This window comes from Lissotriton vulgaris, chromosome 1_1, assembly GCF_964263255.1.
Source record: "Lissotriton vulgaris chromosome 1_1, aLisVul1.2, whole genome shotgun sequence".
Lineage (NCBI taxonomy): Eukaryota > Metazoa > Chordata > Amphibia > Caudata > Salamandridae > Lissotriton > Lissotriton vulgaris.
The window spans coordinates 1,080,438,993-1,080,583,171 of NC_141685.1; the positions used below are offsets into that span (position 1 = coordinate 1,080,438,993).

Consider the following 144,179-nt stretch of genomic DNA (forward strand, 5'->3'; position numbering starts at 1 on the left):
GGCTCAGTATTTGTCTTCTCAGGCCCTGCTCTCTTAAAGGTGGCCACTGCAGTGCTTGTGTCCTCTCTAAGTGATATGCTTCGCTCCTGCAGGCGAGAGAGTAATGACTGTCACCTCAGCCCCAACCTCCATAGTTGTTGGCAAATGTACAGGCCACAGGTGAAATCTATGAATGAGCTCTGTGTAGCTGCTGAAAGTTATTATTTTCCACTTCACCATAAGTCTAAAACACCACTATTAAGCCTAGCATTAAATTAGACTATGGCCAATGATCCTTTGTAAACGTAAGTGTATTTTGCGTAAATGCGTGTACTCAAGGTTACAATGGAAACTTGTTTCCTAGTCCCATAGTCTAGAGGCTTGTAAAAGAGTTGGTAGAAATACAATCATTTTTAAACTGTTCCCAAAATAGTTTTATTAGTTTTCATTGTGCTTAGCAAGTTACAAGCTATCATTGTTTGCAACACCACGGTCATCTCTGGATTGACCTTCTTACAGTGTCAATACAACTTTGAAGGATGATAACGATGATGTGGTGTCAGTGTAATTATGAATCCAGCATTTACAGTAATTTGATGACAGAGCAGCATTGTCCTTCATACAATTCTTGCCCAACACTGATAATGGTGGAGTGAGGATACGATCTTGACGTCGAAGGAATGACAGTGCAGTGTTGACTTCAGGGCAGCGACCGATGCAGCATTTACAGTGCAATGAGCATGAAGCCTTGTCCTTGTTGTGACAATGATGCAGCACTGATATTGATGCAATGATGATACAGCACTGACAACCTTGCAGCGTTGTAGACTTAAAGATGTCGCTGAGACCATCATCACCAACCTCAGAATTTTAAGATAAAACTTCAAGATCCAGAATAAAAATGATTCCCATATCATGACTTGATATTCAGCATGCAGCTACTCAGGACTTCTGGACACTGCGCCGCTGGGTGTCATTCTCCACTACCCCATCGTAGCCCTCCTTATGCACACAGTCGCGCAAGATGCGCAGCACAGTGCGCAGGCGGCGGTCCAGGGCAACTAGGTGTGGTTCAGCCAGCACAGGGGTGAGTTGGTCAAAGGACAGGGATTCGCGCATGACATCGCTGAGGCGATAGGGTTCAGAGGCCAGAAGTTGCAGGCGTAGATATGTTGACTTCTTTATCCTTTGAGGGAGGAGCGTAAAAAAATAAAATAAACAAGGAAATCAGTAATATGGAAAATTAAATGCGAGCTGAAGAAAAACAATCAAACAAGAGAGTGATATGTGGTGAAAGCAAGGAGTGTACTGAGCAAGACGAGGAGGGAAAAGCGACTGGGAAGAGAAACTGATTTTCATCTCCAGGATGAAGTCAATTACATCTCGGATGTATGATGAGGTGGGGTAGCAAAATAGGAGTTAAGGAATGAGTTAGAGAGGAAATATTTACACTCCTTTATACACACAGAATCCCACTTCTGACACGTACTTTAAGCACAAAGGTTATGGTAAATGCTACATAAATATCTGTAAAATATAATACTGCAGGAGCATTTCTTCCTCTGCAGACGAGGTGGGGGGGATCTAGTTAATTTAAACAAGCATTGACAAAGCCAACAGGTCTTGACTTAGGGAACTATTGGTTTGACAATGCCACTTGGGCATGCATGCATCAGGCTTGCACCAGTGGATTGACGCGGGCACCATTTGCTTGAATTTTTTATTTACTGATCCAAGCTAGTTGACAAAACTTTGATCAGATAATAAATGTTGTTTTTCCCCTGAAATTTAGTACACAAAACAAAGACAGCGAAAGCAAATTGTGGAGTTGTAGGGCTGAGGAAGAGAAAGCATTGTATGAGACAACAAAACAGGGTGTGAGGGAGAAGCACATATGGCGAGAAGAACTCAGAGCAAAGGGGCTGTGGTTAAAAGAACACGCAGCGTGTAGAAGCACACAAGATAGTGAGAAGCACACAAAAGTGAAAGGAACATATACAGCAGGTGAGAAAAAACAAAGGTAAGAACAGTATAGAACGTGAAGGGCTGGAGGAAAGGTACAAGAAAGAGAAACAAGGGGTGCGGGTAGCAGTGGGCATTTGGGGGGGAGGTCCTGGGGAAGAGAAGGAGAGAGCTGGAAACACATGTACTCTCAAAGAGTGCTTAACCAAAAAGAAAAAAAGTTTCCTAAAAGTGAGCAGACAAAGAAAGATAGAAACCCGTCATTCAGAGAAATGGTAAAGGGCTATGCTCCAAGGGAGTGGCAAATACAAGTTGGAGAAGCTGGGATAATGGAAGACATCGAATTAGAAGCAAGCAAATGAGAGACAAAATCAAATGGAAGTAAGCAATGGGTGGTCTATAAGTTCTAGGTAAGCTGACAATAGGTATTTTGCTACCAGACAGCCTATTAAGTATGTATGATTGACCTTAAAAAAAGGAACGAAATGGATTTTTTTTTAAAGGTGGCAATCTTCTAATTATCTTAACAGCCTGGTCACAAACGTATTGCTGTCCCAAAGGACCAACAAAAAAAACACACTCCTTATCACCTTGAGTCCTGCAACATGGAATGGGAAAGACATGTGTCGACTCTCTGAAGAACTTCTTTCCGGGGTCAGAGAGGATGTTTTCACACTCTCTTTTTGATTGAGTAATATTGCTTCCCAGCGCACGAGGCAAGAAAGTAGACCACCTTAAATCCTAGAACAACATGGATGAGAGACTGACAGAAGGTCAGCTTTTAGCAATGGGCGTTCTCCTATGTCTCCCAAAGTAAAATTGGAGTTTAGATCAGAAAATATTTGACATTTTTTTTGTGCACTTTAACAGAATCATTTTCCAATGTTTGACGAGGTAGTTTCTGTAAGGTTTTTGTATTTTTAGTAAGAAATAGTATTTTGCCATTATTCAGTGCTTGTTACTCTGAAACAGGAGGATACTGCAAACCCAGAGCGGCTACAAAACACCGGAGACTGTCTACTGTAGTAAGGCGAAAGAAAGGCAGAGGAAAAGCACGCTTGGTGTAAGAAACAGGAGCTTTGAGGTGCAGGAGCACACTTGTGCACAGATGACAACCTGAGTGTTGGCTTGCTTTCCAGCACTTACCTGCAGCACTGCTGTACAGGGGCCAGGATAGACAACTCATCGTGGGAATAGCGGCCAAAACTAAACATAGGAGAGACAGTTATTATTTTTCAGCACATCTTCCTCTCTTCTTCTCATTATCTTTCAACACACTTCCTAACTGAGTTTCATCCTCTGGACAGGAGTAACATCTGTTGGTGTGAAGCACTATATTAACAACATGTTATTTTAATTATTTTGTGTACTTCATTATCACCCCGTCTTTTTTCCTTTAACTCTCATAACTCTTTTCATCCCATGACCTACTCGTTTTCTCCCCAATTTTCTCTCCTGTCTCTCTTGCCTTAATTAATTCCTATCTTTTATCTATTTTCAAGTCTGTAGCATTCTTTTCCTCTATCAATTGCGCTCACTTGCTTTTAACCTTTTTTTTACTTCAATAACTTTCTTACCCTCTCCCTACTATTTATCTCTACCCCCTCTCCACTTTTCTTCCTCAATCTTGCCCCGTTTATTCTCCAGTCACTCTTCTATTTGTATCATCTTCTAGCAACCCTCTAGTCTCCATGTCTCCCACCCTTTTCTTTCTTCTTTCTCTCTGAAGTCCTTTAATCAATTTGCTTAAGGTTCCCACGTCACTATTCTCTGTAAGTTCCACCCTTCATCTTCTGTCGGTTTCTTTTTCATTCTCCTTTCCTCCTAACCTCCCTTCTCTAAGCTGCTTATGTGCTGGTTCTTCAATTTCCCCCCAATCGCTCATCTGTTTCATTGCATATTTCCTTTCCTTCTCTCTCTGAGCTCCATCCATCCATTCCCGTTGGCTTTTCACATTTCCTTTCGTCTCTCCACTATGCCTCTGTCTTCCCTTTGTTTCAACTTAATTACTTCGCTTCCTCTGTGACTTCCCTTTTCCCCCTTTTCTACCTCTCTCATATTCCTTTTCCCATCCATTCTCAGTGCCCCATCTTTCTTCCATTTTACCTTGTCCCCTTCCAATCTCCCATCTTTCATCGTTTTCATTTGATCCCTTTCTCCCCCTTCTCCTTTGCGCCACTGCCTCCTAGTGTTACCTCTTCTTCACCTATCTCCATTCTTCTCTCACTCCTCTAGCCTTTCTTTTGCCCACATATTGCCTCCCATTTCTCTCCACCACTTCCTTCATGTGTTCCCCTTTCTCCATCTCATCTCTTCTTTCTAAGCCCGATCTCCTTTCTTTTGCACCATTCTTTACCTTTCTCATTTATTCTTCATTCAACGTCCATCCCCCGCCTTGAAGTCTCTTTCTCTATATTTCCCTTTGCTCCCCTTCTCTCCCTTCCTGTTTTCAGCTTCTACCTAAATCATAATCTCAACCTCTCTCATTTCTCTTTGTGTGTCATTCCTTCTCTTTCACACTTGTCTTCATCCCTCACATGACTTCTCTCTAATTCAGTCTTTCTTCCTCTCTATCTTAGCTTAGTTCCCCTTTCTCCAATTTCTTTCTCTCCGTGCCTAATTTGCAAAACAAAATAAAATAAAAAATAAGTTGCAGGGCTTTTGTCAGGAGGCAATTGCAGCTTGCACCAAACATTGCCCGTGCCATGCTACCAATGATAGTAATAACACAACTACTAACCTTCACACTCCTGCAATTGTGACAATTCAGACACGTTTGGGCTCCCAAAACTATAAGAATGGCTTGGGCAGCAGGTAATACTAATATTTAATGTATATTGAAATAATAAGTAACTGTTGTGCTCCTTTCTAAATTAGCCAGATATCACCACCTTGTGGCCGACTGTCCCAAGCACCGGTGTTGACAATTAAGTGCTGGTGCTGGGCACTAAAAACCACTGGCTCGAATTAAGCACTGCTTCTTGTTATGTTATGTTACACAGCATTTGTAAAGCGTGCTTACAGCAAGCAGTTTTCATGGTTTTGAAATCCTCTCAAATCGTCTCTCCTCCCTTTTCTAATTATCTTCAGCTTCACCCATTTTAGCAATTACCTCATACCCACCAACATTCCCTGTCTCTCTAATTACCCCTCTTTCTCTATCCCTTCTGTTTCCTCTTCCGCTTACCTTGGTCTTCTTATTCTCCTACATTCTTTTTGAACTTCTTTCTAATCTTGAACCCCCTTCTTTTTGATCTGTTCTCCTTACCATCTTCTTCATCCTCCCTTTCTCTCCACCTTTGTCCCCTCCCTGTGGCACCCCACTCACCCCCGTCCGTTATCCAGATGAAGCAGAAAGGTGTTATTCCCAAACTTCTCGAAGGTTTCATAGTGATGCCTGTCCAGATTGCCTACAAAGGGTAAATGAAATGAAATGAAATGAAAATGGCACTTATAAAGCGCATGGCTACCCTAAGGCCTCCCAGCGCTAAGAACCGAGCCTACAGGTGAACGCTTTAGATAGCTGGGAACAAGAACGTCTTTAACTGTCTGCGGAAAAATAAATGGTCTTTTTCCAAACTAATGTGGTCAGGAAGAGCGTTCCACCTTCTGGTAGACACATGAGAATGATCCAAGGGCCCATCAGAGAGCAAAATTCAGAGCACGGCAACCACAGTGAACAAGATTATGGAAAAGCATTTTGAAATCTGTACATGTTTTTCAATAAACCTATTTTCAAGAGTGGTTTCCTCTGAAGCTCTTTCTTAGCTGATGTGGAACAATAGTGGGAAGAATTAACAAGCATTATCAAAGCCAATAGGTTTCGCTTATGCATGATCTATTGGCTTTGTCAATGTTTTTTTTAAATGCTGCACAGCTGTGCGAGCTGCTGTTCTACATAGCTTAAAGTTAAAAAAAAAAAAGCGATATGACGTGGCTGCACCGTGTCATACCACTTTTCATTTTTTTTACTTTAAGCTATGCATGTACAAACAAGCTCACATTGTTATTTCCCCAAAACTTAATATGCAGTTTATATTCTTGAACACATGCCCATTTTAGCTGGCACACTGAGCATGGAGAGGCTGTGGCCTTAGAGCGGCTGACTTTGTAGTTGGGGAACCAGGTTCGAGTCTTGGTGCCGGCTCAATATCATGTGATTCTGGACAAATCCCTTAATCTCCCTATGCCTGTAATAATGTATGTGACCTTGTGTAATGTAACTGGTGCTTATGTAAAGTGCTCCAAGTTCTTCCGGTCAAATGCGAGCTATATAAAGCAAGCTATTTAGCGGTTGCAAACAGCTTGATTCTCCATTTGCAACTGCTAAAACCTTTTGTGCATGTTTCCTAGATGTGAATCGGTTGTTACTTCATTATGAAGTTATTTTTACGCTTTTAAGTTTTCTGTATAAATTCTGATTTATCCACCACCTTTCTGTCAGCTTTTGACTTGTTGCTGTAAATTTCTTTTATTTAGAGTTGGATAAGTTAATTAGGGTGTACATGTTGTTATAAAAGGGGGAGATGTGTGGAATCTTGCGTAGAATTAGATCTTAGGACATTGGAATGTGGTGGTCAGTACGTTCTGATCACCCTGGGTTCCGCTCGTTTCCAGTTGAAACCCAAACCTGGACCTGGTGGGTGGATGAGATGTTACTGATTATTCTACGTGAATAAACCCTTGAAGCTCTGTCAGAGTCTGTATCTTTTCTACAAACTTGTCAAGTCATGCTGTATAGATATTCTGCAAGTTTTGGAAGACTGCATGCATTTGTGTTTTCTGCTGGCAATGTTTGTGGTAATATCAAAGGAATCAACAGTAAAAACGTACCCACCAGACCATAAAACAGGCCCACAAAGTGCTAAAATACCAGCCCATACACTCATCTGGGAGACCAGCCCGTTGGGCACTGCAGGTTGCCTGGTAGGTCAGTTCAACCCTGCCCTTGTGACCGACAAAAACACCTTGAGGCTCACTAAAGTTTAGGCAGAGGATGAGAACTCACACATCCACTGTGATGGACTCTGCAGAGATGACCCCAATATGCATCAATTAAACACACACCCTGAAAATCCCACGGGCAGCCCTCCTCCAACAGCCTCGCACCATTAGCAAACCCACAACCAAAGACATACGATGCAACGAAGCATTAGGGAGCCTCCCAACAGCCATATAAACAGGGTTACTGGAATTATGCACAGCGGAGGACCATATTTTGCAGCAGGTTTGACTAAATTCTGAGGAAAGAAAAGGCAAATTATGTGGCGTAATGCGGACCATTCCATGATGAGATTACTTCAATAGTTTTACAGTTTCACATATGGTAACACTGTCTGGACAAAGATTACTTCACAAATCTATAATAATATGGAAAAACGTTGCAGCCGAAAAATCACATATTTCTATTTGAGCTACATACAAGAAATCCGTTACATTACTAGAAATTCGCACAGCAGAAAAACCTAAGCTGTGTCCTTTGCTTATCCTATACTGCCTTCTAAAGGACAAGAGAGGAACTGCAAACCAAACATTGGTCTAGCAGGCCTCATACTTACAGTGATACTAGAACAAGCTTGGGGGTGCCGGCAAGAGGCACTTGCTCGGTAACATTTGAAGGATTTACAAAAAAAATCAATAAGTTACTGAATACGCAAGTGCAATAACTAAGCCTAACCCCTTCTGCGTGTGCTGAAAGAGCTTCAACTGGAAGACCTTTGTGTAAAAATAGAACTTATGGTTTGTTTCTAAGAACATAATTCTAAATGTAAGCGTGAAATTTGTTACGACCAATGTTCCCTCTAATTTTTTTCCTCTGTGTGCGGCAGTGGAGGGTCTCTGTGCGCTGCAACCATGGCTATGTGCGCCAGGAACCAAACCGTGCGTGTCTGCGGCGCCAAATGGCACTCAAAACGTTTACTTTAAAACAGAGGTATTCAAACTTTTCCAGGTTGAGCCCCCCCAGCTGAATTCCCCCAGATGCTGGGCCCCCCCACCACCCAACACAACAAGAGTGCCTAGCAAACTGCAGGCCTGTGAGTGGGTGTGGCGAAATGACAGAGGCGTACCACACAGCTCGAAACACAATCCTCCAAGGCAAAGGAAGTCATCACAACCCTCCCCATCCATCATGTACACCTTGTCATCCACCAACTCCCCCACCATTCATTCCTTCCCTCCATCTGTGCCCCATCCACATCCAAACCCCTTCAACCACTTGCAAACCCATCCACCATCCATCCCTCCATCCATCATCTCACCCATCCATCCCTCCATCCACCCCCTCACCCATCCATCCATCATCCATCCATCCCTTCACCCAATCCATCCCCTCACCAATCCATCCACTCTTCCACCCATCCATCCACCCACTCATCCATCCAACCACTAGTCAAGTCAATAAATTTATATAGCGCGCTACATACCCAGAGGGTCTCAAGGCGCTTGAAGAAGGGAGGGAAATTACTTGTCAAATATCCACGTTTTAAGTTGTTTTCTGAATGCTAGGTGGTTCTGAGTGAGGCGAAGGTGAGTGGAAAGTGAGTTCCAGGTTTTAGCTGCCAGGTAGGAGAAGGATCTACCTCCCATGGTGGTTTTGTTGATGCGAGGTACAGTGGCAAGGGCTTGGTTGGAGGATCGTAGCTGGCGGGAGGGGGTGTAGAAGGACAGTCGTGTGTTGAGGCATTCGGGTCCGATTTCATAGAGTGCTTTGTGTGCGTGGGTTAGGAGCCGGAAAGTAATCCTCTTATTGACGGGGAGACAGTGGAGGTTTTTTTGGTGACCAGAGATGTGTTCTTTACGCGGGATGTCTAGTATGAGCCTGGCTGAAGCGTTCTGGATGCGTTGGAGTTTTTTCTGGAGTTTTGCGGTGGTACCGGCGTAGAGGGTGTTTCCGTAGTCCAGTCGGCTCGTGACCAGAGCGTGGGTGACCGTTTTTCTAGTTTCGGTGGGGATCCAACGAAATGTTTTTTTGAGCATGCGAAGAATGTTGAAGCAAGATGAAAAAACGGCGTTGACTTGTCTGTTCATCGAGAGTGAGGAATCCAGGATGACGCCCAGGTTCCGTGCGTGGTCTGTCGGGATGGGTGCTTTTCCAAGGGCCTCTGGCCACCAAGAGTCATCCCAGGCGGAGGGGGAGGTGCCTAGGATGAGGACTTCTGTTTTGTCTGAGTTCAGTTTCAGACGGCTGTGCTTCATCCAGTCGGCTACTTCTTTCATTCCTTCATGCAGGTTGGTTTTGGCGGTGTTAGGGTCTCTGGTGAGAGATAGGATCAGTTGAGTGTCATCGGCGTAGGAGATGATGTTGAGGTTGTGTTGGCCGCGAGGGGGCTCATGTATACGTTGAAGAGGGTGGGGCTGAGTGAGGATCCTTGTGGTACGCCGCAGATGACTTCAGTGGCCTCTGACTTGAATGGTGGGAGGCGGACTCTCTGGGTTCTTCCGGCGAGGAGCGAGGTGATCCAGTCCAGTGCTTTTCCTTGGATTCCGATGTTTCTGAGGCGTTGTAGCAGGGTGCTATGACAGACTGTGTCGAAGGCTGCGGAGAGGTCGAGGAGGATGAGGGCGACTGTGTCTCCATTGTCCAGTAGAGTTCGAATGTCGTCTGTTTCTGCGATGAGGGCGGTTTCAGTGCTGTGCTTGGCTCGGAAGCCGGATTGTGAGGAGTCGAGGGATTTGTTGGTTTCGAGGAATGCGGCTAGCTGGTTGTTGACCGCTTTTTCGATGACTTTGGCCGGGAATGGAAGGAGTGAGATAGGGCGGTAGTTTTTGAGTTCGGTGGGATCAGCTGTGGGTTTCTTCAGGAGGGCGCTGAGTTCGGCATGTTTCCAGCTTTCCGGGAAGGTTGCGGAGTTAAGGGAGCAGTTGATGACGTCTCGGAGGTGTGGTGCTATGATGGAGTCTGCTTTGTTGAAGATGTGGTGAGGGCAAGGGTCTGTTGGGGATCCTGAGTGGATAGAGTTCATCAGACGGATGGTGTCCTCAGTGGAGATTGGCTTCCAGTCATTGAGGATGTTCAAGGGGGGTGGGGGTCCTGCAGGGGGTTGGGTGGGTTGGTCTTCGGGTCGGTTGTCGAAGCTGTTGTGGATGTCTGCAATTTTGTTGTGGAAGAATGAGGCTAGGGAGTCGCAGAGGGCTTGAGAGGGGGTGATGTCGTTGGAGTTGGCTGAGGGGTTGGTAAATTCCTTGACAATGTTGAATAATTCCTTGCTGTTGTGGGCGTTGTTATCTAGTCGGTCCTTGAAAGCGGCTTTCTTGGCATTCCGGATCAGTTGGTGGTGTGTGCGGGTGGCGTTTTTGAAGGCGTCCTTGGTGCTGGTGGATGGGTCTTTTTTCCAGGCCTTCTCGAGGGAGCGACAGAGTTTCTTGGATTTCTTAAGATCATCGTTGAACCAGGAGGCCTTCTTGCTGCCTAGTTTGATTTGTCGTTTTTTCAGTGGTGCTAGGATGTTGGCGCTGTTGGATAACCATTGGGTGAGGTTGGTGGCTGCTTGGTCGGGGTTGGAGGAGTGGGCTGGGGGGTTTAGAAGAAGCGATGAGGAGATCTGGTCGATGGTGATTTTGTTCCAGTTTCTTTGCAGAGTAGGTTGGGGGTGGTTGTTGGATGTGGGCTTGTTGTAGGTAAAGTGAACGCAGCTGTGGTCAGACCAAAGGAGAGCTGTGGTGTGGCTGAAGGAGACATGTTTGCTGGAGGTGAAGATAGGGTCGAGTGTGTGACCTGCGATGTGGGTGGGGGTGGTGACAAGTTGTTTAAGTTCGAGGTTGGCGAGGTTGTCCAAAAGGGTGGTGATGTTGCGGTCGTTGTTCTTTTCAAGGTGAAAGTTGAGGTCTCCCAAAAGGATGTAATCCTCGGAGGGGAGCGCGTGTGGAGTGATGAAGTCTGCGATGTCACTAAATTGTGCGCGGGGTCCTGGTGGCCTGTAAAGGAGGGTGCCTCTGAGTGTGGTCTTGGGGTCGATGTGGATCTGGAAGTGAAGGTGTTCAGTGTTGGCGAGATTGACGTCTGAGCTGGTTGAGATGCGGATGGATTTCTTATGGGCCTCCTCCTGTGTTGCCGGTACGGTCCTTGCGAATGATCTTATAGTTTTCCGGGATGGCAATGGTGATGTCTGGGGCTGATGTGGCGTTCATCCATGTTTCTGTTAGGAAGGCGACGTCCGGAGAGATGGTGTCTAGTAGATTCCAGAGGTCGATGGCGTGCCTGTGGACTGAGCGGGTGTTGAGCAGGATGCATTGTAGGTGGTTGGGGTCGGATATCTGTTGTGTGTTCGTAGATGAGGGGTTGTTCTTGGTGCCGTTGAACTTGCAGGAGTTGCAGGAGAAGGGTCCATGGGTGTGTCCAGGAGCGGCTTGGACGCAGTTGGGGGAACGGCCGGGGTTAAGGGCTAGGAGGGTGATGGCATCGTAAGTTATGCGGGAGGGGTGGACATTACGTGGACCAGGGGCTCTGGCGCTGGGCGCGGTCCAGGCGCGGACGGGCTTAGACGGGCTTACCTTTGGCGCACCTTCGGCGCGGATTGGGCGCGATCGCTGCGCGTACACGCTGCGCGTTAGGACAACTGTCATAAATGGAAAGTGGAGGGGGCGGAGCGTGGGAGGGGGAGCTGGGAGGCGTTAGCGAAGGGGGAGGGACGGTCTGCAGGCACAACAAAATGGTGGGCACAAATACAACAACAGGACGCTATGGGAGGTCAAACAACAAACAAATAATCAAAAGCGAGGATTACAGCAGCAGCGCTAAGCACAGAAGTCATCAATAGCAATAGTTAAGCCCAGAAATGGTAATCGGCAGTCAGCAGCGCAATGCACGTAGGGATGAATGACACCAAATAGCTACGCAAATGCGGAGCGCTACGCAGGGAGCTGGGTGCTGAATAAGGACTGAGAATGCCAAATAGTGAATAAAAAGCCAGAGGATAGGCAGCACGAACGATACCACAGAGGCGCTTGTAGGAGGTGGGCAGGAGCAACTGCTTCACGTGTAGTGCAGCTGGTCACAGGGGCTCTTCAGCCGAGTTGATCCTAGTGCTTCGTGGGTGGGAGGGGGAGCTGGGAGGCGTTAGCGAAGGGGGAGGGACGGTCTGCAGGCACAACAAAATGGTGGGCACAAATACAACAACAGGACGCTATGGGAGGTCAAACAACAAACAAATAATCAAAAGCGAGGATTACAGCAGCAGCGCTAAGCACACAAGTCATCAATTCACCCCTTCACCCAAGCTATCCTCCCACTCATCCATCCACTCCTCCATTCATTCATCCATCCACTCCTCCACCCATCCATCCACTCACTCATCCATCCAACCACCCACCCTCTCACCCATCCAGCCATCCCCCCACCCACTCATCCATCCACCCAGTCACTCATCCGTCCACCCACTCAACCCCCCACTCATCCATCCATCCACCCACCCATCCCTCCCGCTCTCCACCCTCCCCCCACTCATGCATGTACTCTCTGACCCATCCATCTCCATGCTCCTCTCCTCACCCATCTATGCACCCACCTGCCCATCCACTCTGCCAATCATTCATCCATGTCCTCACTCATCCATCCATCCATTCACCTCTCTCCATTCCCCCCTCACCCAGCCACCCATCCCTCCATCCACCCTTCACCCATCCACCCACTCATCCATCCACTCATGAATCCATCTGTTGTCCTCTCACCCACCCCTTCACTCCTCCATCCATCCCCCCGTCCATCCACCCTCCTCAATCACCCATCCATCCCCACATCCACCCCGTCACTCATCCATCCTTCCATCCATTCATTCACCCCTTCACCCATCAATACATCAATCCATCCATCCATCACCTCTCTCATCCATCCACCCACCGACTCGTCCACCATCCACCCCCCCATCGATCCATCCACCATTTCACTGATCCATCCATCCCTCCACCCATCCATTCCCACATCCACCCCTTCACTCATCCATTCATCCATTCATTCACCCATTCAATACATCCATCCATCCATCACCTCTCTCATCCATCCACCCACCGACTCGTCCACCATCCACCCCCCATCGATCCATCCACCATTTCACTGATCCATCCATCCCTCCACCCATCCATCTACCCTTCCAACCATACACACATCCATCCACTCCCATCCATCCCTCCACTCATGCATCCATCCTCTCTCCCACCATCCATCCACCCCTTCACCCATCCATCCATCCCCTCACTCATCCATCCACCCCCTACCCATACATCCACCATGTCACCCACACATCCACCATTCCACCCATCACTCCACCCATACATCCACCACTCCACCCATACATCTATTCACCCACATGGCAACATAACGGACGTCTGGTGGCCGGCTCCACACAACATCCCTCGCTCTCCCTCTGTCTCCCTCGCTCTCTCTCACTCTGCCTCCCTCGCTCTTCCTCTGTCTCCCTCGCTCTCCCTCTGTCTCCCTCGCTCTCCCTCACTCTGCCTCCCTCGCTCTCCCTCTGTCTGCCTGTCTCCCTCCCTCGCTCTCCCTCTGTCTGCATGTCTCCCTCCCTCGCTCTCCCTCTGTCTGCATGTCTCCCTCCCTCACTCTCCCTCGCTCTCCCTGTCTGCCTCAGTCTCCCTCGCGCTGCCTCCCTCGGTCTCGCTCTGTCAGCCTCTGTCTCCCTCCCTTGCTCCCCCTCTGTCTGCCTGTCTCCCTCCCTCGCTCTCCCTCTGTCTATCTGTCTCTGTCTCCTTCCTCCCTCCCTCTCCCTCTTCATCTCACCATGCCTGTGTGTGCCCCGGCTGACACAGCTTCTGGGCACACACACACTCAGCCATCCAGCCACACCGAGCACTTCACACCTCTTTAACAGACCATTCGTATGCTAATGAGCTTTGTTCAGCTCTTAGGCCGCTGCAGCCCCACTCTGACAGAAATCGCCCGCCCTCACAGAGAGTCTCTACATCGCGCTGCCACAGGGACAAAGGAACGGGCACAAAGGGAAGATCGGAGTGGAGCACGCGCCCCCCCCTGGGATGGTGCCGCCCCCCCCCCAGGGAGGCGCGCCCCACAATTTGAAGAACCCTGCTTTAAAAAGTGAAAAGATGGTGCATTTTCACACATACAGAGCCAAAATAAGGGTCTTAAAGGCAGTTTGCAAATTTATTGCATTGCCTGTATTTTCATTGTTGTGTCTCTGACTGCTGTTGTCTGTCTTCCCCGCTGCCTGTACGTGGTCCGTGCCCCTTTTCCTTCACTCTGTTCCCCTTGCTGTCCCTGTGCTCTCTCTGCCTGGTCTTTCCTTCTGTACCCCTCGCTGCCCGTGTCTCTGCCCAGTTTTACCTTCTGTTCCCCTAGCTGCCCCGTGCCTAGCTGCCCCGTGCCTCTCTGCCTTCTGTTCTTAGCTGCCCCTATCCTTGAAGTGACCTGATCGCTGTCCGCACGTGATTAGGACCAGTGCCACGAATAGGAGCCCCATAAAGGCTGCACACAGACCTTCCAGTTAGTCCAGAGGAAGACCCTATCAAGACGGTTATAATATCGCATTTTGTTCAGGGGTCGAAACGTTGACGCTTTATTTTCAAGTGTTGATGATCTCCCAAGGTAACAAACTAATGATTAATCACTCACTGAGCTGATATTTCTTTTTTCTTCTTTCAAAACTTCGCACTGTGTTTAGATATAACTTTTCTATGTAGTATATGTCCATGTATCTTGTGGAATGTGTTGTGACATGTAAATATTTTAATGTTTGTGCACTTTGAAGTCCTAAATGCTAGTTCCAAAGAACGGTTCTGTGTGTATGTAAATATATGTGCCAAAATAGGTTTACACTTACTGATAAAACAAAAATAGCGTGAAAATAATATAAGAGTTTTGCGTTTTTGGTTTGGACATAAGGTACATTGTGCCTGCTCATTTTTTGACTGTTCTCATCCATTTGGAGAGACATAATTGCTTATAAATCATTTTTGATTTGTAAGAGTGGCAGAACCACTGTTTCGCTTGTACTATTTACCTGGTGGCCCTTCTAAAATATCAAAATTCAAAGCTCCTTTTAGGGTAATTTGGTGAATTTTTGTGTCAACTGCACAGTTTTCACATACCTCCAAAAGGTAAAAAATGAATACCACAGATTGAAGTATGCTGCTTTAAGAGTGCATGTTACATTATCATATTACACTTCAAAGCATAGCATACCATGGCATATGCTGAACCTATGGAAGGAAGGTCAAGGATCAGAAAGTTAATAGAAACAAAAGATGTAAAAGTGTACTTAATCAAATTGTTTGGAACTAGTTCCTGCCCATGATGCCATAAACAGATGAATTTGCGGGTCTGCAGTTGTATCAGTAGTAAGTGCAGAAAGTACATAATACTAAAAAATAATAAATATGAACTATTGGCTTGTTTACAGCACTCAATGGAAAATAATTTATTTTATTGTTTGCTTTTCTTCACATCACGCTTTAGCACTAAACGGTAATGTTCCTCTTTTCTAGAATTGAACATACTTGGACAGCTACCCTAGTAGTGGGATGCCTCATCATCGGGTTCACCCTAACTCCTAAAGGTCAGGGTGGGCTTGACCATGTTCCAAGGAGCACTTATGAAGGAGTTTGCCAAAATAATGCAAGATAATGTTAATCTGTGTAAAAATGACCAAAGGAATAAATTAGACTATCACCAAATGTGCCCCATTAAGCCCCTTGACACACAATTTAGTCAACCCTTCCATGTAATTTGGTTCTTCTCTGTGGCGTAATTGCAGTAGCCCACCTATAGCATTGGTGGCCTCCACAAACAAAAAGGGGTGAGGCAGGTGGAGGTTGGGGGGGCGGGGGGGCGGGGGAGCGCAAGTGGGATCTCGTGGGATTTATAATATTTTAATAAATTGAAAAAAGGTACTTACCTGAAGCTGCCGGCCGCCTCCCGTGTTGCGCTTCTGTGTTCTTCCTGGTCCCAGCAGACACTGGGACAGCATCACAGACTCCCTGCGCAATCCTTGTACTGCTCTCATGATATAAGAGCAGCGCGGGGATTAGCCTGAGCAGGCTGGTTTGATGCTCCACTCAGAAGAGGGAGTCTGTGCTGTTTCTCCAACCTGGCTGTTCAATACAGCTGGGTTGGAGAAACTTAAGATGACCGGCCAAACACACATCTGCACTTAAAAAAGTGCACAAACCAGTCCCCCCCCTCTCATGGCCCCGGCCCTGCCCCTCCCTACGCACGCTGGATCAGCCAGCAGGTGAAAAAAAACCTGATGATCGAATATTCTATTTTTCACCTGCTGGCTCTGAGCCAGTGAGGCGACGCTCCTCTGCCACTGCGGAGGAGCCACCCCTGATAGGGCAAATGCAGTTGGCAACCAGAGGATTCGGGAACGCAAGCTTGGTGGCTACAAGACAGTCACGGTGCCAAGTTGGAAGTCGGCTGCCAAAAATGTTAATATTAATAACAAAAAACAATTACACATCATACCACAACAAAATAAATCATCTAGTAGCAACTTAAATATTATTATTACTAAACCAAGTAATACTTTTGTTATTAGTTATTAAGTGCTTTTCGTCCACTCAGTGTGGCCATGGGTATGCCCAGACGTTGGTCCCTTGCTCACTGTGCCCCTAAATTCAAGCTAGCCTGGCTGATGAGAGGTAATACCCCGAAACCAGTCCTAGGATGCCTGTTTCCAGTCCAAGGAGAAACTGGCCTGGCAGTTCGGGCTGGACTGTTCCCATGAGGAACAGGATCAGGACTGATTTGCATATGCTGGGTCCAAACTGTGTGGTGAAGTGAGCAAAAGAACAATGGATTAAACCAAGATCTGGGACTGGGGGTGAGTAGTTGAAAGGTTTCAGCACTCCATCTATCATCCTGTTTTGTTAGTGCTTATAGTACTTGGACACCCACTTTCAGGCCTTTTCTATCTGGTACATGCATCACAGTTTTTGCTTGACACGATTCAGTGTATCCGAGTCCTTAGAAAGGCAGGTAAAAAGGGGGAAATGTGTCTTCCTGAGTGATTTGCATGTTAGCAGTGAACTATATATCAATGAACCAATGTTACAGGACTGAGGGAGACATTTGTGATTACTTTGTGAATTTGGGCACGACCAAGTATACTCTTGTATCTGCACGTAGTGCTTCCCTTCAGTGCCCTACGAGAGTTCACAAGCTGATGAGATTCTGGAGTGGTGCTCTTTTCATAGTGTATACATCCGCAAAATGCCATGGGCTGCAGTGGTGGCTGTTGACATTTGAACGTGGTGGGCCGTAAAAGTTCGATATTAGTGCCTCGTGGTGAGCGAGCAAGTTCGACCCTCATAAGGAGAGGGGTGGGGGGTGGGGGGGGGGGGGTTCTCTCCTTGGAAACAATTAGCAAAAAAAAGTGAGCAAATGGTGCATTTGCAAGCATATTGTGACTGACTACTAAACGTGGTAGGAGGGATGCAAATATCATCACTCCAGAAGTTACTGTGTCACCAGGGCCCTCTGCACCCCAAAGGTGATTCTGAAGTGAGAAGACAGCTGATGGGGGGTCTATTTTCTTAGCTTGTGTTTTGGCACCGCAGGACAGGGGCTACTAACACAAACTTTTTTCGACTTTGGCAACTCATGGCCTAAACTGGCAGTGCCTTCTTATACTCAGTGCCACGCGTGCATGCCAGTCTGCGTTGCTGAGATTTATTAAAGATTGTTTCAACAGACTGTCAGGTGGTTTTAGACAGGATTCCCTTGTGAAAGTGGAAGTTTAGGCCGGGGAATGAAAACAAAACTAGGAAGGGAAATAAAAGTGTGAAATCCTACTCAAAAGGTAACAATAGAGGGGGAGTGCACTGTCCAGGCCTCTGACCTATCACTTTCCTCCAGACTGCTGGAGCCCAGACTGAGGAGAGCAGGTCGAATGTGGGGTAATAGATAGAGACAGAGCAGCCGCCTTGGGAACCAATGAACCATGATTTAGTCTCTGCGTTGGTTCAACAACATCCTGGGATTCATTCTGGGCATATCACTTAATCTCCTTGTGCCTAAAGAACAAGTAACTTACCTTCGGTAACGCTTTTTCTGGTAGATACAATATCTGCCTGTGGATTCCTCACCCTGTGAATATCCCCTTGCGTCAGCAACATTCAGAAATTCTTTTTGTACCTTCGCGCCGACGTGGACGACGTCACAGAGGCACGGCATCGCGCGCGACTCCACTGACGTCACCTACACCATAATAGGCCCACGCCGGCGTGATGACATCAGTTCCGCCCTTTTTTCCGTGCCTTCGAGGCACACGGACGGACCGATGAAAGCAGATATATACACAGTATACACAGTACACAAATGTCAAGATAACACACACAGTGTGAAGCCAATGCAGGAAAACAAATTGTAATAAAAATTTCCTTTGACAATAAAAATATATACATTACAGTAACTGAAGTATAGAAGAGAGGACAACGGGGAGGCGGGTGGGTCAGTGAGGAATCCACAGGCAGATATTGCATTTACCAGAAAAAGCGTTACCGAAGGTAAGTAACTTGTTCTTCTGATAGATACATCTGCCAGTGGATTCCTCACTTTGTGAATAGAGTCCCACAGCAGTCCCCACTCCCGGAGGAGGGTGTCCACTCTCCTATACCAAAAGGTCCTGGAGGACAGAGCGCGCAAAGTGGCCGTCCCTCCTCACCTCGGAATCTAAACAGTAATGTTTCGCGAAAGTGTGGAGGGAGGCCCAAGTCACCACTCTACAAATATCCTCAACAGGTACACCCCTAGACAAAGCAGATGTAGAAGACTTTTCTCTAGTAGAGTGAGCTCTTATACCCTCTCGAGGTTCCTTACCCGTCAGGGCGTAGCAGATCTTAATGCAGAGGATAATCCATCTCGAGAGCGTGCGCTTGTGCACCGCCTTCTCCTTCTTGCAGCCAGCAAATCCAACAAACAGCTGGTCATCCAACCTGAGCTCTCTTGTCCTGTCCAGGTAAAAGCTCACCGCCCTCTTAGGGTCCAAGCGGAGAAGTCTCTCATCCTCCTTGGAAGGGTGAGGGGGAGGATAGAAGGAAGGGAGGGTAACGGACTGCCCCAGATGGAAAGGAGTAACAACCTTAGGCAGAAAAGCAGCCCTGGTCCTGAGAACAATTCTTTCAGCATGAATGGACAAAAATGGGGGCTTTGAACTAAGAGCTTGAAGCTCACTTGCCCTCCTTGCCGAGGTAATTGCCATTAGAAATACAGTCTTAAAAGACAAAAGTCTCAAGGGACACTTGTGTAAAGGTTCAACAGGCGGACCCATCAAGAATGTAACAACAAGGTTCAAGTCCCATTGAGGCATAATAAAAGGAGTAGGAGGAAATTTATTGGTAAGGCCCTTAATGAATCGCAATACAATAGGAGATTTAAACAAAGAGGGTTGGTCCGGCAAACAAAGGAAAGCCGATAAGGCCGACAAATAACCTTTGATAGTTGCCACTGCAAAACCCTGCTGGGCCAAGGAAAGTGCAAATTGAAGTATATTGGACAAACGAGTCCCTAAAGGGTCAATGGACTTCTCCCCACACCAAGCAACAAATTTAGACCATCTATAAGAATAAATGGACTTGGTGGAGTCACGCCTGGCCGATAAGATGACATCCACCACATTGTGTGGGAGAGAAAAGGAAATCAGGTTGCCCCGCTCAATCTCCAGGCATGAAGGTGTAAGGTCTGGAGGTGGGGGTGTAGAACCTGCCCCTCCATCTGGGAGAGGAGATCTGCCCTGTGAGGGAGACGGAGCGGAGGGCACGAGGAGTGGTGGAGAAGATCTGTGTACCACACCCTTCTTGACCAATCCGGCGCGAACAATATAACTTGGGCCCGGTCTTGACGTATCTTCCTCAGAACCTGAGGAATCAAGGGTATGGGAGGAAACGCGTAGAGGAGTTGTGAGTCCCAACTCAACTGAAACGCGTCCCCCAAGGCTCTCTGAATCGGAAACTGGAGACTGCAGAATGACTGGCAGTGAGCATTCTCGTGAGTGGCGAACAGGTCCACCTGAGGAGTCCCCCACGCCCGAAAGACGTAACTAACTACCTCTGGATGGAGCCTCCACTCGTGGTCGGCTGAGAACTGCAGACTGAGTCTGTCTGCACGTACGTTCAGAACCCCGGCCAGATGATTTGCCATCAGACAAATCTGATGGAGCTGAACCCAGGACCAGAGACGCAGAGCCTCCCTGCTGAGACACTGCGACCCTACTCCTCCCTGCTTGTTGACATACCACATCACGGTCGTGTTGTCCGTCAGGACTTGAACTGACTGACCGCGAAGGGAAGGGAGGAAGGCCTTGAGCGCTAAACGTATGGCCTGCAACTCTAGAAGGTTGATGTGAAGCAACCTTTCCTCTGGAGACCAAAGACCTTTGACCTCCAGATCCCCCAGATGAGCACCCCACCCTAGAGTGGATGCATCCGTTATTACTGTGGCCACCGATGGAGGTAGTTGAAAAGGCTTTCCTTGTGACAGATTGCCTTCCACGCTCCACCAAAACAGATCCGCTGCAGTTTCTCTCGAGATCCTCACTGACTCCCTGAGATCTCCACTGTGCTGATACCACTGCCTGCGGAGGCACCACTGGAGTGCCCTCATGTGCCAGCGTGCATAGCTGACCAACAGAATGCAAGAAGCCATCAGACCGAGCAGACAAAGGACCTTCAGGACTGGAACGACGGCTCCATTGTAAAATAAAGGAATCATTTACTGTATGTCGCGAATCCTTTGAGGAGGAGGGAATGCACGACACACAGTAGTGTCCAGTACCGCACCTATGAACAGGTTGCGCTGGGAGGGCACCAGGTGGGATTTGGGTACATTTATCGAAAAACCCAACCTGTGCAACAACTGAGTTGTCTCACTATCTTTGGAGGTTCTGCTATGATCAGCCAATCGTCCAGATACGGGAATACCGGTATCCCCGATCTTCTGAGATGTGCAGCCACCACAGCCATCACCTTGGTGAAGACTCGAGGCGCAGTAGTACTTCCAAACAGAAGGACCGCAAACTGGTAGTGTTGCGATCCAACCGTGAAATGGAGATACTTCCTGTGTGACCTCAGGATGGAAATATGAAAATACGCATCCTGTAAGTCGATCGACACCATCCAGTCTTCTTCCAGCAGCACTTGAAGAACCTGCGCAAGGGTGAGCATCTTGAACTTCTCCTGCTTCAGGTAAAGATTCAAGATCCTGAGATCCAGGATTGGACGAAGTCTGCCATCCTTCTTGGGGATCAGAAAATACAGGGAGTAGCATCCCTGACCCCTCTCCTGCTCCGGAACCACCTCTATCGCACCCTTTCTGAACAGTGCCAGGACTTCCTCCTGCAGGAGTAGCAGGTGGTCCTCCGAACAATAACCCTGGCAAGGAGGGTAATTTGGGGGAAATTCCCGAAAGGGAAGAACATAACCATTCTCCACGAGATTGAGAACCCAATGATCTGATGTAATTAATTCCCAATCTCGCAGAAAATGACAAGCTGACCCCCCCACTGGACCCACATGATCCGGAATGGCGGATCTAGGGCTGCTTTGCTGTGTTGGCAGGAGGCTGGTAAGGGGAAGGGGAAGGGGAAGAGGAAGAGGAGGAGGGGGAGGCTTGGCGACCTCTAGGACGAGCTCTTTGTCTGCCCCTGTACGACTTGTTTTGCTGCTGTTGCGGCTGCTGCTGCTGTGATTGTTTGTAGGCCCGATAGGAAGATCTGCCAAATCCTCTGAATCGCTTTCCAAAAGAGCCCCTGGTCTGAAGGCCCAAAGACTTTGCCGTCGCTCTGCTGTCTTTAAACCGCTCTAAAGCAGCGTCAGCCTTCTTTCCAAACAATCCTGACCCAGCAAAGGGCAAATCCATCAAAGCAGACTGAACATCCGTAGAAAATTCCGAAGATTTCAACCACGCAGCTCTCCTAGTGGCCACCGAAGAGCCCATCACTCTCGCCACTGAATCAGCCGGGTCCAGCCCACTCTGGATTACCTGCCTTGCCGCAGCCTGAGTGTCAGAAATCACTTCCTGAAAATCCTTCCTATCGTCCTCAGGAATTTTAGGCACTAATTGTTTGACGGAATCCATCAAAGCATGGATGTATCTACCCATCAGGCAAGTAGCATTTTTAGACTTTAATGCCATGCTGGCTGAGGAAAAGATTTTCTTGGCCGCCTGGTCTTGCTTCCTTGATTCCTTTTCCCCAGGAACCTGTGGAAAAGCACCCGCAGAGTTCTTTGAGCAGGCAGCCTGCACAACCAAACTCTCTGGAAGGGAGTGCGTTGACAAAAAGTCTGGATCACCAGGTGCCACTCTATACCTTCTTGCAACTGCCCTTGAAACAGCAGGGGCTGTCAGAGGTTTTTTCCACACCTCATAAATAGGCTCAGCCAAAGCGTCATTAAATGGGAGCATTGGTTCAATAACAGAAGAAGGCGAGTGAAGGACCTCAGTTAGAATGTTAGACTTATATTCAGCAGTAGGCAGAGTAATATTCAAGTCTGCAACCTTCTTAATAACAACGTGATAAGGTGTCACATCCTTAGAAGGTACGTCAGATACAGAGGCCAAATCCCACTCAGGAGACAGCTCAAGACCACTAGCCTCTCTCAGGTCATCAAAAGGATCCTCCGAATACGGCAGTACACCTTCCTCCAAATTTTCATCACAATACCTCTCCTCTTCCAGAAGCCTCTGTGCCTCACGCCTCGACCTCTCCTTCATAAACGAAGTCGACGGATCCAGGACTGATTCCACCGGACCCGACGGCGAACTCGAAGTCGGAAGAGGCAGCTTAATCCGAGGTCGAACCGGATTCGGCATCGGAGTCGAGGGTATCGGCGTCGATGGATTCGGCATCGATGGAACCTGCGTCGAATGCCTCGGCGTCGAAGGCTTCGGCGGCGCCGGGAAATGCCACTGCGGAGTTGGAGCCGGTATGAAAGGCATAAAAGGCGCAGGAGCATAAGCCTGGGGGACACCCAGGTTAAATGCTAATGGACCGGAGGGACCAACCGGTGCACTAGAGGGGTACATTGCCCTGGAGTAAACTCCAAACATGGCATTCAGGAATTGAGTAGGATCCTGACCTGGAGCCGGAAAGGCTGGATAAGAGCCCCCAGGTTGCTCTTGAGGGAGCGGAGTCTTCTCGACCTCTGCCTCCACCTCAGGCTGGTGCACCGGGGTCGACGAACCCGCAGGCAACGAAGCCTCGCCATCTCCTTCTTCTTCCTCTTCACCTTCATCTTCATCTTCTTGACCAGAAGGATGGGATGGATTCGGAGAAGGATTCGGCAACTGCTTCGGATACACAGGCGAATCCGCATGCGAAGCCTCACCCTCGGAGACCTGTACTTCCGAAGCCGAGGCCACCGCTTCCTTTCGAAGTAACTTCACCTGTGACTTCGGCCTTGAACTCGAGTCTTTCTCAGAGTGATGGCGAGATTCATGACACCTCTTCTTATGCTTCTTTCTCAAAGACCTTGAAGCATGCGCCGAAGACGACTCCGAGTGCGATCTCGAACAAGACCTCGACCTCGAACATCGAGTTTGTGACCTCGAACTCTTTTTATCCTTTTTGTTTTTCAACTTCGCTATGAGGAGTTTCGTCTCCCTCTCCCGGAGTGCCTTCGGAGTCATCTTTTTACAAGAAGGACAATCTTCGACGTCATAATCGGAGCTCAAGCACCAAACCAGCACTCGTGTGGATCAGTGATAGACATCATCTTGACACATTCTCCGCACGCTTTAAATCCAGTCTTCTTCGTAGACATCACGACAGAAGACAAAGAAAACACCAGTAGAAACACAAAGTAACAAAGTTACTATACAGCTACAGACGATCCCTTGAAAACCGTTAGCGTAGACGATGCAGAAAAAAGGGAACTGATGTCATCACGCCGGCTTGGGCCTATTATGGTGTCGGTGACGTCAGCGGAGTCGCGCGTGATGCCGTGCCTCTGTGACGTCGTCCACGTCTGCGCAAAGCTACAAAAAGAATTTCCGAATGTTGCTGACGCAAGGGGATATTCACAAGGTGAGTAATCCACTGGCAGATGTGTCTATTAGAAAAAACATTAATGTGTTCTTGTGTAATGTAAGTGGTGCTGTTGTAAAGCACTTCAATGCCTTCTGGTCAAGTTTCCGCTACATACATTTGAAAACTGCAATTTTGTAAAGAAAAAGAGAGCTTTTGTTGCAAAGAGCATTCACGCCTACAAATGAAACAAAGCGCTCTCAGGGCAAGAACAGAGCATGACTTTGGGGTGCATACATGGCAGCTTCAGACCCGATCCAGGTGGGAGACGTTTGAATTTTTAAAGCCAAAGATGGCTTTCATTTACCTTTCTCCCACGGCCTGAAATTGTTCCCACATCAATACAAACCAATGGGGATAAAATTAATGATCTCTATTTTGTTTTTTATATCTTAATTCACCTCCTTCTGCTTTCCAAATGTTGGTATGGATGTGGATGTTATGACGGCGTTGATTAATTAAATTGTGCCTAAATACCCACTGTATGCTTCAAATACCCTGACAACTGGCATAGCGGGTGCTGCCTTTCTCCCTGGCACTGCAACAAATAGAGCAGGGCCTGTGCCTGCGAAGCTGCTGTCAAGCAGAAAGAGAGTATTTTCATGCGAAAAAGGACCCCAGTGCCACAGTTTTCTAATGTGTAGCTAGTATTTAACAAACAGATATTCACAGCCGGCTGAGAGATGCCCATTTCAAATCGTTGTGTAAAGTTAAAAAACTTACAAATATGCAGCAGATTTGTGGTGCTAAGACATGATTTATTCAGGCTCGAAAACATCAAGGGAAACTGGTGGAGACCGAGTGTAATTATTCTAATAACACAGATAACAGCTTGAGGTTATTATTTTCAGAAGTAATGGAATTTATTTAAACCTGTTTCCTTAGGAGATGGCACGATTCTTAACTGAACATTAGCTCAGAGCTCGTGAGCTGCCTCTGGGCGTGCATAATGGGAATCTTGTGACCATGCTTTTTTGTACAGCTCGGCTCATGCCCATCCCTGTGGCTCCTGAACCAATCCAAATGCTGCTTACTTGCTCTTAAAAACATGAGAGCAGCACAAGGAGTTGGCAAGGTCAGGTGAACCCTGAACTCCTTAGGAGACTTGAAGGCTGTGCTTGTCATCCCCCGGGCTCCTGTCATTGCAGGTAAGAGCGGGTTCAAGTGCGTATGTCGGGCTGGTCACAGCAAGGCACCCTTCCAACCTGACATGTACACTTCACTCCAACTTGAAGGCCAGACCATCCTCTGAACCTGTGTCAATTAAGCTGGCCCCCACCTACTTCTGCCCTGACTCCTGGACAAAGTAAAACTCAGAAATGCATTGCACTGCGGCTGCTAGGGAAAAAAGAATTGAATCAAAACATTTAATATAGAGATGGGGGGCCACAAAACAAACAAAGGGGCAACACCCCCACACCCTAATAAAGAAACCACCGCTGATAGGCTGCACCAAACCTACACAACACCGGAACCTCCACATACCCAAAAGAAACCTCCCATCCGCCAACCTCGTCCTCGCCAAAACCCCACGCATCCGAAGAGCCAAAGCAGGGGGAAGATCCTTCTCTTACATCACGGCCAAGACCTGGAATGAGCTCCCAATCTACATCAGATGCGCCCCCTCCCTGAACACCTTCAGCTGAACGGAACCCCCCCAATCGCCTTGAGACCTTCACAGGTGAGTAGCGAGTTTACAATTCCCTGACTGATTGATTGATTGACTCCCAAAAGGAGATGGGTACTATAAACAAGCCAACATCTGAGGGAGCTTGACCCAAACATGTTTAAGAAGAGCACAAGAGATCTTTTGGCTATACCAGTTTGAATAAAAATGGTGAGTGTTGGGGATTTCACCGCGGGAAAGATGAAAAAGCTTCAGCGGTCTCCCCTGTATTCCCAATCTCTGTTCGGCTTCACTCTCCTCGCCAGGGGCGGATTGGCAAGGCGGGCATTCGGGAATGGGCCGAAGGGCCGGTGCCTCAGTGCCCTCTGTGGGCCATTTTTTTTCTCCCCTGTCCCAGTCCACAGAGAGTGGACTAGGAAAGGGGAGAAAAAAACCGGCCCACAGAGTGCATGGAGACAGAGACTGAGAAAATGAAAGCAGCCTCGCTGTGCGGCCAGACAGCGATTGTCAGCTGTGGGCTCTCCTTCACCCCTGCCCTGCCAAGCAATCAAGCACAGGCTGGGCAGGGCCGATTGTTTGCAATAATCGGCCTCCCTGGGGGCCAGGTGTTTCTCAGGCCTTTGAGCCATTTGCACCTCGGCCCCCTGGCGCCCATGCAGCCCAGAAACGGTGTTAATCTTAACACCTCTCCCACAGCCCTTCACATTCAGGGCATAGTGGGCGAGGAAGAATGGGTCTTGCTGTGGGGGCCTGGTGATGTTTGGAATTTTTTTGTTTTATTTATTTATTTTTGCATTTTTTATATAGCGCAGACTTTACCCGAAGGTGTCAGAGCGCTTCACACTAGGATCAGCAATAATACATGAGGAGAAAATTATAAGTGGACAAATTACAAAAGCAAACGTTAAGTTACATGAATCAAAAGTGACAATAGTGAGCAACCAAAATACAAGAGGAGCAAACGATACATTACAGGAGGAAAAAGAGATGTGTGCAGGTTACAAAAGCATACAAAATACAATTAGGGGTATAATACTGCAATTAATGGCAGACACTCCAGCACAAGAACAAACGTTACTTAGGCAATGGTGGCACTTGTGCAAGCATCTAAAGCAAACAAAAAGTGAGAGGTAGCAAACAGTGTGTTACAAGAGAAAAGTGACTTGTGCAAGTTACAAAAGGGTACCATACACAGGTACAAGGGTAATACTACAGTAAATGGTAAATACTCAAACTGCCAGAACACACTGGGAAGGTACTTCCCATGCACCAGCTTCACCTCAGCCTCCCCCTGGCTACCTGGCTACCTTGGATGACCCAGAAAGCTGTGTTTTGTGCTCCCCTGCCAGGACATTTTTCCAAAGCCTGGAGGGTTGATTAATTTACTAATTGCAGGGGCCTTACCTCTGTTCATGTGCTCCTGAGCTGAAGGTCTGGGGAGGGCTGAGTAGGTTAGTAATAGCAGGGGGGGGCTTTGCTGCTTTTCAGGTGCTCCTGTGCTGGAGGGCTGGAATAATTTTGTGACAAAAAGGGGCCTTGCTATTTTTTTTAGTTGCTCAGCATGTAGGCCATTGTCACCTTGGCCCTGTGTCGTGTGCAAGAACAGTATCCTCCCACTTTCATTCCTTGTCTGTGCAAATGGTGTTTCATGAAAGGGCACGCCCCTTGAATGTGGGCCACGCCCCTTAAATATGGGCCACGCCTCTTGAATGTGGGCCACTTTTTTCGTCAGTGCCCGGGCCGAATTGTGATCCCAATCCGACCCTGCTCCTCGCCTCTCCTTTCCTCCCTTAGTTTCTCCGGATTGCCTGAAGTTCTGTAGTTTCTTCTAGAGTTGAAACAGATGCTGGATGAGGAGCAAGTTTCAAGGCAGGTCTGCCAAGTATCACGCATCAGGCGTGACACTTAACGCATTTCAGTGTGGTGTTCCGCAACACCGCACTGAAATGCATTGTCACGCATTTTAATGCCACAGTAGTGACTCTCTGCGGCCTGTACCGCAGCGCTGAGTACCTGGCCACTCCAAGCTGCTAGCGCGCACGCCTGCACACCTGCGCCGGCTCTTCTGCTCCCTGCAGACTTGCCGGTCCGGGCGCTGCCACCAGCATGAGCACAGGCTCAGTAAACAGTTAATCTAGGTGTGCACTGCTGCTACAATGTAATAGCCTCCATCCATCTCTTATCCCGCACTATTACTCTGCCCCAGCCCAGGACCCCCGGCTGCAGAGGCAGGCGGCTCTGCTGCCTACTCGCAGGCGCTTCAGGATTTGCCTCCAAGTTCTGTGCACTGCTCCTGCTGCGGATCGGCCCGCTGTTGAGGCTTTACGTGGCTTCCTTTTTCCCCTGGCGTTGTGGTTGCCAGGCAGGAGGCTCCTGGCTTGACTTGTTGCTCACTAGGCCCCCCTTAATGCCCCTGCTATTCCGACTAAAGCTATCTCTACAAATCGATGGGCCCTGAGAGACTCTGCCTTCGCTTCCTCTTTATGATACCTCCTGCCAGCATAGGTGGCCGGTACCTGTTAAGATATAATACTTGCTTATTGTCAGAGCAGGCTCATTTCAATGCACTCATTCCTCCAAAGCCTGGAAGGTTCTCGTCAGTGGATGGCGCGCGGCGTGACTAACTCCAGACAGGATTTTTTTACAAGTCTTGCCGGGCCCCCAGGAAGACATTCATTGCTGCGACCCTGGCAGGGCCTACGCAATAGCTGTCAGCAGTGAGTTCGCCACTGCAGCTTATAAACTACAGCCCCAGGCAGGATTTTCCTGTTGGTAAGTGGCCTGTTACAGTACGGAGCAAGCACTAGAATCAGTGCAGTGATGTTTGTGTTTAAGAAGAGAGCACGCGGCAATAAGGTTGAGATTACAATAAGAAAGGGAATTCGTGGATTGTTGAACTAAGTGCGATAAAGTGTTCCATAGACAAACATGATCTGGCAATTTTACATTGTCAAATGCAGTTTGTTTGTGGCTCTACAAGCAGCAGTAATGATAACAAGTGTAAAATCATGTGAGATGTAGGTATACAATCGTTTTACAATAGGATCAGGTGTTTTGCAGAAGTTTCAAGTTATTTTCATAGCTTGTCCTTGATCAAATTAGTGTAATTTCTTATGTTTTATCTGTGTCCATGTACTTAATTTGTTGATTTTGCTCGCAAAAAAAGTGTCACTCTTAGTGTCATATATTTAGTAGTTGAATGTCGTTCATAAATACCCTGAAACCTTGAAAATGTCACACATAAGCACTCTTAAAACGTGGCAGCTATGCAGTCTGTGTTTCATGTCAGATAGTACCCTTCATTTTCTGGTGCTTTGCAATAGTTTTAAGATCTTCGTAGAGTTTCTCGTTGCTGAAATGGCTGTAATTTCTGATATATATGTGATTCCCTCGTCTTCATTGCTTGCTTTTTGCTCGCGAGAAAGTGTCACTCATAATTGTTGAATGTCACTCATAATTACACTGAAATTACGAAAATGTCACACATAAATAATCTGAAACCTTGGCAGCTATGTCAAGGGAGGGAGTTCTGTACACAAACAGAGTATGAAAGAAATCGAACATGTGTCCAGGCTGTGACTACTGGGAAGGGCAGGACCGAACACTCAGCTCTGCACGTTCAATGTAGCGTTTCATTTCCGAATAGATTGAGAGGTGTGTGATACCAGAAAATACTTAAGTTTCTGAAGGACGTTCTAACTCCAGATGAGAACCCGAGAGTGGAATTACCACAATCATAATGTGTCGTTGGTGAAGGAAATTCCGCCAGACGATTCCCCTCTGTATTTGGCACTTCCTTCAGAAATTAATCGGAGGATCTTCATTTCCAAACAACTCCAAATCAAGCCCAACATCTACCATCTAACATCTAAAATGCAGAAATTGCGTCATTTGCCCTCTGTGCCACTAGGGGGCAGTGTTGAACCACTTTACTTATCCCGTGGGGTTATGTATGTCCTGAATCAGTGTTTCCTCTAGAACAAAGACACTCGGTACGTGATTGACAAGGCCTATTTACCAAGTAGATAAGCTGCACATTTGAGTGAACAGCTCTTTCCAATCTGAGGTATGAGAAGTAACAGTTTGTTAAAGGAGTTCTAAGTTACGGTTTATCCTTGTAAGTAGTAATTTGCGTCTTTTGTTTTCTTGCAGTTTTATACCGCGCGAAGTCGATTCGATACTCCGGGCTGTACTCTTAAGTACAGCCCGGGGGGCCGCTTGCCGCCCTCTTGACCCTTATATATGACCCCCTAGTGAACACCAGCACCAGCTGCTATTTAGTTGCTGAGCACTAATATTTAGAAAAGAATGTTAAATAAAGGGCAAGCACTTATTAATCTGCGAATAAATGCTTGCTGTTTATCTAACATGTTTTTAGACCCCCTTACTCAATCCTTGACCCACCCAGACCCCCTACGGCTACCCTGCTGGCATCAGTGCGGCCCTCAGTCACATTACAGCCCACACTTTTGTGGCCCCTGGAGCAATGTTTGTGGGTACCCATGGACCAGAAGGTAACGGTGCGCTTACATGGGCATTAGTCACATTACACAATGCGAAATTTATATTTTTCTAGGCAGGGGGGCGCCTTAATAAATGCTGGCACCCCTCCCTGTAGGAGAGACCTTCCATGGGTATATATACATCAAGTAATGAATAACCCATCAGTATCAACAAAATCTTAGCATCTTTCCTTGAGATTGCCCACCTCTCACAACTTTGAGCCTTGTTACGAGCCTTCAGGGATCCGGATTCTCCGAGTCTGGGTGGAATCCCTGCACCAAATATGCATTATAAGTTATTGTTGTAGTGTCCTCCTATCTCCGACGCGAGGTTGCGTTGCAGTCTATTCGCGTCGGAGAAGTTACACTGGCGCTGGCGCGTGTTGTCACGCGCCAGCTATAAATGAAGAGAGCGTGTCCTACGATCGGCAGTGGGGACTACGCAGTAAACCAGCACGAGTGTCCTATGCAATTATTGCGGTCGCAGCGCTCACACCACGCGCTTCAGCGGCCCCCTCCCCATCACACTGGCAACGAGGGGCAGAAACGACACCATGCTGTGCTGTACATTTAACACCTTCTGTGCCTGATGAGGGGCAATCATTGGGCCATTGTTGTGCCTTGTAGGAGGATGCCTCGGAAACACCACGGAGTTGAAGCTCTGACCACAACTCCCCCACACCGGTTCACTCTACACCAATGAGGTATATATATACTGGTGATAAGAGATGATGCCAATGTAGGGAAAGCAGGGAAACAAAACAAGGAAAGATTGGGGAGACACAGGAATCTTAAATCCAGGATGCGCAGAGAACTGGTCAGCACCCCCTATGGCCTCAGGACCTTCTCCTATAAATAAAGAACAATGATTAATAGAGGGTCTAGTATATCTGTGACTATGAATATTTATTAACAAGGATACTTAGTACCTGGAAACTATACACAGGGCATCTACCTGTACTTGACTTCGCTTCTGTTGTCTTCACAGAAAGTGGATAGAGTGATGCAGAGGAAAGAATACTCCTATAAGGTAGGGATATTAGGTTAACTCTCCTTGTATACTGGAAACCGATCTATATATCATGAGCAATATATAAAGGTACCTAATGCTGAGTGTGCCGTGAGAAGAATGTCTCCCTGTTTCTCCACAAGAAGTACCACATGTCTGTTATTGGTGATTCCCTAAAACATAAGCGAGACAATAAGTATCACCATATACTGGTCATGCAGATATAGACCCCTAGGTAAATGGCCGTACCTGTTTTGTCTCTTTAAATAAGGCGTAGAAGAAATCCTGGAGCTTACATGCACAATCTGTATTGCTCCTACCAAGAAACTATAAAAACTACCCCTGCTTCTAAGGCCAAATCAAACAAACCCCGTAATGAGGTGTAACAAATAACCAAAACAAAACTCCAACACCAAGCATGCGCTGGAAGTCAACTTCACTCGAGTTAACATCTAAGTATGAAAGCACCTGTACTTATCTGAGTAGAAAGGTGCACGATAATCAAAGGAACGAGGTAGAACCGTAGACCTCTCCCGACGATGCTCGGACGCCACCACTGACCCGGAAGCGATGCGCGAAAACCGGAAGGAACGCAAAGCGTCGTACCGTAACAGAGAAAGGACTTTATAGGATATTCACGCATGCGCTAAGTCCTTGCGCATGCGCTCTCCAGATTCTAGCGGCTCTCGCCAACCAAGCGATTGCCAACCACGACTGTCTCGGATCGGCAGGCATGACAGCCATTGATAACAGCCCTGGGCCCATGGTGAGCAGCCCGAGTGTTCCTGGCCTGCTGTGTGCCCTCAGGGGAGCCTGTGGCAGTCGAGGCAGGCCCTGCAGCTCCTGAACATGCTTTGCTGAGACAGAGGCCCCTGCGCACACGGTGGAATCCTCGTTTGAAGGTGCCCCAGCATCTGGTAAGAGGAGGATACATCGTTGAGGCCTGAAACATACTAGCCACAGGAGAGGACCTGGAAGGCGTTACATTCACCCTCGGCCGGGCGGCTGCTAGTGTTCCCAGGAGGTAAGCAGTGCACTTGCCGCAAGGTGTGACTGCGTCTGCGCCAAAATGGCGTTGATTCCCCCATTGAGCCCTTTGTGGTGGATAGAGCACCCTCATCCCTTGCCCCGCGATAGAGAGACTGGACAGACCGATACCAGATCTACTTTGAAGGGGCTGGCATAGCCCGGGAAGGCGCAGGGCCCTACTCCTCCACCTTGGAGGCAAGGATATCCACCCCATCTACAAAACCCTGGTAGAAGCCACACCCAAAACATATGTCACGCTTCTCAATGCCCTAAATTCTAATTTCGAGCCAATGGCAAACCGGGACTACGAAAGGTTCATTTTTCGTCAAGCCAAGCAAGAAGCGGAGGAATCGCTAGACACATTCCACGGACGATTGAAAGAGCAGGCCAGGACGCGCGGATTCCGCAACGAACAGGAAGAGATCCGAGGTCAGATAATACAAGGATGTTATTCATCCAAACTGAGAGTGAACATTCTTCAGGAGGATGGTAAGCCCCTAGCGGACATCCTCACCCTGGGGCGGTCAAAGGAGCTGTTGCAAGCCAGAGCGTCCCATATGGAAGCGGCCCTCCACCGACCCGTCAAGACGGAGCAAGTCAACATAGTGGAAAAGGCGAATGTGGTGAGGCCCAAAGTACGCCAAAACGCCGGGAGACGACAGCAAGACAGGAAGAGGGAGTGTGGCTACTGCGGAGGTGCGCCCCATCGCATGCAAGACTGCCCAGCGAGAGGGAAAAAGTGCAGTGCGTGTGGGTGGATGAACCACTTCGCCGCGGTACACCGGTCGGCGAAGGCAAGGAAAGAGGCGGCGCAGGCGGTAGCGGAAGAGCGAGACAGCGAGGACATGGATGATGACATGGGAGACTACCCAGTTCACTATGTATTCGCAGTTGATCAGTCACGAAAGAAGAGACGACGACTCCCAAGGTGCAGAGTTAAGATCCACCATCAGGAGATGAGAGCCACCATTGGCAGAGCAGGCTAAAGAACAGTGATGGAATAAACCCAGATCTGTTGACTGGGTGTGAGTGTTTGATTGGTTCAGATGCTCCGTCCATCACCACCCCCTTTTGTACCATTGACACAGGGGCATCGATCGAACTTATGGCTGCCAATGTATATAATCAACTAAGTCCACGCCCACCACTACGTGAGGCCAGGATCAGAGTATTTGCATACGGCCAGAAGACACCCATCCCGCTTCTGGGATGTTTCAAGACTGAACTGCAACACAAGGACCTCAAGACCCCCACCACAGTATACGTGACCAAAGAAGGAAGAGGCATGCTGAGAAGTGGTCAATCAGCAGAAGAACTGAAGCTAATATCATTTGCCATGGCAATGCAAGAGGAAGAGCTAGAAGCCATTATGGAGGAGTTCGCAGACGTCTTCAAAGGTATTCGATGCCTTAAAGGAAAAGAGGTCTCCCTCCACATTGACCCGTCCAACCGGTGGCGCTGAGGCACAGCGCATTGCGTTCCACCTGAGACAGAAGGTGGAAGAAGAGTTAGAGGGGCTGGAGAGGCAAGGTATTATCGAAAAGGTCAGTGGGCCCACACCGTGGGTGTCCCCGATAGTAGTGGCATGGAAGGCGAAGCAACCGGGGCAGGTCCGCATCTGTGTGGACATGCGCCTCCCAAACGCCGCTGTGAAAATGGAACACCACCTAACCCCCACCATTGAAGACATATTGGGAGAACTGAAAGGCGCAAGGTGGTTCTCGAAGATGGACCTCCGGTCCGGCTACCACCAACTACCACTACACCCGGACTCCCGATACATCACCACCTTCTCCACGCATGTCGGTTCCAGTAGATACCCACGCCTCAACTTCGGGATCTCAAGCGCTGCTCAGGTGTTTAAAAACACTATCCGCAAAGTCCTCAGCGGGCTCCCAGGAGTCTTAAACGTAAGTGACGACTTGCTCATCTATGCGTCATCGATCGAAGACCACCATCGGAGACTTCGTGGGGTTCTCCAGATGATCAAAGAATCTGGACTGACTCTACATCGAGAAAAGGGCCAATTCCTAAAGAACAAGATTAGTTTCTTTGGCTACACATTCTCGGACCAAGGAGTGGCCCCAGACCCTGACAAGGTACGAGATGTACAAGAAGCCCCGGCGCCTACCAACATCTCAGAGATAAGAAGCTTCCTGGGAATGGTGAACTTTTGCGGACATTTTATCCCAGACTTGTCAAATCTCACGAAACCCCTCAGGGAACTGACAAAGGCCTCCACCACATGGCAGTGGGGCCCGAGAAGGAGCAAGCCTTCAAAGACACTAAGGCAAGCCTTCAAAGACACTAAGGCAGTTCTGTCAGCAGACACGACGCTGTCCTACTTCAACCCGGCCCGATCCACAAATGTCGCTGTGGATGCCAGCCCCCATGGGCTTGAAGCAGTACTCACTCAACTACAAGGGAACAGAGAGTGGGCCCCAATAGCGTATGTGAGTCGGTCCCTGACGGACACAGAACAGAGATACTCCCAAATCGAACGAGAAGCGATCGCCATCCACTGGGCCTGTCGGCATTTCCACGTCTACATGTATGGCCATCCATTCACAGTGTCCACAGACCACAAGCCCCTTGTCCCCTTGTTTCAAGGATCAGCGTCCAAACCTCCGCCGAGGATTGAAAAGTGGATACTTCAACTACAGGGATACGACTATCGGGTGGAGTACAAACCGGGCTCGTCCAACCCAGGGGACTACCTCTCGAGGCACCCCAGGGCGGCAACCAAAGTGGAAGAGTAGGATGCCGAAGACACGGAAGAATATGTCTGTCTTATATCAGAAAGATCCCGACCACTGCCCATGAGTCTCGAGACCATTGTAGAAGCTACCCGGAGTGATGAGTACCTGCAACTGGCCGTAAGCGCAGTCCAATCGAATGACAGGCGGCCCATTCAATCCACAATGACCCGAAGGACGCCACAAGCAAAGACTGTTCTGGAATCAATTGTGCGAGTCAAAGATTAACTTTTGGTCAATAACAGCGGGTGTCTGCTCCAAGGCCCGCGGCTATCAATCAATCAATCAATCAATCAATCAATCAATGACATTTATAGAGCGCACTACATACCCGTAGGGTCTCAAGGCGCTGGGGGTGGAGGGGGTGCCGCTACTGCTCGAACAGCCATGTCTTCAGCTTCTTCCTGAAGGAGAGGTGGTCTTGGGTCAGGCGCAGGTCGGTCGGGAGGGAGTTCCAGGTCTTGGCGGCCAGGTAGGAGAAGGACCTTCCTCCTGTAGTCGCTCTTCGGATGCGGGGGACGGCGGCGAGGGCGAGGTTGGCTGATCGGAGGTGGCGTTTGGGAGCGTAGAAGTTGACTCGGCTGTTGAGGTAGCTCGGGCCTTGGTCGTGTAGGGCTTTGTGTGCGTGGGTGAGGAGGCGGAAGGTGATTCTTTTGTTGACGGGGAGCCAGTGCAGGTCTCTTAGATGTCCGGAGATGTGGCTGGTTCGTGGGATGTCGAGGATGAGTCTGGCTGAGGCGTTCTGGATCCGCTGGAGTCTCTTCTGGAGCTTGGCGGTGGTACCGGCATAGAGGGCGTTGCCGTAGTCCAGTCGGCTGGTGACGAGGGCCTGGGTGACGGTCTTCCTGGTCTCGGTGGGGATCCACCAGAAGATCTTTCGTAGCATGCGTAGGATGTTGAAGCACGCCGAGGAGACGGCGTTGACTTGCCTGGTCATGGAGAGGGAGGAGTCCAGGATGAAGCCCAGGTTGCGTGCATGGTCTGTCGGTTTGGGTGCGGTGCCCAGGGCGGGAGGCCACCAGGAGTCGTCCCAGGCGGAGGGTGAGGAGCCCAGGATGAGGACCTCCGTCTTGTCCGAGTTCAGCTTCAGGCGGCTGGTCATCATCCACTCGGCTACCTCTTTCATCCCTTCGTGTAGGTTGGCTCTGGCGGCGGCGGGGTCGTTGGTCAGGGAGAGGATCAGCTGGGTGTCGTCGGCGTAGGAGATTATGTTGAGGTTGTGTTGCCGTGCGATGGCCGCGAGGGGGCTCATGTAGACGTTGAAGAGGGTGGGGCTCAGAGAGGATCCTTGAGGGACGCCTCAGATGACATCGGTGGCCTCTGACTTGTACGGTGGTAGACGGACTCTCTAGTGATACCATCAAGTCTGGCTCAACAGGCAGTGGACCTCGCACACAGGGGACACCAAAGCATGGTGAAAACCAAGAGCCGACTGAGAGCCAAGGTGTGGTTCCCAGGAATAGACCCACTGGTTGAACAAACAGTCAGGGCATGTGCATGGTGCAAGGCAGCGGGCCAACCAGATCGCCCGCACCCCGTCATCACGGAGGAGAACCGTCAACGACCATGGGAGCGTGTGAGTGTAGACTTTGGACACCTCCCAGATGGACGCTATGCTCTGGTTATCATCGATGATTACACAAAATACTCAGAGGTTTAGATCGTGGGAAGTCAGACAGCCCTTAAGGTCATCACCAAGCTTGAGAAGACCATCGCTACCCACGGAATATTCGAAGTGGTGAAGACAGACAACGGTCCACCCTTCCAGGGACAGGAGTTTGCGGACTATCTTAAAGCCTGGGGGTTACAACAGCGGAAAGTGACCCCGTGCTGGCCTCAGGTAAATGGGGAAGTAGAGAGTTTCATGCGTACTCTCAACAAAGTGATACGCATTGCGCATTCCGATGGATCACGGCTCGAGAGGACCATATACAGCTTCCTGAGGGAATACCGTTTGACGCCCCATCTCACGACTCAGCTCTGGGACCAGCAAGCATGGGCTGAGTAGTGCGAGACACCATCCCACATCACCGAGCTGGACCCGCCCCAGATCGATACAGAAAAGACCCTAGCCAACAGGACCAACTCCAATGACCAGGCCAGTGCCAACCGACGGGCCTGGATGTCTGCCATTCAAGTGAGAGACGGAGTCTATATGAAGGACAGGTACCCAGGAATCAAATTCCGGCTTCCATTCGAACATAGGCCCTGGACAGTTGTCCACAGGACCGGCACCATGATAACCGCCAGAAGAGGAACGGAGGAGGTCACCCGCAACATCTTGTTTTTCAAGAAAGTGGATGCCGGAACTCGGGACCTGCCGGCATCAGAAAACATGGACACCAGCCCACGTCAACCGGCAGAGGAGGAAGTCCTAGATGGTGACCAGGAGCCAACCACCACTGAAAACGAGACCCGGTCAGATCAGGGCGCACCTTCCCTGCCGGGAACACCAGGTGCGAGTCCGCCGAGTGTTCCTGCAAGATTTCAGGTGAGCCAAGCCTCGCGAGGAGAGACCCCGTCTCAGCCATAATCACACGGAGAGCACTCCAGGTATGGCCTGTGAAAAAAAAACAGCTCCATCCTCCCGGCTGGCCGACTTCATGGTGTGATGAATTGGGACTGGAATTCTAGTGACTGGTAATAGATCTACTTCGCGCTTCAGCGGCCCCCTCCCCATCACAATTGTCAGCTAGAATGTGGAATAACATGCAGACTTTGGAATACGGGGTCTTTTTCCTCGTGCCATACCCTATTACGGCCCTTAACCGCTGCCATTTACCAGCTGCTCGTGTTCGTTGCTGGCTGGGCGCGTGCGGACGCACATCACCTCAGCGAGGGATATTTATTCTGGGGAACGTTGCTCACGCCTACCGTTTTGCAGGAAGAGGCGTGAGGCGGCCCAGGTGGGACGGCGCTCCTGGCCGAAGTCCCTGCGTGGAGTTACGCATGGGTTTCACCGGATGCGGTTTTGCAGTAAGGAGGCGCGAGACATCAGGGGGGCAGGTTCGCGCGCCAGTCAACTAGTAATGAAGCTTGTAGTGTTGCCTGCCATCTTTCTCAGTAAAAATATGAATCACATACATGTTCATGCAGGCACTTCAATAAGATTTTGTGTAAAGTCCGCTATACTCTTTTTAATAGGGCACTTCTGCCTATATTTTCTTTAATAATCATTTATAAATAGTGCAGATAGATTTCAAATCGTTCTAAAGTGATTTATTAACATGAATGTTTGAAAGGGAAAACATAGGCCTTTGTGATTCCTCCCACCATATTTTTGGATGATCTTGATATACAAATACATATCATATTGGCCAATTACGGGCCAGGTGATGTCCCAAATGACGACTAACTACTCTTTGGAGAGTACTTAACATTTCATTGCTCACGTCTCAACTGATTAAATAGCTATTCTTGAATCTCTATGTCTCATCAAAGTACTAATGGGAAAAACCATGCACTGAAAATCTTACGTATAACAGGATTGTGTGAACAAGTTGTTTACCTGTAATTACTGTTCGCTAATGTTTTTATTTTTCCTCTATTCATCTGCTTAAAGCCAGGGCTACTATTTCACAATAAAAGCAAATACAAAAATGCCCTAGTTTCCTCACAAATTCTCCTGCTGAACCAGTCTCCATCTTCCCACCACACTTGCCCACCCCGCCTCCCCATGCTGTAGTCACCGGTATAGACTCACCCATCAGAAAGTCCAGGATAGTCATATCAATAAGGTCCAGGAGGCGGGTGCCGCTATCGTACGGGGGCGTCTTCTTCACACGCTCACAATATTTGGGGTCCTCCTCCCACCTTCGAGAAAGTCAAGGAGGAAGAATGAGAAGTCACAATGGCACAAGCTGCTTTTCTTCCTTCCATCCCTCACAGCCTGTGTCACTTCATTATAGCCTACCCAGCGATAACCCATTACCACACCACTGTCGTTTTCGACCCACACATTTTGCCCTATCCTGCCCCCTTCCTCACACTCTGTCTCCTCCACACTTTCTCCTTCGCTCCTCATGCCCGCCTGGTTCCCCTGTTGACATGCCCACTACCTGGAGGATTGGAGAAAACAGTGCACAACTAGAAATATTTCTCATAACAACAAAACCTAATTTTATCAACAAAAAAATATTTAACATTTATTAAAGTCATCAAGCTTTTTTCCTGCATGTTTCGTTGTGGCCCAAACACTGCTTAGCTGTCTCGCCAGCCTTTTGTAATAAAAAAATCATGAATAAAAAAATACATACACCTATGCATAGATATATAGGTTTTTGGTTACCCGTCTTCAACCATTGGTCTGTTCGGCTGCCATTCACATGTTGCTTCTGCCCACCACAGCATGGTATTTACAACAAGGGGTGGTGAGGGACAGAGTCTCTGAATTAAGCAGAAAGCTCTCACCCAGTCAAGAGATCAGGGCTAGATCCAACACCGTTTTTTAGCTCACTGCACCATCCCAGTTTCAGAACCTGGCTGTATGCAAATTAGTCTGTTCCTGTCCCAGTGCATGATGGGAACAGGGCAAACCAAACTACAAAAGCCAATTCTTACACTGGGAAGGAAACAAGCTCCCGGGGACCGGTTTCTGGCATTACAGCCGTCTTCGGCCCGGTTTGCTTGAATCCTGATGGTGCAATGAGCAAGGGTCTCACATCTGAGAATACCCTTCCACGCTTAGGGTGGACAAAAATATTTACAACAAGGGGTGGTGAGGGACAGAGTCTCTGAATTAAGCAGAAAGCTCTCACCCAGTCAAGAGATCAGGGCTAGATCCAACACCGTTTTTTAGCTCACTGCACCATCCCAGTTTCAGAACCTGGCTGTATGCAAATTAGTCTGTTCCTGTCCCAGTGCATGATGGGAACAGGGCAAACCAAAACTACAAAAGCCAATTCTTACACTGGGAAGGAAACAAGCTCCCGGGGACCGGTTTCTGGCATTACAGCCGTCTTCGGCCCGGTTTGCTTGAATCCTGATGGTGCAATGAGCAAGGGTCTCACATCTGAGAATACCCTTCCACGCTTAGGGTGGACAAAAATATTTACAACAAGGGGTGGTGAGGGACCAGTGGCGGCTGGTGACATTTGGAAGTGGTGGGGCGTAAAACAATTTTCGGACTGAAACACACTGGCATGGTACAGGTATTACAGCGTGTCAGTGTCAAATAAATGTACCGAATCTGATTTGTGGCTCAGATAATATTTTACCAAACAATGTCATAACTCAATCTCAAAATCAAAAAACTAAAAATCTGCTCTAACAGATCAAAATATTAAGACTCCATCCACTACCAGCTAGGCCCTCTTACCCAGCCAAAATTTCACCAAGTATGCTGAATATAGCACATGAAAAATGAGCGTGTCCAGCAGAGACTAAATACTATCATCTGTACATCTGTGGCACTAGAGGCTGTTCAAGTTTCTAGATCTAGAGAGAGCACTGAGATGGAACAGCTACATGCTCTGATGAAACGCTCGGAATGACTGAATACGCCTGAAATATTGGAAAGGAATAAATGACAACAACAGACTGTCAACAGCACAAGAAAGGCGTGCCCATTATAAAAACTGGAGAGCAGAGGCATAAGTAATTAAATGGGAAGAGAGTTGGAGATAAAGGAGGTAAATTTGTTATTCAGATTTCGTAAACACCACAGAGGAAATTAAATGGCAAACTAGGTGCAAGACGTGGACCCAAATAGGCTTTGCATTTTTGAGTGGGAACTTGCGAAATTGGGCAGACTCGCTGGGTCAAGCAGGAACCTGTGCAAGGGGAGCCCATAAAAGTACTACGTTCTTTTTCCAATGATTACCGCCTCCCTTTTGCCCTGGGAATCATTCATTTTAAACCAGTTTATTATGCTGCCCTACTATAGTGCAATTCCTAGTCAAAACCCGCTGCATCCCGTTGTAATCTGGTAATTACAGACAGTTTACTAATTAAATCCCAGCCCCATTCAAAGCAGCTTCAAGACAACGATACATATTCATAACCTGGAACGCCGAGGCAGCAGAAAACGGCCGCTCTGTGTTGTCCTTGCCCTTTTGTGCTTCTCCCCACATTGCTTTTTGCCCCATGAGCTGCTCCCTGTTCCACAGTGCGCTTTCTCTCACCCAAGTGCTTTTGACCCCGTCTTCTGTGATCCATCCGCCCACCTGTGTCCTCTGTGTTGTTTCCACCCCCGCTCTCTTTGTTGCTTACATGCCATACGTATTGTTTTTTATGCTTTGGCGCTAACATTTTTTTTATTTATCAACCCAACTTAAATCAGTAAATAAATAGGAAAAAACTGCAATTTTTTTGAGCGCATGTATGCGCGGTGCACACGCCTACAAAATAACACCCACTGCACCTCTAATGCAACTTTTTTTTGTTTTGTTTTCTCTAGTCTTGCAGCACAGCATCGCTAAAAACAATTGGCAAAGTCAATAGTTCCCAAAGACACGGCAGATTCGATTTGCCAGTGCTTGTTTTGAATGGCTCTTGCTAAAAATCCTCGGTTTTTACAAGGGGTTCTACAGACAAACTTGTGAAAATTCGAATATTTTACGATCTGAGAAGTTTCGGCAGAAATTGAGTAAGTGCACTTTAGAAACTGTGTGATGCGTCCTCTGGGCTTTGTTAGTGTTTGGGAGGACGGAGAACCGACCGCTAAAATCACTGTAGACAACTGACCACACACACAACACACATGCATGAGCACACACACACAACCTCCCCCAACCCCACCCCCCAGCCGTGCAAGCTACGGGTAGCAGACCTTCAAATTAGTAAATAAATTTTTATCGGGGCGTAAAATCGGACTGACTGCCTCATAATAATACAAATAAAAATAAATGTAAAAAAACTTACCTTGGCTTGGCTTCCCGCTCTCGACTCGAGTCCTGTCCCGAGGGCCGATACTGCAGACTCCCGCGCGCCATCCTGGATTTTTTTGAATGCCTCCCTCGTCACCGAAGGCTGCAGGCAGCCTCCCTCCCCTCCATGGCAGCCGGCGCTGATTGGTTCGGCCGGCTGCCCTAAATACGTCATGTCTCCTACTCTGCATGCTGCAGAACGGAGAGTGGGAGGAGGCTTGGGGGAGCGGCTTGCCCACTGTTGCTAATACTGTCTGTTTGGACAGCCTCTCAGGCTGTCCAAACAGTCCGTATTCACAACAGTGGGCAAGCCACTCCCCCAAGCCTCCTCCCACTCTCCGTTCTGCAGCATGCAGAGTAGGAGACTGAGGCTCGAGGAAGTTTGCTGACTGATTTCTCGCCGTGCGAGAAGGGCAGGCAGAAACAAATGGTAGTTATAAATAAATAACTACCATTTGTTTCTGCCTTCTTCTCGCACGGCGAGAAAACAGGGGGGGCGGCGCCCAAACGCCCCCACGGTAAAACCGCCACTGTGAGGGACAGAGTCTCTGAATTAAGCAGAAAGCTCTCACCCAGTCAAGAGATCAGGGCTAGATCCAACACCGTTTTTTAGCTCACTGCACCATCCCAGTTTCAGAACCTGGCTGTATGCAAATTAGTCTGTTCCTGTCCCAGTGCATGATGGGAACAGGGCAAACCAAACTACAAAAGCCAATTCTTACACTGGGAAGGAAACAAGCTCCCGGGGACCGGTTTCTGGCATTACAGCCGTCTTCGGCCCGGTTTGCTTGAATCCTGATGGTGCAATGAGCAAGGGTCTCACATTTGAGAATACCCTTCCACGCTTAGGGTGGACAAAATTATTTACAACAAGGGGTGGTGAGGGACAGAGTCTCTGAATTAAGCAGAAAGCTCTCACCCAGTCAAGAGATCAGGGCTAGATCCAACACCGTTTTTTAGCTCACTGCACCATCCCAGTTTCAGAACCTGGCTGTATGCAAATTAGTCTGTTCCTGTCCCAGTGCATGATGGGAACAGGGCAAACCAAACTACAAAAGCCAATTCTTACACTGGGAAGGAAACAAGCTCCCGGGGACCGGTTTCTGGCATTACAGCCGTCTTCGGCCCGGTTTGCTTGAATCCTGATGGTGCAATGAGCAAGGGTCTCACATCTGAGAATACCCTTCCACGCTTAGGGTGGACAAAAATATTTACAACAAGGGGTGGTGAGGGACAGAGTCTCTGAATTAAGCAGATACGGTGATGGATCAAGCCCTGATCTTTGGACTGGGTAAGAGTGGTCTGCTTAATTCAGACACTCTGTTCATCACCACCCCCTTTTCTGAATCGTTTTTGGCCACTATAGGTGTGGCAGGGTATACTCAGACATGAGTCCCTTTCTCACTGCACCATCAGGATTCAAGCAAGCTGGGCCGAAGACGGCTGAAATGCCAGAAACCGGTCCCCGGTAGCTTGTCTCCTTTCTGGTGAAGAATTGGCTTGGTAGTTTAGTCTGCCCTGTTCCCATGATGCACTGGGCCAGGGACAGACTGATTTGCATATAGCCAGGTTCTGAGCTGGGATGATGCAGTGAGATAAATAACGGTGATGGATCAAGCCCTGATCTTTGGACTGGGTAAGAGTGGTCTGCTTAATTCAGACACTCTGTTCATCACCACCCCCTTTTCTGAATCGTTTTTGGCCACTATAGGTGTGGCAGGGTATACTCAGACATGAGTCCCTTTCTCACTGCACCATCAGGATTCAAGCAAGCTGGGCCGAAGACGGCTGAAATGCCAGAAACCGGTCCCCGGTAGCTGAATTGGCTTGGTAGTTTAGTCTGCCCTGTTCCCATGATGCACTGGGCCAGGGACAGACTGATTTGCATATAGCCAGGTTCTGAGCTGGGATGATGCAGTGAGATAAATAACGGTGATGGATCAAGCCCTGATCTTTGGACTGGGTAAGAGTGGTCTGCTTAATTCAGACACTCTGTTCATCACCACCCCCCTTTTCTGAATCACCACAGCATGGTGGCATGGGTACGCTCACTGCACTCCGAGTGATGGCATTTTGTCTATTTACATGTGCACGTCTCTCTTAAAAAGAAGTGCACTTCTGTCCAAAGGCTGGTGGGCTAAATCTTTACGTTACCATTGTGATTTTCCTTCTATTTTGGAGCTTTTTTCAGTTATCTTGATATGCTTAAAATATGTCATCAAATGTAAGTAATTCGAAGACAATAATACCTTTTGTTTGCATCAATGATACACATAGGTTTGTTCTGACTAGACTTAGACTTGGGTTGGCTCATGGATTGGTGGCTTTCCCACAATTAAAAAAACATCCAGTTGTACCATGCCCATGCGATGGTCACGCGAAACAGAGCACCCTGCACTTTATGCTAATTTGTACTCTCTATATGAACTTGAGGATTGTTTATCTAAAACCAATTTTTAAAAAATATGCTATTTTTAATGTTGATGATGCTATGAAATTGATTTATGAATTGAAATCTCCGGACAAATGTTTTTATATTGCCACGTTTTTATGTAAGTCAATGCAGCTTAGGCAAAGCATGATTTTTTTAATCCTGTTTTATCTGTATAATTATGTAATCATTTTGCTTATGTGCTTTTATGGTCATTGTTCTTTTAATGCACCGAATAAAGCTTCATGAAATGAAATGCATCAATGATAATATTTTCCTGTGATATGCATTACAGCTAAAAAGGTTTTCTTTATTTGCTCTAAGTACACCTGCCTGCTAGGAAGTACTCATACTGTTCTATTAAAATGATATCAGTTGGTTAATATTTTTCAAATGTAACATTTTTATTACAAGCTATGGTAGTCACGTTTAGGCAGCAGCACATTTTCTTTTTCTGCCTTTTGCTAGCCGTACCAAATTAAAAATATAGCTATCGAACCAGCTTGCCAAGACCAGACATATTGGCTTTGACAATGCTTAATAAAAATGGAAGTATGCATTAGTGTCCTCAAGCCATAAAGTCGCACAAGGAGAAAGAAACCAATATAAAAGATGTCTGCCTTGTTAGAGGGTTTCCCTCTGCATGAACTCATAGGGACATTGTCGATCTATGCAGATCCTCGTGCTCTTGGCAGGCGGTTTCTCTATACCTGTACTCACCCCAGCACAACATGGGCTGACTCAAAATGTTACATTGTGGTAATGTGTAAAACGGAAACAGCACCGTGAAGACCTTCCTCCTTAAGGGCTCTGAGTACCACGATACCTCAGTATCAAACCTCAGGCCTAACTTTCTCATAGATGATAAAAGAACTGCCTGCGCTCATTGGCAATACCAGTTCCCTCTCAACCATAGATGTGCTCCATTGGAAAATGATAACGTCTGTCTTGGAACGGCTTCAAGAAACATCACTGACTTAAGTGTGACAGTCATCCTCCCTAATCCCAGCGCACCGACCCTAACTACCAAGATCTCTGTGCACCTACTACTGAGAGAACAGTCTCTACTCACTTTCTAGCTTCCACTTGATGCATGATGACCCTTGCAGGCACTGATAGCTAATCAAGGTGAGCCATTTGCAGGAAACCAGGCTGTCACATTTACTTTTTAAATAGTCAAAATGTCATTCAGCATCTGTTGCAGAGAGGAGATGATATTTGCCAGGTACCCTCCTGGAACCTTAGCACATTCTCTTCAGTATTTGACCCCTAAATTGTGCCATGACCAATCTCAAGCCCAGGTGCGAAAGGAGGAGGGTTATGCTTGGGGCTAGCTACCACATCATGTAAAAAATTCAAGCTACAGAAACTTCAGCCAAAATACCAAAAGACATTCCGGCCTTGGGTAAAGAGTAATCTCCTTCACTGAGAGCTATGCAGCCTTGCAGTTAAAGTAGAGATCCCTAGACTCCACAAAGCCGATCCATCTGCTTTCGACCAAGTCCATCGCCATTGGGAAAAGCCCGAGTGGCAGCGGTGATGAATAAATACAACCTTGCTCTTCTTGGCATCAGCGAGACCAGATGAACACAGTCCGTACAGAAAAGACTGGCTCCAGGAGGAATGCTGCTGTATTCTGGACACGAGGAAGAGACCACCCCACACACTCAGGGAGCAGCACTGATGTTACTTCCAACAGATCTCTGATTTGATGGAAGATCATGGTCCTAGAATCATCACAGCGATCTTCTGCACAAGGAAAAAGAGGTACTGGGTCCCAAGAAACACCAGCATAAAGAATGGATCTCTAGCAAGACTCTGCAAAATCAAAGAGAGAAAGGAAAAGAAAGCTGCAATCAACACCAGCTGAACAAGGGCAGAAAAAGCACAAGCTCAGGGCGAATACACCAAACACAACAAGGAAGCGAAGAGAAGCTTACAAGCAGACATGCAAAATTTATGGATGTCTTGCGACAGAAGGTCAGGAAGCAGCGAGCCATGGAAACTTAAAAGAACTCTACGACATAACAAGGAATCTCTCTGGCAGATACAGCAAGCCAGACAAGTCTGTTAAAGACAAATCTGTGATGATAATCATGAGTAAAGATGGTCAACAAAAAGATAGGTGGAGCACTTTAAAAAACTAGTGAACCATCCTGTGCAGCAGTCTTCGGCAGACATATAGCCTGCTGACAAGAACTTGCCAATCGACCAACCAGCCAGGGAAGAAATCATGTCAAGCCATCAAACATCTGAGAAGTGGGAAGGCGGCAGGACCTGACAACATTCCTGCAGAAGCACTGAAGGCAGACATTAAAACATAAGTAGACATGCTCTACCTCATATTTGGAAGGATCTGTGAAGAGAAAAATGTGCCATCAGACTAGAAGGAGGGATATGTCATCAAGATGCCCAAGAAAGGTGACCTTAGTAACTGCAAACTACAGAGGGATAACTATTTTATCATCTCCAGGCAAAGTGATCAACAGAGTCATCCTGAATAGAATGAAGGAAAAAGTTGATACTCAGTTGCTAGACCAGCAAGCTGAATGTTTGCAAAGATAGATCCTGCACAGACCGGAATGAACACTGAGCATCATCATTGAGCAGTCGATGGAATGAAATTCCACCTATGTCAACTTCATCATCTATGAGTAGGCATTCAACAGCATGGATAGAGAGATCCTTTGGAAACTCCTCTACCACTACGGTGTGCCAGATAAAAGCGTAAAAATCATCAGGAACTCTTATGAGGGAATGATCTGCAAGATAGCTCATAGAGGACAAGTCACAGAAGCCTTCCAAGTGAGAAATGGAGTCCCCCAGGGTTGTTTGCCCTTTCCTTTTCTCTTGCCTGCTGGGCATAGACTGGATCATGAAGATGCCCACAGCAAGGATAAGTAATGGGATTCAGTGGACACCTTGGACGCAGCTCGACAACCTGGACTTTGCAGACGACCCTACTCTGCCATACCCACCTGTAGATGCAAGAAAAGACCAAAATGTAGAAGCCATATGAGCACAACTTGACCTCAACATCCACATGGTAAAAAACTAAATTCTGAAGGCTAACATGGTCATCACAACTGCAGTCAGAGAGGTTGAGGCCTTCATTTACCTGGGCAGTGTCCTAGACAAGCAGGGCAGCACAGACTTCGACGTGAAGGCATGAATTGGCAAACCATGGGCTGCCGTTAGTCTGCTAAGAAGATCTAGAACTCCAAGGACCTAATGCTGCAAACCAAGATCAGGCTTTTTAACATCAACATAAAATCAGTCCTTCTGAATGAGCAGAAACTTGGGGGACAACTGTGACCACCAACAACAAAATCCAGATCTTCGTCAACACCTGTCTGAGGAAACTCCTCCAAATCCGCCGGCCAAACACCATCTGCAACGACCCATGACAGCAGACTTTCCAACTTCCTGCTCATGCAGAAATGTCAAAAAGAGGCTTTGGCTGGATAGGTCACTTCCTCCCATATCAAACACTACCAGGCAACCCTGGCCTTGAACATTCAAGGGAACGGAAAAGAGGAAGGCCAAAAAACTCCTGGCACTGAGGCCCCGAGGCTAACTGCAAGGAGATGAGCCACACCTGGAGTCAGATTGAAAGAAAAAGCAAAGATACAGATGGCTGGGGAGTCCTAGTTGATGGCCTTTACCCCAGGAGGGGTAGTAGGCCTAAGTAAGTAAGTATTTGACATGAGGTAATCCTATGTTGACCCAGAAGGTCTGCATCCTTGACAGAGTTTCAGGATATTCCCACAGGACACATTTACACTCCATGCATTTCAATGGGGATCATTTGCATAGTAAGTGGTTATCCTGAAAACGTGGTATAGATCCAGGTCTCCCCAAATAACCTAGGTTAAAACAACTGATTCTGGTTGCGCTTTCCCCCTCCAAGGTCATTCAACGGTACTCATCTCTACTGACCAGCAGATACCAGAAAATCCGTTCTGCAGAGATCTCCTGCAAATGCTCGTGCAGACGGGCTGAGGACATCCAGACCTGTAAAGTGCGGGTCATTTTTTATGTTGACAGCCTTTTAATCAACTCTGTGAGTTACTGATAGATGGCCACTCATACACCCACGCATGCACATTTGTTGGCATGCAAATTTTTTGACACAGCCCTGTGAGAATCTGGCTCCTTTAAGCCTTTGCAGGACAATTTGAACATTGGCTAAGCTTGGATGCATTCCAGCTGGCTGCAATGCAATGTGGGAAAGAACTAAAGGATATTTTTCAGCTGTGAAGAGCTTATCTTTTCAACACCCAGCTTAGTGTTTGTTGGGTGGTGGTGGGGAGCATTGTTAGTTACAAATAAAATACAAAGGCTTAAATAAGGATGCCTATATGTTCCTAATGCTGTATATTTCTACTTTAGAAACAAACGTTTTTACCCACTTTCACATAATAAAAAGATCTTCACTCTCCTGTTGCAAAAGCTAAGACACTGTCATAGCAGCTTCCATTATTTCTCACTTGGACCTTTGTGATACCCTGTACTTGGGATTTCAGGGAAGATCCTTTATCAGCTACACATTGCTCAGATTTACTAATTTTCAGTTTCCCTAGAAGAGATCATATTTCCAACACCAGAAAATCCTCTCCTCTGCCTCTTTGTGATCCAGTGAAGGTGGTTTTAGGTTGATTATGAAAGGTTTAACAGATACACAGTCAAGGTCTTTCTACTGAAGTCTACAATCCCAGAAAACTCAAGTCCAAGGAGCAGTCCGATACACATTCAGCCATGGCCATCTGAGGTTGACAACTATCAAGCTATAGATAACCAACGTTTGTCCTTGGACATAACCCAGTGCAGCCAAAGCGGTATGTTAGATTGCCACAAGAGCAGCTCATTACCCCACTTTAAGGACTTTAGCTTTAGGGAAGAACGTATCTTGCAAGTACTTTGCACACTAAGCAGCTACATTCTTTAATTTGGCAGTTCCTTTTCTTTGGGCCTCCTTACTAGTGTCCTTCAGACACAAACTGATGTTTAATCTCTGATATGTTTAATCGGTTAGTCACTCTTAACATCTTGGGCATGGGGTTTCTCTGTTTCCACCTGGAATGCCCTAACCTTGTATATGTCCACCTTTTGATTCTTTTATGGATGCCAGAACGCTTCATGTCAACGGGACACCATTTCACCGTCATGGGCTTTCCTTTTACAAATATTTACTGCCAGGTTTATTATTGCTATTGGTTCCTCTGAAGCAAGTCAAGACTGCCACTCGCAGAATGTACCAATTTCTCAAACCCAAGCCTAAAATTGAAAACATGGTGTCCTGCCAATTGGGAGTGATCTGGCAGCCCTAGCCTGTCCTAAAATCATGTGCCACTGTTGTGAAAACCCAGCCGCTTAACATGCTGCTGTTATAACAGCCGCTTACTAGCCCACTGGCAGGAATGCATATCTCCCTGTAATTCCTGCCTAAACTTCGTGGAGTTCTTTGATAAGCTTTTGGATGCTTCCCAACATTTCTTCAATTTTAGCATGTAATCAAACCTATATCCTAATTCTAACTCTGTTGTCAAATTCTCTACAAGATTAATCTCTCTAAAGCTAGTATGTGTATCATTTGCACATCCATGATGGGAGAGAGTTCTTGCTCCACGCATGCGTAGTATCCTAATACCTAGCTATCAAATAGTCCAAAATCATGAGGGTCGCCTTCATCTAGTCCCAGATGTTTAGTCAGCAGCTGGGAGGCTGGGGATTGTAACTTTAATTTTCCATTAGGCAGGGTAAGACAGTTAGGTCATCACGTATGGTGGCATGCAATTAATACACAAGGCCCAACAAAAGTCCTTTTTTTGTGAATAGGGAGTGTTCCAGGACTCATCTTGGTCCCAGGACACTTTCGCAAAAAAGGCCAGACTGGCTAGAGGCTTCAATAATGATATGGGGTCCTTTGCCAGCTATGTTGCAAGCCAACTAGCCTCTGAGATCCACAGGAGTTATCTTGAATCCATGTTCTTTTTTTGTTATTAGTAATTTAAATAAGGCATTGCTTGCAGAAATTGGCAAGAACCCAGCTCTTTTCTTCCAGTTATTGTGGCTCAGTAAGGCAGTCTGTTTCCCAGCAGGTTATGAGATTGTTTCTCTGCAGTTTTTCACTGCCTCAGTTTTTCCTATTCTGCCTAACTGGAGCCAATACCCTCTTTCATTTGGAATATTCCAGTGAAGAAGGCACATAAGCCCGGTGCAGACCTAGATGTTCTTGTTTATTCTGCGCATGGCTTCTTACATGCAGTAAACAATTGGAGCGTAGTTGCGTTCCTTGCATGGACGCACAGCGTTTCTTTGATTTAGCACTTATTCTCCAAATTTTCAAGAATTGATCCATGTACTCCATAAACTTTTGATGGTTTCATTTATTTCCAATGGTAAATCACCCGTAAGACATAATGTATTCAACTGCTTCTCATGCCGCAGATATGCTTATCCAAGCCTTTTTCTGGGCACGCCGGAAAACATAAAACATCCTCAGAAGTGACTCATCTTATACCCAATGCATTTTAAGCTTTAATTAGCTCTTCTTCACGGGTTTCACTATAAATAAGAAAACATAAGTCTATAAATTGTATTTCCAGACCATTGAAACATACATAGTGTGTATTTTTAAAGAATATTAAATGTTTAAGACCCTTGCCATGTATTGCAACTAACCCTCAAGCAGCGTTTTCCCTCTAAAACCATAGATGTATGTTACCCAAAAACATTGCCTTGAAGCCCTTCTCACTACTGCCCCTTAAACTTTCCACGTAGTTGTTAAAACCACTATCAGTAATAACTCATATTCCTTTCTTGTAACCCAATACCTAAACTACGGTTCGCCTCCTCTCGGTCACATACCTTCATGTTACTCTGCATCTGTGCTTCAAACTGCATCTTTCTTAATTACGGCACATGCCTTCCTAATTTCCATTTCCTTTTTTAGCTCAAATGACCTGACCCCTCCTCTCTCATTAAACCAATAGTCATTAACCACCCGTAGGACTGCTGTCAAGATGACTACATTCCCCACAATCCAGTGTTTTCAACCTGACTCTTCTACAACAACTTCTCATAGACCTTCAAATCACGATCAGATCTTACATGCAGTGCCTGATTAAACCTCTTGGAGGCCCCTAGGCAGTCGAAATTTCAGGCCCCCCTCGCAAATTATCCCTTAATACCCAATGCACCAGATTTTGTTTACAAACTGACAGCTGCAAAAAGATGAGCTCTTAAGAGACAAACTGTTATGTGAATCTGATGTCTCTGGTTTATGTACTTGAAGTTGTTGATGGGTACATTACATTAAAAAAGTACTAGTTCTATAGAGTCTTTAATGTAAAGTTTTTTTCTTTCAAGATCAAATCAATATTATTTTGATCTGTTGTCAAGGGCACCTAAAATGAGTGGGGCCCATTGGCCGGTGCCTACTCTGCCTATTTGGTAATCTGGCACTTCTTACATGGCTGCTTCAAGGGATTACTCTGTCACATACACATTTCCATCACACCTCTATGCTTCTGCTATTTCATCCCAAGTCTTTCCATCATCCTTATCCTGAGGCAGAATCCACTTCCTGGGCTACCCATTTTCAGTCAGCCGCCCGCCAGTACTCACTCCGCCTTCCTGCTTTTGTGGTAGGACCGCCTCCAGGGACTCCTCCAGGAGCGGCGCTTGGCCAGACTATCATCGGGCAAGAAGGCCGCCATGGAACCTTCGATGAGGTCGGGCTGGCCGCACAGTGCATGCTCTGTGGAACAGTAGTACGAGCATTCTCCATAGAAGCAAATATTATTGGCTGTAAACATGAAAAGCAAATGCAGTGGCATGAATATTCCGAAAACACAACATCTCAGCCATTTAACAGTCTCCCCACACTCAGGACGTGATCTAGGGTAGATGGCAGGTAATCATAATCAATGATTTTGCATTGTAGAATGAAGGTGTTAAAGATTTTCATTGTCAGAAGAGAATGCAGTTCCTGCATGGTTAGATTTCTACTTTAAACATTTTAGGAGCACATTAAATCAAGATGTAGTGGAAGGCTTGCAATAAATCAGCAACTGAAGGTCCAGTCAAATGGTCATGACTCTACGGGGCCTCCGAGAATTTGTGCTAGTACTGGCCACTGGCTGCCACCTTTGTGCCTACATCTGATCCTCCTCAGTCTTCAGCCAGTACATATCATTATTTGCCACTGGGTGCCGCTACTGCACTGATGTCTGCTCCTCCCAGTATTTCCCTCAATGCCATACTGTGATTGGACACGGGGTGTCACTGATGAATTGATGTCTGCTCCCACCATAACCTCAGTACACTACTATGACTGAGCACAGAGTGTCACTACTGTGACACTGGGACTGATCTTTGGGAGGCACTGCGAACCAGAATGTGCCCTGTCCAGGACATCAGCCAATTCAATACCGTGATTGACCACTAAGCGTTACTGCTGCACCACAGTCTCTCTCCCAGGACCTCAGCCAATGCCATGCTGTAACTGACCACTGGGGGTCACTTGTAGACCTGTGTCTATCTACTTCTGCTAAGACATCATAGCACTTTCCACCAGGTGGCACACCCTGCCCACGGAAATGACTCATTTGTAAAGACACAGGCAGACGTTGGAGACTTTGTAGGGCTCTACCCTCTCACCTGGGGAGATGTAGAAGGTCTTGGCCAGCCTCCTGTCAGTCGTGATGTCCCTGATCTCCATGGTCATGTTCACCAGGCGTCCAGCGACAGGCGGAATCCTACGGAAGTCTAAGACCCTTCCGGAACAGAAGTTTAGAGAGATATTAGTCATCTTCCAATCAAGTGTAGGTCACCCTCAGTATCAGACCGAGAAGGCTACCCTGGCGCAACCCTGTGGATGTGTGTGGGAAAGAAGTCAAGCACTCAAAAAATCTGGAGGCTGAAGTTCACTCTTGCGCTTTGCCACATTGGTTAAGCTGTGTCGCTGTGTGAGGGAGGACCATTAACGAATGGGGTGGGAGGGCTCTTGGTGCAGTAGAGTAATGGGGCGGAGGTAGGGAGTGAATATGTGGGTGTGTGAAGGAGATCTCTTCGGAGGTGGTCCCATTATTGAAGAATAGGGAGGAGCGTGTGTGTATGTGAGTGACCGTGTGTGCAGGCAAGTGTGAAGGAGCTCTCTCCAGGCTGAGCCCAAAGGTGAGCAGTGTGGAAATGCTGGGTGCTTAGCAGCCTCACGAGAGAGAGGAATCTCAGAGTCTGCACCTAAAATGGGCCAGATGGAAAGCAGTGACTAGCAAAATACCAGAAATACATATATCTTCATACAGACATGTCAACAAGCACCTCAACCCACTATAAAGAGTGAATGCCCAGATGGACTGGGGTTAGAATAGTAAAGTAGTCTAGTCTTATAATAGGTGGGATATAAGTTTGGTTTGATTTAGGAATTTAAAACACGTTGCGGTTTTTGTAAGGATATATTCATGAAAGGTCTGTTTACTGGAAGTATATGTTCTTGAGCCTATGTTTTTATGTCCAAGTAATTCCACTGAAAACCCGGAAATAACAGCCACTGGATTACTCACCTGTCCAGGTGAAAGGCTGCAATCTCCGCGTTGTGCCGTTCGAAGTCAGAGAAGTAGAAGAAATCAGCTGGCGTCTCCTGATCCCTCGTCTGCCTGGAACCCATAAACACAGGGTGAATTCAGGCCTACCTTGGGGACCACATTCAATGAAACCTGACTCCTTACAAAGAGCATTTCTGACCAGAAGCCAGTTAGGAAGGGAATAAGGACTAAGGCTGGAGCCAGGAATCTGGAACCCCATCATAGTAAAGGAAGGTGAGACCTAGGGGAAACAGCCATTCAAACGCAGTCACAACCACGCATGACTGTTACCACGAAACCATTACCACGCATATGCCTTTACCACACATGCCTTTAACACGCATATGCATTTACTACGAATGATAAAGGCTCATACATGGTAATGACTTTGTGGTAAATAATGGCTTTGTGTTAAGTAGAAGTCCAATTTACGCTGTGCAATTTACACACATACACATCATTACCTTTTGAAGAATCCGGTCAGAAGGTTCCAAGAAGATGATCAGCAAGTTCAGTGAATGAAATGGAAGCGAACTGACTGAGTCACGTGACCAGCCACAACCCGTAGCGCGCTCCAATGATACAGGAAGCTGATTAAACACTTCCGGAAAGCATGCCTCAACGTACACGAAGGTGAGGGCGCTAATTTGACATAAAACAGACGACATGACATTTAACAGTTGTGCGTCTGGGCTAGGCTGAAATGCAGTAGCCTGTGCCCCAGGGAATCAGTCAAAACTAGCAAAAAGCCTTAGCAGTCTGAGGGCTCGTGTGGAAAAGTAGAATGCATCAAACTGAAAATGAATGAGCAAACAATCCGCAAAAAAAGAGGCACATAATTAATCCGATGAAACAGTAAATTACGCTGCCTCAAACTGTAGAACAAAAAGCCCCAAATTTTCACACAAATAAGCAGACACTGAATTAATTCGACGTAATCAAATAATGTTCGTTCACATTGACAAGTGCGCATATGCCACGTTTGGCATAACTAAACAGATTGAAGGTGCCTAGTAGATGCTACTGCCTAATTCTTTTACCAGGTTTGCCAAATGGTAATCACATGTATGCCTTTACAAACCATGTTTTTACAATAAAATATTCGTAATAAAGGCATGAGTGGTAAAGGTATATGCGCCGAAAACATTTTCGTACAAAGAGCATGCGTGATAGTGACCCATGCGTTTTATAAATGGCGTTGAAAAAGCATGCGTGGTAATTACATGCGCGGTACCGTCATACAACAGAGACCTAGACATTTCCCTGTAAGGATAGTAGCGCTGGGGACAGAGACCATCACACCCTAGATGCCTAAATGTTATTCCAACTACAATTATCTGACTATCCTAGTGATAATGAAAGTTGCCTGAGTTCCAAAAGGCTTTTTTTTTAGCAGTTTTCATCTACTGGTCTGTTAAATAGTCAACCACACTTTACTTTTGCTTACCAATGAATACAGCTTGGGGTAATAAGTCGGTCAACCTCAACCATTGGTTCCCCTGTGTGAGCAATAGCATTTTCATTGGACGCAATGTAGCCATCCCCACATAAAATAATTGGCTATCTTGGAACAGTTAAAATAAAAATAAATTATGCAATAACCATTTAAAGATAAGAGAGGGAGCGAGAGAGAATGTGAGAGAGAGAGAGTGTGTGTAATCATTCAAAGATGAGTGAGTGAGAGTGTCTGTGTGTGTGTGCACATGTGTTAAAAAGGGTTCCAAAGACAACCGGTAACCAAAGACCCTTTTATGTTGCCCGGCGGTATCGCCTCTATGACCCACCAATATTAATCAATGAAGAAGCAGGCGCTGGAGACTGGAAGGCAGGAAACGAGGATTTTATTCTCTCCGGAGGAGAACACATCAATTCAGACAGCAAGTATCGTCACGAGGTGCTCTAACCACATCTCTGAGGCCTGGCCTCTTATACTAGGGTTTATGACCTTTATTGCACATAACACATTCTCGCAATACTTTAGTACTTGAAAGAACATCCTCGGAATCTCCCCTTCAGACCCGTTCCCACATACATTTACAGTTGGATTCCCCACCCCGGTCACAACAGGTGATGGTTGTCGCACAGCAGGGCATTCCGCCGATTCACGGAATGCATGGGGTTGGTCGGATCTCATGGGGTGGGGGCTTTGATCGATTCGGGGGTCTTTTGATGGGGAGGGGAAGCTTCCTACTGTACGGGGTAATAAACAGTATCCGCAGGGCCAGGTGGCGGCCTGGGAACAGGGAAGACAAACGGGGACACAGGAAAAAGGGGGTTTGCATCAAAAGGGTTTGAGGCCATGAAAGGAATGAGGGGAGGTGTCGCGCTGGGAGCAGGATGGGATTCCGTGGTGAAGCTGCGCTGAAGAGGGGTTTATGACCCAAGGCATGAGAGAGCGGGGGTTGTCAGCGCGCGGGGGAATGCTTGCGAGGTTAAGAGAGAGAGAGAGACGCGCTGGCTATCAGCGAGGGGCAGGGAGGCCATGGTGCTCAAAATGGCTGCCGCTTACGCGCACGAATGGGCTTGGAAAGGGGCAAGATGACGCCGATAATGTTCACCAAGTTTGAGTTAATTTTCCACAGTCCTCCCTTTAACATTTCCAAGACATCTTGCTGGCCTATTTCTTATCTACACCTATATGCAGCGATCATAAGTAAGGGAGAGGGGACTTAGGCGAAAGAACTGTACATAAACATCACATTATAAACATCATATTGAAAAATCTCATCATTTAGTAGGCGGGTTCATCGTTAAGTTGGTTGCAGAAAAAGTCATCGTAATGCAATATCGGACTAGAATTATGTAGCGAGGGCGTTGGGTACAGATCATAGAATAAGAACTGGTAAGTTATCATATAAGTAAGTCCTTTTTGTATACGGCGGGTGCATAGTCAGTCCAATGGTGGTTGGGAGAGAAATGAGATACAGTAAAAATATATATATCAGAGTTCTCGTTGTCCTTTGTCGTCTTCTGTCGGCACTGTTGAGCACCTGGATTACCTATCAACAGAAATGTTCATGTGGATTGAGTCGTTGGGGGTCTGCGGGTAGGGGTGCATTCTGTTTGGTTTTCGTCAGACCTCGTAGGAGGAATGCGTTACGGTTTTGGAGCAGGTGCATCTTCTTCCGTAATGCAGAGCATAGATTTTGCAATGGAAAATGCAATTGTTCCAGAATTGTGAGATCTGTTCGTTTCTTGAGTCTCTGTGGTGGGCATTTCCTGTTGCTTCCATCATCTTCAAGGTGCTTGGTAGTGGGCAGAACCACAGACTTTGTTTATCTTTTCTTCGGGGGCGACCCTTGGTGGAGTTCTAGGTCACCGTTCTGGGATTTTAACATAGTTCGTGGTCTACTTAGTCGGAGCTCCCTCCCTTCTGACGCAGGGAGTACTCTTCTCTGGGTAGCTCAGTGGGATTTGGAGGAACTTGGGAGTTCGGGTGGAAAGGTGCGGGTGTGAACAGTCCTTATGGTAGGTCGGAGGAGGAGGGGATGGAGCAAGGCCAAGTCGGGAACAGATCCGGGGGACGGAGGGTTTGCGACAGGCGGGTCCGTAACCATGTTCAGAGAGCGGGGACTTTTTGGCACACGTTGATCATAGAGCAGGGGCTTCAGGTCAGCCCTTTCCTTAGCTTTGTTTGAAACAGTGCCCCGTCCTGCGACTCCTTACTGCTGTGGTCTCGCCTCGGCCTCCGTCGCTGATGTTCCACAATCCGCAGTCAGGCCGCGTGCTCCCACATCCGGTCTCTTTCCCCTCCGACAGTGATACCCTTAAATGAGTGTTGAAAAGACAGTCTTTAGAGATTTTGCAGAAAAAGGTAATTACATAAATCTATTTTCTCTCCCAACACCGAGCAACTGGGGTAAGCACTCGCTACATTTGAGATTTTTGCGGCTAACGTATAAACAATTGATGATGGATTTGCTGGATTCCTTACAACTTCCTTTTGTTGGCTAATTCTTTGACGCTTTGATGATTATTACGTTCATTTGTCATATGTCTATTATAGTAGATGTCAGTTCTTCTGGCAGAGACCCATTTCCCTAGTACGAGTCTTGCAAGGCTAGGCTGGTCTTCAGGGCCTTGTATTTTACAAAAAGTGCAACGTGCTATTCACCATAGTCTGATAGGCATCCTTCTGAGGGATGAACATAGGCTAAACAAGTCTTCATTACATCAAAACATCTTATTTTCAGCAAGGCTTACAGCAACAAGGTCTTTCGATTTTCGATCTAATTTTTAACTTTGCATACATCTTTCTAACTTTCTATATAAATCCTCGCAACCTGGTTACTACAAAAACTCGGGGGGGGTGGTTTGTGATAATTATTAAACTTATCCTCGGGGAAGGTGGGATCTTATGAAAAACGATTAGGAACACAGCGAATCGGAGCAAGGGGCGTTTTTCAAGTTCTCGTTCAGGGCAGCTGATACCAAACTGGGGGCATTTTGGGTAGATGGGGGTGTCTCGATCATTTCTTACAGCTTGGGGTACGGAGACAATTTTCAATGGGGATGGTCGCATTACCACAGACACATTTTATCATAGAAGCCACTGACAAATAGTTCCCTGAGAGTGGGTCAAATTTAGGGAACCTTAGTCGTCTTACTTGTCCCTTTCCTATCGGCCAATTTAAATTTCATCCATATTTTAGTAGAAAAGGAGAGGTAGTAACGTGGTACCGATACAATTTTATTTAGGACAAATTTGTGCAAATACTTGTGGTATTTGGGGCCAATCAGGAGGTGCACCAGGTTCGCCAATTAGGTGACAGTTGCTAGGAAGAGGGAAAGTGTGGAGGGGTGGAAGAGTGAGTGAGAGAGAGAGAGAGAGAGAGAGAGAGAGAGAGTAAGAGAGAGAGAGAGAGAGAGAGAGAGAGAGAGAGAGAGAGAGAGAGAGACAGACAATAGGCCAAACAGTACACGTGTGACATGGGGAATGACCGTGTATTGTTTGGGCTATTCAGTGCGTTACCTAACGTTTAGACGTTTCGGGTCTGTGTTAGGATGTAGAAAGCATGCAGTTTTGGGACAGAAGAGCATTAGATCAGGTAAAAAGGTCGTGCATTGGGTAGAGCGTCCTTGTTGTGCCGTTTTGCAGCGCTAGTCCGTCTTCATGCATCGGGCGTGACGTGGTTCCAGATCCCTTATGATACTCTAATCGGGATTCTAATGTAACCTGCAGAGGGAAAAAGGGGGAAAAAGGGGAGGTAGGGGGACAACATTCGAACACATCAAATGTATGGGCACGAAAGTCCTTTACTTACCACATACTCGTACTTATCTCTTCGGGATATAATCCCTTAGGGTTTTGGTTTCCTAAAGTCATGGGGGCAGGCAATGTGATAGGTGGTTCATGGGGAGGTTCGAGGATGGCATTAAGGATCGTGTGTAGTGAAAACGCTAAAAAGAGGAATCAGAGGTGCCTAGCGTGAGGTACCCGGTTTTGTAGATGTATCCGGCCATCGGGATCCCTAAATCATTCCCAAAGCTGTGATGTTCTAAGGCATATCAGTTCTTCGTTCAACCCTGTACCTTAGTACCTTCGACCACCATATCTTTATAACATTTTATCAATCACACCGTTTTACTTTACCCATTCTCAGAAGTCGAGGTCCTTTTTCATACGTCAGTTCCTGAGCTTAGTCGCATATCTTAGAGGCAGCGTATCATACCTTTGATTCGACCATCAATCCGGGGCCGGACAACCTTTTTCTCGGATAACCTTAAAAAAAGAGCAGAATGGTTGCGCACAGAAAAACCCTCCCACCGATACCCGCATTTACAAAAGTATGCGATGCCTATCCATAGCTTTTTAAGACCTTTATTTGTAGAATTATTCAGTACGTAAAATGTGAGAGCGCAATTCATATTTTGGCCTGACATGTCGTCGATGGAAGCACATACAGTAGGGGGTTATTTTGTAGCACAAGAACATGTAAAAAAGGTCTAATTAATTATTTGCAAGTAACCAAAAACATTTCATTGCGTGACGAAGGAATCAGGGGCATTTCAGTTAATAAATGGAAACACAGTCAAGCTCATCGTAATCACATTTCCTAGATGTAAACCGCGGGTGTGCATCATAAGCGACGTTATGTATCGGTTACAACAAATATCAAAAATAAATTGTTCATTGAAATCAACATTTTACGGAACCCTTCTTAAATGTTCGCCAAGTGAACCCTCCTCCCTTAAACATCGAGTGCGCAATGGTTCGTATATATATATATATCTTGGTACATCAATTTTCATTAGCTAAGGAACACCACGAGGCATCCGTTAGTTTCCATTGATACCAGCGCCATTTTGGGCGAGGCCGGTTTAGTCCGGAAGTAGCATCAGGGGCAAAATATCCCCGACAATTGGCGGTTGGACCAGAGTCCCTTTCGGCAGTTCAAAAGAAAACTGTGCTAACAGAGGGGCTGGTGGTGTGGACCGTCAATCAAGAGAGGGAGGGGGTAGAGTCTCTCTTACCGGGTCATGTTGATGTTCAGCCGGAACTTGCTCGAGTTCGTTAGCCCATAATGTTCCTGGGTGGTTCAGACGGAAGCTGATGCAGACACGAGAGCACCGCCATCTTGTTGCTGTGCCGTGGTTATTTCATTTGAGATCAATGCAACTGTTCCTCACCGGAAGCCTGAAGGGGCCGAGGGCTCTTGGGACTTTGGTAGAATCTTCAAAGTCGAGGGGATGTTTGTCGATGGTGGGGGCTTGCGCCCAGGTGGGCAAGTGCCCGAGTTGCAATTTCGGACAAAGTTACTCCAGCGGCCTAGACCCGCCTTTCGAGGGCCCAGACGCCATTTTGAGACCCTGTGGCAGCCACCTTTGCCGTATCCATCAGGAGTGGAAGAAAACTTCTTGTGATGGCGAAAGACAGAGCATCATGCTGCTGGAGCAGGACATTTTGGTTCGGGGCGCCAGGGTGCAGCAGTGGAGCCTTCATCTGGGGAGGTGAGGGAGGCTCGCCCGTGCCGTCTCCCTCTCCCGGCGCATCCTACACCGTCCCTTGGAATCAGGGGCGCACATGATGACCACCCTACACCCCTGATTCCGACTCTTGGGGGACCACTGTACGTCCGGTGCTCCGTAAATATGCCCGTCGGACATTGTATGTCCTGTACTGAGAAAGTATACCAGCCGGGTCTTGTATGTCCTGTGCTGAGAAAATATACCAGTCGGGCATTATGTGTCCTGTGCAGCGTAGGTATATGGCCGTCGCCCGGCTGGAGGACATCGGCGCCGGACCAGGGCAGGGAAGCCTCCTACCTGTGGAGGTGGAAGAGGCTCGTCCGCGTCGCCTCTTCCTCCCTGCCCACCCTGCATCCGTTCGATGGAGGAATTCGTGATGGCCGGACCAGGAGATACGAGGGAGGGGGTCATTTGCATCCGCCCCCTCCCTACTCGCGGCCCGGGGGACGCCATCCCTGGAAGGGTAGTATGGGAAGACCATTTCATTGCCTGCTGTGTGGAGTCTCCAGTACCTTCTCGCCAGCGATCTCTTTTTGGCCCATGGTTGCTGGCAGGCCCCGCCCCACACGTGCTATGTGTTTCGGATGGGCGGGACCATCGAACTGTTACATTGGAAGACTTCCGGAGTGAGCATAATATGTTTTGTATTTTTCCTATTAGTAAAGTTTGTTTTTTAGAGAGTTCTACTAGTTATTCTATTTACTGTTGGTTGTGTGTTTTACCGTAATTAAATCCTAAGTTATATAATAGACGCTTGGCTTTCTTGAGTCTTTTCTCTAACGGGGGGTTGTTTACACTGACCTGCAGTTGTGTTTGTTTTTCAGAGTGGGGGAGCAACAGAGAGCAATCAGTCCCAGAACTCTAACATGTCATTAAAATTGGTCTGACGAAATCTGTGCCACCGAGCATAATCAAACGTGGTGGTTCTATCTGTCCTGTCCATACTAGTCTGATTGGTTTTTATTTCGTGCCTTTTCCCTTTCTGTCGGCCTGTCCTTTCTGTCGACCCTCCATTCTTACCTATGCTCTGCAAAGTCGGACATTGGGCTTTCCAGTGTCCAAGACATTTACAGAAAGCACATTGGTTTTGTTTTACATCTGTTCGTCCTGTGCATAGTGTCGGGGGATTACCTTCGGGTCGTTGTGTTCCGGGGTTGGCTTGTCGGCACATCCCTTTACACCGTTCGCTTTTCATGTCTACTCCTCGGGACTGTGCCATCGCTGGCCCTTCCCTTTGCCTACTAGACGTTTGGAGGGTTGTCCGTCGTGTCCCTTCACCTTTTCTAAATTCGTCGCCTTCCCTTCGTCGTGCAGCTTCTTTGCGCCACATACCGAGACTATCGAGCATAATAGGTGTTGTTTCATTCCTACGAAGGGCTATTTCTACCGTTTCTATTTTGTCAAGATCAAAGGATCCTCTCAGTGGCCACTGTCTTTCTCGATCCTTTTTCGTATATTTATGCCACAGCTCACTGTAGGCTATAGCGATTAATCCATGCTTCATGAACATGTCCTTATTAGGGGTGCCTTCCAGCGGAGCCGGATGGTTCATCTCTAATAAGCGGTCCGGGTTAAACAGGCTACTAACCAGTGGGGAGAAGACAGGCATGACGGATCACAATGGGATAATAGTCAGCACTACCTATCTTATCACTGCGCGCAAAGACTAGACAGAATATTTCTATTCTACGTTGTTTGCACGTAGTGAATACCTCATGAACCAATTCTGAGCAATCAATGTTAGGTCAAAAATAAAAAATCAATATGGTCAATGGGGAGAATAAGTAGGCTCGCAAAGGTTCGCGTCACCTACCCTTTCACTATCTGTAAAGAGGGGACCTATTTTTCCCTGTTTGCAGACAGAGAATCTCCAGAAAACAATCTATAACAGTTAATCAATGGGGGGAAGGGGCAATTGTTCAGTGGGGGAGAAAGATAGGTCCGACGGGTGCGTACCTATCCTTCGCTGTTTATAAAGGGAGAGCCTGTTGTTTCTCCGTTTGTAGACAGTGAATCTCCAATAAATTAACAAAAAGTAATACTAGTATTTTCTCAACAATTATCAATCACTTTCAATTATCTATCACTTTCGCAATTCGTCGTGTTTACACGACCTTACCCGGACCGCATGGACAGTTTCTCGTCTTCCGAATCCAGCGCCCGATCGTCCTCTTCTCTTCGTACTTCTCGTGGCACTCCTGATGGTTCCCAGTCAGGACCGCAGATCACTCGAGAGAGGTCTGTTCGGAACCAGTGAAGTTCGGATGATCGGCTGTCAGACGAGGGTCTATCGGACAGGGTACCTTCCGATCGTTGCAGTCGTTCACTCTGTCGTCGGGACCTCTCCCACTGGATCCACGAGTCGCTGATGGGCCCCACGTTTGGGACGCCAATTGTTAAAAAGGGTTCCAAAGACAACCGGTAACCAAAGACCCTTTTATGTTGCCCGGCGGTATCGCCTCTATGACCCACCAATATTAATCAATGAAGAAGCAGGCGCTGGAGACTGGAAGGCAGGAAACGAGGATTTTATTCTCTCCGGAGGAGAACACATCAATTCAGACAGCAAGTATCGTCACGAGGTGCTCTAACCACATCTCTGAGGCCTGGCCTCTTATACTAGGGTTTATGACCTTTATTGCACATAACACATTCTCGCAATACTTTAGTACTTGAAAGAACATCCTCGGAATCTCCCCTTCAGACCCGTTCCCACATACATTTACAGTTGGATTCCCCACCCCGGTCACAACAGGTGATGGTTGTCGCACAGCAGGGCATTCCGCCGATTCACGGAATGCATGGGGTTGGTCGGATCTCATGGGGTGGGGGCTTTGATCGATTCGGGGGTCTTTTGATGGGGAGGGGAAGCTTCCTACTGTACGGGGTAATAAACAGTATCCGCAGGGCCAGGTGGCGGCCTGGGAACAGGGAAGACAAACGGGGACACAGGAAAAAGGGGGTTTGCATCAAAAGGGTTTGAGGCCATGAAAGGAATGAGGGGAGGTGTCGCGCTGGGAGCAGGATGGGATTCCGTGGTGAAGCTGCGCTGAAGAGGGGTTTATGACCCAAGGCATGAGAGAGCGGGGGTTGTCAGCGCGCGGGGGAATGCTTGCGAGGTTAAGAGAGAGAGAGAGACGCGCTGGCTATCAGCGAGGGGCAGGGAGGCCATGGTGCTCAAAATGGCTGCCGCTTACGCGCACGAATGGGCTTGGAAAGGGGCAAGATGACGCCGATAATGTTCACCAAGTTTGAGTTAATTTTCCACACATGAGCACATGTGACCTCATGCACTGGCAACCATCTTAGAATGGTTTTGTGATTGGTAAAACGAAAATCATTCCAAGATGGCTCCTTTTCTGTGTGTGCGTATATGCAACCAGCCATCTTTGAATGTTTTTCAATACTTTACCATTCCAAGATGATCCAAGTATTTTCAATGCGTCAGTCATTTTTTAACATTGAACGCAGTTCAACTATTTCAAAAACAGATACCACCCATCTCTGAATGCTTTACCAAAAAAAACTGAAATACTTTATTGTTAACCAATGGTTGCCTTTGTTGGCAGTGCAAGCATTGTCCAAGCCAATGCCAAATAATAAGACTTTGCTAATGCTTATTGTGATCTGGGGGTAACTGAAGAGATCGACTAATTCTTTTTATGAAACTTTGGCAGAAAGCATTAAGAACACACAATGCTTATTGCAGTAGTTATTTCTGGCCTGTCAGAGGGCATAGTGGTTGATGTACGGGACAAAATTATAGTTTGATTCTGTAATCTCTCTGCCATCCTGGTCCTTCTACTCACTTCATTGGCTTGAAGAGGGCTTGACCATAGTTGGGGAATGTCATCACCAGTTTGAGCTGGGTTCCTCCTTGCTTCTGGACTGAAAAAGAGGGAAGAGCTAGGTTAGAAATCTGGTGGGTCAAAAGGGGAAGAGTTGGCTACAGAGGTATTGGCTCGAGAGAGACAGAGGAGGTGAGAAAGGTGGTGAGAGACAGATGTAGTTGAAGAAGACTTATTCAAGATGGTTCCTAAGTGTGAGATTTTCTACTCCCTGATAACAGTTTCAAAATTCACCAGTATGTTGACAATACACAACTCTATTTGAAAGTCTATTCCGCTTTAGACATTCAACACCTAAAACACTGCCTCCTCTTCACACGGAACTGGATGTCCAGCACACACCTGAAGCACAGCCAGGCACAATAGAATTCATAGATGTTGCCTTGAGAGCTTTGAACTCCATCTTTCAACCAGAGCCAAGTCTCTTGGTTTCACCCTCTAAACCAGTCTCACTCTTAAGGAATATTACTCTGAGAAGCAAAGATGGCTTGGTACCAGCTTGCTCTATTGAAGACAGTGAAAATGTTCCTTTCAGAACGTGACTTCAGAACTGCTGTTCAAGCTCATTGGACTCTAATATCTGGATGGTGGAAATGCCCTGCTCCATGGCCCCCCCAGACCCTGAATGGACACCCCTCAGGGGAATCTTACATGTTGCAGCATGTCTGACCCGTGACCTGTGGAAATAGGATCACATCCCCCTTGTGACACTAGATGGAACTCCACTACTTCCCCTTGCCAGCCTGCACCATCTTCAAAATCAACTGTATCATTTACAAAGCCACCACGGCCTGAACTTCCACCTACCTGGCTGGCAAGTTCAGCATCTCTGGTGGTCCTCTGCACATCCACATCAAAGACACCATCAGACTGGAGACAAAGGAGTGCGGAAAAAGAAAAAGCACTGGCAAAGCCAATAGGTTTCGCATATGCAAGCTTTATTGGCTTTGTCAATGTTTTTTAGACCTGTTCCACAGAGGCATGGGCTACTTTACAATAGGGCTTAACGCAAGCAAAAAAAGCAGTATGACGTTGACAGCGTTATAGTGCTTTTTTTTCTTTAAGCCTTGTTGAACAGCAACCTGTGCAGCTGTGCAATAATTCTAAAAACAAATTAAACAAAACCAAATAACCCCCCATCTGCATAAGCTATTTGGCTTTGTTTAATGTTTTTTTGTGATAGAGGGGAGGCACGGTTGGAAGGGGTAAGGGGAATCATGGGGGAACAGCAGCACAACAGACATTGGGAGGAGGGTGTTAGGGCTAGTAATACGAGGGAGATATAGGGGAGGAGGGTGGTGTGGGGGAGGGGGGAGGGGGCAGTAACCCAACGAAGGGCAGGGGAGTGCAGGAAGGTAAGCAGCGCAAGAGAGGTGTGGGGGCGGAGGAAGCAGCGACACAACGTTAGAGGGGAGGGAGCAGAGGGACGAGCAACATGAGGGAAGTGTGGGGGAGCAGGGAGGGAGCAGCAACACAACAGAGGGCGAGGGTAATGCAGAGGGCAGGCAACTCAAGGGAGGTGTAGGGGAGGTGGGAATAGCAATACAATGCAGGGCAGGAGGATGGTGGGGTGAAGGGCAAGAGCATGGTGGGTGTGAGGAAAGAGGGCCTGAAGACTCTTAGAGAGTGCATGTAAGATAAAGTTTGTTTTAATGTACCTGCAGGAGCCTGCGGCTAGTCGAAGGACACTGGCTGCTGACAGGAAGCGGTACATGGTCTATGCTCTAGCGCACGGAAGCCACAGGAGGAAGTAGGAGGTGAGCCGAAGGCAGTGACCAATAAGAAGCAAGGAAACCAGAGCGATGATGAAGCAAACCAAGGTGAATAATTGAAAGTAATGGGTGGGCTCTAAGACTGTTTTAAGCTTTTCTTGTAACAAAAGATTTTGCCAACAGTGCATGTGCTGTCTTAGGCGAAACCTCAAACAGAAGGCAACAGGCCTTTTCCATCTATGAACCTAGAACATTGAACAACAATCTCCTATCCATTATAACACCCCCAACCATGCATTAATTCAGGAAAGTGTTGAAGAGTCAACTCTTCAAAGAATGCTACATCATGATGCATTAAAAGTCCACAAATCAGCTACCTTGCCCATAACTTGTTTACTGTATGCTTGATTTGACCATGTACAGCACTCCTCTTGCTTTGGCTAGAGTCACATTATACAAATATGAGATTTATAGATCCATGCCAGATTTTCAAGATATCCACATTAGATAATTTTACAGACTGAGGGGCAGATTTATGATAACTGGCGCATCCCCAGGGATGCGCCAGTTATTTTGCGCCGCTGCTCCGCCACCCATGGTGCGCCGCATTTACAATGCGGCGCACCATGGGGCAAAAACGGCACAGATGCGTGACGCATCTGTGCCGTAAAGGTGGCGCATTGCTGGAGTTGAGTCGCAAGCGCGACGCAGCTCCAGCAAGGCTCGGGGGTGCCCCATCTTTACAATGCTGCGTCAAGACCTACACCTGCTTCAAGCAGGCGCAAGGTTTTGACACCGCATTGGCCTGAAAGTGACTGAGTGCAATCTTATAGATTTCACTCAGCCACTTTTGCGAGGCGCACCTGCCCCGGAACGCCCACCCTGCGCCGGAACGCCCACAAGTGGCGCAGGGCTTTACAACGTGACGCATCTGCCTAGATGCGTCACGTTGTAAATGGGTCGTAGGGATGCGCCACGTTTACGCCACAGTTGCGTGACGCAAACGTGGCGCATTCCCAACATAAATCTGCCCCTATGTGTCTATTTGAAAATGCACAATCAGTGGTTATCTTGAAAATGTGGAGCAATGGAAGAATGTGTGGATCGGAGTTGGGAGAACAGAGTGCGATTTGCAGAATGTAAAAAATACATAAGTGGGCAACAAGGAGTGAACCGCAGAGAGAAAAGAGAGGAGAAAGGCGTGGGAGAAGTACAGGAGAGAAAGAAGACAGGGTCCAAAGGAAGGATAAAGAGAGGCGAGTACCCAGGAAGTAGAGGACAAGACAAAAATAGGAGAAAGCTCTGTAAAAGAAGGAGGATGAAGGAAATACTGTGGGGATTTATGTTCTGTGGAGAAGAAAGATGAGTGAGAACTAGAGGGGATCAGACAGAGCAGGAGCGTAGGTTAGTGAGAGTTGGTGTGAATTACAAATTTCCAAACCCAAAAACAGTATGCCAAAGTGTGGACGGGTGACCACGTTTTGAGATACACTGTTCCCACGAGGAACAAATGCAATAAGTATTTGCATTAGGTGGGCCTCTGTCTAAGTCCCTTTAGAAAAAAAATACAATTTAAAACCTTTTAATCAAACGAGGACGACAAGAAAATCCTACAAAGGCATACAAGATCCGACTCAGGGCCCCCAGACCCAATTCTTAAGCCAAGAATGCATTTATTTGGGGGGGTCACACAAAAACACCCCCTTGAAGCTACGCCCCTGAGAAAGAGTGGAGGCGAGCAGAGGGCGGATTCGTACCGATAAGCGGCAGAGAGATAGTGAGTGAGGTGGATAGTGAAATTGAAAAGTGGGCGATCGAGGAAGAAGAAGAAAGCAAGGAGCACATGGAAGTGGTGGGTCCACAGAGAAACAAATGACAGGCAAAGAGAGAAAAGACGGAGTAGGAAAGAACGGGAGTGGAAGCAGGAGGAAATGGAAGAGAGGAAGATGCAGATCAGAGTGAGAGTGGAGGAAGTGGAGAGGAAAGTCAGAGTACAAGGGGAAGAGTGAGAAAGAGAACTAAAAGAGGGAGGGGGAGGGCACATAAAAGGCAGAAGGAGAGGGGAGAGAATGAAGGGATAGAAAGTGGAATTAATAGGAAGATATGGGAAAGAAAGAGGTGGTGTGAGAGAGAAGGGAGAAGAAATAGAGGTGAGTATCTGAGAGGGAGACACAGACAAAGACATCGGCAACAAGAGGCTAGAAATGTATGAGCAGCAGTGGCGGATTGGTAACGCGGGCACGCGGGCAATGCTCGATGAGCCGGTATCTGAAATCCTGCTGTGGGCTGCTTTCTTGGGCAACCTGCGGGCTGATTTGGGCGATGTCTGTGTTCGATGCCGCCAGCGGCCCAGTGGCTGCCTGAGTGGCCTTTCTTGATGCCCAGTACCTCCCTCTTATCAACATCAGGCGTGTCACTCCCTGTCTCTCGCTGGGCCGGCCCATTAATGCACGCATAGTGAGCGGGGCAGGGGGCCTGAGCAGAAGTGGCCTCACTTGTTTTCAGGTGTGTTTCACCACTGTAAACTAATCCATGCGTTTTTTTAACCCCCCCCCCCTTTCTTTTTATAATTTTTTTTAAATACAAATTTCGCAGAGGCAGTGGTTTGCGGCAAGGCAATATGCAAACGTGGGCCACTTTTTTTGCGTGCCCAGGCCGATTACAGCGGGGTATAAGGAACTCAGGCAGAGTGGCAGAGGATGGATACGAACCTGGGACAGAGGCAGCAGAGTCTGGACAGGCACAAAGGGGAGACAGCGAGACTTTGTGGCAGCAGATGGACCTAGATCCAGAACAGTAGCAGAGGAAGGACACAGATCTGGCAGTGACAGACTGACACAGACACGGGGCAGGCACAGAGGAAATAGAGAGACTCAACAGAGGGTGGCAGAGGACAGGCTTAGACCGGACACAAACGTGTCAGACAGACACAGACTGGGGACAGGGATACGCCAGACACAGACTGGGGGCACACAGAGGCTGCAGAAGACTAAATGAGACAGACAGATGCAGCAGGCGGGCACAGCCAGAGGGCCCACAGAGGCAACGGATGTACTGTACACAGCCAGGCCAAGGCTGAAGACAGAGCAACAGACAGAAGCGCAAGGGCATTCCCGGGAATAGAAAGCGAAGACAGACTAGTGTTAGACAAGGGTAGCAGAGGGCTGCAGACAAGGCCTCACCGGAGCCCAGGATCTTCTCGGTGGCCAACTCTTTCAACAGCAGGGGGGTCAGCGGGTCCTGTCGGGGGTACAGCTCGTGCCTGTTGATGCCGATGTGGAACTTGAGCCAGGTAGGGTAGGTGTCTGAGGTGGCGTCTCCGGTGGGAAGGACGAACTGAGCTCCGGCGCTGACCCTGCAGCCGAAAGAGAGCCCCCCCCCCGGCATCAGCATTGCGCTAAAACCCAACTAGACTGGTTTGCTTGGCATGAGCCCTGCAACAACCACTGATTTACCTGCACCCTGACAGCCTGTGCTAAAGCCACCAGTTTGGCCACCTGGGGTCTACCTGCAGTGAACCACTGGCGTGCCCTCCTCCCATCATCCCGACCCCAAGGCCACCCATGTGTCCTCAGCGTTAAACCTGCACCAAATTACTCAGGTAACCGTGGCATCAATACTGTGCCACACCCCTGATGTGTCGCCCCCATGGCATCAGCCCTACAGCAAGCAACGTATGTATCTCTGCACCAAACAAATTATGTCTTCGCTTCAATCCTGCACCAATACCACCCCACTGGTCCCTGGAATCAACCAAGCACTAAGACCACCCACATACCCCCTGGCACCAAGCCTGCACCAGGACCACCCACATATCTCATGGCATCAATCCCGCACCTAGACCAGCCACATACCCCCTGGCATCAACCCTGCACCAGGACCACCCACATATCTCATGGCATCAATCCCGCACCTAGACCAGCCACATACCCCCTGGCATCAACCCTGCACCAGGACCACCCACATATCTCATGGCATCAATCCCGCACCTAGACCAGCCACATACCCCCTGGCATCAACCCTGCACCAGGACCACCCACATATCTCATGGCATCAATCCTGCACCTAGACCACCCACATACCCACTGGCATCAATCCTGCACTAAGATCACCCACATACCCCCTGGCATCAATCCTGCACCTAGACCACCCACATACCCCATGGCATCAATCCTGCACCAAGACCACCACATACCCCCTGGCATCAATCCTGCACCAGGACCACCCACATACCACATGGCATCAATCCTGCACCAAGACCACCCACATGTCCCCTGGCATCAATCCTGCACCAAGACCACCCACATACCCCCTGGCATCAACTCTGCACCAGGACCACCCAAATACCCCATTGTATCAATTGTCACCAAGACCACCCACATACCCATGGCATAAATCCTGCACCAAGACCACCCACATACCCCCTGGCCTCAATCCTTCACCAGGACCATCCACATACCCCCTGGTATCAATCCTGCATCAGGGCCACCCACATACCCCCTGGCATCAACCCTGCACCAGGACCACCCACATACCCCATGGCATCAACCCTGCACCAAGACCACCCACAGACCCCCTGGCATCAATCCTCCACCAAGGCCACCCACATACCCCATGGCATCAACCCTGCACCAAGACCACCCACAGACCCCCTGGCATCAATCCTCCACCAAGGCCACCCACATACCCCATGGCATCAATCCTGCACCAAGACCATCCACATACTCCCTGGCATCAATCCTGCACCAAGGCCACCCACATACCCCCTGGCATCAATCCTGCACTAAGACCACCCACATGTCCCCTGGCATCAATCCTGCACCAAGGCCTCCCACATACCCCCTGGCATCAATCCTGCACTAACACCACCCACATGTCCCCTGGCATCAGTCCTGCACCAGGACCAACAAGATGCCCCCTGGCATCAATCCTGCACCAAGGCCTCCCACATACCCCCTGGCATCAATCCTGCACTAACACCACCCACATGTCTCCTGGCATCAATCCTGCACCAGGACCACTCACATACACCCTGGCATCAATCCTAGCCAGGGCCACCCATATATCTGGCATCAATCTTGCACCAGGACCATTCACATACCCCCAAGCATCAATCCTGCACCAAGACCACCCACATACACCCTGGCATCAATCCTAGCCAGGGCCACCCATATATCTGGCATCAATCTTGCACCAGGACCATTCACATACCCCCTGGCATCAATCCTGCAGCAGTACTACCCACATACCCCCTGGCATCAATACTGTACCAGGACCACCCACATACCCCCTGGCATCAATCCTGCACCAGGATCACCCACATGCCCCCTGGAATCAATTCTGTACCACAACCACCCACATACCCCCTGGCATCAATCCTTCACCAGGACCATCCACATACCCCCTGGTATCAATCCTGCATCAGGGCCACCCACATACCCCCTGGCATCAATCCTGCACCAGGACCACCCAGATATGCCCTGGCATCAATCCTGCACCAGGGCCACCCACAAACCCCCTGGCATAAATCCTGCAAGAGGGCCCCCCACATATCCCCTTGCATAAATCCTGCACCGGGGCCAGCCATATACCCCCTGGAATACATCCTGCACCAGGGCCACCCACATACCCCCTGGCATCAGTCCTGCCCCATGACCACCCACATGCCCCCTGGAATCAATCCTGCACCAGGACCACCCACATATCATATGGCATCAATCCTGCACCAAGACCACCAACATACCCCCTGGCATTAATCCTGCAGCAGGGACTCCCACAACCCCCTGGCATCAATTCTGCAAGAGGACCAGCCACATGCCCCCTGGAATCAATCCTGCACACAAAACCACCCACATGCCCCTGAAATCAGCCCTACACCAAGATCACCCATGTGCCCGGCACTAATACACTGATGTGTCCTTGGCATCAGCATTGCATCAAACACGGACGTCACCGCTTGGCATCAGTTGTGGACTGAGCCACTGACGTCCCGGCATCAATCCTGCACCTAGACCACCCACATACCCCCTGGCATCAATCCTGCACTAAGACCACCCACATACCCACTGGCATCAATCCTGCACTAAGATCACCCACATACCCCATGGCATCAATCCTGCACCAACGCCACCCACATACCCCCTGGCATCAATCCTGCACCTGGACCACCCACATACCCCATGGCATCAATCCTGCACCAAGACCACCCACATATCCCTGGCATCAATCCTGCACCAAGGCCTCCCACATACCCCATGGCATCAATCCTGCACCAAGACCACCCACATACCCCCTGGCCTCAACCCTGCACCAGGACCACCCACATACCCCATGGCATCAATCCTGCACCTAGACCACCCACATACCCCCTGGGCATCAATCCTGCGCCAGGACCACCCACATACTCCCTGGAATCAATCCTGCACCAAGGCCTCCCACATACCCCCTGGCATCAATCCTGCACTAACACCACCCACATACCCCCTGGCCTCAACCCTGCACCAGGACCACCCACATACCCCCTGGGCATCAATCCTGCACCAGGACCACCCACATACCCCCTGGCATCAATCATGCACCTAGACCACCCACATACCCCCTGGCATCAATCATGCACCTAGACCACCCACATACCCCCTGGGCATCAATCCTGCACCAGGACCACCCACATACCCCCTGGCATCAATCATGCACCTAGACCACCCACATATCCCCTGGGATCAACCCTGCACCAGGACCACCCACATATCCCATGGCATCAATCCTGCACCAGGACCACAAGCATACCCCCTGGCATTAATCCTGCACTAACACAATCCACATACCCCCTAACATCAATCCTGCACCTAGACCACCCACATACCCCATGGCATCAATCCTGCACCTAGACCACCCACATACCCCCTGGCATCATCCCTGCACCAGGCATCAGTTGTGGACGGGGCCACTGATGTGCCGTCCTGTCATTGTTTTTTCCCCCTTAGTGCCAACGCTGCACCAAACCACAGATCACCCACCTGCTTCCCCATCAGCCCAGCATCTAGACCACTATGGCCCAGGTTCTCATGGTTTAGCATCGAGTTAGCGTTACTTTTGTAACGCTAAACCTTTTTGGGGATTCACAAACCAACACAAATTGGTATTTGCATTGGTATGTATGGAAAGTAACGCAAAGCAGCGCGAAACGCTGCTTTGCATTACTTTGCGTCAAGTAGGCGTTACATGGGTGGTACATGGGCGTACCCATGGTACCACCCATGCTTTTTGCTGCTAACCCTTTCCTCAAACATCAGTGGAAAGGGTTTAGCGCCAAATGTTAACACCGCTGAAAAGCAGGTGTTAAACTGAGGAATGTTTTCATTTCTCTTTGCTTTTTAAGACTTTGCATGCGTGCTGCACTGTGCAGAACACGTACAAAGTAGGAAAAGCTTTTTCATTTGTCTAAGCATAATATTTTGTCAGGCAGGATTTCCTTCCTGTACAAAACCTATGCTAGACTCAGGCACACATCCTAGCACTATGGCGCTAAGCTGGGTGCCTGGCGCACGGCAGCTGAAATCAGCGATGGCACAAGGGAGAGGGGAGGAGAGAGCCATAACTTTGTGAATATGGCGCTTTCCTGCTTCCTCGCTGTCACGCAGCGCAGACTTTTTGGGTGCTGCACTGCGATGCATGAACCCTTTCAGAATCTGGACCTATGTGTCTCCTCGTATCAGCCCAGTGTCAGAATCTTCCATGTGCCCCCTGGTACCTGCCCTCCACCAAGACCACCCATGTCTCCGTGGGAACTAATCCTTTACCATAACCAGGGCTACTGGAATTATGCAGCAGGAAAGGGCCAAATAATGCGCCAGGGATGAGTAAATTAGGTGGGCCTATGTATCCACTCGCATCATCCCAGCGTCAGAACCTTCCATGTGCCTCCCCAGTATCTGCCCTCCACCAAGACCACCTGTGTCCCCGTGGGAACGAATCCTGTGCCATATACCCACTCCCTTGATGCCACCTTGCATCAAACCTCTGACATAGTCCATACACCGGCGCTGCATCAAACCACTTATTTGCCCTCCCATCCCTCAGCATCCACCCTGCACCTGCACCAGGATCACCATTGTGGCTCCCTGCCATCAGCCCTGCACCAAACCACAGATATGCCCCACCACCTACCCGGAACCAGACCTACACTTATTTATACCCTGGCTTCAGCCCTTCAACAAACCCACTGATGTCCCTTTGGCACATGGCTACGAGCCACATAGCCGCGCAAAGGACCCAATACCTACAAAATGGGTGCCCACCTCACACCTGCCACACGCTCCATGGTACTCCATAGCAACCACCCCGGCCTCGGTAGGAAGGAACTGAGACCTGTTGCTAGGAAACTATGCATTCTCCCCAAGTCTTCGTCTAAAGAACTGAGACCCTGGCCCTTCTGGCTACCATGGCTCAGTCTATTCTTTGGCCAAGGTCTCGCTTCCACCTGTGCCACCCAAAGACCGGCTAAATCCTGGGGGCTACCGCAAGGTAACAAATCAGCACTAGATGAAATACTGAACCATTCCAAGCTAATGTTGACTGAACGGGCACTAATGCTGGGCCATCCATGGCTACTAATTACCAATCCCGTGCTAACACAGTCCCATCTAAGGCTACTGCTGCCCAAATTGGATCTACATATGACATATGCAGGGCTAGAGCAAGCCCATCTCAGATTAATACTCACTTGCCAATATGACGCTAATACTGATCCATTGTAGAATCGTCCACAGCTTGAACTTACCCACCGATGGTCAAAATGGACCCACCAGGGCTAATACTGACAAATCCAGGACCAATGCTGGGCCATCCAGGGTTAACGGTGAGCCATTTGAGTCTAATAATGCCCTGTGCGTGGATAGAAGTAGGGCCGCCTCTCCTAGGGGTCTGGCGCAGCTTGTTCTGCTGACTTGGAACTCTGTCCACCCTATCGTTAATATGAGGCTGGACCAGCCTGTCTCTAGGTGACTGCTGTTTGGTGCAACCCTATTATTAATACCACGGCCAGGGGCCCAGAGCTCTGTGCCCCCCCAACCATCACCACCTTTAACAGCCAGGACTGATTCCCACTATCCCTTGTGATCTGGAATTACATCCTACATAACATTGCCCATTCCTAAAGTGGCCTCCTTCCTCAAGTTGAGTCATTCTTGGATGGCCTGTCATTTCTTAAGCTCTCCCATTCCTCATATTGTCTCATTTCTAAAGTTGCCAATTTCAAGTAGATACTTCATTTCTGAAGGTGTCCCATTTCTTAAATCATTACCCCATAACTGAAGTTTTACTCTTTCCTGAAGTTGCCCCTATTCCTGGAGTTACCATATTCCCCAGTTACCCCATTGACAAAGTGTCCTGTTCCTGAAGTGATCCAATTCCGGAAATTGTCCCATTTCTTACCACTCCTCGCTTCCGCTGGTCTTCAGGCTAAACCTCTCCTTGGGGTTCACGATGAAGAGCCGGTCGCCCTCCCCGAGGGGCGGCGGTGGCCCCTGATACAGGGAATGCTGGAACAGGGCCGCCAGCTTGGAGCCGTGGTAGCGCCTCGAGGCACCCGGTCCAGCGCCCTCACGCGACCCCTTCTGCCGCGAGCCGTTGCTGCCGCTGAAGTCCTGCAAGGCCCGAAGCACCTGGGCTTTCGGCCGGCCCTTGGAGGACCGGACTGGTGTCTGGTCACGGGCGCCATCTCGGGACGGGCAGGGACAGTTGTCCCCCACGACGTGGCCTACAATGGGCGTCAGGTCCAGTAGCAGGTGCATGACGAAGGTGAGCACGAGGAGCGCCAGCACGAGCGCCTTAAACCTGCGCTGGACCAGTGTCTGCATGCGGCGCAGCATCTTGCCCTCCCCCTCCGGAAAAAAATGACAGGGCTTTGTAAAAAAAAAAAAATAAGGTAAAAGTATTTTTAGAAAATTTAAGATTATATGTTGCACAGAAATAGAAAATAGAGCTTCAAATCCCAAATCTAACTCCAAAACATAGTTGTTGTTTTTTTAAAATAGGCAATTTAAAAATGTTCCTCAAAAACGGAATTATGAGGAATATCGGAATGTCCCAGGTGTTTTCATGGCTTGTTCCCTTGCAGTCCTCTTCGCCAGCCCAGCCCTTGCACGAGCGTCCGTCCCGTTCACCAGACTTTTCGGAAAGACATGGCCAGCACTGGGTCCCACTTGGCCCCCTTATCAGCACGTCATCACCCATGAGGGAGAGCTTGCCAGAGTGAGGTTAAGGTGCACCAGCTGCTATTGATCTATGGATGGGTGCCAGAGCTCAGGAAGTGGGCAGTGGAACATCCCCAGGACTGTAATAAACCCAACTTTAATGCAAAATTTCTCTACACAGGAGACGGTGGGTTGTGACAGAAAATGGTGCCACCAAAGGGAATGCCTACTTGGCCCTCATTTTAAGCAGTCCGGTTAATTTCGAAATATGCGGTAATTGGTGTTATGACACACATTAGTTTTTTAAAAATAAATATTGAAAGGTCATACCTTCCTTTATATACTGGGGAAAATTCCCAGTGGTGACTGGAACATGCAGATGTTGGTGTGGTAAGCACACACATTCACATTATTCCCCAAAAACTCGTAATTAAATAATATTTATCACACTTGATAAATTCAGACGCAGCAGAGCGGGATTCTCTCAGGTGTGATACAGTTCACAATAGTTACTTGGCCAGTCACACTGAGGGCCTGAGCCCGGATTCTGAGTGAGCTCTGCAAAAATCCCAGTATGTTGAGGGGTAGGAATTCAGAGCTGTATGGAGTTTACTGCAACTGGTAATTACCGGTTGCTATAAAGTCCTCACCCTTCGTTAAATTTAAACGTCAAACCTATTGGAATATAAAAGAGGAAACAGTATGGAATTTACAGTGATATGCGTTTTTTGGTAAAGTAAACTCCAAAATCTGCATGTTATTCACAAAAAACTCAGAATAGGTGTCATTTTCCCCTCCTGTTAAATTTTGAACCCCGGGGGAAGGGTTTTATCAGGAGTGATAAATTGCAGGTTACCTCCGACCAACTCATAATCAGGGCAGAAGCCTCAGAAACGTAATAATGATTGCATTCTACAAAAGAAAAACATAAATCCCCAACTGGCTAAGCACTTGTGCTCTTTTCGCACTATAATGTGCTCTTCCTCAAATAATTCGTAAATTAAGTCCTTGCAAAGCTTGCTGTAAGCCAGTGCACATCTTGTCTATTCAGAAAACCTAGGATGGCCCTCTTTTTATCCCGCAAACCAGTTATTGGGTAACCTTTTATAGCCTTCAGTGACATGGATTTTCCTCTAAATCTCCATATCCCACTAGTTACTCTAGTAGAGGTGGGCGAGCCACTGAAAGCTCAAACGAGGCTTGAGAATGAAACCTGACTCTGGCTTAGCTCTAGGTTCTATTGGAACCTCGAGCCCACGACGAGTCGAGCTTTCATGTGGCTTCTGCCTGCCTTCCTCCCTCTGTCCGGGATGTGGCGTCATGGCCAGAGCTGCATACTGTGAAACGGGGAAACCAGGTTGGAGCCTTGGCATCGGATCAGCATCCTGTGGTTCTGGGCTAATCACTTAATCCCCCCATGCCTATAAACAATGCATGTGATCTTGTGTAATGTAACTGGTGCTCATGTAAAGCTCTCCAATACCCCGGGTTGAGTTTGTGCTACATTTCAAAAACGGCAGAACAATGGACTAATAGGTAAAACAAAGCCTTACGATAAGGGAAGACAGATACTCATTTACTGGCTACCTTGAACAAAATGAAACCAGAAAACCTGGATAAATCACGGCTTCCAGCTTAAAGTTTGTGATCTTAGGCAAATATTTTATTTTACCAAAACTCTTTTTTCTTCATTATCACGTTTTTAAAGCACTTTCTAATATGTGAGTTCAGACTGCACTTTCAAATATGTGAGTTAAGACTACCAGTTGTATATAGTGGGGTAGTATGGTCAGGTGGTACCAGGTGCGCAACAGCTGTAAGTAATGAGGGCTTAGGCTTTTGATTAGTGAACCAACATCAACTGTTGACTGTCCTCAACATGGACGATTGTTGCAATAGCGTGACAGAGGATAACAAATGTCCTTTTTTGAAAATATTGGTCATGTGACACTGAAACCCGAGGGAAAAGATCTGATTTGACGTTTCGGGTTTGTTAGTGTGTGACAGCTTGCGTTACTGATTGCGGTTGCGATTGCCTATTAATAAGGTGCTTGTTTGCTTCGGGGAGGACAAGGCAGCGCATGCACTTGCTGAGTTTGCTTTTTATTGGCTAGGCATCCTCCTTATCTCAAAGCTTCTTGGACAGCCCCGTTCCCTCCTTAAAGTTGTAATTCCACTCTTGGCAGTCCCTTGGCCAAAGTTGCCCAAATGCGGGAGTCGCCCCCCATGCTGCCACATTAGAGTGCTCTTTTACCCTGCCTTTAGCCACCTCTATTTTCTAACGCAGTAAACCTTGTGTTCACTTAGCACTATTTCCTTGGCTGGCATAGCAATAACCCGGCAGGCATTCACTTGTAAGTACTTCTAGCTTGTGACTAAAGAAACACAGCATTTAAGTCTTCACAGGCTAATGATGTTCTCACTAAGAGCTGCAGTTCAGCCACCCAGGTCCTGCCTGGGCTAAGTCTTTGGTGCTGCTGCACTCTACCGCCTAGTGTAGCTAAAAATCCATCTTCCCCCAACTCCCCCACTGTATCAGGATCCCATCTACAACTATATTCTGTCAGTGTGGTTTTCAACATTACAGGACTGCATCATCGTCCCATTTGCCTGCACCATAAAGCTCAGGGGTTGTGCAGCACTTAAGCTATTTTAAAAAAAACTATGTAGCATACTTACCTTTAATATGACTCTCTACAGTTTTTGGCACTCTTTTTTTATCTCTCTTTAACATCTATCTGCCGCTTCACTGTCTCCCCACCCGTTCCCTTCACTCTTCCTCTCCTTCCCTTCCACTCTCTCCTTCCCTCCCCCTTGACATATTAAGAACCCATAAAATGCTGCAGTTTACTTTGTCTGGCATGTATTTGCTTTGCTTATTGTTATTTGGGGTCCCCGCCACTGGTTAATTGTGAACTCACACATAAAGAAACATTGCTATTTGCAACTCCAATACCTCAAAAGTAACAAATGTAATACCAATTGGATTGCAAATGCTTGTTGTAAGTGCGATTCGACATATCAGTGTCTATGACAGAGAATTCCAGAACGTCACCGAGGTTTGCTGACCCTAAACTACCATTCCCATACTGTGAGCGTTTTCTCTGGTGTGTGAGCGGCTTTTGGACCCCCAGGAACCTATATCAGATCAGCTCCGATCTGAGACCCAACGCTGGGCAAAGATCCCCTGTCATTTTAGCCAAGCACCTCATCAGGAACATCTGTGATTTCTCGCAGTTCTTGTAATGGCATGACAGCACCCTGAAATGTTCTTTTTCTTCCAGTAGTGCTGGCACCGACTCCTGAGGCTGCCATCGGTATACTAGTGCGTCATACACATATTTGAACACTATGGCCCTCATTATGAATATCCCAGAATTTGGTGCGAGAATTCTATAGGGCCTGAATCCTGAAATCCAGCCAGTATTCCCACACCAAATCCCGCCAACGACATGTTTTCTGCCCTGAATGGGGAATGAGTGCAAGGACCTAGTAATGCCATATAGTGGGATACGCTCTTTCCACCCCGCCTCCCACTGTAGGCCTTGCACCAAGGTTTCCTCTCAGACCCAACAGGTGAGGGAGCGGGAATCCCTGTATCATCCTCCTTTGGAATTGGAAGAGTCCTGAAAAGTCACCATTAACTGTGACTCTAGCTAATGGTTTTTTATATAGTAGTTCAACCGGACTAATATACTTTGGGCCAGCACCGCTTTTTCAAGCACATCCCACGTATTAGCATTCTCGCATGTCAAAGTATATCATAGCACCATTCTAGTATATCATATGCCTTGGTGGCACACAAGGGCATTACCACTGTGGGTTTTGACACCCCTTTCATATTGTCAATACAACAGAATAGCCATCTAACGTTAAGTCTTGTCCTGCTATTTGGCATAAACTCAGACTGGTCTGGATGAATCAGTTCAGTTATTACTCCGCTAAGCCAGGTTGCCATCAATTTACCTAGAATGCTACCTTCTGTGTGTAGCAGCGAAATAGGCATGTATGAAGAGCAATCACTGGGCACTTTGCCGCCCTTTTAATATCGTTACGATAGTGGCCATGCATTCGTCACAAAACGCTCCATTCCAGTCTTGATTCTCGAGCTGTTGTCACCATATCTCGCCTCTTCGGCCACTCCCACGCCATTCTCGGTATTGCAGAAGTGTGCCTGTCCTTTGTATATGACTTGAAGCAGGGCTGAATACAATAGCATGTATTTTAGGCCCAACACTTTTAGGGGCCTAGTTACGAGAATGGGACGCAGTGCAACTCAGCAAGGCACGCTGCACTGCATGACAGGGAAAGGGCAGGAATGTGCCACATTAAATGGAATATGGCGCATCCCTGCTCTTTCCCCTGCTCCTGTGCCCTTTTGACAGTTTGACCATGGTGCAAGGGTGCCTGTATTGCATGCAGGATTGTTTTTGTACAGGATGGGAAACTTTCCTGCACAAAAGCAATCCTGAGACGCATTTTCCTTATCCGATGTGTGCTGCAGAATGCAGTACACATAGAAAGAGGAAGTAACTAGGAGAAGGCGTATCTTTTTGGCACATTTTCAGGTTTACCAGTTCTGGTAAATCAGGGAATGCGTCAAAGTCCATAGAAGTTATGTGGGAACACATACGCAATGCCCATGGAACGCCTTCCAATCCCAGGGCAGAGTAAGGCAACAAAGTGATTTGTGTTGCATTGCTTTACTTCAGATTCATATCCTCAATCTCTTTCCTGTGAAAGATATCAGCCTCCCCTCCACGGTGGAAAAAATGTGCATAGCCGAGAATGCCCCCCGCCTCGAGTTTTTTATGCCCTTACATTGAATTCACTCTTATCGATCCTAGCCTCTGTAAAAAGTGGATCGCCCCTCGATCCGGCCCCATTTAATATTTTGAAAATGGTAACATCTTCCATTTCCCCTACCATCCTCACCATAACCAATGCCTCTCTCTTCTCTGGTCTGGTCCCCCCTGAATGGACAAAAGCGATGGTCAGAGCACTTATTAAAAAACCTTATTTGGATCCTACGGTTTTAACTAATTACCGGCCCATTTCGCTCCTTCCTGGAGTAAGTAAAATTGCAGAAAAACATGTCAACAGCACCCTCTCTACATTTCTTGAATTCCATAAACTGCTCCATCCATCTCAAACTGGTTTCTGTCCTAGACAAGGAACCAAACCGCTCCAATGGCGGTAGTGGAGGAATCAAGAATAATCCTTGACCAAGGAGGCACATCTGCCATCATTCTCCTTGACCTCAGCGCAGCTTTTGACACGGTGAACCATCAAATCTTGATCCAACGTCTTAGGAACGTTGGTGTGTCAGGCCGCGCACTTAACTGGCTGCAATCTTTTCTGGAAGGAAGATCCTATCAAGTGTTCGAAGATGATGTAATCTCGGAACCTCTTCCATTGCAGTGCAGTGTTCCTCAGGGCTCCTCCCTGAGTCCCACTCTTTTCAACGTTTATATGTCTACCTTAGCGGACATTGTCGCCCCCTTCAGGATTCATATTGTGTCATATGCCGACGATACACAATTGGTCGCAGCACTGAATCAATCTAACCAGTCGCCCACTGATCTCCACTCCTGTTAAGAGGAAGTGGCCAAATGGATGAGCCTTTCCCATCTGAAGCTCAATGGAGACAAAACTGAGTTGATGTTGCTGGGTAATCATCGCAGTTCTAACATTACCTCGCTTTGGCCAGCTTGCATGGGGCCTTCTCCAGTCCCTAAACCATAAATAAAAAGTCTCGGAATATGGTTAAATCAAGACCTTTCTTTCAAAACTTGAGCCAGAAAAACTGTGGCTTCCTGTTATGGTTTGCTGAAAACGATTAGGAAAGTACTTCCTCTGCTCTCGTTTCCAGCAAAAAAGATACTGCTCCAGGCCCTGATCCTATCTAGGATTGATTTTGGCAATTACATTTATCTGGGGTCATCTAATGTGGTAATTAAGAGGCTTCAGATTGTCCAGAATGCGGCGGCAAGATTGCAGACTGGCACTGGTCACCTCAGCTCTGCAAAACCTGCTATTCGCACCAGGCACTGGCTCCCGGTTCAAGAAAGACTCCACTTCAAGGCTTTATGTATCTATACTACTATTATAAAGAGAGAACACAAACCTTTTGGCAAGGTAAACTCGGGAACCACAGCGCCAATCCACACACCCAATATATTGTTGTAATCCTCAGGGTGTGCAGATGGACATAGGCTATAGAAAATAAAAAAAAACGTAAATTTAAAAATATAACTTAAAAAAAAAGTAGTTCCCTGAAAGTAGCGCCGGCCGCGACGCTGCGCTGGCCGTGACGTAGCGCTGGCCGCAACGTACGTGATGTTGAGAAGGAGCGGCGGTGAAGTGAGGAGCGCGAGGAGGAGCGGCGGCTCATGTAAGGCTCTGGGATATGGGAAATGTCGGGGCGGGAGGGAGCCGGTGCGGGAGGTTGGCCCTGAACAAATGCGGCTGAGGTAAGGCTCAGGCTCTGGGGGCAGCGTTTCAGGCTTGCGTGCACTCCCGCCCCGGCCTCCGCCCGCCACGACATTGTCCGGGTCACAGACAATGTCGTGGCGGGAGTGCACGTAAGCCTGAAATGCTGCCCCCAGCCCCTTTCTGCCCCAGGCAACGCTGGGGCGGGCTGCTAGTTGCCCATAAATCCCTAGAAGGGAATAGTCCTCCCAACATTAAAGCTCTGATTTGTCCGCATAAAGCCTCCAGAAACATTCGTTCAGATTCACTTCACCTAGCTGTTGTCCCCAGAATCAGAAAAGCTAGAAGTGGGGGCAGGCTTTTCTCGTACAATGCGCCCAAGCTTTGGAATTCTCTTCCATTGCACCTTCATAGAGAACCCAACCATCTTATTTTCCTAAAGCATCTGAAGACTTGGCTCTTCCCTTAATCTTTTGTTTCTTGATTTATGATTGATCAGCATCGGGACACTCCCAGGTATCCATGTGCTTTATAAGAACCCTTTTCATTCTTTCATTCATGGAGCCACTCAGGGCCACACAAAGTGGCCTCGCGTGGCTTTATAAATCACATGTAAGGTTTGCATCGCTCTTTTGCTCTTGTACCAGGGCATGATGCAAGAGCGATTCAAATCAGCTCGTAAATAGGCCCCTTAGGCTTTGCTTCTCTGCCTGGAAGGTTTTCCTTAACTCCTACACCCTGTGGGTGTGGTCTGGGAAACTTTATTATCATCTGTACTTCTAATTGTGAGTCTTAATTTTTTTCTGGTGCGCTGCAAGATCACAAAGAGGGAAGAAGGGGCCATGCAATGACTGTTTTTTTATGAAGTCAGGCAGTGTGTTGCTTCCAAACACCGAACCAGGGGCTACCTCCCTGTTTCTTCTTCTGATCAGTAGCAAAGCTTCAATTACCTGGTCCCTATGCCACCAGTAATATGTAAGATGTCATAAGTAAGGCAGGAGCTGCTCAGAAGTGAGTCCAGCTGGCCATCTTGCCGTCCACCCACTACCTCCCCCCCCCAACCCCCCCCCACACACACACACACATGGCAGACCTTTCTAAGACCAGGGACGGACAGGCCTTCTATTTAACCGACATCGCCTCAGTGAGCTGGGGCATTTGGAGGCTGGTTTTGAAAGCCCAGTAATAGTCCTGGTGCCTCTGACACTTTTCCCAGCTCCTTGAGGTTAACTGCAACAGGCACAAGGAGGAGGCTTCCTGAGAAACTGAAAAAGAGCGAGGGACGGAGAAGTGTTGAGAAAGCAATCAGAGAGGGAGAAGAGAAAGATGAGAATGGAAAGAGAGATTGTGTAAGGAAATGAAGGAAGTGGGGCTGGTTTGAGGATTTTTGCCAAACCTGCTTTTTGTCCCCCACTCCGGCTCTGTCAAAGACCTCCTGCAGTGTCTAAGACCTCCTGCCATAATGCCAACAGGCATCCTCAATCAAAAGGTCAGATTCAATCCACTCTATAGGATATCAACATCATTATGTGCAGTTTGCTTCTAAGGTGCTTCCATCTACAAGGACATAAAAACAAGCAGTGTTACGTGATTATATGTCACTCATTTTATCTTCTTTAGAAGGTTTAACAGCTAAGTTTTCCCACACATGGACTCCAACCTGGAGCTTGTTTAAAATATTGCTGTTCGAACTGAATGAATGTTTTTAATAACAGGAAATCCTATCTGTATATTACCCGTGCCTTGAAATTAAAAGAGAACACAGGTTCTGCAAGTCATCAATTGCAGTGCCCGGATATTTTATCCAGGTAATATTTTAACTTTAATTTGACTTGAAGTATTTAAGTCAATATTTCGTTTGACCTAAACTCGGTCAAATCACCATTTTCCCACAGATAAACGATTCGAACAAACAGAATTCTTAACGTTTTTAATTGTTTCACTAGATAGATGTTGACTATAATTACCAGCTTAATATTGGATATTTCAATGTTTATAAACACTGTTACAATTAATGTTTATAAATGAAACAAAAAGGATTAGCCTATCCCTAATATAAAAGCACTTAGCTCATCCTTAATATAAAAGCACATAGCCAGGTGTTAAATAAATTTCTAAATCTTCAACTATAAAAGAGATTAGCTCTACTTGAATAGACAATTATATAGTACAGTTTAAAATAAATGTTTTATCCCTTACTCCACTTAGCAACTCTCTCTCATCCTGAAGAGCCCTGATTTTACTACCTAGCCAAGACATCTATCCACTGCACATTAATGCCTTTTGTCGACTGGGTTGCAATTCTTATATAAAGGTACTAATCTCTACCAACTATTCTGGTAGTAATGTTATTATACTATCTTGATCATTTAAAGTATAACCCCCATCAGCTATCGAGATGAATACAATCATAATTCATGAGCATGAGTCATTCTTTCTAGTAATATTCTGTTTCTAGTATATAAACATAATGACCACAGTTATACAAATCTATGCTGTTAAAATGAGTATGATGGAATTATTGTTGGAAATGTCACATCAAGGAGTCACAATTACCAATTAGAAAGCGAGGAACGTTATACAATGGCAATTAAATGATATTGAAAAGTGTAAATTATAACTAGAAATGAGTACTTAGGAGTATGTATATTTAGCTTGAAACTTGGATAATGATGTTTTTTAACAAAGAGGATAGGTTTTTGTATACTTAGAGCGAATACGTTGCTATATGCACACCATGTGAATATAATCTTTTTATATGATTTTTTATTCTTTATCAGATCTATCAGATTTTATCGTGGCTTGTTCCTGAAGAAGGCGTGTCATTACGCCGAAACGCACGTCGAAATAAATAAATAACATTAGTGCCACTTTTTATATGATTTGAATATTATGTAACTTGTATAACAGATGAATACCGTTTTTTCTATGAATGATTCTGCAGTTGATAGAGAAGCCGTGGCAGGGCTACCATCTTGAATATGGCCGATCTGCCATAGATATTGAGGGGCATGTGCGTCCAAGTCTTGACATCCATCTGAACTCTATCCCACACTGGCTGCACGTTCCGATCCCACGCCACCGTAGCCGAGGCCGAGAGGAAGACGCCCAAATATTTCATGCCATCGACTACCACCTGAAGGGTCGCGGCCCACGGGCATGTCACCGATTCACCCCCCAACACCCACAGGGTCGACTTGCGGGGATTAAGAAAAAGCCCCGACGCTTCACCAAACTCCCGCATCATATCTAGTATGCGAGGGCCCGTGCGATGCAAATCAGTCATAAAGAAGAGGACATCGTCCGCATACAAGGCTATGCGATCCGAGTGGTCCGCCCCCCATACAAAGCCCTGATAAAGTGCATCCCGGCGCACTCGGGCGGCCAGGGGCTCCATGGCCAGCGCAAAAAGGTACGGGGAGAGGGGACACCCCTGACGAGTGCCCCTGGCAATGGGGAACCGCTCGGAAATCGCCCCAGAGACACGCACCGAGGCAGTTATGTCTGTATAAAGCAATTTCACATAGGAGATGAACACCGGCCCCAGATTGAGAAGCGGCAGAAGGGCAAAGAGATAGGTCCAGCTAACCGAATCAAACGCACTATCAATGTCAGCAAGCAACAGCGCTGCCCGATCCCCGGTCGCCCCCACTGCGTCTATCGCGGCCTGCGCGCGCCGAATGTTGTGTCTCGTCGCCCGGTGCGGCATAAAACCCGCCTGGTCCGGGTGGACAAGGTCCGTGATATGTGGAAGTAGGCGGTTCGCCAGCGCTTTGGCCAGGAGCTTGGCTTCAAAATTGATGAGGGATATGGGACGATAGGACTCGTGACGGTCGGGGGGTCTGTCCGGCTTTTGGAAGACCACAATTTCGGCTTGACACCAGTCTGGGGGCAGGCTGCCACGCTCCCGCGCCAGTTCCAACGCCTGCCTGTAATGTGGCCCAAGTTGCAAGTGGAATTTCCTATAGAATTTGCTGGGGAACCCGCTCGGTCCCGGTGCCTTACCCACATTAAGTTGACCCAGCGCGTCACCCAGTTCCTCAGCCGTCAGGGGGAGATCTAAGGCATCCCGTACCTCATCCGAGACTGCATGAGGAGGGACATCCGCGAGGAACCCCTCAATGCCTTCGGGGGAAAGGCTCTCCCGAGAGGCGTACTGTCGCGCATAATAGCGCGCAAAGCTCGCCGCGAGGATCGCAGGGTCTGTTATCACCGCTCCTGCTTCGTCTGTAAGCCCCGGCAAGGTGATCGGCTGCAGAGTCTGCTGACAAAGCCTGTGGAGCATGGTGCAGGACTTGTCTCCCCACTGGTACACCCTACTACGCGTAGCCAGCCACGCCTGGCGAGCCTCATCCAGCAAGATCGAGGAATAAGACTGCTGTGCTTGTAGAAGCCGCCGTAGTGTCCTGTCATCACCCACTCCCCTGTATCGCGACTCCAGCACCTCCAGCCGCTCCGCCGCTGTAACAATATTTTCCTGCCGAGTCCGGCGAGCAGAAGCGCACCAGGCGATGTCAACACTCCTCAAGGCGGGCTTCATAGCCTCCCAAACCGTCACCGCGTCCACCCCCTCCGTGAGGTTGTCCTGCCAATAGTGGGCAATCGCACTGCGCATATGTTGGGAGTAGGCCGGTCGCTGTAGATGCCACAAGGACATCCGCCACCGGAACGGTTGGCGCGCCTTACATAGGTCAATCTGAACTGCTACAGGGGAGTGATCGGACAGCCCGCGACGCCGGATCGCCGCCCCCTTCACCCTGTCAAGGAAGGCCCCCGTTACGAACACACAATCCAAGCGTGAGAGGGAGCCATGCACTGCAGAAACATACGTGTACTCCCGCTCCCCGGCATGCAGATGCCTCCACACGTCCACCCATCCCAGTCCATCAATCATGGCATTCAACCAAGTAGGCGAGGCCACAGCCACGACCCCTTGCCCCCTCTTCCTGTCCAAATTCATGTCCACCACATCATCCCAGTCACCTCCAATCACCGCCAGGGAATGGGGAAGCTCAGTCCACAAGGCAAACAGTTTCTCCGCTAGGGACCACTGCAACGGGGGAGGGGCATACAAACTACCAAACACCACCGGCTCCACGCCAATCCTCCCCTGCACAAATACAAACCGACCCTGAGGATCGAACCAGTGATGCTCATGAGTATAAGACAACCGCCTGTGGACAAGAATGGCCACCCCCCTCGAGCCCCTTGTAAACCCGGCATGAAACACTTGGTGGAAGCCAAACCGCTGCAGACTCAATGCTTTAGTACCCAACATGTGTGTTTCCTGAAGGAGGAGCACATCCGCCAAATCCCTTTTTGCCCAGCGAAGCACAGCCCCCCGTTTGATCTTGTCCAGGAGCCCCCGGACATTCCAGCTCAGAATCCGCATGGAGGTACTAGGAAGTACCGGTCGTGGGGCATCAGCCATTGTCACGATGGGCAAGTCTCTACGACCCCCAGAACCCGACCCAGGTCCCCAACACCCCAGTTGCAAATATCATAAGAATCACGTGCATCCCACATAAAACAGCCCCGACCCCCACCACCCCCCTCGACCAGCCCCAACCCCCAAACAACCAAACAACCCAGTCCCCCCCCCCCCCCCACCCCTATACCTCAGAGAACAGTGAAGTATCTGTCGCGGCATATGGTGCGTCAGGCCCAAAACATAGCGCCTAAAGCCAGCCATACCAATGGATCCCAACTAGTCCCCCCACTAACCAACAGGGTGCGCCCCTAGAACCACCCCCCAACCCCAAAATGAGGAGGCAGCCCACAAATCGTGCCCCGAACCCCCATCCCACAAGCATCAGGTCCATAAGCAAGGCACCACACATATATACTAGCCCTCGAGGGCCCCATACACTTGCCAAAACATAAGTCTATACTGCACCAGTCAATGTCCGCTTCATCATCCAAGTTCTGGCTGCCGCAATGTACAGCCACAGATCAAAGGCAATCAGTAGACGTCCATATCGGACGATGATCAGGATTCCTTTCCAGATTGGTCCGTGTCGGGCTGTGTGTCCCCCAAAAGGGGGTCTCGGGACAAGGACCTCCGTCGCGAGTGGGACTTGCGATGACGTTTTCCTTTACCGGGCGGGTCGCTCCGGTCTTGAGACGAGCTGCGCGAGGGCCCGGAATGCAACCCGGGCTGGACGCTTGGTCGGAGCCTGACCGCCTCGTCGGTCCACCTGAAGACGGCCTCTGGCGAGTCGAAAAAATGAGTCTTGGAATTGAAGATCACCCGGAGGCGGGCCGGGTAGAGCAGCGAGTACTTGATTTTTAGGCCACGCAGCTTGGCCTTCGCCGCCAGGAATGAGTGTCGCTGCTGCTGGACCAGCTTGGTATAGTCCGGGAAGATCATAATCTTATGGTTGTCGTACAGCAAGGTGTCTTTGAGCCGCGCTTCCCGGAGTATGACGTCCCTGTCGTGAAAGTTCAGGATTTTGGCGATGATCGGGCGAGGCCGCTCCCCAGCCGGTGGTTTCTGCGCCAGGGCTCTGTGTGTGCACTCCACTACAAAGCAGCGCGACAGGGTGTTCGGGGGGAGCCAGCCCTCCAACCATTTTCCTCTTATTTTTTAATTCATTTTTTCTAAAACAAAAATTTGACAAATAGTCAACTTGATCAGAATTGTCTATTCTGTTTATATTACCTTATTGTTGGTTCCTCACTTTGTAGGATTTGTGTTTACCTTTTAGATTATTGTGAATTGCCTAGGAATGATAAATCATGAACGAACTAAATGAATGTACATAAAATATCTAGAATGATTTGAACCTGTAACTAGTTGGTTTATCACAGACCTCTGTGTGGGGGTGGCAAAAGAAGGCACAGGTCTCGATTAAAAACTTCTAAGCAATTTATTCCTCAAAACAGAGGTACCGAAAGGAGCGCAAGGAGAGAGCTACACCATCTCTCTCTTCCTCTCCATGTACCCATACTGTGTTTCAGGTCTGTTTATTCACTGAGCTACCCTATCTTTTTGAGAACTGTATTTGTGAACTGCAGATAACACAGTTCTCTGAAGAAGGTAGGTATGAGCTGTGAGCTTTCTATAGGGTTACGGCCTTTCTCAGATAAAAAAGACAGGCCATATATGTGTCTGCCTTTCTCAGAAAAAAATATCGGACATATTTGTGTGTTTTTGTCCTACAAGGGCCAAGAGCAAGGGAGTAGCCGAAAATTAAAATACCTCCCTCTTTGAACCAAAGCTCTTATGGCACCAAGCAAGTCATAGTGACCCTCCTCAAAAGAGCTTGTTTGTCTTTTCCATACAAGCATCTAGCCATTTATAATTTCATCTTTCCATCCACCCGCTGATATCCACCATTTCACCTTTATATTCTGCCATCCATTTAGTATTTCATCCAACATTCAGTCAGTCACCATTCCATCTGTCTGTCCGTCCGCCCATCCGTATCCAAACCTATCCATCCATCTTCAAACCTATCCATCAAACAAGTTCATCCATCTTTTCACTCAGTCAATTTTTCACTTATCCACCCTTTCATTCATCCATTCATACATACATCCATTGTTTAAATCAACCATCCATCTTTTTGCTCATCCATCCACTCTTTCTCTCACCTATTCACCCTTTCACTCCATCCATCCTCCCTTTCACTTATCCATCTATCCACCCTTTCACTCACTTAGTCATCCATCCACCTTTCAAACCATTCATTCACTCATTCATCCATCCATCCATTTACCCTTTCACTCATCCATATATCCTTTCAGTTACTCATCCGTCCACCCTTTCACTCATTCATCCATTCAATCAATCAATCATGGAATTATAAGCGCACTACTTACCCTTGAGGGTCTCAAAGCGCTGGGGGAGTGCAGCTCCGTTCAGTCGAATAGCCAGGTCTTGAGTGTCTTCCTGAAGATGTTCAGAGTGGGGGCTCGTCTTCTGTCGACCGGGAGCTAATTCTAGGTCTTGGCCGCGATGTAGGTGAAGGCCCTTCCGCCCGTTCTGGCTCTGCTGATGTGCGTGGTTTTGGCGAGGTCGGCGGATCGGAGGCTTCTCTTGTTCAGGTATTGGGGTCCGGTGTTGTGGAGGCATTTGTAAGAGTGGGTAAGTATCTTGAAGGTCATTCTCTTCTCAATGGGGAGCCAGTGGAGGTCTTTCAGGTGTTGGGTGATGTGCTCTTGCCAAGGGTTGCGAGGACGAGTCTGGCTGTGGTGCTCTGTATGGTCTGCAGTTTGGGGAGTAGCTACTTGTTGATTCCAGTATAGAGGGCGTTTCCATAGTCTAGTCTGCTGGTTATGAGTTCGAGGGTGACAGTTTTTCTTGATTCGGGGGGATCCACTTGAAGGTCTTGCGAAGGATGTGGAGGGTGTTGAAGCAGGTGGAAGCAACGGCGTTGACCTATCGGGTCATGGAAAGGGAGGAGTTGAGTACGATGCAGAGGTTCTGGGAATGGTAGGTGTGGTGGGTGGGCTGACGAGGGTGGTGGGCCACCATGTGCTGTACCAGGCGTTGGGGGACAGTCTGAGGACCTCTGTCTTCTCCGAGTTGAGCTTCCGGCAGCTTCTGCACATCCAGGATGCGACGACCTTCCAACCTTCCTGAAAGCTGAGTCTGGTGGTGACGGGGTCTTAGGTGAGGGAGAGGATAAGCTGGGTGGCATCGGCGTAGGAGACTATGTTGAAACCGTGCGTTTGACGATGGTAGCGAGGGGGGCCATGTAGATGTTGAAGAGCATTGGGCTGAGTGATGATCCATGGGGCACTCCGCAGTTGATTTCTGTGGGTTCTGAGAGGAAGGGTGGCAGTCTGATTCGTTGGGTCCTGCCGGTGAGGAAGGAGCAGAGCCATTCGGGGGCGTTTCCCCGTATGCCGGCGTTGTGGAGTCTGGCGGTGAGTGTGCAGTGGGAGACGGTGTCGAAGGCTGAGGAGAGGTCGAGTAGGATCAGGGCAGCGGTGTGGCCTTGGTCGAGGAGGGTGCGGATGTCATCTGTAAGCATGGGCGAATTTTGCGAATTCGCGATTTGCGGATTTGCGAATTCGCGATCCGCAAAGTTCACGAATTTGCGGATTTTTGGTTTTTTTGCGTGTTCGCGGGGTTTTTTGCGTGTTCGCGGGGATTTTTGCGTGTTTGCGGGGATTTTTGCGTCTTTCCGAGCCGCTTGCATAGTGAAGTTACCCATGCAGTCGTTTATGGGATAGGGAGAGAGATAGATAGATAGATAGATAGATAGATAGATAGATAGATAGATAGATAGATAGATAGATAGAAAGAGAGAGAAAGAGAGGGGGAGAGAGAGAACGAGAGAAAGAAAGAGAGGCCAGATCTCTGAAGGGCCAGATTCCTGAGTTGCCCCTACAGAACATACAGCTTTTTATTTTTAGCAAAATGCATATGAAAATTGTGCTGTAAAGGTCTCTTTTAGTTTAACCCCTCCTGACAACTCAAAATGGGTGTATTTGCCATCCTCTCTTCCTTGGACAGGTGCCTCGTTGCCTACTTGTAACTATTCTCTGACCTTGCTTCAAGGGTCAGAGCAGGGTCAGAGAATAGTTGCAAGTAGGCAACGAGGCGCCAGGAAGCAATTAGCAGTTTTTTATATCTGTAAGTGCTTCCTGATGAGGTTTAATTCCTTGGACAGGTGCCTCGTTGCCTACTTGTAACTATTCTCTGACCTTGCTTCAAGGGTCAGAGCAGGGTCAGAGAATAGTTGCAAGTAGGCAACGAGGCGCCAGGAAGCAATTAGCAGCAGGTGTCCAAGTTGAAGTTAATTTGTTTGTAACCCTTTTGTAAAAGGTTACAAAGAAATTAGGTTCAACTTTTGCACCTGCTGCTGTAACCCTTGCTTGGCTGAAAATTCGTCACCGCTGATTCGCGGATTTTACAGCGATTTCGCGGATCGCGAAATCGCGGAAAATCCGCAAATTCGCCCGTGAAACGGATTTTACGCCCACCCTTAATGAAGAACTCAATTTGTTTTTTCAATTGTTGACCATGTAACACCAGTTGTATGACAAATAGGTGTAGCTCCATGCAGCTAGATTCAGAGACACGGATGGCAAAACATTTATTTTTGCAAATTCATTGGCTTTGGAAGAAGATTAAATTAAGATTTGTGCTTATGTGTTCCTTTGACTTTAACGTGATGTCTTTTTGGTGATGTTTAAGTCTATACTGCTGTTCCTCTGTATGAAACGTGGCCTTGGACCCATCCCTCTTACTGCAGACCCCAATTACTCATAATGGTTTCCCTTTGCAAGGCCCACGGATGGAGCATGTGTGAAAGAAAAAAAAATATGTCCCAAAAGTAAAAACTGTCAATCAAGAGATGTATTGATCTATTGGTTTTCGGACATTAAAAACATCTTGTTTTACAGAATCCACAGTCCTAATTAAGGTATCTCTGAGGTGTTAAATAATCTGTAACACGTAACAATTTACTGCATACTGTTTGAGAAAATCCAATAAATAAAATTAAAAAAATAAATAAATCTGTAACACGTTCAATAGTATATACTAGTTTAGCAGACAGGAATCCCTTACTGACAAAGACTCTGGGGTGCAGGAGTCTCTGTGGTTGCAGAAACATTCCTTTAAAATCGACCTTTGTGACCAGACAATAAAAAAAACAGGTTTGCCTATGTACATGTAGTAAGGACCAACACAGTAGTTGAGTACAAGCAGGATTTATTGTAGGAACAGGCTGCTACGACCACACTTGTCCACAGCCAGCATAAAACTGACTCGCTGTATAACATTCTAGAATTAGTGGCATCCAGTTACCTGGAGACAGGTAACCTAGATACCACAGTACAGAAAAATAACTAAAGACCACTACCTCCAATGATGAATTGCCTTGTTGCTGAAAATGCAAATACATTGGTGGAACCCTGCTGAGGACGACATTCTGATTCTATATTTTGTGTCTATGACGCTCGGACTCTTGCATTGTTGTCCGTTGTCTATGTCTATGTGCGTGTCCGGGAGTCTGGAGTGTCTGCCAGCAGGGACAGTGTTCAGAAGTGGAGGAAGCGCAGAGAGCTGGGCAGCGGTGATGCAGGCTAAAGTGTGACAGACTTTAACTGCTGTGCTCAGATCCCCGTATCTTGCTGCTGCCTCCTTATTCCTGCCCTCACCTTGATCACCCGTAGGGGTGACACCATGAAGGTGACCTTTGATCTCGAGGAGGAGTGCTTGAAGGACTCTCCCCGTTTCAGAGCCGCTTTGAAGGAAGTTGAAGGTGAGGTGACGGAACTGGAAGTGAAACTTGATAAGCTTGTTCAGTTATGTATTGGCATGATTGACGCTGGCAAGGCCTTTTGTGCTGCCAACAAGCAATTTATGAATGGCATTCGGGACCTCGCACAGTATAGAAGCAAGGATGTGCTGATTGAGTCTAGCTTGACGAAGTTTTCAGACGGCCTCCAAGAAGTGATCAATTATCACACAATCCTGTTTGACCAAGCTCAGAGATCCATCAAAACACAGCTCCAGATATTTATTAAGGATGATCTTCGAAAATTCAAAGATGCAAAGAAGCAGTTTGATAAGGTCAGTGAAGAAAAAGAAAACGCACTAGTTAAAAATGCCCGAGTTAAAAGAACAAAACTGCACGAGGTGGAGGAAGCAACAAACATCTTAATCGCAAAACAAAAACGCTTCCGGCACATAGCTTTGGACAACGTCCTCCAAATCAATGCTCTTCAGTCAAAGCAGAGGTCTGAAATTTTAAAATCGATGTTATCCTTCATGTACGCACATCTAGGCTTCTTCCACCTGGGCTTCGATCTCTTCAGTGAACTTGAACCTGTCATGAAAGAGCTTGGTTCACAGTTGGATCGGCTTGTTGTGAATGCAGCAAAAGAGAAGAGGGACATGGAACAAAAGCACTCCACTATTCAGCAAAAGGATTTCACCGATGATGATCTCAGACTTGAAGACAATGTTGATGAGGCTAATGGCATTATAATGGAAGGATATCTCTTTAAAAGGACCAGTAATACCTTTAAAACTTGGAACAGGCCCTGGTTCTCAATACAAAACAACCAACTGGCATATCAAAAAAAAATGAAGGATAGCCCCACAGTGGTTGTCGAAGATTTACGGCTCTGCACAGTTAAACACCGTGAAGACATAGCAAGACGTTTCTGCTTTGAAGTAGTCTCACCAACAAAGAGCTGTATGCTACAGGCAGACTCAGACAAGCTGCGACAGGCATGGGTTAAAGCTGTCCAAACAAGTATTGCTACAGCATATAGTGAAAAGAGTGATGAGACGGAGAAGCTGGATACGACATCTTCACCTTCCACAGGAAGTCTGGACTCTGGCAGCGAGGTGAAAGAGGAATTATTTGAAGGTGCAAGTATTGCTACAGCATATAGTGAAAAGAGTGATGAGACGGAGAAGCTAGATAAGACATCTTCACCTTCCACAGGAAGTCTGGACTCTGGCAGCGAGGTGAAAGAGGAATTATTTGAAGGTGCAAGTATTGCTACAGCATATAGTGAAAAGAGTGATGAGACGGAGAAGCTGGATAAGACATCTTCACCTTCCACAGGAAGTCTGGACTCAGGCAGCGAGGTGAAAGAGGAATTATTTGAAGGTGCAAGTATTGCTACAGCCTATAGTGAAAAGAGTGATGAAACGGAGAAGCTGGATAAGACATCTTCACCTTCCACAGGAAGTCTGGACTCTGGCAGCGAGGTGAAAGAGGAATTATTTGAAGGTGCAAGTATTGCTACAGCATATAGTGAAAAGAGTGATGAGACAGAGAAGCTGGATAAGACATCTTCACCTTCCACAGGAAGTCTGGACTCAGGCAGCGAGGTGAAAGAGGAATTATTTGAAGGTGCAAGTATTGCTACAGCATATAGTGAAAAGAGTGATGAGACGGAGAAGCTGGATAAGACATCTTCACCTTCCACAGGAAGTCTGGACTCATGCAGCGAGGTGAAAGAGGAAATATTTGAAGGTGCAAGTATTGCTACAGCATATAGTGAAAAGAGTGATGAGACAGAGAAGCTGGATAAGACATCTTCACCTTCCACAGGAAGTCTGGACTCTGGCAGCGAGGTGAAAGAGGAATTATTTGAAGGTGCAAGTATTGCTACAGCATATAGTGAAAAGAGTGATGAGACGGAGAAGCTGGATAAGACATCTTCACCTTCCACAGGAAGTCTGGACTCAGGCAGCGAGGTGAAAGAGGAATTATTTGAAGGTGCAAGTATTGCTACAGCCTATAGTGAAAAGAGTGATGAAACGGAGAAGCTGGATAAGACATCTTTACCTTCCACAGGAAGTCTGGACTCTGGCAGCGAGGTGAAAGAGGAATTATTTGAAGGTGCAAGTATTGCTACAGCATATAGTGAAAAGAGTGATGAGACAGAGAAGCTGGATAAGACATCTTCACCTTCCACAGGAAGTCTGGACTCAGGCAGCGAGGTGAAAGAGGAATTATTTGAAGGTGCAAGTATTGCTACAGCATATAGTGAAAAGAGTGATGAGACGGAGAAGCTGGATAAGACATCTTCACCTTCCACAGGAAGTCTGGACTCATGCAGCGAGGTGAAAGAGGAAATATTTGAAGGTGCAAGTATTGCTACAGCATATAGTGAAAAGAGTGATGAGACAGAGAAGCTGGATAAGACATCTTCACCTTCCACAGGAAGTCTGGACTCAGGCAGCGAGGTGAAAGAGGAATTATTTGAAGGTGCAAGTATTGCTACAGCATATAGTGAAAAGAGTGATGAGACGGAGAAGCTGGATAAGACATCTTCACCTTCCACAGGAAGTCTGGCCTCTGGCAGCGAGGTGAAAGAGGAATTATTTGACGGTGCAAGTATTGCTACAGCATATAGTGAAAAGAGTGATGAGACGGAGAAGCTGGATAAGACATCTTCACCTTCCACAGCAAGTCTGGACTCTGGCAGCGAGGTGAAAGAGGAATTATTTGAAGGTGAAAGTGCATTACAGCTGATTCAGTGTATTGCTGGAAACTCGGTCTGCTGCGATTGTGGTCTGGCGGATCCGCAGTGGGCCAGCATCAACCTTGGAATCATCCTGTGCATTGAGTGTGCTGGGATTCACAGGAGTCTTGGTGTGCACTTTTCAAAAGTAAGGTCATTAACTTTAGATACATGGGAGCCTGAATTACTAATGCTGATGCTTGAACTGGGAAATCAAGTTATTAATCAAATATATGAAGCTAAATTGAAAACCCTTGGAGTGAAGAAGCCAGACAAGGAAAGTCCAGGACTGGAAAAGGAGGAATATATCAGAGCAAAGTACGTGCAAAAGAGGTTTGTGAATCAGGACTGCGTTGCTTCACACCTTCTTGATGGACAGAAAAGGCCTTATTCTCAGTGCAAGAACGAAGACCCCAAAAGTTCTGAGGAGTTACTGGCATCACAGGATCACTTCTCAACATCTTCCAGAAGTTCAGTGGAAAGTAACAACAGTGGAATCCACTTCAGTTCAGATGGCAGGAGAGAACTTCTTGCATCTACTGTCTCCTCAAACAGTTTGTATGAACCAGTCCTAGAGGTCGAGAAGCGAGAGTCTTCAGTATTTCAGGATTCGGAAAAGTTTCATCCAGGGCTGCACCTTTATCGAGCTGCGTATGAGGAAAGCCTTCCTGATATGGCAGAAGCATTAGCACATGGCGCAGATGTTAACTGGGTGAATGCAGAGGAAAACAACACAACACCACTCATTCAGGCTGTGCATGGGGGTTTTTTGGTCGCCTGTGAGTTCCTGCTGCAGAATGGCGCCAATGTTAATCACATGGATCTGTGTGGCAGAGGACCCCTGCATCATGCAACTGTTTTAGGGCACACTGGGCAAGTCTGCTTATTTCTGAAGCGTTGGGCAAATCAGCACGCCATAGATGAAGAAGGAAAAGACCCCTTGACTATTGCAGTTGAAGCTGCAAATACTGACATTGTAACACTGTTGCGAGGGGCAAGAATGAATGAGGAGATGCGGGATAAGACATCTTCACCTTCCACAGGAAGTTTGGACTCTGGCAGCGAGGTGAAAGAGGAATTATTTGAAGGTGCAAGTATTGCTACAGCATATAGTGAAAAGAGTGATGAGACGGAGAAGAGTGATGAGACGGAGAAGCTGGATAAGACATCTTCACCTTCCACAGGAAGTCTGGACTCTGGCAGCGAGGTGAAAGAGGAATTATTTGAAGGTGCAAGTATTGCTACAGCATATAGTGAAAAGAGTGATGAGACAGAGAAGCTGGATAAGACATCTTCACCTTCCACAGGAAGTCTGGACTCAGGCAGCGAGGTGAAAGAGGAATTATTGGAAGGTGCAAGTATTGCTACAGCATATAGTGAAAAGAGTGATGAGACGGAGAAGCTGGATAAGACATCTTCACCTTCCACAGGAAGTCTGGACTCTGGCAGCGAGGTGAAAGAGGAATTATTTGAAGGTGCAAGTATTGCTACAGCATATAGTGAAAAGAGTGATGAGACGGAGAAGCTGGATAAGACATCTTCACCTTCCACAGGAAGTCTGGACTCTGGCAGCGAGGTGAAAGAGGAATTATTTGAAGGTGCAAGTATTGCTACAGCATATAGTGAAAAGAGTGATGAGATGGAGAAGCTGGATAAGACATCTTTACCGTCCACAGGAAGTCTGGACTCTGGCACCGAGGTGAAAGAGGAATTATTTGAAGGTGCAAGTATTGCTACAGCATATAGTGAAAAGAGTGATGAGACGGGGAAGCTGGATAAGACATCTTCACCTTCCACAGGAAGTCTGGACTCAGGCAGCGAGGTGAAAGAGGAATTATTTGAAGGTGCAAGTATTGCTACAGCATATAGTGAAAAGAGTGATGAGACGGAGAAGCTTGATAAGACATCTTCACCTTCCACAGGAAGTCTGGACTCTGGCAGCGATTTGAAAGAGGAATTATTTGAAGGTGAAAGTGCATTACAGCTGATTCAGTGTATTGCTGGGAACTCTGTCTGCTGCGATTGTGGTCTGGCGGATCCGCAGTGGGCCAGCATCAACCTTGGAATCATCCTGTGCATTGAGTGTGCTGGGATTCACAGGAGTCTTGGTGTGCACTTTTCAAAAGTAAGGTCATTAACTTTAGATACATGGGAGCCTGAATTACTAATGCTGATGCTTGAACTGGGAAATCAAGTTATTAATCAAATATATGAAGCTAAATTGAAAACCCTTGGAGTGAAGAAGCCAGACAAGGAAAGTCCAAGACTGGAAAAGGAGGAATATATCAGAGCAAAGTACGTGGAAAAGAGGTTTGTGAATCAGGACTGCGTTGCTTCACACCCTCTTGATGGACAGAAAAGGCCTTATTCTCAGTGCAAGAACGAAGACCCCAGTAGTTCTGAGGAGTCACTGGCATCACAGGATCACTTCTCAACATCTTCCAGAAGTTCAGTGGAAAGCAACAACAGTGGAATCCACTTCAGTTCAGATAGCATGCGAGAACTTCTTGCATCTACTGTCTCCTCAAACAGTTTGTATGAACCAGTCCTAGAGGTCGAGAAGCGAGATTCTTCAGTATTTCAGGATTCGGAAAAGTTTCACCCAGGGCTGCACCTTTATCGAGCTGCGTATGAGGAAAGCCTTCCTGATATGGCAGAAGCATTAGCACATGGCGCAGATGTTAACTGGGTGAATGCAGAGGAAAACAACGCAACACCACTCATTCAGGCTGTGCATGGGGGTTTTTTGGCCGCCTGTGAGTTCCTGCTGCAGAATGGCGCCAATGTTAATCACATGGATCTGTGTGGCAGAGGACCCCTGCATCATGCAACTGTTTTAGGGCACACTGGGCAAGTCTGCTTATTTCTGAAGCGTTGGGCAAATCAGCACGCCATAGATGAAGAAGGAAAAGACCCCTTGACTATTGCAGTTGAAGCTGCAAATACTGACATTGTAACACTGTTGCGAGGGGCAAGAATGAATGAGGAGATGCGGGAATCTGAAGGACTATATGGACAGCCAGGTGACGAGACCTACCAAGACATACTCCATGATTTTTCACACATGGCATCCAATAATCCTAAGAAATTAAACCGTTCCCAGCCGTCCGACACCCCAAAGTCTTGAGTGATGTGGAGGAGAAAAAAGTACCCTTGTCCCTACCCACATCTGGTGCTTCTGGAAGTAAAGTGCCTGGTCCCTGGCTCATTGCCTGACTTGGGAACATTAGTTTAAGTACCGAACAGTCTGGGACCTCCTACAGCATTTGATTGACACAATACATCTAGGGCTTTTATATACAGAAAGACACCACAGTGCACCAGGAATTATAAATACCTCAGCCACCAGTCTAGAAAAGTATTCCTTTGCTTTAAATGTATCAAGTTTCCACATGTTCTGACTGTCCATGTATTTCACCTTGTGGTACCTCGGGGGAAGGATAAACAGATTTTAAGGTTTATCATTGTAAATCCTAAGTGATGCAGATGCCATGCTACGTAGTGTATGTCCATTCTGGCGCCTGTTTTCCATGTAAAAAAACACCAGTACATATTCAAAAATTGGTTACACTTTCATTCTAGAGGGCAGCTTTTGAATATCTAATTGTAGTTTTCATGTCCTAGTCAACAATGACTAGTTTGCCATTTCAATTTCTTATCTTCAATAATGGAGATATCAGTTTTAAAAGATACATTTGGCACATGGTTAAATGGGCCCATGTAGCATTCTTGTTTATAAAGTTATTGACAATTTTGAAAAAGTCTTTAATATTATGAATGGTATGCAAAGTACGAGGTTTTCAGAATCCTTGCTAGCACCTTACTTGGATATACTGAAGGTAATTCTTGGAACCAAAGCAGGAAATTGCTAGGTGCATGTGTATGCAAATAGTGCAAATTCAGTTGAGTAACTTATCAGGTGCCCATAAGTTCCAGTACATCTGTACATTTCTCACACAGTGGCATTATTGTAGCGTAGTCGATTTTTCCCCAAAACGTTGCACTCCATGCACCTTCTCTTGAAGCATCTCCAGTAGCGACAACCTTTCTCCAAACCCATGTCATTTTGTTCCCCCATTAAATGCAAGTCACGTATTCAACACAAAAAAAAAGAAAATAAATTTGTACATAATTTTACAATTTTCAAAAAAAAAAGGTATAGGAAATTCTTCATACTTGAAGGGAAATGTTAAGCAAACACATGTATGTAAACGTTTTACTTCTTGAAGAAAACGAAATAAACAAAAACTGCATGTTTTAAAACAGTTATTGGCGAGTTCGGTGTTGATTTTTTCAAGCAGTTAGGCAAAATTAATTTGCTGCATGAATTTGGGGGTGGTTAATATGACCCTCATTTACAAGAAAATGATGCAGCGTTGCTCCGCAAGCCATTTTGATGTGCAAAGCTGCATAATTTTCAAAGCACATGGATGCATCGTGTTGACAACAATGCAATGCATGCATGTGCTTTCTCCTGCTCTGGCACACGATTGGCTGCCATGTGCCAGCGCAGGCACCCTTGAGTCATTTTTCACGGGTGCCTGCATTGCGGGGATGATTGGGAGGCATAGGATTCTGACTCACTCCCAGCTTTTCAAAACATTGTAAATCTGGGAATGTGTCATATTGCATGGATGTTGCGTGGGAACACCCACAACAACACCCATGGAATTCCCCTTTCATCCAGAGTAATGTGTGAAAGGAACCCATATTTACAAGGTCATAAAAAATTACACTGGGTAACTTTACGTGGCCTTGTAAATATGAGCAGGTACACTGTGCTGCCGGTGTGTTAAAAAAGGTGACGCACTGGTGGCGCAATGGCCTTGTAAATGAGGCCCTATATTTGCAGTGTCTTGGTGTACTCTCGTGGATTCTGCGTTGAAATCTTAATCATGCGTCTTCCCTTTTAGTAAAGAAAGCTTTGCGAGTAACGAAAATTTGTCACAGTTTTCTTTAAAAAAAATTGTATCTGAAGAACCTATGATCAAGCCAAATGTGGAATTCTGAATGCATCCACTCACACAAAAACCCCTACTCCCACAAACACCTTTGTGCACACGTACATATAGGATCAAGTGCCGTGTACATGGTGGCCAAGGTAAGTGGACACCACAGGTTGAATGCAGGAAGGATACAAGGATTTTTTAGCACTCACTTCAGGAAACATAGGACCTCGTTTATGAGCCCTTTGCAGCGCTGGTGCATCACTATTTTAGAAGCACGAATGGTGCAGTGTCCCTGCCTATATTAACAAGGGGACTAAAGTGGCAGAGTCAGTACAAGTCGCAGAATGGAGTGACCGCAGCAGGCCTCCCTGACACACATGGTTCCTGATGAGGTAAAATAATACCGCAACTTAAGGTACCAAGCGACCTCTAAGGAACAGTAGAAAGTTACGTTTCCTTTCACATTGGCACATTAGGAAATACCTACATGTACTTTTCACATATAGAGACGCCAGAGATCTCTATACACTCTACACCCTGGTCCTGAAGAAAGCCCATTTGACCGACTGGCGACAAAGGGCTGAAACATGTCGTCCTAGCTCACACCCCTTAGTGTGAGAGAGTCATAATCACTCTCGGACACCTACATTGTTTTTACTGCCTCCAAAACCAGAACTATTAAAATACAAATCTGGGATTGAGAGACTTTTAACTACCTTCACTACTCTCTATCACTGTCACTATCACTGATCACTACTGCTCTTAACAAAGGGTATTACCTCCTGGTGGAGGTTGCATAACAACTAAACCCAATGATTATGCAGATATGTGTGAGGGCTAGCGGAGAATCAAGATATACAGCTTGAATTACCATCAACTACACGTGCATGAGGGTTTTTTAACTGGGACTAGAAAGAACGAACCCCGCATACCCTAGTTATGCAGGACAAGTGATCCTTCCCATTTGATTAGATGATATATTAACAAGGCTGCATAAAGTCACCCTGCATGACTTTTCATGGCCTTGTAAATATGGGACCATTCTACTCATTACTCTGAGTGAAAGGGGCATTCCATGGGTGCTGCTGCGGGTGTTCCCAAGCAACATCCATGGAACCTGACACATTCACAGATTTACAAAATGTGGTAAACCTAGGAATGCGTCAGAATCCTATGACTCCCCAGGGCGGTGCAGAATTAGAACAAAGAGGAGAAATACTTTTATTTCTCCTCGTTTCTTGCTCTTTCTATGTGTGTTGCATTCTGCAGCATACATAGAGGAGCAGCCAGCCTTTAATGATTTTTTATATGCAGGGAGGTGTCCTTCTTGCACATAAACAATCATCCCTGCAACCCAGGCACCCTTATACCTTGGTGTCAGAGTGTCTACGTTGGTGTATGGCTGCTGGTGTACACCAGCGCAAGTGAGGACAGGAATGTGCAGCATCTTGTAGATACAATGCATTCCTGCCCTTTTATTTTGACTCACGGCAGCACTGCAGGAATACATGCTATGCTGCTGTGCATCAAAATATAGTAAATGAAGCCCTAAGGGACTAAGTGGAGTTTTTGAGCTTATGCCCTCCATTTATACTGGCAAATTGCATCCCTCCTTTTATCAGTAATTTGGCACCACCAGCCCAGTGGCTCCATTCTTCTAGTGCCTTTTTATGGAAGCACTGGCCCTGTCAACATAAAGAAAATGCAGGAACTGGTCACATGGAGGAAGTACAATCTTCCTGAGGCGGGGAACAAAAATAATGCTGAACTGTGAACATCAAAAAACATTATTCACATTACCAGTAGGTTGCCATAATTGTCAGCAGTTCTTCCTAAATTTAGCATAGTAGGACTGATAAAAGCACAAACATCATTCAGTGGTACAAGGGGTAACCATGGTCACTATTCTACTTCTCACACCCTTATGGTTATCTATTCCTCTCAGAGCAGTGACAGCCTAATAACATAGAAAAATGCATTGACTGACTTGATATTTCCCTGCCACAGTGTTGGATGAATGAATAAAAGTAGTATGGATGCAAGTTCTGCCATTGCTAGTAGGATTTGAACCACTTTTGAGTTCCGAGAGTTCCAGCTGCCTTTCTTAGAGTGCCTGTCTCCTACAGTATTTTCACCTCTCCTTGAATATTAGAAGGTTAAAACCCCTGCACTGCAGCCTCTATGGTTTAAATCAAGAAAGACTACAGGGTTCAACGGAGAAGAGAGAGGTATGACAAAGGCTAAGTCTCGTTGAAAGTGTGAAAGGATGCACCAATGAGGGGGGGAAGGTATGTATGTCTTGTGATATTGGCGGGAATGTATGCATATGTGTTAGTGAGGGGTATTTGTGTGTAAGGCACATTGAGGCACATATATTTGTGTATGTGGCAGTGCTTGAAATAGGCTGAGCTTGTGTCACTGATGGGAGAGGAGTGTGAATGCACCTTTATGGAGGGGGTGTGTGTATATGTCACTATGTATTTGTTTGCATTTGTGTGTTGAGAACACATGATAAAGAGGGTTGTGCTCATTTGGAAGTACCCATGGAGTTCACATGTGTTGAAAAGCAAGGGGACATTGAGAAGCTGAAGAACATGCACTAGACTGCAAGAGTGGTTTGTAAAGCAGTGCCTGTGAAAGAGTATATAAGTTGTGAGTGTATGTGTCAAGGAGAGTGAGATGTGTGCATGTGACAGGGTGGAGTCAAATATGTGTATAGGACATTAAGGTGCACATGTGTAGTAACAGGCAGGGTGGTGGTGTGTTCACAGAGCAATGAGGAAAAGAGATGTGTGTGGTATGAGGGAGAGCTGTGTCACTAAGGACCAAGAGAACACAAAGGTGAATGAACTGGGCAGTTGAAAGGCAAAGGTACAGGGATGTAGGCCATGAGAGCACAAAGATGGAAGGGCCCAACCCGCTGTTGATTTGACCATGCTGCACAGTTTTTCCTATACAATAACCCTAAGGTACCACCTCAGTGAAAAAAACATAGGTTTCAGCCATGTTATAGTTAGGAATTCACATTTAAAAAACCTTGCAAATTCACAGAAAAAAACATAGGTTTCACACACTTTATAGTTAGTAATTAGCATTTAAAAAACCTTGCAAATTCACTGAAAAAACCATAGGTTTCATACATGTTATAGTTAGCTGGACATTTCACTTATACTAAACCTTTGAAATTCTCCCGTTATAGTTAGTTCAGCTTACTATAACTCGCGTGCCCACAATGCACTGCTGATGACGTCACATATAACATCACTCATGACATGGTCAGTGACATCACTCATGACATCACTCATGACATCTCAAAGGACATCACTGATGACATCACTGATGACATCATCCAGTGAATGTTTTTTTTCTGAAATTTAAATATGTTTTCTGTATGTGTATCACAAGGTCGATGGAAGAAGAAATAGATAAATTAATGTGTGATTGGATGTTTCTTTATGTAAAAATGATTGCATAACTGACTTATTAAGTGTATCTTAGTGAATACATGTATTAGTGAGTAATGTTTAAATATGTAAATATCTGTATCAGTGTCTCACTTTGTCTATAATTGGCTGCATGGGTTGGTGAGTAGCTACATGAGTGTCTATATGAGTTATTAGTTGGCTTTTTGAGTATCAGTATGAGTGTCTGTGTGGTCTGGTGGGGAGTATTACTTAGAGCATAAATGCATGAATGAGTGACTCACTGTCTGTATGTGTTTTGAAGACAGCATATATGCAGGACTGTATGGGTGGATGAGTGTGTGTATGGGTGTGTTAGTGAGAGATTGACTGTCTCAATAGTATCTTTATGAGTACCTACATATGTTTTAATCCACTAAATTTGAGTATTGATGTATATAAGTGATTATATGTGAGAGTGAGAGATTGAAAGAGTTCCTGTATAAATAAGTATGTGTTTTTGTAACTGATTGTTTAAGAGAGTAAGTATATGTACGTTTCTGTAAAAGTAAGTGTAGTGCTGTGTGTATATGCTGTATGTGCAAATAAATGTATGTTTGATAGTTTATTTGCATGTGTGAGTATATGTGTGAGTAAGTGTATGGATGAGTGTCGGTGTGTAACAGGATGTATAGGTGTATGAGTACATATGATGAGTGAGTACATGTATAAGTGACTATAAAGAACTGTTGGTGAATGAGTGGATGTGTATGTTGATGGTGGAATTCATGAATAGCTTGTTGGTAAGTGGTATGAGTATCTCAATTTTTTTTAAAATTGTAGTTTCTATTTTTGAATGAGTGTATCAAATGTTATATTACGCTGAGAGGAGGTCTGCCACTCTTTCACAAGGATGATGTCGTCAGTGATGTCATCAGTGATGTAATTTAAGATGTCATGAGTGATGTCATGAGTGATGTCACTGACCATGTCATGAGTGATGCTATATGTGACGTCATCAGCAGTGCATTGTGGGCACGCGAGTTATAGTTAGCTGAACTAACTATAACTGGAGAATTTCAAAGGTTTTGTATAAGTGAACTGCCCCGCTAACTATAACATGCATGAAACCTATGGTTTTTTCAGTGAATTTCCAAGGTTTTTTAAATGCTAATTCCTAACTATAGTGTGTGTCAAACCTATAGTTTTTTCAGTGAATATTACCTACTGGCGGTTGCCAGTAGGTAGTTATAGTTAGGACCTAGTTTATATAGGAAATCCACAACATTCTATTTGAAATAACTTTGGCGCTGGCGGACGAATCTTCATGAATTTCTCCAAGAAAATGGCCTGCTCAGTTCCGCTCCTTCCCTGAAAGTTTGGGGGTGATTCATCAAGTGGGGGCTGAGAAAAAAGGGGAGTCCCAAAACGTGTTTTCCCCATGCAATTTTCCATAGGGTCCTTTAGCCAGGGCTACAGCCCGAACGGCTGAACGGAATTACACGAAATCTGGCAGAGAGGTAGAGTTCTGTTCGCAGATTGTGCTTTTTGTTAAATGGTGTAAATCCGTTCATTAGTTTCTGAGAAAATTGCAAGTAAAATCATAGCGATATCTAGAGACGGAGTTCAGCACGCGTACTGAAATCTGTTCAATTACGAGCACGAGCTGCATGCTGATTGGCTGTGAACTGTCTGTCAACACTCGAAACCAGGAATTTTGGGCGGCCATCTTGTGCCTCGCTAGAACCGAGTTACAAGAAAACAGTAAAACAAAGTTGAGAAATAAGGGAAGAGGGTAGGGTAGAGACATTCTGACCCTCTAGGCTTGCTCAGGTTGTCGTACATGGATGTTTAGGCTCTATTTTTTATTTATTTTTTTTAAGAAAAATCGCGGCGTATGTGTATGGAAATACTTACAATTACGAGCAGGAGCTGCATGCTGATTGGCTGTCAATACTCCAAACCAGGAAGTGTTGGCAGCCATGTTGTTTGTCAGGAGAGCAGAGTCACAAGAAAACAGTAAAACAAAGTTGAGAAATAAGGAAACGGGGCAGGGTAGGAGGTGGTACATGGATCGTTAGGCTCAATTTTAATTAAAAAAAAAATGGCGGGGTACTCGTTCAGTACTTGTACGAGGTGGAAAGGGTGAAAAAAAGTAGAAGTCCGTTTTATTCATTAGGTCCCGTGGGGGCAAATTACGGGGGCAATTTTTCTGCATAATGGGGGCTTGTAAGGTGCCCCGAGCACTAGGGAACGGTACTCCTCTGGTTATATTTTGAAGTATGCGGGGGGGGGGTTACGGTCCTACTCCCCGCAGTCTCGGTGAGCGGCACCCCTCGGGTCTTTTTAAAAAAAAAATATGTTTTGATCTCTCTCTCTCTCTTCCCATACAGATCGCGTGGAATGCCACATTTCTTGGGCAGTGATATGTAAAATGACCTTCCAGCTCCGGGTACCTGCATTGTCTGGAGTTTTTTATTAATGTTGGGAGGGTGGGCTTGATAATACGTCCTTGTAAATTCCCATAGAAACCTATGTTCTGGTGTTAACATGGGCTTCTTTGGGAAATAACAAGGCCGTATTATGTAGCTCATTATCGCCGTTTTATCTGTAGTTTCCTGCCAATAAGACGGCGATAATTTTAACACTCCTTGATAATATGCACTTAAGTTAACTGGTCAAAAAAAGGAGAAAAAAGAGCAATGGGCCTTATTATCAACAAAAGGCGATACATTATCGTCGCTTTTATTGGCAGGAAACTGCTGATAAAGCGGCGAAAATAGGCTTTATAATATGCCCTTCTGAATAACCATAGCAGCCCAGGTTAACATCAGAACTTGGGCTGCTATGGGAATTTTCAAGGGCCTATGGTTTTTTATTTATGTTGGGAGGGTGGGCTTGATAATATGTCTTTGTTAATTCCCATAGAAGCCTATTTTCTGTGTTAACATGGGCTTCTATGGGAAATAACAAGCCCGTAATATCAAGCTGATTATTGCCGTTTTATCGGCAGATTCCTGCCAATAAAACGGCGATAATTTTAACACCGGTCCTTGATAATATGCACCTAAGTTTACTGGTAAAAAAAGAGCAATGGGCCATATTATCAACAGAAGGCAATACATTATTGCCGCCTTTATCGGCAGGAAGCTGCTGATAAAGCGGCGATAATGGGCTTGATAATATGCCCTTGTGAATTCCCATAGCAGCCCAGGTTAACATCAGAACCTGGACTGCTATGGGAATTTACAAGGGCCTATGGTTTTTTATTAATGTTTGGAATGGTGGGCTTGATCATACGTCCTTGTTAATTTCCATAGAAGCCTATGTTCTGGTGTTAACATGGGCTTCTATGGGAAATAACAAGGCCTTATTATCTTGATCATTATCGCCATTTTATCGCCAGTTTCTTGCCAATAAAACGGCGATAATTGTAACACCGGTCTTTGATAATATGCACCTAAGTTTACTGGTCAAAAAAAGACCAATGAGCCATATTATCAACAAATGGCGATACATTATCGTCACTTTTATCGGCAGGAAACTGCAGATAAAGCGGCAATAATGGGCTTGATAATATGCCCTTGTGAATAACCATAGGAGCCCCGGTTAACACCAGAACCTGGGCTGCCATGGGAAGTTACAAGGGCCTATTATCAAGCACATTATCGCCGCTTTATCTGCAGTTACCTGTCGATAAAAGTGGCGATAATGTATCGCCTTTTGTTGATAATATGCTCCTTCATTTCTATGATAGTATGTAAAGCTTTCCTTTTTTTTGGTGTAGCAGTTGTACTCTCTTCGCATGCTCAGCGTCGTGTCGAAGCCCACGTTTTCTTTTTCTTCAAGTTCAACAAGCAAACCTTTCTTTATATTAGTTAGTAAATCTGTTGCTTTCTTTTCCCGGTTCTTGTGTGTCATCCGCTGCTGTACTTTTGTACAGTATTAATAGTCATATTTTTTATGCATTTATTTAAAAGGTAGTGCCAAGGCGCCAAACGTTGATTACGTACTCCATCCACCGCCACTTTTGGTAGTTTCTCACCGTTGTTTTTATTATATCTGTTAGTTAGAACTCAATAGTTTTTAATACTAGCCTTGAATATCTTACTATAGTATTTCAATATTATTTTTATTGTGGGCCGTCATACCCCTCCCCCACAAAATAAAAGAAGTATGTTGTTTTTTTTATTAACTTTTATTAAACAATAAATATAAAAAAACTCAATTATAACTATATTAGAACTGGAAAAATAACTTAAACAATGTTATAAACAAATTGTGAAATGGATTCCAAAAGGTGTCCGATTGGTAATCTGCAAAAGAAAAAAGAAAATTAGAGTTTAGAATTATGTAGATGTGAGTAAATGAGCTGAAGCATTACGGGGCATATTATCAAGAACGGCAATAAAATTATTTCTGTTTCAGCGGCTTGAAACTGCAGCTAAAGCGGCGATAATGGGCTTGATAATATGCTGTTGTGAATTCCCTTAGAAGTCCAGGTTCTGTTGTTAACCTGGGCTACTATGGCGATTCTCAGGGGTATATTATCAAGCTCATTATCGTTGCTTTAGCGGCAGTTTCCTGCTGCTGAAACGGCGATAATTTTATCGCCGTTCTTGATACTATGCATCTACAAGTTTTGGTAAGTCTATGGTTTTACATGTGCAGTGTGACTCGTACATTCCAGTTCTGTTATAGTGCCGCGTTCAAATGGTGTCTATATGGAAGTGCCTACTGCGTTACTGACGCCCGTTATGGAGACTTATTTCTAATGCATTCCTATGAAGGCTTTGTACATCTAGGCCTCTATGCTTACCGTTGTATAAACCTTGCAGGTAAACATTTCAGGCAGTTGGTGTCACAACTTATTCTGAAAAATTCTTCAACACGTCTACACGTCAAAGACAGCAGTGTCTAAGTTTAAGAGAGAAAGAGAAATGATGTCACAGAGAGTGAGAGAGAGAAAGAGAGAGAAAACAACATTAAAACTGTGTCGCAGAGTCTGGAGTTGAGATTTTTTCTTGAAAAGTCAGATGTAGATTTACTTGCTCCTTGCATCACTTTACCCATGTTAAAAGTGACTCAAAAGTGGCATAATAAGGTTGTGGATCTGTTTGTCAGACTGTTGTAAGCTATATGTTGTCACTGCTCGGAGGTAATTATAGATTTTACAGAGAAGCTGCTGTACACTACGCACTCTGGGTCATAATATCAAGCCTGGGCGACAAAATTATCGCCACTTTATCGGCAGGAAAGTGTCGCTAAAGTGGCGATAATGGGTTTGATAATATGCTCTATAAATTACAATCGAAGCTCATGTTAGATGTCCTTCACATCTAACATGAGCTTCGATTGGAATTCAATGGAGCATATTATCAAACCTATTATGGCCACTTTAGCAGCAGTTTGCTGCCGATAAAGTGGCAATAATTTTGTTGCCAAGGCTTGATAATATGGCCCTCTCTCGTTTCACAAATAAAGCTAACACTACAGTTTTACGAGTGCGCTGTACCTGGTACGTTTTACTTCAATCAATCAATCAATCAATTATTATATTTGTAAAGCGCGCTACATACCCGTGAGGGTGGTACAAAAGGGGGTGGAAATGGACGGAGCATCTGAATCAATCAAACACTCACACCCAGTCAAAAGATCTGGGTTTAATCCATCACCGTTCTTTAGCCCACTCTGCCACCCCAGTTCAGACATGGCTATATGCAAATCAGTCTGACCCTGTGCCTCAAGGGAACAGTCCAGCCCGAACTGCCAAGCCATGTCTTCCCTGGACCGGAAACAAGCTTCCGAGGACCGGTTTCTGGCATTCCAGCCGTCTTCAGCCTGGCTTGCTTGAATCCAGTGGCAAAGTGAGCAAGGGACTCACGTCTGAGCATACCCTGCCACACTTATGGCGGCCAAAAGTGGTACAAGAGGGGGTGGAAATGGACGGAGCATCTGAATCAATCAAACACTCACACCCAGTCAAAAGATCTGGGTTTAATCCATCACCGTTCTTTAACCCACTCTGCCACCCCAGTTCAGACATGGCTATATGCAAATCAGTCTGACCCTGTGCCTCATGGGAACAGTCCAGCCCGAACTGCCAAGCCATGTCTTCCCTGGACCGGAAACAAGCTTCCGAGGACCGGTTTCTGGCATTCCAGCCGTCTTCAGCCCGGCTTGCTTGAATCCAGTGGCAAAGTGAGCAAGGGACTCAAGTCTGAGCATACCCTGCCACACTTATGGCTAGCCAAAAGTGGTACAAAAGGGGGTGGAAATGGACGGAGCATCTGAATCAATCAAACACTCACACCCAGTCAAAAGATCTGGGTTTAATCCATCACCGTTCTTTAGCCCACTCTGCCATCCCAGTTCAGACATGGCTATGTGCAAATCAGTCTGACCCTGTGGCTCATGGGAACAGTCCAGCCCGAACTGCCAAGCCATGTCTTCCCTGGACCGGAAACAAGCTTCCGAGGACCGGTTTCTGGCATTCCAGCCGTCTTCAGCCCGGCTTGCTTGAATCCAGTGGCAAAGTGAGCAAGGGACTCACGTCTGAGCATATGCTGCCACACTTATGGCGGCCAAAAGTGGTACAAAAGGAGGTGGAAATGGACGGAGCATCTGAATCAATCAAACACTCACACCCAGTCAAAAGATCTGGGTTTAATCCATCACCGTTCTTTAGCCCACTCTGCCACCCCAGTTCAGACATGGCTATATGCAAATCAGTCTGACCCTGTGCCTCATGGGAACAGTCCAGCCCGAACTGCCAAGCCATGTCTTCCCTGGACTGGAAACAAGCTTCTGAGGACCGGTTTCTGGCATTCCAGCCGTCTTCAGCCCGGCTTGCTTGAATCCAGTGGCAAAGTGAGCAAGGGACTCACGTCTGAGCATATGCTGCCACACTTATGGCGGCCAAAAGTGGTACAAAAGGGGGTGGAAATGGACGGAGCATCTGAATCAATCAAACACTCACACCCAGTCAAAAGATCTGGGTTTAATCCATCACCGTTCTTTAGCCCACTCTGCAACCCCAGTTCAGACATGGCTATATGCAAATCAGTCTGACCCTGTGCCTCATGGGAACAGTCCAGCCCGAACTGCCAAGCCATGTCGTCCCTGGACCGGAAACAAGCTTCCAAGGACCGGTTTCTGGCATTCCAGCCGTCTTCAGTCCGGCTTGCTTGAATCCAGTGGGAAAGTGAGCAAGGGACTCAAGTCTGAGCATACCCTGCCACACTTATGGCTAGCCAAAAGTGGTACAAAAGGGGGTGGAAATGGACGGAGCATCTGAATCAATCAAACACTCACACCCAGTCAAAGGATCTGGGTTTAATCCATCACCGTTCTTTAGCCCACTCTGCCACCCCAGTTCAGACATGGCTATATGCAAATCAGTCTGACCCTGTGCCTCATGGGAACAGTCCAGCCCAAACTGCCAAGCCATGTCTTCCCTGGACCGGAAACAAGCTTCCGAGGACCGGTTTCTGGCATTCCAGCCGTCTTCAGCCCGGCTTGCTTGAATCCAGTGGCAAAGTGAGCAAGGGACTCACGTCTGAGCATACCCTGCGACACTTATGGCGGCCAAAAGCGGTACAAAAGGGGGTGGTGATGGACGGAGCATCTGAATCAATCAAACACTCACACCCAGTCAAAAGATCTGGGTTTAATCCATCACCGTTCTTTAGCCCACTCTGCCACCCCAGTTCAGACATGGCTATATGCAAATCAGTCTGACCCTGTGCCTCATGGGAACAGTCCAGCCCGAACTGCCAAGCTATGTCTTCTCTGGACCGGAAACAAGCTTCCGAGGACCGGTTTCTGGCATTCCAGCCGTCTGCAGCCCGGCTTGCTTGAATCCAGTGGCAAAGTGAGCAAGGGACTCACGTCTGAGCATACGCTGCCACACTTATGGCGGCCAAAAGTGGTACAAAAGGGGGTGGAAATGGACGGAGCATCTGAATCAATCAAACACTCACACCCAGTCAAAAGATCTGGGTTTAATCCATCACTGTTCTTTAGCCCACTCTGCCACCCCAGTTCAGACATGGCTATAGGCAAATCAGTCTGACCCTGTGCCTCATGGGAACAGTCCAGCCCTAACTGCCATGCCATGTCTTCCCTGGACCGGAAACAAGCTTCCGAGGACCGGTTTCTGGCAATCCAGCCGTCTTCAGCCCGGCTTGCTTGAATCCAGTGGCAAAGTGAGCAAGGGACTCACGTCTGAGCATACCCTGCCACACTTATGGCGGCCGAAAGTGGTACAAAAGAGGGTGGAAATGGACGGAGCATCTGAATCAATCAAACACTCACACCCAGTCAAAAGATCTGGGTTTAATCCATCACCGTTCTTTAGCCCACTCTGCCACCCCAGTTCAGACATGGCTATATGCAAATCAGTCTGACCCTGTGCCTCATGGGAACAGTCCAGCCCGAACTGCCAAGCCATGTCTTCCCTGGACCAGAAACAAGCTTCCGAGGACCGGTTTCTGGCATTCCAGCCGTCTTCAGCCCGGGTTTGCTTGAATCCAGTGGCAAAGTGAGCAAGGGACTCACGTCTGAGCAAACCCTGCCACACTTATGGTGGCCAAAAGTGGTACAAAAGGGGGTGGAAATGGACGGAGCATCTGAATCAATCAAACACTCACACCCAGTCAAAGGATCTGGGTTTAATCCATCACCGTTCTTTAGCCCACTCTGCCACCCCAGTTCAGACATGGCTATATGCAAATCAGTCTGACCCTGTGCCTCATGGGAACAGTCCAGCCCAAACTGCCAAGCCATGTCTTCCCTGGACCGGAAACAAGCTTCCGAGGACCGGTTTCTGGCATTCCAGCCGTCTTCAGCCCGGCTTGCTTGAATCCAGTGGCAAAGTGAGCAAGGGACTCACGTCTGAGCATACCCTGCGACACTTATGGCGGCCAAAAGCGGTACAAAAGGGGGTGGTGATGGACGGAGCATCTGAATCAATCAAACACTCACACCCAGTCAAAAGATCTGGGTTTAATCCATCACCGTTCTTTAGCCCACTCTGCCACCCCAGTTCAGACATGGCTATATGCAAATCAGTCTGACCCTGTGCCTCATGGGAACAGTCCAGCCCGAACTGCCAAGCTATGTCTTCTCTGGACCGGAAACAAGCTTCCGAGGACCGGTTTCTGGCATTCCAGCCGTCTGCAGCCCGGCTTGCTTGAATCCAGTGGCAAAGTGAGCAAGGGACTCACGTCTGAGCATACGCTGCCACACTTATGGCGGCCAAAAGTGGTACAAAAGGGGGTGGAAATGGACGGAGCATCTGAATCAATCAAACACTCACACCCAGTCAAAAGATCTGGGTTTAATCCATCACTGTTCTTTAGCCCACTCTGCCACCCCAGTTCAGACATGGCTATAGGCAAATCAGTCTGACCCTGTGCCTCATGGGAACAGTCCAGCCCTAACTGCCATGCCATGTCTTCCCTGGACCGGAAACAAGCTTCCGAGGACCGGTTTCTGGCAATCCAGCCGTCTTCAGCCCGGCTTGCTTGAATCCAGTGGCAAAGTGAGCAAGGGACTCACGTCTGAGCATACCCTGCCACACTTATGGCGGCCGAAAGTGGTACAAAAGAGGGTGGAAATGGACGGAGCATCTGAATCAATCAAACACTCACACCCAGTCAAAAGATCTGGGTTTAATCCATCACCGTTCTTTAGCCCACTCTGCCACCCCAGTTCAGACATGGCTATATGCAAATCAGTCTGACCCTGTGCCTCATGGGAACAGTCCAGCCCGAACTGCCAAGCCATGTCTTCCCTGGACCAGAAACAAGCTTCCGAGGACCGGTTTCTGGCATTCCAGCCGTCTTCAGCCCGGGTTTGCTTGAATCCAGTGGCAAAGTGAGCAAGGGACTCACGTCTGAGCAAACCCTGCCACACTTATGGTGGCCAAAAGTGGTACAAAAGGGGGTGGAAATGGACGGAGCATCTGAATCAATCAAACACTCACACCCAGTCAAAGGATCTGGGTTTAATCCATCACCGTTCTTTAGCCCACTCTGCCACCCCAGTTCAGACATGGCTATATGCAAAATCAGTCTGACCCTGTGCCTCATGGGAACAGTCCAGCCTGAACTGCCAAGCCATGTCTTCCCTGGACCGGAAACAAGCTTCCGAGGACCGGTTTCTGGCATTCAAGCCGTCTTCAGCCCAGCTTACTTGAATCCAGTGGCAAAGTGAGCAAGGGACTCACGTCTGAGCATACCCTGCCACACTTATGGCGGCCAAAAGTGGTACAAAAGGGAATGGAAATGGACGGAACATCTGAATCAATCAAACACTCATACCCAGTCAAAAGATCTGGGTTTAATCCATCACCGTTCTTTAGCCCACTCTGCCACCCCAGTTCAGACATGGCTATATGCAAATCAGTCTGACCCTGTGCCTCATGGGAACAGTCCAGCCCAAACTGCCAAGCCATGTCTTCCCTGGACCGGAAACAAGCTTCCGAGGACCGGTTTCTGGCATTCCAGCCATCTTCAGCCCGGCTTGCTTGAATCCAGTGGCAAGGTGAGCAAGGGACTCACGTCTGAGCATACCCTGCCACACTTATGGCGGCCAAAAGTGGTACAAAAGGGGGTGGAAATGGACGTAGCATCTGAATCAATCAAACACTCACACCCAGTCAAAAGATCTGGGTTTAATCCATCACCGTTCTTTAGCCCACTCTGCCACCCCAGTTCAGACATGGCTATATGCAAATCAGTCTGACCCTGTGCCTCATGGGAACAGTCCAGCCCGAACTGCCAAGCCATGTCTTCCCTGGACCAGAAACAAGCTTCCGAGGACCGGTTTCTGCCATTCCAGCCGTCTTCAGCCCGGGTTTGCTTGAATCCAGTGGCAAAGTGAGCAAGGGACTCACGTCTGAGCAAACCCTGCCACACTTATGGTGGCCAAAAGTGGTACAAAAGGGGGTGGAAATGGACGGAGCATCTGAATCAATCAAACACTCACACCCAGTCAAAGGATCTGGGTTTAATCCATCACCGTTCTTTAGCCCACTCTGCCACCCCAGTTCAGACATGGCTATATGCAAAATCAGTCTGACCCTGTGCCTCATGGGAACAGTCCAGCCCGAACTGCCAAGCCATGTCTTCCCTGGACCGGAAACAAGCTTCCGAGGACCGGTTTCTGGCATTCAAGCCGTCTTCAGCCCAGCTTACTTGAATCCAGTGGCAAAGTGAGCAAGGGACTCACGTCTGAGCATACCCTGCCACACTTATGGCGGCCAAAAGTGGTACAAAAGGGAGTGGAAATGGACGGAACATCTGAATCAATCAAACACTCATACCCAGTCAAAAGATCTGGGTTTAATCCATCACCGTTCTTTAGCCCACTCTGCCACCCCAGTTCAGACATGGCTATATGCAAATCAGTCTGACCCTGTGCCTCATGGGAACAGTCCAGCCCAAACTGCCAAGCCATGTCTTCCCTGGACCGGAAACAAGCTTCCGAGGACCGGTTTCTGGCATTCCAGCCATCTTCAGCCCGGCTTGCTTGAATCCAGTGGCAAGGTGAGCAAGGAACTCACGTCTGAGCATACCCTGCCACACTTATGGCGGCCAAAAGTGGTACAAAAGGGGGTGGAAATGGACGGAGCATCTGAATCAATCAAACACTCACACCCAGTCAAAAGATCTGGGTTTAATCCATCACCGTTCTTTAGCCCACTCTGCCACCCCAGTTCAGACATGGCTATATGCAAATCAGTCTGACCCTGTGCCTCATGGGAACAGTCCAGCCCGAACTGCCAAGCCATGTCTTCCCTGGACCGGAAACAAGCTTCCGAGGACCGGTTTCTGGCATTCCAGCCGTCTTCAGCCCGGCTTGCTTGAATCCAGTGGCAAAGTGTGCAAGGGACTCACGTCTGAGCATACCCTGCCACACTTATGGCGGCCAAAAGTGGTACAAAAGGGGGTGGAAATGGACGGAGCATCTGAATCAAACACTCACACCCAGTCAAAAGATCTGGGTATAATCCATCACCGTTCTTTAGCCCACTCTGCCACCCCAGTTCAGACATGGCTATATGCAAATCAGTATGACCCTGTGCCTCATGGGAACAGTCCAGCCCGAACTGCCAAGCCATGTCTTCCCTGGACCGGAAACAAGCTTCCGAGGACCGGTTTCTGGCATTCCAGCCGTCTTCAGCCCGGGTTTGCTTGAATCCAGTGGCAAAGTGAGCAAGGTCTCAAGGCGCAAAGCTGCTACTGATCGAAGAGCCAGGTCTTGAGAAGTCTTCTGAAGGCCAGCAGGTCCTGGGTCTGTCATTGGCCGGTAGGGAGAGTGTTCCAGGTCTTGGCGGTGAGGTAGAAGAAGGATCTACAGCCGGGGGTGGTTTTCCAGACGTGTGGAACTGTGGCGAGGGCGAGGGTGGCAGAGCGGAGGCTGCGGGTGGGGGTGTAGAAGCTGAGTCGGTCGTTGAGGTATGCTGGTCCGGCATTGTGTAGGGCTTTGTGTGCGTGGATGAGGAGTTTGAAGGTGATCCTCTTGTTGACGGGGAGCCAGTGCAGGCCTCTCAGGTGGGGTGTGATGTGGCTGCGTCGGGGGACATCGAGGATCAGTCGTGCCGAGGGGTTGCAGCCGTCTCAGGAGCTTGGCTTGGTTGTTGTTCCTGCATAGAGGGCGTTTCCGTAGTCCAGTCTGCTGGTGACGAGAGCCTGGGTGACGGTTCTTCTCGTGTCAGAGGGTATCCATTTGAAGATCCTGCAGAGCATTCGGAGGGTGTTGAAGCAGGAGGCGGAGACGGCGTTGACCTGCTCTGTCATGGTGAGGGCGGAGTCGAGGATGACCCCTAGGTTGCGTGCCTGGTTGGTGGGTTTTGGGGCAGGTCTTAGCGATGTTGGCCACCAGGAGTTGTCCCAGGCTGAGGGGGTTGAGCCGAGGATGAGGAGCTCCATCTTGTCTGAATTCAGCTTCAACCTGCTGTCCTTCATCCATTCGGCGATGGCCTTCATTCCTCTGTGGAGGTTGGCTTTGGCGGTGTAGGGGTCTTCGGTGAGGGAGATGATCAGCTGTATGTCGTCGGTGTAGGAGATGATGTTGAGGCTATGTTGTCGTGCGACGTGGGCGAGTGGTGCAATGTTGATATTGAACAGCGTCGGGCTGAGGGATGATCCCTGAGGAACGCCGTAGCTGATCTCGGTGATCTTGGAGCTGAAGGGTGGGAGGCAGACGCTCTGGGTTCTGCCAGAGAGGAAGGATGTGATCCAGACCAGGGCATTCTCTTGGATTCCGGCGTCATGGAGGCGTGCTGTTAGGGTACAGTGGCAGACCGTGTAGAAAGCTGCTGATAGGTCCAGAAGGATGAGGGCGGCTGTTTCTCCTTTGTCCTTATGGATCCTTATGTCGTCGGTGGCAGCGACGAGGCCATTCTCGGTGCTGTGGTTGCTGAGGAAGCCGGACTGGGATGGGTCCAGGATATTGTTGTCTTTGAGGTAGCGGGTCAACTGCCTGTTGACGATCTTCTCTGTGACCTTCACTGGGAAAGGGAGCAGGGAGATGGGCCGGAAGTTCTTGAGGTCGTCGAGGTCCGCCTTGGGATTCTACAGTAGGGCGTTGATCTCGGCGTGCTTCCAGCTCTCTGGGAAGGTTGCTGTCTCGAAGGAGATGTTGATTGTTTTCTGGAGGTGGGGGGTGATGGCTGTGCTGGCTTTGTTGAAAACGTGATGAGGGCATGGGTCAGATGGGGGCCCAGAGTGGATGGAAATCATGGTCTTGACAGTGTCAATGTTGCTGACGTTGGACCAAGTGGTTAGGCGGCTGGTGCGCGTTGTGGTTGCAGGGGTGGTGGTCTCGGCGATGGAGGTGGGGGTGGTGGAGTTGAAGCTGTCGTGGATGTCGGTGATCTTGCGGTGAAAGAAGGTGGCCAGTGAGTCGCACAGGTTTTGTGATGGTGATATGTCGTTGGTGTTGACGATGTTGAAGAGCTCTTTGCTGTTGTGTGCGTTGTTGTCTAGGCGGTTCTTGGAGACGGTCCTCTTGTCGGTCCTGATGAGTTGGTGATGTCTGAGGGTGGCGTCCTTGTGGGCGGTGTAGCTGTCTGGTGTTCGGTCGCGGAGCCAGTTCTTCTCCAGCTTCTGACAGGTGCGCTTGGCGGTTCGGAGGTCTTCGGTGAACCAGATGGCTTTCTTGTTGGCGTGATTAGTGTGCGTAGGTCTTGAGTGGGGTGAGGGTCTTGGCGCAGTCGTTGATCCACTGTTTGAGGTGGATGGCGGCGGTGTCAGGGTCGGTGGGGTCGGCGGGTGGTCCAAATGTGAGGGCGGTGGTCAGTTGGTCCTCGGTGATCTTGCCCCAGCAGCGGCGTGGCATATGTTGGGTGCGGTGGTGTGTGGTGGGTTTCCTGAGGGTGAAGTGGACGCATCTGTGGTCTGTCCAGTGGGATTCTGTGGTGTAGTTGAAGGAGACGTGGGGACTTGCAGAGAAGATGGGGTCCAGTGTGTGTCGTCACGAGCTGTTGGAGTCCAAGGTTGGCGAGGTTGGTGATCAGGGCGGTGGAGTTGGCGTCGTTGTTGTTCTCGAGGTGGAAGTTCAGGTCCCCGAGGAGGATGTAGTCCGTGGAGGCGAGGGCGTGGGTGCTGATGAGGTCGGTGATGGCATCGCTGAACTGTGTCCGGGGTCCGGGTGGTCTGTAGATGAGTGTTCCTCTGACGGTGGTGTTGGGGTCGGTGTGGATCTGGAAGTGCATGTGCTCGGCGGTGGTGAGGGTGTCTTCGGTGCTGGTCCAGACTCTGAGGGTGTCCTTGTGGATGATGGCAATTCCCCCTCCCACTCCGTTGGTGCGGTCTCTGCGGGAGATCTTGTAGCCCTCCGGGATGGCTATGGCGATGTCTCGTGCTGAGGTGGTGTTCAGCCAGGTCTCCGTCAAGAATGCGACGTCGAGGTTGGTTGAGTCTAGGAGGTCCCAGAGTTCGATGGCGTGCTTGCGAGCAGAGCGGGTGTTGAGGAGGATGCATCAGAGGTGGTTGGGTTCTCTGATTGATGGGTTGGCGGGCCGGATGCTGGAGAAGCTGCAGTTCCGGCAGGTGAAGGGCCCTTGGGTGTGCTTCGGGGTGGCCCGGTAGCAGGGGTGATCTCGTCTGGGATTTAGTGCGTGAAGGGTGCTGGAGTCGTAGTGCAGTCTGGTGTTGTGGCGGCTTCGTGGTCCAGGGGTTAAGGCGCTGGGCGCGGTCCAGGCGCGGACGGGGGCAGACGGGCATGCCTTTGGCGCGCCTTCAGCGCACCAGCGGCACGCCCGCTGCGCGGCCGCTGTGCAGCTTCCATATGAGGGGCAGTGGAAGGGAGGATTCCATAGAGCATATTATCAAACCCATTATCGCCACTTTAGCGGCACTTTCCTGCCGATAAAGTGGCGATAATTTTGTCGCCCAGGCTTGATAATATGACCCTCTCTCGTTTCACAAATAAAGCTAACACTACAGTTTTACGAGTACAGTGTACCTGGTATATTTCAGTTGTTATAGTGCCGCGTTGAAGTGATGTCTATATGGAAGAGCCTACTGCGTTACTGACGCCAGTTATAGCGACTTATTTCTAATGCATTGCTATGAAGGCTTTGTAGATTTAGGCTGCTCTGCTTACCTTGTATAAAGAGTGTAGCCACCGGAGTTAACCATTCGACTTGAACTCTGCTTCTATACGTCAAAGTATATTCAATAATTTGCAGAGAATTCCATTGCTGTTGCTCGATAGGCCGTGGTTGCTTCTGAACGATTTTTGGTGAAGGAAACAAAAAGACATTTTGATTGGTCATCGTAAACTGAGTTGCGTAACTACTATCAAAAGTGAATTTTAATGTGGGTTCTTAATATTCCGTAGTTAAGACTGTTGCAGCTCCAGCAAACGAAGGAAGATCAATTCGTAATAGAGGCCTGGGACGGCCTTGTGAAGCAGAAAAAAAAATACTATCATGGATGCACAATTAATAATAATAGAGGCCTAAGCACGTGGCGTAGCACAGAAATACGACACAGAAATGTATGCATGCTCAATTTTTAAGATTAGAGGTGTAAAGGACCTTGTGACTTATAAAGAAATATTTCAATTATGTAAGTATAATTTAAAACCATTGAATGGTAGAAAAGCCATATGAAGGATAAAAAAATAGCATTATGCATATACAATTTACAGTGGAGGCTGATGTTGTGACGTCTTCTCTTACCTTTGCTTCTGTCATCTTTTGTCGTGTCTTGAAAGGCTGCAGTTTCGCTCAGTCTGGGTGTTTTCGACAGTCTGTCTGTCACCGCAGCAGAGGCAGGCAAAAGAGGGCGTGCTCACGTCAGTGCCCGCATTATATGAGAACCGCGGGGGCTGACCAAACCAAGCCCAGGGTCGTCATTGGTAGCGTTTTCGCAGTCTCAAGAATGATGGCCCTGGGGGACATGCCATTGGGTAATGTATTGGTTTCCAGGCTAAATGATAGCAAGCATGCTAGGTGGTGGCATGTGGGTAGTTTGGGCGGGCGTGCACCGCGCATGTGCAAGTATGAGTGTGTGCACTAACAATTACCAACAGAGAGAGATGGGGCGGTGTTATGATGTACGCAGAGGCAGGCCCAGAATCGGATCTGCAATGAGTCAGCACTTCTAATCATTCTCCTTAGCGTGCCCTGAGCTCTGATTTGTCACTGAGAGGGTGATCGCACCATAGTTTGTACTGCTTATCATACTCAGCGTGTACCCGCGCATACGGTACGAATATGCTTTGGCGTTACGCGTCGCATTAAAGCTTCAGTGTGACATCATGTACGGCGTTCTGTACGCGATAGGGGGCAATGTTTCTACTTGGTTTAAAACATGTATATATTTAATGTACATACTAAGGGCAGACATTTGGGATAACTATGATTTTTTTTTAAATAATTGTAATAATCATATATTACTTTTAAAAAGAATTACAGAAATCGCGGTAAAACATCATGCGTACTCGTATTCAAAGAGCTGCGCAAGCATCATAAGCGTACGCCAAGCCATTCGACTTTAAAAGTAGAGATTTGATTGGTTTATAACTTTTCCTATTGCGACTGTTGAAAGTTCTGTCCCATTATAATTATTCGAGTTTGACTTTCTAAGAAGAAGCATTTGTTCTGAGAATCTTCTCAAATAGAAGGAAGATCCCCATAATAATAGCAATGGAGTCATCTTCCAGCAGTTCTTCAGAAGGAGATTTCATTCCTGAAGAACGTCCAAAGAAGAGGAAAGAAGCTCTAATTAGGGTAGTTTTTCACTTTTCCAGAAGGTCAAAAAAAGGTTAATGCTCCAAAAGTAACCTGTAAAATTTGCGAAACAACTCTTTTAAGGGGTGATCCATGTAAAAAATACTCCTTTGGCACAGCAAATATGGTGCGACACCTGAAGAACTTGCACCCCAAGAATTTTGCTCGAGCTGCAAGACGGAGGTTGCACGAGAACCCACCTGCTGCTACACCAAGCACATCAACTGCGGCAGCAGCATTTTCAGTAAGCAGTCCACACCCACATATTGATTCTGACTTTGCTAAAGTTAAAATTCTATGCATTTATTGCGATAAACTTTTGTGTTATGGGGAACAGTCTATAGACTTGATGAAACGCAGGATGCAGGATCATTGCTGTCGACATTAGTTGTTTTTTTTTTTACATTCTTTTGTTCCGCTTTGAATTTGTTGAGAAAACACAAAAAAAAATACAAAACAAAAAAAACAGTTCTTTTTAGAACTACCTTCACTGGTCAAAGAAAGAACTATATTTCTATTTTAGTGTGTAAAAGTTTGTCAGAATAAATGTGTAGTTCATAAATGAATGAATGAATATGTTACTAGTGTATGGAGAATGTGAAAGTGCAGAACTCTAAGGAACTGCTACAGCATAAATCTATAAGGTGTTTATCTATAGTATACTGTAGTATGTTCAAAGCACTTGAATGTATCATATGTACATAAATATGTTACAAGTCTATGTTTCAATTTGCGCTGCTGGTGAAAGTGCCTGGGTGAATTTGTATGTGTTAGGGGCGGATTTACAATCCCCTTGTGCCTCTTTCACACAGCAGTTGCGTCACTTTTGTGACACAGCGGTGGTGCAAAAGATGTGCCATGGTGTGTGCTATTAACAATGTGACGCATCTGGAGGGTGTATTACATTGTAAAGCGCTGCGCCAGAAGAGGCTTTCTTGTGCAGAAGGGGGTGCTGCAAGGCCTCCTAAAAGTGACTGAGTGAAATGTATAACATTTTATTCAGTGACTTTTGAGCTTATGCTGCGTCAAAACCTTGCACATGCTTGAAGCAGGTGTAAGGATTGATACAGTCTCGTGAGCATAGGGCCCCAAGAGAATTGCTGGAGCTGTGTTATACTTGCAACCGACGTCAAGCAATAATTCATCCAAAAATTGCTTTGCAATTTAGTTTTGTTATTATTTTATAATACGAATATGAAATATAATCTAAAAAATAAAATAAATATAAATATTTATATTAAAAATGTAAGAAATTAGTATAAAAAGAAAGACATAATAATTAATACATTTATAAATTATCATTTACAAACCTTTGAAATTCACTGAAAAAACCATAGGTTTCACACACGTTATAGTTAGGAATTAGCATTTAAAAAACCTTGCAAATTCATTGAAAAACAATAGGTTTCACACACGTTATAGTTAGCTGAACATTTCTCTCATACAAAACCTTTGAAATTCCTATAACTTGCGCGCCCGCAATGCACTGCTGATGACATCACATATTACATCACTCATGACATGTTCAGTGACATCACTCATGACATCACTGATGACATCTCAAATGACATCCCTGATGACATCACTGATGACATCATCCTTGTGGCAGACCTCCTCTTACTGTAATATAACCTTTGCTACACACAATCAAAAATAGAAACTAACATTTTCAAAAAAATGGAGATACCAATTCCAGTCAGAACAACCTATTGAGTAATCCCAAAATCTACATACACATCCACTCATTCACCAACAGTTCTATATAGTCACTCATACATGTACTCACTCATCATAGGTACTCATACACCTATATATCCTGTTATACACCGACACTCATCTATAGAGTTACTCACACACATACTCACACATGCAAATAAACTATCAAATATCCATTTACTTGCATATACAGCTATATACCAACCACTACACTAACTTCTACAGAATCGTAGACATACTTACTCTCTTAAACAATCACTTATAGAAACACATACTTATTTATATAGGAAGTCTTAGAATCTCTTGCTTTCAGATATACTCACTTATATACATCAGTACTCACATATACTAGTTTAAAACATATGTAGTTACTCATAAAGATACTATTGAGACAGTCATTCACTCACTAACACACCCATACACACACTCATCCACCCATACAGTCCTGCACACATGCTGTCTTCAAAACACATACAAACAGTGAGTAAGTCATTCATGCATCTGTGCGCTAAGTAATACTCCCCACCGAACCGTACAAACACTCATTTTGGTACTCAAAAAAACAACTAATAACCCATATACACACTCATGTAGCTACTCACCAACCCATGAAGCCACTTATATACAAAGTGAGACACTGATACAGATATTTAAATATTTAAAGATTACTTGCCAGTACACCTATTCACTAAGATATACTTAATAAGTCAGTTATACAATCAATTTTACAAAAAAAAACATCCATTTAGACACATATTTACCCATTTATTCTTCAATCGACCTTTAGATATACATATATAAAAAAAATTATTTTTCAGAAAGACACACATTCAATGGATGATGTCATCAGTGATGTCATCAGGGATGTCATTTGAGATGTCATCAGTGATGTCATGAGTGATGTAATATGTGACGGGGGGCGTGGCTAGGCACGCAATGGCGGCGGTCGCACTCGGGTAGAGCTCCGAGCCGAGCTCCCCTTCCCTGGGCCTAATTTCCGCTAGTTCTCCTTGCAGCCACCTGAAACTGCGGGTGGACCGTCGCAGAGACGATATCGACCAGCTGGCCGATTTTTGTACTGAAGGACCGATCCTGTCCGCACCGGACATTCCCAAAGGCCTCTTGCGGGACTCCTTGCTGCCCGGCCGGCCGAGGTGACTACGAGAGGCCGTGGCTTGGAACTGACAACCGGGCCTGCGCATGCGGCCTACGAACTAACGAGCACGGCCTCCCTGCCCGCCGGAAACGGGACCTGGGAGCCCCTTTTGCTGCTCCGATCCAAGAACAGCGATATTTCTAGGGAGTTGCAGGGGGACCGAGCCTGAGGGGAACGGAGACCTAACCCGCCGGAACTGCCTGTTACACCGGTGAGGGCCAGAACCAAGAGTGATACCACCCGGCTGCTGAGCACCGTGGTCGGAGGCACCGCTACACCCTGAGGAACTACCAGCGGCACATCAGCGAGCCAAGGACGCCGGAAGAGAGGGCCCCCCTCCGGGACTTGCCAAGCGGCCGCGGATGCGCGGCGGGGCCCCTCTTCACCCGCGGGCGATATCGCTGTGAGCAGAAAGCCCTGCTGGGAGCCTGAATTGGGCGCCACGGCCCACACAGAGAGGACGCCAGAGGCACACCAGAGCCATATCCCTGAAGTGAGGCGCGCACCCAGCTGGCGGAGACGCTACCTGACCCCGGTCATCGCGAGGCCACCCTGAGCCCTTTAAGATCGGCTGACCTGGGGGAGTCTGGCGGGAATCGCCCGGCCGCACCTCCGACGGAGGTTCGGAACCATTGGAGACGCACGGGACACTGGGAGAAGGCATTGGAGCTGGCGGGGGAGAGAGGGCCCCGTGCGAACTGAGCAACCCTGTGACGCCGTTTCCAATACCGGAGAGCACCTGGCCCCCCTGCGGCAGGCCCCGGAGCAGTAATGCTGTAATCGCGGATCCCCGGGCCCACCGGAGACCCCCCACGGACCTCCCGACTGCCACAACTGCCCCAAAAATATTGTGACCGCAAGCTACCCGTCGTCCACGCCAAGGCGGAGGTGACGACTGGCACCTGCTGAGTCACACAGACGCACCTGCCTGGTCCGGGGACCACCATCGCCGACACGCGTGACAACACCCTACTAGCTGCGTTGGAGCCGTCACGCACCCTAATACCCCTCTGATCTTGGAAACCACCAAGCCTCTTCAAGACCACAAACTAAGGAACACCTCACCACCGGAGCCTCCTGTGAACTCGACCGAGCTGATAGCCAAGTAAGCATGGGCGAATTTTGCGAATTTGCGATCCGCGAATTTGCGGATTTGCGAATTCGCGATCCGCAAAATTCACGAGTTTGTGCGAATTTTTGTTTTTTTGCGTGTTCGCGGGGTTTTTTGCGTGTTCGCGAGCCGCTTGCATAGCGAAGTTACCCATGCAGCCGTTTATGGGAGAGGGAAAGAGAGATAGATAGATAGATAGATAGATAGATAGATAGATAGAGAGGGAAAGAGAGAGGGAGAGAGAGAACGAGAGAAAGAAAGAGAGGCCGGATCTCTGAAGGGCCAGATTCCTGAGTTGCCCCTACAGAACATACAGCTTTTTATTTTTAGCAAAATGCATATGAAAATTGTGCTGTAAAGGTCTCTTTTAGTTTAACCCCTCCTGACAACTCAAAATGGGTGTATTTGCCATCCTCTCCCTTCTTCCTGTTTTTTATTTCTGTAAGTGCTTCCTGATGAGGTTTAATTCCTTGGACAGGTGCCTCGTTGCCTACTTGTAAGTATTCTCTGACCCTGCTTCAAGGGTCAGAGCAGGTTCAGAGAATAGTTGCAAGTAGGCAACGAGGCGCCAGGAAGCAATTAGCAGCAGGTGTCAAAGTTGAAGTTAATTTGTTTGTAACCCTTTTGTAAAAGGTTACAAAGAAATTAGGTTCAACTTTTGCACCTGCTGCTGTAACCCTTGCTTGGCTGAAAATTCGTCCCCGCTGATTCGCGGATTTTACCGCGATTTCGCGAGATTCGCGGATCGCGAAATCGCGGAAAATCCGCAAATTCGCCCGCGAAACGGATTTTACGCCCACCCTTAGTCATCTGTGGCGGAAAGTAGGGCAGTCTCTGTGATATGGTTGCGGCGAAATCCGGATTGGGAGGGGGCAAGGATGGAGTTCCCTTCGATGAATTTCGTAAGTTGGGAGGTAGATGGGTCGTAGTTCTTGAGGTCCAAAGAGTCTGCCGAGGGCTTCTTTGGCACGGGCTTGACTTCTGCATGTTTCTAGTCATCACGGAAGGTGCCGGTTTTGAAGGTGGTGTTGATGGTGCGTCATAGTTTTGGCTGCGGCGGCTCTGTGGAAGTTGTGTGGAGGGCAGGGGTCCGTGGGTGCTCCTGAGTGGATGACTTTCATGGTTGATTCGGTGTCTTTAGTGGGGTTTTGGGTCTATGAGGAGATGGTGGGTTGGTTAGCGTTGTTGGAGGGATGGTGGTTTCGGAGTCTGTGGTTCGTTCGTTGAAATTGTCATAGAGGGACTTGATTTTCAGATGGAAGCAGGAGCTGAGCTTGTCGCAGAGGTCCTGGGAAAGGGTGATGTCCATGGCTTCGCTTGGGGGTTTAGTGAATTCTTGAATGATGCTGAAGAGGTCTTTCGAGTTGCTGGTGTCGGCAGAGATCTTGTTCTGGATGAAGGTTCGTCTAGTTGATCTGATGAGATGGTGGTATTCTGTCATTGCGTTCTTGTATGTAGTGCGGTCTTCCAGCGTTTTACTGTTTCGTCAAATCTTCTAGGCATTTGCAGGTGCGCCTTGATTCCTGGAGATCAGCGGTGAACCAGGTGGCCTCCCTGGGGCGTAGACTGTTGGGGTTGCGGAGGGTGGCTAGCTTGTGTGCGCAGTTGCAGATCCATCTGGGTAGTTCTTTGGCAGCAAGGTTGGCGTCGGTCGAAGTGGAGGGGGCATTGAAGTTGAGGTGGAGTTGAGGTGCTCTTCGGTGACTTTGCTGCAGTTCCTTCGTGGTGGGTGGGGGCAGGTTTGGGGGCGGTGGGTTTGTTGGTGTGGAAGTGTACACAGTGGTGGTCCATCCAGAGGAGTTGCGTGGTGTGGGTGAAGTGGATGTTGTTACCTCCTGCAAATATGGAGTCGAGGGTGTGTTCTGCCTTGTGTGTGAGGGTGGTGAAGAGTTGTTTCAGTCTGACGTTTGCGAGGTTGTCCAGGAGGGTGGAGGAGTTGGGGTTGTTGAGGTTCTCCATTCACCCTTTCACTCATACACCCTTTTATCCAGCCATCTGTCTACCTTCCCCCTCATCCATCTATCCTTTCACTCATCCATCCTTACAACCATCCTTTCAATCATCCATCCAGCCAGCCTTTCACTCCAGCCATCCATCCACCCTTTCACTCCGTCCATCCAGCCTTTCAGTTCATCCATCCACCCTTTCACTCCGTCCATCCAGCCTTTCAAATTCATCCATCCACCCTTTCACTAATCCATCCTCCCTTTCACTCATCCATCCTTTCACTCATGTATCCAGGCATCTATCCATCCACCCTTGCACTCACCCATCCATCTACTATTTCACTCACACATCCCTCCATCCGTCTGTTTCATTAACCCATCCATCCATCCTTGCATTCACTCACCTTCCCACTTATCACATAAATTATGAGCCGTTGCAGACAGACGTGGGCATCAAGAACACCACCCCCACTGTAGCTGCTAAAGCCGGGGCTGACGACGCCCTGGCCAGGAGCTAGTACATGTATGTTTATATAAAAGGTTATGTTTGTTTTTTCCAGCACAGCAATCCTATCTCTATTTGCTTTAAAAATTAAGAATTTCCTAGATAGCCATAACATCATTTGGATGGGTGGTTCGAGCTTTTATTTCAAAAAGGAAAAAATCAGGCTTTTAATGATTTTCCTTTTTTGAAAAACGAACCTCGCATGAAAATACCCGCCAGGTCAGTATATACTTTTTTCGGGTTGGCAACCGTAGCTGTTTTTACAAGAATTCGAAGACACCGCCTACCGATTGGTTCCCGATTAACAGATTCACAGACCCAACAGACAGCATGTGTTGGATCCACGGAGCTACCTCACTCTTTTTGAAGCTTCCACAAGCCCATATATCACCCCAGGGCAATGGATTGTGCAAACACACAGATCTCTTTCTATGGGGCTCGCTTCGCTGGTGCACAGCCGCGTCCTACCTTCGCGTGCCTTAAGTGCTCTCAGCAGCGCACAAAAGCGCCTGGCCTCTGCCGCGCGGAGGCTGACGCACGCGCGTCTGAAAAGCAGAAAGACCTGAAATCAAAGCGCGCGACATAATGAACAGAAAATGGCGCCTCGCTGAATAGAGCGCGTCCTAGATCGATGCCGCCCTGGCCGCCTTTGAAGAGAACGGCTGCTTTTGAACACGGGCGTCCGTATTGTTAGCAGCCAAATGATTTCAACCCTATTAAACGGTACTTTGTAGAGCAGCGTGTGCTGCCCCCGTCTTGTTGAAAGAAAGCTCTGTTGGGAGCCTAAAAGTCCGGCGATATGAGAAAGACTATTCACTAAGATGGGGCTTTATGAGAACCCTTTACGTGCCGTAAGGACGTCACGCAAATCCCATTAGACGATAATAGCCAAAGAAGAAGAACCGTTTACACAGTTTTCAAGGGGACAGGTACCCTTTAAACATGAGATCTATTGACTACATCGGTGCTTTCATTCCTGTCAAATGTCACAATCTAAAAAAAAACCAACAGGTTATCTGGCGCCTACGGTAAACAGTTTGCAGCCTTCGCTTTCTTTCCTCACCTGATATAACTTCCTGTTTCAGATGTTGTGGCCAGCACATAAAATGGAGGCCAGCTAATTTAAGAACTGTTGGCAAAAGCCAAAAGAGATCTGGCCTTGGCTGCTGACCTTTTGACTTTGTCAATGCTTATTTGTTTGTGAATGGTTTTTGTATGAGGATACACATATTTAAATCTATTGCCTGTGCCAGTTGGCACAGTGTCAATGTGAGATTATGTTTCTAATGTGTTCATGACAATACAAAGGCTATTTTTCATATAACCTTGTGTGGAGTTCATTTTGTGGTGTGCCTAGTGTGTTGCTGTTGTGTGTGTGTTGCGCAAACGCTTTACACATTGCCTCCAAGATAAGCCTGACTGCTCATGCTAAGCTACCAAGAGGGTTAGCAGGTGTTATCTTTGGCGTGTAACTCCCTTGCCCTGACTAGAGTGGTGGTTTCTGCCTGGCTTTGGCGCAAGCCTTAGCCAACCAGAAATACCATTTATAACATTGGTTTAAACGTAGTTAAATCTCTGGGCATAACCTTTCACAATAAGCTTACTCTCAATTCCTATATAAAAACTCGGCTAAAGGAGCACATTTCATGGTCTGCCAACTCAAAAAAATAAAACCCTTCATTCCTGCTGAAGATATCAAATTAGTACTCCAATCTCTAGTCCTCTCGAAAATTGACTACGGCAACGCTATCCTCTCCGGAACCCCCAAAGTCCACCTTGCCGCCCTCAAAACTATACTCAACCTTGCGGCCAGGGTTATTACAGACAGTGAGCGTTTTGACCGCATCTCTCTTGCCCTTAAAGTCTTTTAATGGCTTCTTCTCGAAGGCAGATCCGTCTACAAAATTGCCTGCATTACACACAAAGCCCTTCATCTAAAGTCCCCGATCTATCTCTCAAGTAAACTCAAAATAGCTGGCTGCTCCCGCCCGATGAGAAGCAACAACACTCTCCTCCTCATCCCCCCTCTGCTAAAAAAGAAAGCCTCACAATATTGTTCTTTCTCTGGTAATGCCCCCAAAATTTGGAACGCCCTCCCTATAGATTTGCACTACATCCCCTTGTACGTCAGCTTCCAAAGAGACCTCAAACTTCACCTCCTTAACAAATATTGGGGCCCTTAAATCTTCTCTTTTCTCACGTGCTATACCCTCTCTTTTTTCCCTCCCACCTATCTACCCTGCCACCCCCTTTGTCTTTTCTTGCCCTTCTTCTTCCCTACCCTTTCCCCCTCCTCCTCTCCCTTACCCCAATCCCTCCATTCCATCACCCCTCCTTTCACACCTAACCTACTCCCTACATACCCTACCACTGAGCTTACCTCCTGTTGCTGTAAAAAATGTGTATATTCCTCTGTAACTTTAGTCTGCAATTAATGCTTCCGTCACTTATTTACCAATGCAAACTATATTTTTATTGTGTTCTCAGTGTTGATCTTGTCTAAATCCTGCATTTTTACTGTATTTATTTACTACACTATGTGCATTTCTTCTAATACTTTGTGCTGTATTATCTTCAAACTTATGTAAAGCGCTCTGATCCCCATGGGTGTAGCCAGCGCTATATAAAACCTTTTAAATAAAAACATTTAAAAAAACACTCTTTAACTTTTTAATGTTAATTAAACCACACATTGCACAGAAGCCCATGGCACTGAAGAGGCCTCTTATTGTGTGGATGTGCACCATGTGAAAGAGCAGAGTATATATCATTCACAGTCAGGCAGGTTAATCGCTGAATTGGGCTGACCCAGTGCCCTATGCTGTTATCTGTGATGGGTGGAAGCAAAATGTGAATGCAACTGCTGCAGTCCAATTGATGCCCTGTGGGCAAGCCACTCAAAGCTCGAGCCAGCTCGAGCCTGAGGCTTGGCTGTGGCTCACTTGAAGTCCTGTTGGAACCTCAAGTCCATAACAAGCTCAGCTTTCAAGTGGCTTCTGCCTCCTCCCACAATTTACCCAGGATATGATATTACGACCAAAGCTGGCAAATTTGGAACTGGGGAACCAGGTACGAGTCTTGCCATCAGCTCAACTTCCTGTTATTCTAGACAAATCACTTACTCTCCCTGCGCCTTTAACAAATGAATGTGACATGGTGTGATGTAACAGGTGCTCACGTAAAGCACTACAAAATCTTTGGGTTTGCGCTATATGAAAACTGCAGAAAAAGGTAATAAAGTGTTTACCTAAAGAGAAAATACACATAGATACCTATTTACGGGCTGATTTGTACAAAGTGAAACTAGAAAACCTGGATAAATTGTGGCTTACTGCTCAAATTGTGCGATCTTATTCAAATATTTTAATTCAGCATAAACTCATTTTTCTCTTTATTATCACTTAATAAAGCACTTTCAGATATGTGAGCTCAGAATACCAGTTGCACATAACCTATTGTGTTTAATTTAATTGACTTCAATGTTGCTCTATAATAATCTGGGCCATGTACAGAGTTTACATGGCAACTGTCTTGCCTCTTAGTCAATGGTGTCGTGACCCCCTAACCCCCAGCAGCACAGAGAGTGTGGGGTTCTTTATGGGCCTCTGTTGTCTGGAACTCACACAAAACAGTTCCTCATTAATGCTGGAATACAGAGTGAATAGAAGAGAAAGCAGGGACAAGGAAAAGTGACAGCTGTGTAAATAAAACATTTAAAGAAAGAAGGAACATTTGAAGTAAGGGTGAAAAGAAGGGAGAGGATAAATGAGTGGGTGGATGTTTGTGGATGAATGAGTGGGTGAAAAGATGAGTGAATTGACAGATGAAAGGATGACAGTGTAAAGGGATGGGTGGATGAGTGAATGGGTAGGTGGATGAACAGATGAAAGGATTGCACAAATAAAAGGTTGGATGGATTGTGAATGAACATGTGAAAGGATGGCAGAGTAGACGGATTAATGGATAGATGGAAGTGAATAGATAGGTGTATGCACCAAGGAGATGATAGCAGAGTAAAGGGATGGATGTGCAGGTGAAAAGATAGGTGAAAGGATGGCAGAACAAAGGGATGAATGAGTGGGTGAAAAGATGAGAGGATAGATGGCAAAGTGGATTGATGGATGCCAGAGTGAATGGATGGATGATAGATGGTTGGTGCATGGACGGCAGGGTGGATGGATGGCAAAGTGGAAGAATGGATAGCTGAATGGCAGGATGGGTGGCTGGTAGAGTGGAGAGGTGGACAGATGGCATACTGGATGGATGGATGTTAATGGATGGATGGCAGCGCAGATTGATGAATGGACCGTTGATTGATGGATGGCAGAGTGAATGACTTGAGGGCAGAGTTGATGGATTAATGGCAAAGGGGATGAACGGATGGCAGGGTGGATGGATGCATGATTGCAGAGTGGATGGATGAATGGCAGAGTAGATAGATGGATGGAAGGATGATAGCTGAATGGCAGTGGTTGTATGGATGACAGAGTGGATAAATGGATGGCAGGGTTGGTGGATGAATGGCACAGTCGATGGATGAATGGCATAGGGGATGAACAGATAGCAGGGTGGATGGATGGATAATTGCAGAGTGGGTGGATGGATGGATGGCAGAGTAGATAGATGGAGGGAAGGATGATGGCTGCCGAATGAAATGATGGTTGGCAAAGTGGATGGATGGATAGCAGAGTTGATGAACTGACAAATGAATGGTTGAGGGGATCTATGGCAGAGTGGGTGGATATATGGTAGATTGAATGGACAGATGGATGAATGGCGTAATATATAGATGGATTGCTTAGTGTAGGAATGGATTGATGAATGTATGGAAGAGGGACTAGATCGATGGATCACAGATTGGATGGATGGATTGCAGAGTGTATGGATGGATAGATGGCAAAGTGGATGCATGGATTGCAGAATGGGTGCATGGATGGCAAAGTGGATGGATTGATGGATGGCAGAGTGGATGTGTCGCACAGTGATTGATGGATGATTGAATGGATGGAATGGGAACATATGAATGATGAGGGATGATAGAATTTAAAGATGAAAATATGGACATCGGCAGGTGGATGGAAGGGTGAGAGAATGAATGGATAGATGCATTGATGCAAGAGACAAAGAATCTGTTCTATGGAGAGTTTGACTGACTTGCTTTGCTTGCTTGGTGGCATCAGCGCTTCAGTTCAAAGTGGGGGCTGTTTTAATATTCTGGCTGCACCCTTGTTCTTAGTTCACCAATGTTAAGGTTTAAAAGCTATCACTTTTAAATACGTATTTCTCAGTACAGTTCTATAATGTGACATATTAATATCAAAGCTGCCACTTGTCAAAACACATTTTTGAAAATTGAAGAGGCTTTGTCATATTTTATCTGATGTTTATTGTATGATTTACATAACAAACATTTTCAGGGATCTAAATAATATGTGCAGAGATTATTCTCATTGCCAATGTCCCCTAATGCCATAGTATCTACAAAACAAGAGTCAAAAGCCGGAACCAGGATTGACTAAATCAGGTGGCCTAAAGTTTGTCAAGAAAGCATTCAACAACGGAGGAGCTCAAACAAACGACTGTATAATTGTTGGCTGCAGGAAAATAAATCTATTATGGGCCGTTTCGAAGAAGTTGTGTGCTTAGTACAAAACACTCTTATCTACGCCTACCCCTTCAATAAAGACGTTGGTGAATACTGCTTCAGCAGATTCTTCCTGCCTTATTGTTTCACATAGAGTCCTGCACAGAGTGACAGTTATTCCATTTCTTGTCCTCTTCTTTTTCCCCTTTTAATCTTATTTGAAGAGATATTCAAGTATCTAGTTTTCGATAGCAGAAGTATGAGTAATTTATCACAAACCCATTAATTGGTTTATAAAAGGGATTACTAATATTCAAACCTTTCCCTTTCCATTATTCCCCACACCAAGAAAATAGTTGGTTTTCTTAATTTTATTTGATTAAAATGTACTTGACTATCTTTAAGCTGTATGTATTTGCTTTTATCCTTTTTTTTTTCTTTTATTGAGTTTTTCGTGGCAGCAGACGGACAAAATACAAACATACATCAGAAAAAGGCGTATACAAAAACTGTACAGGAAATTTCAGTTCCAGCCATCCTTGTCAAATCCAATCGTTAGAATGAAAACTCATAAACCTATCCAGCTGGCGATTGGAGACCAAAGCTTCTGACCAAAAGTTTTCTTTCTGATGCCCTTAATTTTATATAATGCAGTTTCTAAATAAAACATAGATAAGAGCTTTGTTTGCCACATTATAAAGTTGGGTGAGTCCGTGTCAAGCCAATGAGATGTAACACATGAACGATATGCTGACATGCAGATAAAGATAAAACCTTCTTCTTCTTCAGATCTTTGCTGATTCAACCCCTCATCATAACCAAAGTTAGCCAATGATGCCGTTATTTTAATTGGAATACCTTAATTCCTCAACACAAAATATTCTATATCAGCAAGAAACTGACCCAGTTTAGGACATACGAAAAACATGTGAACAGCATATCCTGCATAGAAGCTGCAGCGGTTACACATCGTCCCCCGCCCAGAATTCCATTTTGCTAGCTTGCTTGGTGTGTAGTAAAGCTCAAATATTGACATAAAATGCTGACTAATCAGGGGTCCATTCAGCAGTGTTTTACCAGCTATCTCAATGCTTTTCTCTAAATTAACACATTCTATACCCATTTTGTTTTGCCACTTAACAGCTCTAATTGCTAAATCGTCTTCCAAAGTCTCCACAAATATTCGATATAGAGACCCAATTTTCTGCTGGCTTTTAACTGCTTCTAGCAATCCATTCTTCTCTAATCCTATCATGGATTTTGACATTTTCTGCACACAAAAAATTCGAACCTGGAGATACTTGAAAAATCCAACTTATTCCCTTGAAAAACATCCCCAAACGTACAAATCCCCAGGTTATACCATCTAAGCATCACCCCATCTTGAAATAATTCCGGTAAATAAGTGCAGCCCCTCAGCGGAGTATAAATATTTATGTTTGGGCCGAAACAAAACCTCTTTTTTAGATTTCTCCATATATAGTAAGCCATTACAAAAGTCTTAAATTTGTTTTTTTTTGTAGTAACTAGGTTCAATAACCCTGGTTAGACACTGCTTTGCCTCAGTGCCCAAGAGCATTTCATATATAGATGGCCTCATAAAATCCTCTGTGGAGTCTTCTGAAAACATTAGGAACCCCATATACTGCAGTAATGCACTCCAATGGTAAAACTGGAAATATGGAATGCCCCATCCCCCTCTCTCTCTGGTTAATGCACAATACTTAAGTGCTCTCCTAGCCCAGTGGTACCGCCAAAAAAACCTTGAGCACATTCTGTCTATACGAACAAAGTAACCGGAAGAAATTAAAAAAGGAATAGCACAAATACATATAAAAATTTGGGAAAAATTTGCATTTTTAACACGTTACTGCGTCCTAAAAGGGAGAGCTTCAAGTTATTTATCCGTTCAAGTATTTTATTAGAAGAGCCTATTATAGGATCTAAATTAATAGGAATAATATCTTCCATATTTGCAGTGATCTTAATTCTTAAATAGGTGGCCTCTGTATCAAATTTTATACTCTCTGGACGGCCTGCCACCGAATGGATAAGCAGTGTCTTATTAATATTTAATTTATATCCAGAATACTGGCCAAATTCCGCCGCAGAGTCCACTATGATGGGTAATGCACTAGCAATCTCCGACGATACTATGGCTATATCGTCTGCATATGCGCAAACTTTAAAATCCGAGTTATTTATCTGTACTGGTTTTATTGCCGGGTTTATTTCCAACTTGTTAATGAACGGGTCAATGTACAGTGCGAACAGCAGGGTCGAGCAGGGACAGCCCTGCCTCGTCCCCCTTGCTATCCGCACCCTACCGGGGGTCTTCCCTGAAATCCGAATCACGGCAGATGGCTGTGAATACAGTGCCTTTACAGCCTTAACCAGTTCTTCCGGGAGGCCTTTTTTCGCAAGACAGACCACAAAAAGGTCCACGTGACCCTGTCAAACGCTTTTTCGGCATCCAACAGGGCCACGCCAACAGGTGAGAAGTGGTAAGTGTGTTCTCCACAGAAATTTACATCAATTTTTCAGGATTAATATCCATTCTTTCCAGATTGTAGTATGAAGGACAGAGACATTTTTAGTTGCAGTGAAGTGTCTTTATTTTTGGTAATAGGAAAAGGACAGCCGACACGTGTTTCGCCCCCTCTTGGCGATTTGCGCCGGGGCTTTCTCAAGGCTGTTGAAGAGGAGCTTGTAGACAAGGCCTTCGCGCTATGACATCACAAAATCATCCTAACCACTTTCTCACACTAGGTGATTTCTCTGTTCCTCTTGGGGTCAACTGCTATCATACCACACAACTAAAACATTCTCTCTTATTCTCTTCAACAGCCTTGAGAAAGCCCCGGTGCAAATCGCAAAGAGGGGGCGAAACACGTGTCGGCTGTCCTTGTCCTATGAACAAAAATAAAGACACTTCACTGCAACTAAAAATGTCTCTGTCCTTCATACTACAATCTGGAAAGAATGGATATTAATCCTGAAAAATTGATGTAAATTTCTGTGGAGAACACACTTACCACTTCTCAAAACTGTTTCATTACTTGAAGCCCAAGAGGTCCAGAGCTTTGAGTGTGTCTCCACTCACTTACCAACACAACTTATTCAAGCGTTGTTCAAGCCTTGAAATCCTTGGACCTTTTTGCTATCCCATTTACACCACGCCAACAGGTGAGCCAGACCACTGCGACCAGTCCAGCAACGATATTATACGCCTTATATGGTCTGTGGTGCCTCTACCCTGTATAAAGCCATGCTGTCTAAGGGAAACAAATCTTGGCATCAAGTCGTTTAACCGTTTAGCAATCACTTTCAAATAGATTTTGCTATCTGAATTAAGTAGTGATATAGGTCTATAAGACCCCAATTCGTCCTCTTTTTTGCCTTTCTTTTTAAACACCACAATAGTGGCTTCTGCCCAAGAGCTCGGTGCCTTTCCCAAAAACGCTTGCTGACACACCACCTCTAGCTCTCTTCTTAATAAGTGTCTAAACTTTCTATAGAACTCCAGAGGGATATTATCAGGCCCCATAGCCTTTCCCTGGGCTAACCCACAGATAGCTAACTCGATTTCTCCCCAGTGTGGCGGTGCCGATAAGGTTGCATATTGAGCTTCAGTTAGGGTCACAGGAGTCACATCATATAAATACTCTCGAACCGCGGCTGTATCAACCTCAATATCATCGTTATAAAGCTGCTGATAATACTCTTGGAAGGGTGTCATCACACCTTCCTTTGTCTCCTGCATAACTCCCTGCAAGTTCTTAATTTTTGATATCGCGTTATATACCGCTTTCTCCCTTGCCCTTTTCGCCGATATTCTTCCTGTTTTTCCCCCAAATTCATATGCTGTTTCTTTATGTTGTAAGTAATTGGCAGCGATTTGTTTGGCAATGTTGGCATAGATGTTAGCCCTTTAATAGTGAGGTCTTTTTGAGCTTGATTGCGTTCTTCTACTTCTGCTCCTAGTCTTATAACCTCTGCTAATTTTTCGTCTGTCTGCAAAACCTGATTAAACTCCTGCCGTTGTTTAAGGCGCATCTGTTTGCACCTGAATGTGGAGAAGCTTAAGGTCTCACCACAAACCACGGATTTAAATGCGTCCCATACTATTTCTTATGTTGCAGTACCTTTATTTATGTAAAAAAAAACCTGAATAGTTTGGGTCATGTACTGACAGTATTCCTCATCTAATAGCAGTTTTCGGTCAAAAGACCATGGGGAGAGTTCTAATAGTCCTTCAAGTTCTAAAGCCAGGTCAATTATAACTGTGAACGGAGACCAGTTTGGGATAAATTGCTATAGTACTTTTAGCTAATAGTTCAAAAGAGGAGAACAAATAATCCAGCAGTACAAATTTTGAGCGGGGAGCTGAAAAAAAGGTAAAGCCCGGGTCAACGGGATATTTTGCCTGCCATATATCATAGAGACCATGATCCAAACACAGTTGCCGTATTGCTGTGTACGTTAGCTTCTCTCTACCATTATACACTTGGTTGGATCTTATGTGCAAATCTACACCTATATTAATATTAAGATCACCACACAGCAGCACAGGTATAGTCCACTGTGCCAACTCAAGATTTAAGAAATTGAAGACCTCTGCATCGTCCAAATTTGGGCCGTAAACATTACAAATTGTAAATCTATACCTTCCCAGCTTAAAATCAGCAATGGCCTAACGGCCCCACTTATCTGCCAGTGTCTTCATACATTCCCCGTTTTGTAAGTATCGCCACCCCCCTTTTAATGCCTGTTTGTTTAGAACAGACAATCAACTCCAGACCCATATTTAAAAAAAATCCCTATTGGCCCAAGCCACATGGGTTTCCTGTAGGCAAAGTATATCAACCCCTAATATTTGAACTATTTTTGCTAACATTCGACGTTTCCTCGGATTGTTCAAACCACAAATATTTAAGGTGCAAATCTTAAGCTTCCTATCCCTTCCTCTTGTTGACGCCATTTTCTAAACTAAGGTAACCAAATATGGATCCTATGAACCCCTCTTCCGGAGTTCTCTTCCCTTTCTTGAAATACATTGCTCGATTTATCCCGACCGTCTAAACTATACAGCCCTTTTCCTCTTCCAAACAGTCTACTGCTGCCTTTCCCCCCCACCACCACACCCCCAAACTCCTCCCTATTCCGCCCCTCCCCCGTCTGCCCTTCCCCCCCACCCACCCTTCCCAACATATGAGGCCCAAGGACAGTCAGTCCTTGCATTGATGGCGAGCCATGTCCTCCCCCCCCCGCCCCCACCCCCTGAGGCCTAAAGAAAAAGAAAAAAAACACACCTTTATGACGCATTCTACTGGTATTACCAATAAGGCTTAGAAAATCGTCCCCCTTCAACAACACACTCAAAAGGCCTCTCCCCTACAAGACATATCCGATACCTTAACATCCAGCTCTAACCCAGGCTATCTACCTTTCTACACTCCCTAAATAGATTCCAAGTACTCTTTAGCCTGAATCTCTGACCAGAAAAACTTGGTTTGCCCTTTTAGCGTTACTTTTAGTTTAGCCGGGTTTTGTAAATATACCACCGCCCCCTTCTTTTGAAAGTCCGGAATGAGTTGTCTTAGATGCCAGCGTTTGGAGACTGTTGTCTGGCAAAAATCCGGCCTTATGAAAAAGTTACAGTTTTTAGCAGTTGCTTTCTTATCCGGTCTCGCCAAAGCATAAATATCTTCTCTTGCCAGAAAGTTGTTGAAACAAACTAAGATCGCTCTAGGCAGATTCTCTGTTCCTTGGCATTTTTTTTTTTACTGAAAACGGGAACCGATGTGCCCGCTGAATTTCTCGGGACCAGTCCCAGGTTGTGAGCTCCGGGAAAGCTTCTTGCAGTAACTCTGAAACAAATTTACGAACATCAGCGCCCTCCAGTTTCTCGGGTACCCCCAGAAAGCGCAGATTATTCCTGCGTGAGTGATTTTCAAGTTCAGACAGTTTAAAACTCAGGTCATCCAGATGAGCCTTAATTGATTCTAGCTCTTCTTTCTGTGCAGCAGCGTAGTCCTCGAGGGCAGATATCCGAGCTTCTGCCTCTGTGACTCTATCCGCAGTTTCTGCCCCTAGTTTTATCGCCCGCCGAACAGCATTTTTGACCTTAATGCAAGTAGCTTGCATACGAATATTCTCAGCTTTGCTCTCCGCTTTGAACTGGAGTGCTAACTACTTGAGTTCCATTCATATTTTCCCCAGGTGTTGGGGGGCCTTCTAGTGTCCTCTGTGATGACCCTTTTGTCTTTATTTTCCTTTTGATAGTTGTTACACTGCAATTAGGCGTTATGTATGTTACTTCCACCTAAGGCCTCATCCGGGCTGCTCCCTTCGCCTTCAACTTCGCTGTGATCTACCCAGTCCTTGCTCAGGCTGGAGCCCTCATCTGAGGATGCCTCTGATAATCAGTAGATATTTTCCCCTACTTCTGGTACGTTAATGCCCTCCGGTATATGGATGCCTAAAGACGGGATAATAGTCTCACCCAATGTCGCCTTCTTTTGAGTGCCCTCTCTTTCAGTAATACGATCCCCATCACCGTTTCTCATTGTGTCGCCAGCTAGCCCGTTTCGTTCTATTTGCAACATCTGTAGCTGTACCTCGCTTGTTTGTACAACGTTCAGGGTATCGGTAATGTCCAAGAGTGCCCGCCCCAACATTGCATGCTCAGTTATTACCTCAAGCACATCATCCCCCTGAACTGCTGATATGTCAATATTGCGGGCATTCGGTCTCTCGAACATTGCTGGAAGAGTCTGACTCTGAATATTTTGCTTTGATACCCTCTGAGCTGCAACACACGTCCCCTTGCCTTCGCCATCTTTTATCCGAGCTGAGCAAGCGCCGTTAGGAGTACTAACCGTGCTAGCGGGGTCCATAGCAGCTTCACCATCTCTACGAGAGTCCTCTGCCGTTTTGCCTGCTACCCACTCTGGATGCCTCCATGCCTTGCTCTTTGTTTTTCCCTCTTCGGGTGTTTGCTTTTACGGTTTCATTTACTTTCGCTGCCCCCTTCGCCAGCATCCTTTTTTTTAAAGAGGCACCTCCTCGCCCACGGGCTACCCTGCTATAATACCCGTGCAACAGCCAGGCGGGTATTCTCCAGTACAGGGCTTTATGCCAGCCCATTAACAAGTTCCCGAGCATTTGTGGTAGAATTGCCAGTAAAAACCTTGTACCAAGCCGATATATCTACCGCTTTCACCACTTTAGTCACTTTAGCCGCTCTACCCCCGATTCAGAGCCACCAACAGGGGATTCCTGGGAGTTCCAGGCGGGTTACCAAACAAAGTAAAGCGAGTAGCGTGCTGATGCCGAAGATGATCCGAAAATTTATTTTTTCACCGAGCAATTTTACCGCAGCAGCGGCGTATCCACAAAATGTCCAGCGTCTTACCCGAGTCAAGCTCTCGTCGGGCTCTCATCTCAACGTTGGTTTTCTCCAACGGTCATCTCAACGTTGGTTTTCTCCAACGGTCTTTTTTCCCTTGCTTTTTTCACACTGCAGCTGCCGATTACACTGCCGATTGCACTAAGCAGCTCCGCCCGAGCTGTTCCTGAGCTCCAGCCCACACCGGTTGGTAGTCCTGTGAGGTGCGTGCCTAACTAGCTGTTAGTTTTTGAATCGCCCCTGGATCACCGTCTTCAACACTTCAGCACTTTTCCTCGCGAAGGCAAAAACAAACGTGTAACCATCGATATCTGAAGCGGCTAATATTCCCAACTTTCACGCCTGGCAGGGCTTCCTAAGTTTCACTTCTCAGCATGCGCCATTCTCCACAATAGTGAGTCTGTAGGTCCAGGGGACAGGAGAGGAGAACGGAGCTGCCTACACAGCCCACGCCACGGCCGCCATCTTGCCTCTTGTATTTGCTTTTATCGTAGCTGATGTACCAAAGGCCTGTTGTCCACAAGGTAACAAAAAAAGTGGTTTCCTGCAGGGCACTCTACATGTTTCAAAGGTCTGATTGATCCGATTTTTCATGGTGGTATAGGGCTTAGTTTCTTAATAACACCATTTTACCCTTAGCGGCCCTGGTAGCATGTAACAGTTGAGGATCCTGCTGCAGAGATTGAAGAGTAATGTGCAGATTAACAACGTGAGTTATGGCGAGTCTAAGGTAACCACTTTCATCATCATGTGGTTGATTATATAAGGGTTTGTGTATTGATAAACAGCACATGCTCTGTGAGATAAGGGAGATAACTTGGTTTGTGGAGTGGGCTGTAAGTAAATCCTGTAATATTCAGCTTGTGGAAATCTTGTGCAAACTCAAAACTGCTAAGTGCATGAGGATCAAAGAGCTATTGACTGCCTTTGGCCCTGTAGAATGGTGCCAAAGTTGGTGGAACACACGATGGCAGCCATTTTGGACAGACTTTTCTAGCCCTATTTTACCAATACATCCAACACTATACCTGTTAGAGGTTTCAGTTCCCAGCACTGATACACCAACAACGACTACAGTATAATTTGCAAAAGCGACACAGTCACTGCAGATGAGAATCTCTTTACATGGCAATTCAAATTTTGACCACTACTGAATGAAATGTATTTGTTCCAGATTTGCTCAAAGAAATGGATTTTGTGGCTCGAAATGGTTACCTAACAACTGTTTTCATAATCTTTGGGCTCCTGGTGCAAGTCCTCCTCTCAGTTCATGAACGATAAATCTGTTGATTTAAATTGGAAGCATATCTAGGATAATCAGTCAAACTCCACTAAAATTGACATATTTCTTGCATATTTTGCCGTTGTCAATGTTTGTTGGGAGCTCATTAAGGCTACTGACCACCTCTAAGAGCTTTGTTATTACCTGGGCATCAATGCTATGACATTTTACAGCAACAACAATTCCATGGAGATCTGATTTGTGAATGGACCCATGGTGATCACATTGTACAATCTGTATAAATCAGCACATATAAAATATATCACTAGCACCATCTAATAATATATGCATGAGATAAAAAGCAATTTACTTAGTGACCGAGGCCTCACCACCCTGCTTCGTACTGGTGTTTTCTATAACCAGTAGCACTGAAAGCGGGTAGGTAGACCACCAACACCAACCTGAATGTCTCTAGTTTTGTTGAATGGCTTCTCGTCAATGCAGTGGTCTTCCAAAATGCAATGCAGCGCCCGCTTTATGTTAAAAATAAATAAATAATCATATGGTCCTCCAAAATAACAAACATCTGTGATATTGGTAGCTCTAAACCTATTTAACAATTCAAACAATCAAGTTAGTTTTAGTTATTTCTTTTTAAAACACAATCAAATACATGATTTCCAAAATGATATTGGCAGCCCAGTCTTCCAAAGAGTGTAAAAGTATCCACAGTGTGAGGGACCTTGATGATGTTGGAAGCTGGCTCTTGATATGATTTACCAAAAAAAGGTATATCGGGGAAAAAGTCCAGGTATTTCCTGACTAGTGGACAGGGGCTTGCTCTAGCAATCCCAAGGTGCTCTTCTAGGAGGTAGTGTGGTCGAGCAGCCTTAGGCTTATCAGAGGGGAGTGTTAGACATCTGCAAATATACACAATAGTCAATAACTGATGCACGTGACTCAATAAGCAGATCCACACCAATTTATAAAAATAACACAGATCTTTATATATGTTTAGGCACCAGAGTCAATACGATCAGGTTAGTACGTTTTGCAAGAGAAATACTTTTACGTTTGAAAAGT

General features: G+C 47.0%; 2 protein-coding genes across 2 annotated transcripts; one reads left to right on the forward strand and one right to left on the reverse strand.

Moving 5' to 3' along the window:
• Positions 1 to 386: 386 nt before the first annotated feature.
• Positions 387 to 76,451, reverse strand: LOC147748613 (extracellular serine/threonine protein kinase FAM20C-like). Its single transcript, XM_086963389.1, has 10 exons — positions 75,705 to 76,451; positions 69,455 to 69,627; positions 64,522 to 64,600; positions 53,723 to 53,815; positions 52,818 to 52,933; positions 51,783 to 51,963; positions 38,560 to 38,669; positions 5,270 to 5,351; positions 3,088 to 3,147; positions 387 to 1,165 (listed from the first exon to the last, which is right to left on the reverse strand). The coding sequence occupies exons 1-10, from the start codon at positions 76,139 to 76,141 to the stop codon at positions 922 to 924; spliced, it is 1,575 nt and encodes a 524-aa protein (XP_086819515.1). The 5' UTR covers positions 76,142 to 76,451; the 3' UTR covers positions 387 to 921.
• Positions 76,452 to 94,040: 17,589 nt separating this feature from the next.
• Positions 94,041 to 99,971, forward strand: LOC147748614 (arf-GAP with coiled-coil, ANK repeat and PH domain-containing protein 2-like). Its single transcript, XM_086936469.1, has 2 exons — positions 94,041 to 95,235; positions 98,812 to 99,971. Exons 1-2 carry the CDS (start codon positions 94,041 to 94,043, stop codon positions 99,969 to 99,971), a joined length of 2,355 nt encoding a protein of 784 aa, XP_086792595.1.
• The last annotated feature ends 44,208 nt before the right edge of the window (positions 99,972 to 144,179 follow it).

Coding starts and splice junctions, on each gene's coding strand:
- LOC147748613 (XM_086963389.1), bottom strand. CDS start 76,141: ATGCTGCGCCGCATGCAGACACTGGTCCAGCGCAGGTTTAAGGCGCTC. Junction 64,601..69,454: donor CGAGAAGATCCTGGGCTCCG/GTGAGGCCTTGT, acceptor CCTCTTTTTCAG/TCCAGAAGCAAGGAGGAACC. Junction 5,352..38,559: donor TATCCTGGACTTTCTGATGG/GTGAGTCTATAC, acceptor TACCCTTTGTAG/GCAATCTGGACAGGCATCAC.
- LOC147748614 (XM_086936469.1), top strand. CDS start 94,041: ATGAAGGTGACCTTTGATCTCGAGGAGGAGTGCTTGAAGGACTCTCCC. Junction 95,236..98,811: donor GAAAGAGGAATTATTTGAAG/GTGCAAGTATTG, acceptor AATTATTTGAAG/GTGAAAGTGCATTACAGCTG.